The sequence below is a fragment of the Lepisma saccharinum genome, chromosome 14 (assembly GCF_977018435.1).
Source record: "Lepisma saccharinum chromosome 14, izLepSacc3.1, whole genome shotgun sequence".
NCBI lineage: Eukaryota > Metazoa > Arthropoda > Insecta > Zygentoma > Lepismatidae > Lepisma > Lepisma saccharinum.
Window position 1 is genome coordinate 43,791,190 of NC_139242.1, and position 144,179 is coordinate 43,935,368.

At 38.1% G+C, this 144,179-nt stretch overlaps 4 protein-coding genes and 1 long non-coding RNA gene across 5 annotated transcripts; 4 read left to right on the forward strand and 1 right to left on the reverse strand.

Annotated features, from left to right (window-relative positions):
* Positions 1 to 13,245: 13,245 nt before the first annotated feature.
* On the forward strand, positions 13,246 to 71,752 carry LOC145998345 (acetylcholine-gated chloride channel subunit acc-2-like). Its single transcript, XM_083134751.1, has 9 exons — positions 13,246 to 13,303; positions 24,108 to 24,175; positions 25,418 to 25,641; positions 26,515 to 26,597; positions 36,818 to 36,949; positions 64,913 to 65,111; positions 68,506 to 68,686; positions 70,737 to 70,935; positions 71,709 to 71,752. Exons 3-9 carry the CDS (start codon positions 25,433 to 25,435, stop codon positions 71,750 to 71,752), a joined length of 1,047 nt encoding a protein of 348 aa, XP_082990877.1. The 5' UTR covers positions 13,246 to 13,303; positions 24,108 to 24,175; positions 25,418 to 25,432.
* On the forward strand, positions 45,804 to 52,236 carry LOC145998504 (uncharacterized). The gene is made up of 4 exons (XR_014443323.1): positions 45,804 to 45,892; positions 49,248 to 49,295; positions 50,345 to 50,428; positions 52,167 to 52,236. It is a non-coding gene; the product is annotated as an uncharacterized LOC145998504 (long non-coding RNA).
* Positions 71,753 to 74,954: 3,202 nt separating the features above from the next.
* mon2 (Mon2 homolog, regulator of endosome-to-Golgi trafficking) lies at positions 74,955 to 89,398 on the reverse strand. The gene is made up of 2 exons (XM_083135482.1): positions 89,098 to 89,398; positions 74,955 to 80,859 (listed from the first exon to the last, which is right to left on the reverse strand). Exon 2 carries the CDS (start codon positions 80,829 to 80,831, stop codon positions 75,858 to 75,860), a length of 4,974 nt encoding a protein of 1,657 aa, XP_082991608.1. The 5' UTR covers positions 80,832 to 80,859; positions 89,098 to 89,398; the 3' UTR covers positions 74,955 to 75,857.
* Positions 89,399 to 92,691: 3,293 nt separating this feature from the next.
* Positions 92,692 to 111,347, forward strand: Ctu1 (Cytosolic thiouridylase subunit 1). Its single transcript, XM_083134928.1, has 6 exons — positions 92,692 to 92,881; positions 95,325 to 95,556; positions 97,300 to 97,418; positions 100,227 to 100,415; positions 107,365 to 107,569; positions 110,908 to 111,347. The coding sequence occupies exons 1-6, from the start codon at positions 92,834 to 92,836 to the stop codon at positions 111,120 to 111,122; spliced, it is 1,008 nt and encodes a 335-aa protein (XP_082991054.1). The 5' UTR covers positions 92,692 to 92,833; the 3' UTR covers positions 111,123 to 111,347.
* Positions 111,348 to 124,236: 12,889 nt separating this feature from the next.
* On the forward strand, positions 124,237 to 124,980 carry LOC145998346 (uncharacterized). Its single transcript, XM_083134753.1, has one exon. It carries the CDS (start codon positions 124,237 to 124,239, stop codon positions 124,978 to 124,980), a length of 744 nt encoding a protein of 247 aa, XP_082990879.1.
* Positions 124,981 to 144,179: the final 19,199 nt, after the last annotated feature.

Genomic DNA, 144,179 nt, shown 5'->3' on the forward strand with positions numbered 1-144,179 from the left:
AGAATAGAACTATAACAGCAGGTATTCATTATGTAGCTTACGTGTAGTTAAGATTCCCAAGATTTGCACAAAAACAACTGCCCTGGCAAGGAATTTAATGTCAGATAGAAAAATAATTGAATATTTATTGAATAACAAAAAAGGAGTGAGATCCAATTAACGAAAAGTAAAGTTCCTGATTAATATTTTATGTATATTATCATTAGTAGTGTGCATAAATCTTTGGAATCCTTCAAAGCCGTATGAGCCAAATTCCTTGCCTTCCAATAAGTTCAGCGGATAAAACCATCGAGTAAACAGGGTGCAGCAGAAATAACTCCTGGATTTCATTCGTGAATAACAAAGCAACGATAGATGTTATGCAAAATTTTATTTCACAGTTGGAAAGAACAAGGATTACCATTTTGTTTCCCATATGTACCGAGACAACTCCATGAACGCCCCTACTTTTTTGAGGAAGACGACACGCAGTTTATGTAACGTCTGACCGTTATGTATGGATGTTACGCAACTTCCTGCAGCCGCAATCGAACGAACGTGGCAAATTGGCTGTGTGGTTCCAACAGGATGGTGCCACAGCACGCGTATCGATGAACGTGCTACGTGAAATGTTTCCAGGGCGTCTGATCTCACTTTTAAGTCACCTTCCATGGCCAACTCGTTCCCCCGAGCTCGCACCCTGCGACTTCTTTCTGTGGGACTACCTGCAGACTAAAGTTTACCAAGGAAGGCCGAGGACAGCCAATGATCTTAAAGATGGTATCAGACAGGAAAGAGCGGCAATACAGACCAGACATGACTAGGAGGGTAATGCAGAACTTCAGTGCGAGACTTCAGAAATGCGTACACCGTGCAGATCGGCATTTGGACGATATCATTTTAAAACAAAGTCAACTATGTCACCCAAAATGGTGACTTGTGGCAATTTTGTAAAAAATAATTGGAACATTTTGTTCTTTGCAAATGTGCAATAAAATGGTAAACCTTGTTCTTTCCAACTGTACAATAAAGTTTTGCATAACATCTATCGTTGCTTTGTTATTCACAAATGAAATCCGGGAGATATTTCTGCCGCACCCTAACTTTTAATTGTTACGCTGTTCAAGCATGGTATTGGCATTGATGAAAATTGAGTATAACAAATGCTAAACAATTATATTTTGATAAATTACTTTTACTACTTGGTAAGTCTTTTGGGGGAAGGGGTCCGGACCCCCTGGACCCCCACAAAAACGTCCTTGATACCTAGGTATAATGTGAAGCCATGAGAAATATTCTCTTTTAGAACAGCACACACGAATGTCCTGTTATTTAATGCAAAATATGCATAAATATTTTTCATTGTTTCTGTTAGAATTTAAGTTTAAAAAAAAAACAGATTTTAAAATCAGATAACAATTCTGAAACATATAAGGCTAAGCTCTGGACCTCATTCTGGGCTTATTTGGATTTCACGGAACAGAAAATCAGGAGTGAGGGGGTGAGCCACCCCAACCAGGAATAATCATCTCCCACCCACTGGATATAGAAACTACATTACATAGAGTTCCACTTCAGTTCCGTTCTTTCTAATTTTAAAAGTCCCATAGCTACGCATAAAAATATCTTTAAACAATTTATGGCAGGTGTGTACCATATCCAATGCCTTTTAGAAGCCATGTATTTGGTATTTTCTCAGACATCTATAGGGTGTTGTCGTATTAAAAAAGAAAAAAATGAGTTCAGATGGTTCCCAATCAACTCGTAAGAAGTCTAACTTTGAAATATTTGTGAAAAATATGACAAATCGTTTATTTGTAATACAATTCGCTGTACCTAATGACGCTCTTCAAGTACTGAAAGTAATATCATTCGGTTCATTTACAAAACCGAAATCCTTCAGCTCTCAGAAGTAGCAAGGAAAAGCCATACCCTCAAAAGTTTATTCTTTCTTTTCAATTTTTGGTGGACAATGTGAAGAGCCGGCCAAGGTTTATTTTCGTATGTAGTGGTATTAAATGCAAATACATGCGTGTGTTTTAGGATGACATGTCAATTTCTCGTTTATGTGAAAATGTAAACTTTAATGTAAGCAGAAGCATGTGCGCTTCACAGTTAAAGATTTTCGCATCTACAAGGAAAATCCAAAACACATTCCCACCTCGCCGTACTCCGTGGCGGAGGGGTTAGCATAGCGCGCTATGACGCATGAGGTCCCAGGTTCGAATCCTGGCCTGCCCATGGGTGTTATTTTTGAGTGTCCATCAATTTCATCATATTATCATCACTCATCCTCATCTTCGCGATTAGCCAAAAGTGGCAGAAATGCGAAGTAAAATAAACCAAATCAATCAATCAAATATTCCCATCTTACTCCCAGAGACCTTGTAAATCCAATCCAAAATCTACCAATAGAACCTGCAGTGAGTCTCATTTATCTCGTGCATTCATCTGACTAATGTAATTTTCTTACAATTTGACTTTAGAGTTTAACATAAAATGGCGTTGTGTTTGTGTTGCATTCGATATCACAATTAGATTTTAAGCAATTTATGTCCAATTATAAGTATACCTAATACATAGGTAAAAAATATTCCCCCCTCTGATAAAATCGCAAATTGCACCCTGTTTAAATGTCTAGGAAAGATTTCATTTCACCTAGGAATGAGTCGAGAATTGTCACAGCCTCATCTTGTATCCTGTGTGGTGAGGTCCTTCTCGTTCTTGTTTGTGCTTATTTTTCTTTCGGTTTCCACTCTGAAGTTATGAAAACTTATTCCAAATTTACCTCATTCTCAGATAGGCTAATCGGCACTCTTTTTTTTAAAAAAAAAATATATCTTAATATATAGGTTTAAGTATAGTTTTCCCAACACCATCTTACAAATTTATGAAAAATATGGCTGAGGTACAGGAGTGCATTGTAAAGCCCCCCCCCCCCCCCAGTTGGTCTGTCGTGCCTCGTCTCGTTCGTGTAAGTGTTCCGTTTCGGAAAATTCCATTATAAATATTCAAAAGAAAATGGGGTCAGTCATATACTCTTCTGATGAAGATTTGTATCTTATCTTCGAATCGACGCGACCACTGCTTTAGAAATGTGTACCCCCCCTTACGCAAAGCAGCAATCGTCTCCAGCGTAATTGTCTGAGTCAATCTGATTCCATCGTTCCACACACATTTTAAACAATTTTCATCTCGTTAAAGAGGTTTCCAAGAACTTAGGTCAAGCACAATGTAGTATAATAAGTTTACAATTAAATGTTTTGAATTTCTGTGGTAAGGACTATAATGCTTAAAATTTATAAACAATAATACATTTTTTATTGGGCGAATTGATAATAGGTAATTTTAACAGTAGCACCTTCCGTCTGCTGTCAAATTACCAAAGGGGGGTACAACTCGATTTACGGATTTAAGGGGGTACAGTACCCCCCCTTCAAAAATTTGCGGGGGTACAATGTACCCCTGTACCCCCCCGTTCCTGAGCCACTGATAGCAGTCATATTTCTCTATATAATTAATCATTAAAAACATAGGTGGCTATAACGTGCACAAACCTCTAAGTAGAGACGTACCAAAGTTAGGAAGTCAATGCGTCGGTCAGGAAATCGATGTGTAGTCGTGAAAATTCAATTGCTTATTTTCTTGTTCAGTGGCGTCCCTTCATAACTTGAACACCTTCCCCTCTTCTCAAATACGTCCTTATTTCCATTTTTACTCCCGTGTGCAGGAGTTTATCCAGAATTTTCCGTTTGGGTGAGTTTAAGTTCGTATTGACGGGGTGTAAGTGTAAATTTAGAGCCACAATGACCATAAATTGGGCCTTTGTGAAATATTTCAGAGGGTGTTGAAGACATTTTGAACGAGTGTTAGGGCAGGTGATGGGGTGTGAATAAGTCACTGCTTATGTGTCTTCCTCGCAAAAGAAAAATGATTGCTTGATTGTTTGAGTTTTGCATTAAGTCCACTTTTGTGCACAGATAGGCTAATTGGGACTAAACCTACAATTGAAAGTGGAGTCCGAACCGCCATGTGCCTCCACCGGGTATCGCACCCTGGACCCCTCCAAGACGACGACGTTACCACTACGTCACCGGACAGACCCACTCGCAAAAAATATAGCCTATACTCGTATTTCACGAATATTGAATCTTCGCTGAATATTATATTGAAGCTGTGTCGTTTTTGAGGGCTCGTACCTTCGAAACGATTTTTTTGTACATTACAAGGGTAGCGAGAAGTAAAGGTATCCTCTGTGCATTGCACACTGCCATGAAGGTACGAGGGAAGATGAGTGAAGGTAGAGTAGATCAGCACCACGCTCCGACTGCCTTTACCCCAGGTTTGCCTTTAGATCTGGTCCCATTGATTGAAGGCTAGTGGAACCCCAGAGCCGCTTTGTGCAGGAACTTATATGGAAATTTCCACTTGAGGTCAGCAACTACGGGAATCGATCCTGGGTCTCCTGCATGGCAGTCAGGCTCCTTATCAACGGAACCACGCAGCAGATTTAGTAACACGATAAAGATTTTTTATTAATTCCTGACAAAATGCATTTGGAAATAAATATATTTCTCCTTCCTACCTTTCTTGTTCTACGCAATAATGGCAATAATGTGTACAATTTATGATACTGATTTTGTTATTTTACGAAAGTACAGACACTAAGAAAGATGGTTCGGTTTTTCAAAATTGCACTGGCCCTTGCGTGTTCCGCAAGCAGCAATATTGTGTGGTAAAATGGGTTCCAGGACATTAAAGATGGACGTTTCTGTATCGTTACGTGACGTGCATATGGTAGAATAAGAATGTAATAATGATATCCTCTTCGCAAATGAAAAGTCACAGCAATAACTGGAGTTATACCGTATTTTTAGTTTTCTGTACTTCTAAACGTAAATGCTATTTTCTACGACCTACCTTTATGATCATCTATCAAGACACTCCTCGTCTTCGAAAAGCTTGATGTTGAAGAATATGTTAATTATTATTAATTTAACATGGTTATTGACGATTTGGTTTGCCCATTGGCTTGCAGGAAAATTTGGTTGAGCGCAATGGGTAATATCATATCTCATTTTTTATCATTCATTAAAGAAACTGATGGATTTTATCTTCATTTCTAAATCTGTTTTCTATGCGAGTTTTAGTGGCGTCTTCTGAAAATTTGACATGGTTAACTGCAAAATTCTTATTTATTGTATATATTTATTATATGCCCCATTATTTAGATGCAATAGCAAAAAACACCAATGGAGGCATGCAAGTAAAACAAGAACAGAAGTCCGACGACTTCAAATTTTCCGGCAATGTCTAAATGTTTTATAAAATCTCGACCTTTACCTAAAATTGGACCTAGATTCGCCAGTACCAAAGGAAATTACCTTCAAGTAGCAACACTGCCTCTGCCAGACTGGCTAAGATAATTGATTTACATGCACAGTCACCAGCAAAGGTGTTTTGGAGTTTTGCAGTAAAGGAATAATGAGTGAATTTGAGTCCTTGCAGGTAATCCAGCCGAAACATTCAACAAATTCTCACTTTGCGAATGGTGGTGTATATATATAACACCATTCGGTGATATACTATATATTAGGGTTGAGCGGATGACAATGTATCAGTATTGGCTGATACCAGTGGTATCAATATTGAAAAGCATCGGTTGAATTGTATTTACCAATACCAACCAATAATTTTCCTGCATTTTGATTATTTGCGGAGTCTGCAAAAATGGCACCTGACACTTTCACACAGTCTGTTTGAAGTTTCCATTGTATTTGTACCGTATTTGTACCAATCTTACTTTGCGATCACGCAACAAGTATTTTAATATTCTGAAATGTTTTTAATACTTTAAAGCTAAACTCTGGTAAATTGATGTTTATATTTAGAGTGGAATATTCACCCACTAATATTAATCAATACTTAACTTTTAATTGTTACAATTTTCAAGCATCAGTATCGGTGGGAATCGGTAAGAGTATCGGTATATTCAAGAGTACTTACTGGAATCCTCCCCCCCCCACTGGAAAATTTTCAAATACTACAATGTTGATAACGAAATGTAGGTGTTTCATTAAAGTATTTACCATGGATTACAGTACCCCGCAAAAAAGTTTCCAGTAATTAAGTCTTCTGAGCTGAAATGTATTAAAATATCTCAAAGGATTCCACAAAGTTCAGAACCTCTTCTCAAAGCAGTGTTGCCACTCTTCTCTACGCAGTGTAGTTAATTCACCACATAGGCAAGAATGGCTTATTCTGGTATTGGGAATTGGTGAACTCTTAGTCTGTTTTTCGCCATTTGATTTTAATTCCTAGTTTACCTTTCCTTACTTTTTATATGCGAACCCAATCTCCTATTGCTCAGGTCATACAAGTGGGCTTCAATACTTTTTTGTTTTCTTTCACTCTCATTGTTTTACATATGCAAGTCTGTTTTATAGATGGTTATAGGTTACATGATCTTCTTAGTCCCATGGATACACCTAATATTCCTCTTTACTCTCAGATTCATTTTTAAGAATTCTTCTATATGCACTATCATCAGTTGTTGATAAACTAATGAGGGTAATTTCAGTGGCGTGCGGTGACATTTAGACTAGGGTACGCAAGAGAAATACGTAAGTGAAATCCTTAGTGGATAATTTACCAAACTTTGAAATAGTGGCTGTATCAAATGCATTCATATGCACACAAAAAGAAAAAAAAGATTTCTACCGCATTTTTTGGTATGTTGAAGGAAGTAGAATTTAAGCTTCCTTTATGCACACTAAAGATGATTGAAGTTAGTTGAATTGAAATGGGATCTAATTCAGATTTTTTTTTATATAAAAATATAACCTTGAAACGCTACCGGAGAGATTCAGATGTAATACGATAAAACATTTGTATGATATTTTATATACTTGCTTCGCAAATATATTCTCAAAAAACGTGCAGCCCAACAATTCAACCTTGATTAGTTTCTTCATGCAGCGCGATGCACATTGAACGGGAACGAAAGGACAGACAAATGTTTAAATAAGTAATATCTTAATTAAGGGTTGAGGAAGAAATACACACATAAGTAAGTTTTTTCCTGAAAATGCCTAACATACTGCTTACCATCCTTCGTAACTCCTGCCTGAGACAAGTCCTCCAATTCAGGAACAGGCCTCCCATTTCGGATTATTTCCACTTTATTTTCGTAACTATATGACGAAAAACCCCTCTCCAGAACGTCATCAACAACTCCCGATTCCATATTATTTCTATTTCACCTCTTCACCGCACTGACAAAACAATAATAAGAACGAAACACTGCAAATTTCACACGCAAGACGGAAGAAACAAAAAACGTCAACCTCTCGCGGTAACAAGTGTCTCCTTCCTCGAAATAGCCAGTCACATTTGTAGATGAATGGATCAGGGTTGTCAGTCGACGAGATATTTTGTAGAATGAAGAAATTAAGGAGACTCGTAGAAAATGCATCAGAATAGAATGGTATTAATCCCAACACACTTCAAAAGCTCAAATAAACGTTGGGCAGGGTTAGAAGTCCTGAGGGGGAAGGGAGGGATTTCCCCCCACCAATAATCTTGGCCTCAAAAATCCCCACACCAAAATTTCCCGGGCGGGAGAGTTTTTGTTATAACAATGAAAGATGAAGGATAATATTGAAAACATACACTACCTCTTCAAGAGATCTTTAACAGATCTACACCAATAGCAAAATATGTACAATAGAAGTAAAACAGGAATGCAAGACAAATATAAATATGATGTTAATTGAAAAACTATTGCATAATAAAACGATTCCAACTATTTTTGTAATTTATTGACATCTTTAACCCGTTAGTAAATGAATTAGTTTGCTACTTTATAAATATCTCATGTATATAAAAGTAACAAATTGATTTCTTTGTATGTATTTATTAATAATGCATTTTTAAATATTTAGAAATTCATTATTTTTTTTATATTGAATGACATTATAAATATGTATATCATAATTATATTATGTGTATATGTAATATATGCGCGCGTGTGTGTAGATTGAGATATCCCCCCCCCACCACCAATATGATTTTGCACCCTTATGTTGGGCAGAATGTAACGTCCATTTACATAACTTTGTAACGTAAGGGAGCGGGGGTACATTCGAATCCCATAGTAAGCAATGTGTTTATGTTTTTTTCTTTCGTTCATTTATATCGTCAGGTCAACAGTCAACACCCATCCTTATCATAAGCTGAAATGCAAAGTGACACGAATACAATTTTGATCTCTAGAATGAGAAAGACAGATACTGAGAATGGTGTGAAACATGCAAATTGTCCATATAATTTCCCTCTGACACATTGACATGACAACGCCGAAAAAGGTTTCAGGTAAAACGCAATGCTCAGTCGATCACTCCATTTCCCTCACCTCCCGATAAACATTTTCTTGCCTTCCGCTCCGATTTCTATGTCAGTAATCAATTTTTATAACGCATTTTTATTGCAACCAAAGCACAGGGATTAATTTATCTAAGCGTGTCTGTCCAATGTTAGTAAACTAAACATTAGAGAAAAAATATATGTTGACTACTACCAACACTGCAGACGCTGCCAAAATCTTAGGTACCCTGGCTTCTTAGAACCATGTGCTTTGAACAGGAAAATGCACCGTGGGATGAGCGCGGGAAGACCCAAACATATGGTGGGGGTTGATCGGAGCCAATGGGGATTGCCCTCCGAATTTCTAGGGTACCCAACAGAGGCAGCAGCTTTTGCTCGTGGAAATCGGCAGAAGCCACGGTGGATGGGGTGGGTGCGGGCAACACCGAAGGCACAATCGGGATCATTCGGGACTGCCTGGAGGGCCAGGCTACTCGCGCAAGGCAGCAGCGTTCTCGGACGGAAGGTAGAATTTCTGGCAGTGGAAGGGGTTTCGGAGAGACGATAGTTGAATTTTCATGCTCCGAGAAGGTGTGGAAAATTATTATTTTTTCTTACGTTGTTGTGGGTACGCAGTGCGTACCTTGAGTACCCAGAATGCACGCCGCTGGGTAATTTATATAATTACAATCTGATACTCTTTCAGTTCACTAACTGTTTAGTGGAGTGCCAGAATCTATTCTCACCCCAAGTGCAGAAATCTGTGTGTGTGTGCCATCAAGATTGGAAAGTTATTTTCGGCAAATATAAAGTTCAGAGCTGTAACTAAAGGGGAAGCTGGATAGGCATTGTCCACTCAAAGTTAGCAATTTTCCCAACCTAATAAAATAGGACACCCACCCACAGGGACGTCGTTAGGGGGGTCACGCGGGGTCACTGGCCCCGGCAAACGTCCACGTGGCCCCGGGAAACTGTTCTGTATTTGCTGAAAATTTTACTTTGATGACAAATATTGCAAAATAATTCTTCAGTAAATTTTGCTTGCAGTTTGAAACACTTCTTCAATTTTCAGTAGCACAAACCCAAGCAAGGTATTTCTTTCCTATTTCCCTGTTTCTTACTTGTTGAACACAAACAGATGTATTGGGAGGGGATAATAATTCTCGAGAATAATTCTGTTTTCAATGTCTTATTCTCCACAGTTGGTTACAGAGCTGCTTCAATTTGCACCCTTTCAAAAAACACCTTTAGTCCTTTCTAAATTTGTTGTCCCCATATCAGCATAGCTCAATGAATGATTTTAACTATGTATACAAAATTGTCAATAGCAAGATTTGCTTCAAATTTCTCATGTCTATGTACACAATACAGAATTCCAACCTCTTTTACACAGAAAATGAGCCATGGTGGCAGTGGAGGATTAAGCTTCCTCGCCGCCCCTAGGCACAAACTTATTGTGCGCCCTTCTGAAAAGAAAAGTAGTAACTTATTTGCAGTATTTTTACAGGCTAATATAAAAATTAGTGAAGACACTGAAATAAAAAACAAAGGATAAAAAGCAATAACAAACAACGTTTTCAGCATTCTCATTAATTCCACGTCTTAGAAGAATGTCAACTGTAGACTCATTCAGACACCACTCGGCAGGATCGTCACTGACGAAATTTGTACTCTCACTGCCACAATCAGTAACTCCTACGAAATGAGGGGACACTACCTCAGGTGCACTTTCTTCCTCCACTAAACCCACAATATTTTCGACATTTTGCATTTCACACAGTTCACTCAATGTAGCCGCTTCCACTTCAATTTTTGAACATCTTTCGGAAATGACTTGTTCCTTTCGCCTAAAAAACGTGTCCACTGTACAAAGCTTTTTCTGTAAGGTTGCTTCTCTTTCACGCTTTTCGTTTGCAAGTTTACGATAAGCCGCCCCACTTAACTTTGTTCGCTTCATGATGCCTGCTGCATAAAATAATTTTAAAAAACACCAAATCGCAAACGCACTATAATAGCAACAAACTGAATGCACCAGCCAGAGAATACAGTAAGACAGAAACTAGTTGCGGTCCACGCAAAAGCTGCACTCACTCGCACACTTATCAGCAGTGTTTACGTGTTTATTTTTTTTAAGACTGCATTACTGGCATTGTTACAGATGCGAGTTTCAAACAATCAGTCGTCTTTCCTGCCTGGCCATTAACAAAAGCTTAGTGGAAGATCGAGGGGTATGTATTTACAAAAACAAACCAACAAAGGCTGGGCGGCTTGCATTGTCATTGTAAGCGATAAAAGCCACAGCACGAAATTAGAAAAAAAATTGATTAACGCCTGAAGGAGGCAGAGCAGACGAAACATTTCTTGATAACACATAAATCCGATACATCAAGGTTTCTTTCGTATGAAGCGAAAGTTTTGCAAGCCGTTGATTTGAAACATTGGTTTCATACGTCTAAATTGTCACTGTGTACGTAAGACACTTTTTATTATTCTTGATATTCTGCAAAAAGAGATTGGCCGCCCCCAAGAGTTGCCGCCCCTAGGCACGTGCCTAGTGGGCCTATTTGGTAATCCGCCACTGCATGGTGGTCTAGTTGGCATCTGACTGCTACGTGGTAGACCCAGGTTCGATTTCTAGGGTGGATGTTATAAGGTCAGAATTCTTCCAGCCTTCTCCCTGCATAAAGAAGCTCTGGGGTTCACCTCAGCCTGGGGGGGGGGAGGTTAAGGAGGCCAGCATGTGGTGCTGATCACATCACCTCCAAAAACGGCTGAGATCAAGAATGTCCAACAAAATATTATTTAATAATATATATAATCATAGTACCTAACCAAAATATTATTAAAATGTATGGGGCCTTCCCCTACATCCCCTAATTTTATCATCATGGTATGGAGCTATTTCCCAGTCAACACACTAACGTTGCCACAACGTTGTATGTATGTTGCATTTATGATGAATGTTATATGTAGGGGAACAACATTGTGATAACGTTGCATCAATGTTATAAAAAACATTCCACTGAATATGCCTTAGTTTGGATGGTCACCACCATGAGCGCCACAAGTGTCAGATCGGAGTGTTTTATTTAATCTGAATTTGTGTGTGCACTGACCACCAAACCTTATATTTCCTACAGCATACACTAGATGGCAGTGCGACTCAAATGCAAAACAAACATAAGTTTTAGTAACATAAATAAGGATATCTTCGATTGTAATTAGTGAAAAAATGTGTTTTATTATCCTTCGAAATATGTGTGAATATTGAAGTTGTAAGGAAGATCAGAAAATGTAATGTGGTGAATACAAGTGAAACTCCCATGGTAAATATTTTTATCCCAGACTATATAATCAGGTGCTAAGTACTGCAAAAAGAAACTGATTACCAGGTGTAATTAGAGATTGGTTAATTCATCAAACTCTCCAGACAAACAATTGCCTATTTTGGTGGAAGGAAAAGTTTTTATAATATGTAAAGAGAAACTGTGACGTTACAAACATGAGTTTTTCCTGTTATGCATATGTATTATATACAAAAATGCCTTTGCAAGATTGCTAATAGCTTACCATGCAAAATAACCATATTTTAAAAATGCATTGTTATATTCGTAAATTACACAGGCAGCAAGGTAATGTTGCAAAAACATTGTGGCAACGTTAACCCCTTACATACCTAACGTTGCTACGTAATGTTCAGTATATGTTGCCACAACGTTGTCAACCTACGTTGCAGCAATGTTGAAATAAATGACCCTTAAACGTTGACACAACATTGTGTCAACATACATTCAACATTGTAACAACTTTGCCACAACATTGTGGTAACATTACCTTGTTGACTGGCTTGAATGGGAAACTTTACTTTGCCTTACCTTATACAGAAAAGCCAAGTCTTAAATTTCAAAAACAATTTACAAGGGTTGGATAAAAAGTAATGGCAACACTGGTATAATTGATACTTGACTGTATTGGCAGAGGAGCACGTGTTACATTCCTTCAATGTAATCGCCCCCCCCCCCCCAATCTCTACAACCTTCTGCCACACGTATGGAAGGCATCGTACACCGTCAGCGCGTCCATCTCTGTCGATGTCCTACAGTGACCACCCTATAGCACGTATGATGGCTTCGCGCATGTCGTAGTGCTTCCCGCCCAGTGGTTCCTTCATTTTGGCAAAAAGGTCATAATCACACGGTCTCATACCGGTGAATACGGCGGATGTTCCAGTACCTCCCACTATCAGTTATGCAGGAGCGCCGTCACAGTGTTCGCAGTGTGACACTTTGCATTGTCAAGCAGGATGATGGGACACCGTGCTGTCGCTTCCTTCTTAATGCGAGACGAAGGTGGTGTTGCAAGAAGCTGCAGTAGTAGGCTGCGTTGACCGTCTGCCTAAGAGACGTTGTTCTTCTTGCCTAAACATATTGTTAGGGCGCTTGCACTCTCGTCCTCTGCTGTTTTTGACTGAAAACATACAATCGCACCCCACTCACTATACTTCCTCGTCTGACATTCCTTTATCAACCACGAAACGGTTGTGGTGCTGTGACTCGCCCCTGTCATGGGACAGCAGTGTTGCCATTACTTTTTATCCAACCCTTGTACTTCTCCCATCAACTCCCTCCAACTCCAATTATGTCCTTTTGGTCATCCATCAGAATAAATATTGCTTATTATAATATAAATCTTGTCATCTTGGAACTGTTTTTATGTTATTTTTTCTTCATTATTGATTATATAAATGTAAAATGGTCAATATGTACTGTGTCTGAAATTATCTCAAATACATAATAAATATATTGTAATTCAAATTTTAAAACTTAATGTCATAACATTTTTATGTATTACAGAATAACTATTTGTCTGCTTGGCGTTACATGTGGAAACAACCCTAATGAATTGAATGTTACATTACCTAAAAACTACAACAAGAACATACTACCTATACCAGAGAATGGTGAGTGCCATGTAACATAAGTGGTAATTGAGCATACCATTGTTAAGCTATGTGTGTCCTTTTAGTGCCTTAAAAATTGTTTCAGCTGAGGTCACATTATTATAAACTCCAAGTTTGAATGCTGTTCTTTATATCTATGTAGAAACAGTGTATTTAAACATTTATTCTAGATGGGTTCAAAGGGTTGGATTTCAGTATTGTTATTATAAGAATTATTAATACAAATATTAACTTTCAAATTTGTTTCAGTGAAAGTATTGCTATTTATGACTCTCCTCAAAAATACACTGTGATAATTATCAGTATTATGAGTAGATATTGGTACACAAGACTTGTTGGTCATTGTGGGATTTTTTTGTGAATATATTTCATCATGTTGGAAATAATATCTACCCATTAGCGGCAATTAGGTGCCAAAATCTGGAGAGGGGGAAGGGGTGCAGAACCTTGTACTTTCCCTTTGTAGACAAGGCTTAGCATTAGTGGCTGGACAGCCCCCCCCCCTCAGCTGTTAGCATTTGCAGATGATGTAGACTTACTGGGGGATGATGTAAATACAATTAAGAATAATGCTAAAATATTTTTCAAAGCAGCTAAAGAGATAGGTTTGGAAGCTAGCAAAGAGAAAACTAAATATATGCTTACGGGCCGAAACCAAGTGTTAGGTAATAATCAAAATCTAATTATTGAAAACAACTTGTTTGAACCAGTTTCCAGTATTACTTAGGAGTAATACTTACAAATGGAAATGATATTAAAGAAGAAATAAAAAGCAGGCTTAATTCAGGAAATGCATTTACTTTTCTCTTCATAAACTTTTGTCTTCTCCTTTAATATCAAACTAAAAGTTAAAATATACAAAACAGTAATTTTGCCTGTAGTATTATATGGATGCGAAACTTGGTGCCTGTGACTGTACAACATGAAATGCAAAACAAATCCAAAGCCTTACCTATTTGTATGTGAAGTCCATTCGATGCTCTGCTGTAGCGAAGTGGTTAATTACATATTCAAAAAATGTATGTTGTGCCTTTAGTTCACTCAGCAGTCTTGATTCAATTTATATAAGCGCAAGATTAGAAATATGAATTTGTCCGCATCTGTTTCTCACGTAGTTCTTAATTTTTTTCATTGCTGAAAACGATCGTTCCACGGTGGCCGTCGTTACCAGCATTGTAGAGATCAAGGAGGCTAGTATGAGAAGCTGTGGCATTGCCTTCCCAACAGGTGTTGCGCTCATATAAAGTAGCAGCTGGTGAGGAGATTTGTCTGCAAATTCATCAGAAGAATAAGCTACGACCAACTCATTTTTCAACAGAACTTCATCAAAGAAATGACCGTAGCTTGCAATTAGGTTCCTGAAATGTTCCAAAGGAAATTGATGTTTATGTGTCTGAAATTTGGATGTGTCCAAAAGGCTCAAAAATGAAATGCTATTGTAGTCCTGAAATCTGGTGTGAATCTGTTGTTGTATATTATCTAATATTTCAATGAACAAATGCTTGGAATTTGACTTCGGATCTAACGAAGCATTGGAACTACATGGTCTTCTATGTGGGGGCCCCACATCAGTGACAGTTTCATTATAAATTTCATCAAAAGAATTCCTTAGAGACTGAATCGCCATTAAAGTTTCCGACACCTTATGTCTGCAGTATACAATGTCCAAAGCTTGCTTCTGAAGGTAGGAAAAGGAGAACATCTGTGTGCATGAATATTCGATGGAAAACAGCAAGAAGGAAACAAAATTGAAAATTTTCCATGTTTGCTAAGTGACCCTCTACAGATTCCAAAACATCTCTTTCAAGTTCATTGTTGTGGTCGATCATGACACAAAACACTTCACGTATGCTTTCTTTCTTTTCGTGCAGTGTTTACAAGATGCAATGAATAGTTCCACCTGGTTGGGCAGATGCTTGGGAGACGGTGTTTCAGGAACTCTTCTAAATATTTTGAATATTTTGGCGACCGAGAAAAAAATGCTGCCAATCCACCTAAGGTGGCAAAAAAAATACGACATTCTGAAATATTTGACGCACTTTGTTACAGTAAAACGTGTGCATAGTAATGAACAAAAACCGCTTCAGGAAAGGATTCCTTCACGATTGCTTGCACTCCATTCAGGCTCGAAGCCATTACAGCAGCTCCATCGTACGTTTGTGCTATAATTTTGTCACAACAGCCCATATTTACTATATTTGCGACAATGACATCAGCAACAGCTTGGGCTCTATTGTTAGCACTAACATCACAAAGACTAAAAAATCTCTCAACCATGTGGCCATCATTAATGTACTGATATACCATTGACAACTGAGATTTATTTGTGACATCAGTTGTCTCAGCAGCCATGATTGCAACAAATTTCGATGATGTGATTTCATTCTGAATTTAGCTGTAAAGAGCACGTCCAATAGATTCAATCAAGTCGTTTTGGATTCTGTTTGAAATGCCCTTGAAAACTGTTGCACTTTGAAGATGATTTTTTTTTTTTTTTTAGCAAAGTGTCATATTGGGCAATGTAATTAAGAAGTTCTACATAGTTGCCCCGATTCACTGAACTTTCTGTTTCATCCTCACCACGAAATGCAAGTTCTTGTTGTCCTAGAAAGCAAGCTGCGTTTATCAAGCGTTTCAAAAGTTCCCTGTTTGTTTTTATGGTTTCATTATGCAGCAACCTCTCCTTTCTAACCTGCCAACTAAGTTGAGTTTCGATTCTCACATTGCCAAATGTAGATAAGGCAAAAGATGCTTTAATATGTGTTAGGGATGTTTCGTGAACTTTTACAGCCTTGGTAAACCCCCTTAAATTACAGAAACCTGATTTCATTCAAGACGAATTTCTGTCTGTGCTGAAAAGTAGGCAATTCCAGCAATATAGTTTGTTATTTGTTGTACTGTCAACCAGTAAGTCTTATCGTAATTAGATGGTAAGAAATGGCACATGTAATTCTTCTTCTGTTGCGATATTTGAAGAGGTGGAGTTGGTCGACCGTTCTTTATCAGTGTTGTCTTTTCTTCAAATGTCCTGCAAGCAAATGGTCTCTGAAGAATGTTGGCCACAAGATCTTGATTTTCTTCGGACATTTGATTTGTTACACACAAACACATATGCAGGCACACACTACACACGCACAAACACACAACGAACTTTTTCTTTGCTTAAAAACGCACTATGAAAACCTTCTCGAATCGCAATAGCACTCACGTCCTCACTCACAGCTCAGAACGAAAGCAACCGGGGAAGCAACTATTTTAACTAACCCCCGTACCCTCTTTTCACCAAGGGTCACGAGACATGGTTGCCAATATTTGTTTCATTTCAGTTCTTCTATCCCACTGAAAGACTAGAGAAATATGAATATTTTTAAAATCCAATTCAAGTATTCGCGCAACAAAATTTTTGAATAACATACATTTATTTTACTGGATTACTAGATGCACTACGCAGGATTGTATTATGCAAGTTTATACACTATCCGGAGGGTGATTCTATAAATTCTGTAGCTTTGCAAAAAGTCTAATAGTTGGCAACCTTTTTTTATGATACTTGTAAACTGCGGCATCTCTCGTCTCTCTTGTCCAGTGATGTTTCCGAGGGGCACTTGTTTCTTGGCAGGAAACGAGGAGAAGGTGAGTGGGAGTGGTTCCTACCACTTCTGTGTCTGTGCAGCTAGGAAAACAACGGTCCTTTGAGACCTAATGCCAACCAAGGGCTTTTATATATATATATATATATATAAATATATATATATCAGTGGCGTATACTGGGTTAAGAACCTGGGCTATCGCAACATATCATAATGTTCGAATGGACAAAAATTTGCTGGTGGGGGTATTTTTGTTTTTTTAACTCATTTGGGGTGGCGGATTGAAGTGATGTGACTGTGATTAAAAATATATACCTCATAAATAAAACATGGAAATATACACCGTCAGTAAGGAAAGGATTTCAAGAATTTCATTCTTATTTGCATAAATGAGAGGCCCATATTGTGAAATATTATGTAGGCCTATACAGGGTAAGTCAAAATGATGGACCCGAATACAGAAATTTATTCTGTGAAATCTAATAAACATATGTTATTGTGAGAAATGCGCTTCAAAAGGTTAACTTTCAAAGTTTAGTTTCCACGCAGTGTTTCCACTTTCTACCGCTAGGAGCCAGCAGCAAGCAGGAAGATGGCGTTGACTGGAGAACAGAGATCTTTCTGTGTGCTTGATTATCATGTGAACAAGTCTGTGATTAGTGTGCAACGGCATTTCCGTACCAAATATCTGAGAGAACCACCTACGGGGAAGGCCATTCGTAAGTGGTATGAACATTTCAGAGATTGGGGCTGAATCTGTAAACGAAAATCGACTGGCCATCCGTCGACTGGGGAAGAGAGTGGAACAAGTGTGCACATGTTCCGTGCGGAGTCCACAGAAGTCCACCTACCGGGCAGCGAGAGAACTTCAACTTCCACAGAAAACTGTCTGGCGGGTTGTGCGGAAACGTTTCCAAATGAAACCCTACCGCTTGTAACTAGTTCAAGCCTTAAAAGACACTGATTATGCTTTACGCGCATCCTCCTGTGCTGATTTCCTCACATAAATGGAAACGGATGGGTTCTCTGAGTGATGAAGCAACTTTTCACCTTTCAGGGAAAGTGAATAGACACAACGTACGGATTTGGGGAACTGCTAACCCCCATGAATTTGTGGAACAAGAACAATATTCTCCCAAAGTGAATGCCTTTTGTGCCATTTCCCATGAAAAGATTTATGAACCCTTTTTCTTCCATGAACATACTGTGACAGGACTTGTTTTCCTTGATATGCTGCAACTATGGCTTCTTCCACAGCTTGCAGAGGATAGCGCAGATTTCATTCTCCAATTGGATGGTGCCCCCCACGCATTACCATGGCAGCATTCGGGACCATCTCAATGGGGCATTGGAACAACGTTGGATAGGCGGTGCATCTACGGAGGATCGACCTCTCCTTCATTGGCCACCTTGTTCCCCTGACTTGACCCCATGTGATTTCTCCATGTGGGGTTTTGTCAAGGATCATGTTTACATACCACCACTTCTAACAACATTGGATGACCTGCGTGCTCGCATCACAGCAGCCATTGCTGATATTGACTGCAACATGCTACACAAGGTTTGGGAGGAGATAGACTATCGGCTTGATGTGTGCCGTGTTACGCAAGGTGCTCACATAGAACACTTGTGATTTGTTTGAAAAAAACTTTGACAATTTACCTTTCTTAGCACATGTCTCACAATAACATTTGTTTATTATATTTCACAGAATAAATGTCTGAAATCGGGTCCATCATTTTGATTTACCCTGTATACGAGAATAAAAATAAAATTTCAACCTACCTATTTTCACGATTTTAAGTTCGGGTACTTCTTGTTGGTGAAGTAAAAATATCGTTGCCTTGAAACTAAGGGGTCCTGGGTTCGATGCATGGTGGTTTAGATACCACTTTAACTGTAGGTCCAATCCCCATTAGCATATCTGCTCATACAAGAAAAATCCACAACGATTTGGAGCTTATCGTAATTCGTAAGCCGAAAAGACAACTTGTTAATTATGTCCCTCATTTCAGTTCACTACACAACACACAGCACATATCATTCACAAAAATACAATCCACTCACTACTGTATTCACACGCTGCCTCTAAATAAATTTCACGCACCAAGACCACTCGACGCGATCTAGACTAGAACTGGTCCTTGTCATTTTGGTAAACCATTCCCGCTCAGCCAACAATTTTCTACTCCCCACTGTATCTCTAGTTGTTTGAAGGTCAACGACCTCTTTTCAGAGGGGTTTTTTCCCTGCCATATGCAACCCTGTTCTCTCTCCTGTAACAGTTTGACTCCACAATTCCCTGATCCTGGGGAAATTACATGGTGGGAAAAATTGGTTTGCAACATTGATCGGAGCCCTGTCAAGCTTACCCGTCACCCCTGTGGAGTTGCTCGCCATCTGGGCCAGCCGTCTCGCGAATTCAAAGAAAGTGGGCAATGTTTCCAACTTCTAAGAAATAGGTAAATCTTCTTATTGAAATGAAAAATTTTATGCACATTTTTTGATAGATATTTTTTTCTGTGTTTTATTCCCCGAGTCTGGGCTTCGCAGATAGCCTAGATAGCCCCGAATATATGCCTCTGATATATATATATATATATATATATATATATATATATATATATATATATATATATAAGAAAGGGGGAGGGGAGTAACATGTAGACAATGCATCGAATCCCATCAAGCCTCTTTCCGAAACTGGAGCCAATACGTATTCTCAAATAGCTCACATACACTTTGGGGTTTCCATTAGGAATCGAACCTCTTACCGATGACAACAAAAACGATTTGATTTGACTATGAAGGTAGAGATACGGTTCGAATCCCGGCCTGGCCATGGGTGTTCCTTGTATGTATCCCTTCATCAATTTTATTGTATCATCTTTGAAACCGGGTCCCCTGGTGTCATAGTGTGCTATGATAACCACTACCCCCAGGGAGGTAGGCCAAAAAAGAGACAGGAGGAAAGCTCTAACTAATCTGATATGGTTGTATCGGTAAAGCAAACTGCATTTTCTCGCAGTGGTATTTTTCAATTGGATTTTGGAAACACCATATTTGCATATGATTCGTCGTTTTTTGAAAGATTTTTTATTTCTTGATTTCCCTAATTTCACAATCGTTACTGAAGGATCCAGGCTCGAAGCCTGGCCTGTGCATCAGTGTTTCTTTGTAACTACTCTTCACCCGTCTAATTTAATCAATGTTCAATCGCCATGGCAAAGATTAGCTGATGAAAGAGCAACACTAAATAACAAAAAACATAATTATTTCCTTCCAGTGCATCTGCAGGGCACTTAGAAATCAGGAGTCTAGAGTTCTCTATTTATGAGTGTCCCTCATGACTTCGAAAAGCTCATTAGCTACTTATTATGTCAATTTAATCTTTACAGCTAGAAAAAGTGATGGAAGGTGGCAAATATTCAACATAGTAAAAGGGGGATGAACTGGTAATAATAGATACTTTTTGTACTTTCTTCAAAAATATTCATGGCCTCCCCGATGCTGTAGTAGTAGTGTCGTCACCTTCTAATGAAGAGGTCCCAGGTTCGATACCCGGTGGAAGCACATAGTAGTTCAGATTCGTACTTTAAACTGTAGGTCCAGTTCGGATTAGCCTTACTAGGCACAAAGTGAAGTTAAAACAACATATCAATCAATCAATACTATTAATTTGGTTCCTTCAGCTCTGTGATACATAATTCATTCCAAATTATTTTATATTTCACTGCACGACTGCAGAGTACAGCACATCGAACAAGAACATTCGTTCATCACGAGTTCGAATCCTGGCCTGAGCGTTCTTTGTGAGGTTCCTTAATCAATTTCATCATATCATCAATCATCTTCATCTTTGCGATGACCAAATGTGGCAAAAAAGCGATGTAAAATAAACCAAACCAATAATAAGAACGTGCCTTCTTTTGCCCAAATAAGTAAATACATTCGTATTTATAACCATTTAGCTTACCTGCTTTTTTTTTGTTGGAGGCCAAGAAATTAGTATATTTAAATAAAACACTACTTAGATGAGAGCAAAAGAGAGCGCGTAAGCAAATATTTGTTATTTAATCATTATATCTTCCATAATTGAAAAAAAATAAAAATAAAGCATAACATTTCCAAGTATTTTTGTCTGCACATAATACGTTCCCATTTCATTCACAATAAAACTATATTTTTACATCCCACATTATAGATTACATATTATACAACGTGCATAAATACAGAGAACATAAGTACTGCAGACATTATCTCCTGAGTTCTTTAGAGGATTTACAAAGGAATTGAAGGGAAACCAATCCCCTATCTGTCCTATAGGAGATAGACTGAAGGACCTGAGACCGCGGGCCTTCAACCATTGCAGCAGGGGCGAGGGGCAAGGGAGGTAGGGGCAGAAATCTTCCCTTTCCCTTCTGCCAGTCAGTTCTACCTGGAACTGGCGAGGCGAAGGAAAGGCCAGCTAATCTAGTCCTGCCGGCTGATGTCACTGAGGGACGAGAAGCGCGTGAAAAAAAAAGTATTGCATATGAACTGCGGCTTTAACAAGACAATAAATATTGTGATTTGAAAATAATTAGAGATGTGACATTGATTGATCTATCTCTGCTAGACTAGCTACTCCTCAGTGCACATCACTGGTATATACGTTAGGGATGCAGTGTTTCTATCAGAAAATTTGCTCTGGGGGGCATTGCAGAGAAGCGGGAGGGTGTTGTGAATCTCATCTGCGAAATACAACATATGTGCATTTAACATTGAGAATTACCAGTGGTCGTTCGTGGTTCGTCAATGGACTTGACGCTGAGTGTTACAGGTGGGAAATGACGTAGAGTAACAAAAATAAAGTAGGATGCGGTGACCTAAGTATACTTAGTAATTCAATGTGGAAAGACATAGATTTTTTTTTATTTGTCTCCGTTTCTTTTTATTAGTCTGTTGTCGAACATTTAAAAATATTAATTTGTACAATTAGCATTATAATAGTAAATAGTAAATTACAAAACATCACCTACTTTTACATTTTATCATCCAGAACAAATTCCACAATGGTGAACTAGGAAAAATATTACAATTATTAAACTCAATAGAACACATCATGCAAAGCTTAAGATGGCATGAAGAATTTACAGCAATCTTTTCCTGCGAGCTTTCTTCGTGGCATATAAATCTACTGGTGTCTCCAGAAAATCATCAGTTGGAATCTTAGGTCTTAGGTCTTGATGCTTATTATCATGCAATGCATTAAAGTTCCTGGTAGCATTCTACTTCTTGTCCTAGTTAGTATCCTATTCATCGCACTCAAAGAACCTTTCTGCACCGGCTGTCGTTACGGGAATGGTTAGAAGGACTTCACAGAGTTCTTTTTCAACTTGCAATATCCCACGTCAGCTTCTCTAAGATTTTCACCAATGGTTTGTCAGCTTCTGTATATATTCCATTACCAAGCATCAACTTGACAAAAAATTGTGTAGGATTTGAGGTCAGCAAGAACGCCTTCCACCTTCCGCATGGAAAAAATTAGCACAAAATCTTTTGACTTTGGTCTCTTGCAAGTCTACTACTAACTGAAAGGTTTCAAATTGATTTGCGAATCTCATGATATCGGTAGATTGATCGTTGAACCTGTTTTCCATTTCTTCAATTACACTTTCCGTGTATTCCTTCATCCCACAGAAAGTTTTCCTAGCATCTTCATCAGCAACCAGGTGCGCTTCAGATCTGATATTCTTCAGTTCGGTCCGAATACATTTTTGCAGATCATATTCTCGAAGGTACAAAAAAGCAATGCAGTGGCTAGATTCTAACAATCGCATAAAGATTTTTTTTTAAAACTCAACACTTTTCAGTTAGTCCACTTTTGACTCAACAATCGATTTTCTTATCGTTTACAAATATACTGTTGTGTATCAATTACAAAGAAAATACCACGTCGGCTTTGATGACGAGTTGGCGCTTTTGGTGTAGAAAGCACTACTGCACATTCGAGATGGGTGAGAGGAGATAAGGCTAGTGTGGTTGCCAGTTTTATTCTGCTTCTTCTGTAAGATTGGACAAGTGTGGGCGTTGTTATTTACAGAGGGAAATATAAAGGCAAAAATATTTGCAACACAAAGTAATGAGGTCTGATGCGAGGGAAACAACGGTAGCAGAAAAGTTTTATACTTTGGTTTTTCTTGTACAATTTTGTCTGGGGGGCGGTAGATTCCCTCCAGGGGTGCTCCGCACCCCTGGAAAGGTGCCTGAAAGAAACACTGTAGGGATGTAAGAGAGTATATAGATCTTGCTCAGGATAAGGACAGATGGAAGGCCTGTGTTGCTGCAGCCATGAACCTTCGGGCTTAAGAAGGCTAGAGAGTTGGTTAGTTAGTTGTTCTTAATAAACCCTGTACAATTGAAGATTGGACATGACAATTTAATGTAGTGGATTTTGTTGACAGTCTGTCAGTGTACATAAATTATATTCAAAGATTTAATATATATGTAGGTGATGGAATTGGGGAAAACTTGGAGAGAAACCATTTTTTTAAAAAAATCTTCTTCGATCAGTTCACTCACCTTGCATGTCTTTTGGATGCAGAGCTGAAAAGATAAGTAATTTCCACTTCGTTCTTCAAACTTAGTGAGAGGCCTGCATGACCCTTGCTGGTGGTGAGTTCACCTCTGGTGGGAAAACTCCACCTCGCCACCTGGAGTCAAGGACACCAGAGCCATTTGGACAGAATAAATACTACAGTAAAAGATGTATCCAGAGGACCAGGCAACACCAAGTGGTGGCAGTATTAACGAGAAGCATTGAAGCAAGTCTGGCCCACCTGGCAAGAAGAAGAATTCATTAAACTGTCGCTAAAACATGGAAGAATTTAGCCCAGCAGATTATGCCATTGCCTCTGTCACCATGTGCTTCACATCAGTAAAACACAACCAATCCCTCTGGTGGCTCCAGCTAGCTTCAACAGGAACCCACTCGACACCACCCACCACAGAGAGACCAGGGATGGACTACACCCAGCAATGGGTGAGAGACAAACCACCAACATCGCTTCCCAATTTCATTAATTGATCCTACCCAATCAGGGCAGAGACAGTCAACGAGTTCCACACTTGATTCTACCTTTTATTTCCTTAGGTACCCCCGTGTGATTTGATCCTCATTACAAAACTCAACCTCACACTAGAATATGTCTGAACCAAGTTATTTGTTGTAGGTCCACCACTGGAGGTATTTATTTCACTCTATATTGAGCAGTTGCAGAATGTGGATGAAATCCAAAGGGTAAGTGTTCATTTTGTGCTATTCTTCTAATTCCATCCTATACTTTGTTCTGAGAATTTGTGGAGCAAGGCTGTGCATAACAGTAGAAAAGGGAAGACTGTGAGTTGGTGGAGCAAAGCAGGGTGCGCTTCTACAAATGGCTGTTACTTACTTCACCTCTCACGTATTCAGAGACTTGTTTTTGTTTGTTTGCTCCAGAGATACCCGGGATACAGTATAATATAGTATGTAAAAATCAACAATGGGGTGTACAACTAGATTATCTTGTTTGTAATATATTATGTAAATGTTAATATGATTAAATTGGTGCTATCATATTTGAAGTTGTACCTACTGATTTTATATCAAGAGAGGTAAGTCTAAAATAGAAAGACATCAATTTTGTGAAATCCTTCTACCACTTTTGGCTAATCGTGACAATGAGGATGAATGATGATTTGATGAAAATCTGCAGTGAGACTTACATAGAAAAATACAATGATTATGCCAGAACTCTAACCCAGAACCTTCAGTAGCTGGCTCCTCAACATGCTTAGCTCTCAAGGCAACACTTTTTCCCTTTGTACCAAAAAACATATCACTAACCACAATAGCTATAAGGTAAGATTCAAGAGAACCTTATCATTTGCCCCTACCACTAAATCCGCCAATGAATAGGTAATTTTGCAAAACTCATGAATCTCCTGTTAATCTGATACCGTTAAACTCATTATCTTATTTCGAACATTATGCAGTTACAAATAATTTATTGAAATCGAACTTTTTTTTTAACGATCTCCTTTTCCATGTTTCATGTTTGTTAATAAACCATGGTGCAACAGCCTGTGAGGGCCAGGACCTACTTACTAACTGCCAGCCCCACTCCCACCTGCTGAGGTGAGAGATCATCCAATTAGTTACAGGGTGATGGCTGGTTAGCACAATGAAATTCATAGCTCCCCAATTTCCTCACAATGCTGGGTGGCCACCGGTCTCATACACAGGCTGAAATCTCAGGAGAAAAGTTGTTATGCTTTCCCCAGGAGACTTGAGACCTGCACGTGTCCCATAGCCGGAGTCCAAAGCCTGACGCCTTAGACCGCATGGCCACGGTGACACACCTATTAAATTCAGAGAATCACTGACTCCATTGTTCCTAGGCTGATCTTTTCTCAGACAGACAATGTAGGCAGTGCTCCTCCTTTGGACATGTTACAACATGTTTACCACTTCACTCTGTATCTGTTTCATTTTCATTTTCAGTCATTTGTCCTTGACATGTATCTCACTTTGATGTGGGCGGAGCCTCGTTTGCAAATAGGAAACTACAGTTACATGCCTACCCTCCTGGATATTTCTCTCTCTCAAAATTTGTGGTTTCCTGATCTGTATGTCCTTAATATGAAAGAGATGAAAACAAGACGAAGCTTCACAGACATGAACTACTATGTGTTAATGAAGAACAAGATGCTACGAGCATACCTTGGGTACGTAAAAATATTCATACTAATTCTGCAGTTAGAAATAGGGTTACTACAATAATGTGATATATGTTAAATATGGAATGTGGTTGTTGTCTTCAGTATGTCCTCTTGAACAGTTCCCAGCCAGAGATCCAAATGGGTGATCATTTTACCAGTAGTGAAGAGTGAACTGAAGGAGGTAAGCGATGATCAGTACAACAATGCATATAGTACATTGGTATGCCGGAAGTTGGGATGAGGGTAAAAGTTATATAGCCTCATTTTCGCAGTCAGTTTTATAAACAAAAATAAAATTACTAGATTTGTCAAAATAAAATAAATGACTGTAATAAAATTAATTCATAATCTCAGCAATCATCATATTTACTTTCAAATTTTTCGATAACATTATTCACATAGTACTAAACACCTTACAAATGAGCATTCCATATATGACTAAAGGGGTATGGAATTTCCTATTTATTGATTATCCTTATTTATGCATTATATATTTTTTCAATATGGGCAAACGATGACAAAACATTGGGACTTGTTTGTTTATTTTATGCTGTGTGATTGTAATTGAGAATTTGTGGGTACTCTAATAACCTCATTTGGAGTCACTCTAAACTTTCTCTCAAATGTCAATATTTTCAAAACACATTTTAATCTTCTCTTGTTGCTTATGAAAGTTAAGTAGAGGAATTGGCAGTTGAAGCCACTTATAACAGAGTAAGCCCTTAACATACTCATCTCTCTCAAGCAATTTAAAATTACGCATTTGGTGCATAAAAGGATATTTGGTCAGATTACATATGTTAAATACATAAAAAATAATCAGAAGTAAGTAAACTTTACATGCCTGTATACACTTTTGATTTTTAAATTTCTTTCCAGAGTATCTCTGAAACAACAGTGTTCTTTTGATTTTCAAAATTATCCCATGGATAATCATGCATGTGTTCTGACCATTTTCTCGCGTAAGTACTGTAACAAGGTTGTTTTCATGTATATTCCCATGGTAGAATGATTAGATTAGATTTATTTCATCCAGTGGCAGCTTGTGGTTCGGAATGTTGGTGGTTGCAGCGAATATATATATATATATATATATATATATATATATATATATATATATATATATATATATATATATATATATATAATTTATTTATATATAATTTCAATTTTTATATATTTATAATGTAATTATATTCATAATTTTATATGTATTTATATTCGGGTTGAGCCGATGTCGATGTATCGGTATCAGAAAGTATCGGTTGTATTTTGTTCACTGGTACCGGCCCTTTCACAGGATCTGCAAAATGCCACGTGATACTTTCGAAGTGGTATAATTAATAATTAATCATGCAAAATTTGAAGTTTCCTTTTGTTCGGCAACAATATTGTGCAGAATTATGTTTTTTTGTGTTACGTAAGAAGTACTTTAATGTTCAGATTCAACTGTTGAATATTTTGAAGGAAACCTCTGATAAATCGATGCTTCTAATTGGGCTCACCCAATAATATTAATCAGTATTTTGAACAATTTTTAATTGTTAAAACTTTCAAGCATTGGTATCGGTATCAGTTGGAACATGACTTAACAACAGTACACTGAATATCGCAACTATAACAATATACAATTAGTCCCAGCGCCCACGCTACAACATCAGGGAAGATAACTAGCACTCCACTTGTATACGATAAGTTATATTTTAAAGTGAATTTGGATTGGTGATTGGTGGTAAGGTTAGTAAATTAGGTTAAAATTCTCCCCAAAAGAAAATAAATATTTATCTTTGCCTAACGTGGACATTTTGTCTCTTGCTCTACGACACGGGACAGTATGACCTTGCCTACTGCCTCCATGCTGTTGCTCTCTAATGGCGTAAAAAATAACTATGATCCCAGCATTTCCTGCCGGTCCATCGTGAAGTCTTCTTCCCTGTCTACGCTTGGTAGGTGAACTTAGTTTGTTGCACAGTCTCTACAACGAGAAGTTGGCTTAGGCACGAGGTTAGGAACAACGGCGTTGAACCTCGCTCCCAATACTCTTCGCTGTAGAGATCAGGCAATGAGGCCGTTGCTTCAGTGCTCCAACATCGACCTGTACGTCTACTCTTATACTGTGAAATCTTGCAGGTTGTTTCCTTCTTTTTAACGGATCATAATGGAATTAGCTTTTTTGAAGCAATCAAGGGTAAAATTATTTGTTTATGTTCAATATATTTAATACGAAAGCAATGAAAAAAATACTAACCAAAAGCATGAAATTTCATAGTAAAATATCTGGTCATTGTGTAACACTGCAACAATATCAGTAACCGCCCCTGATTTCACCCGTGAATCACATGTTTGCATTTACAACCTCTGACATTGGACATGTCAATTTGTATTCACATTACATTAATACAATGAAATACAATAATATAATATAGTGAGTTGATACAATAAAATTATACCTTAGCCTATTACAGTTCAATACTGGCAGGTGTGTATTTATATTAGTGATACAGTCTATTATATAATAGTAACATTTAGTAAAACATGTTACGAGTACAATATAAAGATAATATATGTATTCTGTAATGGATGAAATGATTACATGAAATATTGTGAGATATTACACTAGTCAAAACAATTAGAGGGACACTATTGTCATTGCGAAAATCAGAAAACATTCGAAGGTTACAGATAGAAACTATGTTGCACATTGATTGTTCATGGTTTGTGTACATAAATCATCAACCAAACAAATTTTTCGTGCAACCATCAATGAGGGGGAAAAAAACATAGCAAGAATGGAGCAAAATCAAAGTGGCCACACAGCAAAGGTCCATACGTCAAGCACAATCTAGGATGCGTATGTTTGTGTACACGTTCCTGTAGTGTGTGTGTACAACTAGTCAGTCATCATGCGGCATCTGAGCAAGGTTGACGTGGCCCGAGCAGTTACAATGCTCGAAGGGGGGAGGTCTATCAGAACAATGGTGGCTGAGTTTAATGTGGCCGAGTTTAATGTGGCCCCTTCTGTGATCGACAGAGCTTACAAGAGGTACAGAGAAACAGGCAGTTACAAAAGAAGTCCAGGGCAAGGTTGAAAACGGAAGGCATCAGCACACGAGGACTGTTATTTGAAACATTGTGCTCTTTGACACCACACTGCCGACTGCTCAGGATCATAAAAATGATCTTCGGGCACAAAAGAAGACCAGGGCAAGGTGGAAAACGAAAATCATCAGCACGAGAGGACCGTTATTTGAAACATTTTACTCTTCGATGCCACACTACAATTGCTCAGGATCATAAAAATGATCTTCGGGCCACTACTGGAGTAAATGTAAGTACTCAAACTGTAAGAAATAGGCTTAGGGAAGGGTGTCTGTGATCAAGAAGGCCCTACAGACAATAAGACTTGAGGCTGAGCATAGGAGAAGTCGAGTAGTGTTTGCTTAAGAGCACAGAAACTAGCAACTTTGTCATTGGCATTGGTATTGTTTACCGATGAGTCTCATTTCCGCCTAACAAACTGTGGTGGACGGGTGCATGTTTATCGTCGCACTGGTGAGCGTCTTACAAATGCTGCAGTCCTAGAACGTGACAGATTTGGAGCTGGCTCAATAATGGTGGCATCAGTTTAGACAACACAACAGACCTTGTCACCATCAGAGGCCAACTTAATGCAGCCAGGTACATTGCGGAGGTTGTGCTGGATCATGTGATGCCTATTGTAGTGGGTGGAGGTCCAGAGTTTCTGCTGCAACACGATAATGCTACGGCACATACTGCAGTGGCCATAAGGAATGTCCTACATGACCTCAAAATTCGGACAATGCGTTGGCCTGCCAACAGCCCAGATTTAAACCCGATTGAACACATCTGGGATATCTTGGATAGAAGGGTCCGCAACTGCCCAAGAGCCCCCAGACCCTACAGGAACTTGAAGTGGCCCTTCACGAGGAATGGGAGAACTTTACTCAAAGGGATATCAGGAGGCTTATCAGAAGCATGCCTCGAAGGTGTGTGGCAGTATTAGTGGCAAATGGTGGTCATACAAAGTACTAAAGTAGTTTTTCATCAAGAACTAGTGTCTCATTGTAAGGACGTTTCAGTTTGGATTAGCACCATGGCACACATTTTCGTTTGTAATTGGAATACTTCAAGTGGCAAGTAAATGACATTTGTGTTCTTTGACCATGAAAGATTGGTGTACTAGAATGTACTTGTGTTTTCCCTTACAACAAAATAGTTTATGAAATAAATCACGTTCAAAAGGTGTCCCTCTAATTGTTTTGACTAGTGTATAAAGGTAAGACTTATAACATAATAAAATGATACTAAGAATTGCACTCAAATGACATAACAGATATGGGATGTGAGATGGCATCCAGCCTATTTTGGGTCTATGTTGGAACTATTGATTACATTTTCAATTGCACTATTGTTGATGAATCCATGAACCTCCAATTCATCAACACACATGTGGCATTTTGATGTTAATATGGTGATATAACGATAAATTTGATTTTGAAATTACATTTATTACACAAAATAAACATTTCGCTTCCAATAGCACATTTACATAGTTATCAGAGTATCATGGTTATTCTTGTGTAAAGGAGTCCATTTTTGCTTCTCAAATATTTACATCAGAATTAATCATTTTCCTTGAATTGTATAACTCACAGGGTAATTAAACTTCAGAAAGTGCTATGTTGGTAAATAAACTCTAAATTTCGTGTTTAAGAGTGATTTCACATTTTGCAGTTCATTTCTCATCATTTCCTGACAAAATATGGTAGAAAAATGCACCCCACAACTTTCAAAAACATGAAAAATTAAGCATTACAGAATGTTACTTCACATTTCCTTTTTCTATCAAAAACTGTGTGTCTCCAGCAATTAACCAAAAGTGATGTAATATAAATCAAATTCAATCAATCAATCGAAGAATAATGGGTGCAGCTGAGTGAGGGGGGAGAGAGAGAGACTGAATGAGTGAGTTTGTGGGGGGGGAGAGTGACAGGGCACCCTACTTCATGCACATACTTTTCCTGCTGGCACTGATGCTGAAGGTAGAAAGAATGATCAGTATACACAGGCATATATTCTGTGCCCTCATTCCATAGGGCTTGCTCCTGGCATCTTTTCTTACAAGCTCAAAAAGAGAAAAAATATGACATGCTTCCCTAATCACCCATTTGTATGCCCTGCAAATAGATTTTCCATCTCACGGATTTTGTCAAGGGTGAGAACAAAAAGTGATGAGCCCTTTGTGTAAATAACAGAACTACAAATAAAAATTATGTATACACAATCATTTATGAACAATCTTATGAAAATTTTGCGTAATTATCATGTGCTTCACCATAACAAATCAATGTTTGAAAAGTACCAGAACCTCACTTTCCCCATACACACACACACACACACTCACTCTCACTCTCTCTCACTCTCCTCCTCTCCCTCTCTCTTACACACACACTCACTCCCTCACTCCAATTGTTTGAAGTAATTTTCAGGCCAGTTCTTTTGGATTAGTCAACAGAGCATCACGTTTTATTTAATTTTTTGGTTACAAAAATATAATTTCTGACTTTCTGGTTAGGGGGAAATATAGAATAGAGCCAGTTCATATGTTCAGCAGTTTGCAGATTGTAAGTGTAGGTACAATCAAGGTACGAAGTCAGTGTTTCCATCTTTAATTTATATTAGTGCTGTACTAACATTACTTATATGTATGCATGCACACACACACACACACACAAATACATATACAACCATGTACAGGAAGAGAAATCCACCCCCCATACATTAATCCTGAGAATAATGTGAAATGAAAATGATTCTATTTCAGATATTCATTTACAAATAATGGCATTCCCTGCTGTACAATTATGGACACTTCTGGGTTATACTTATTCCATTGAAATTCAGTGGCATCATAACTATCCAAGAATGTCCATGACTCAAGGATGTATTTAGGGGGGGGGTCCGTAAGCGCCCCCTGAAAGATTTCTCAAATACTAAAATTAAATAATGAAAAATATATTCGTTTAGCCATTGTTGTATAATTTCCTCTGAACTTATTGTAAGACAAGGATTATATTGGAATCGCAGGGCTTTGAAGGACACAAAGGATGTATTTAGGGGGTCTGGACCCCCACCCTACCCGAAAGACTTATTAAGTACAAAAATTAAATAATGAAAATATACTTGTTTAGCATTTGTTGTATAATTTCCTCTGAATTTATTGGAAGACAAGGGGTGTAAGGGGTAACCTTCCACGTAATACACACCAGGTGGTGCTCATTGCTATGTGCAGTATGTATGCATTACGTCATCTGGGAGGATCGGGTTTTGGGGTGCTCGTTGCTATTTACAGTGCGTATGCACAGTCGTCCGTGGATGCATTACGTCATCTGGGAAGAATTGGGTTTGGTGTGGGGTACATTCAGCTGCTAACACGTCACGAAAATCGGAACAAGCAGGTTGTTGATTTTGTAGCATTCGATTTATTTTTATTGTTTGGTTTGGTTTGAGTTGGTGTTTTAAGTCAACTTTATGCACAGTAAGGCTAATCGGGGCTGGACATACAGTTTAAAGTGAGATCCGAACCACTTGTACCTCCACCGGGTATCGAACCTGGGACCCCTTGATTACAAGGCAATGACGCTACCTTATTTTTATTGTATTTTTGTACTTGTCGACGGCAATCATTTCTAATTGTGCTGTAGTAAGCTAGGAAAACTATAACGAGAAAACTAAAGGAACTGACATAAAATATCATACATTTCCAGCCGATAATTGCGTAAGTGAACAGTGGATTCATGCTTGTAGACGAAATGTAAAAAATGCAAGTGTGCAGTGCCAATTATTGTGAAGAAGACTATGTGCGAGATCTCAAAGCAGAACTTTTGTATTTTCCACCAAAGAACGTGCTGAACCCAACTGCAGTGCCAGCGCTAAAATTATAGTCCCAATTACTTTAGTACCAAATAATGGTGTAGTTCTCCTAAACACATATCTTCACAATATGATTTGTTTGTAGGACGTACTGATAAGGTTTGCAGAGATGTACGCTATGAAAGACATGCAATAAGGAAACGTGCCCAAAACAGGCTAAAGACTATACTGCCGAAAAAGAGAAAAATATATAGACGTAGGTATATACACAAATTGCAAGCAATGTTTTGTTGTTGGAAAACATATTCGATCATTTACAAAGGAGAAACACACATCTGCATAATGAACCAAATAAATTAAAGATTACAAACAATCTCTTTCAACCTGCTTTAACCAAATTAAAAGTTCAAAACCTACAACGTAACCTAACCGACAGTACTACAAGAAAATTCACCAATATCTTGAATATGTGTTCAAGTAAGGTGAAGTACGTATAGTGAACCTAACTGATTTGTTATGTAGATTTCATGTATGTCGGATTTGAAATTACTAACAAATTCATTTATTTAACACAAACCGATATTGATTGTGATTTGTATGTTCAAATTATTGTGAAAAACATTGTCGGAAATGTGCATTTCGAAGTGTAAAGTTCGTGTATTGACTTTCACGCTATTGGAAATGAAATTCACTTACATCTTCAATTTGAGTTACATAGCGTTGAATGCATGATGGTAAATATTGCATGTGTAAATATTACGCCCATCATTGAAATTTTTTGCAACTTTATTCAATTTTGGTATTTCACAAATACATTATGGATAATTTTGTACCCTTGTACTCAATATAAACCAATGTATACTACATTATTTCTTGTAGTATTTTTTTTTTGTCAAAAAGAGCAAGATCTATGATTAGTGTAATGCAAGTTACTTCGTTAATGAACTACATGTACAAATGTGTGTCGCATATCAGCCTTGGTTTTCCAGTTATACAACTCAGCTGCACATGGAAATGTACTAAAAGGAAAATGGGAGAACAAAGTCCTTTAACGAATATTGATTCGTACACTTCTAAGGTCAATCATTGTGAGTTCATGTAACTTTTCTCCTTTATTCTTTTATTAAACTAAGAACTAAGATATTTTCATCCATATTCTCAAAGCATTTTATTTACTGTGTGATCGTAAATCTATTTCTATAGGCTTCAGTTAGTAGGTTAAGAAGTTAGTTAAATTAGTACTTGTACACTTTGGCTCGTCTTCTGCACGCGTGGCTATGTAAAGTTCATAATACGGAAAAAATACTTTTTAGAACTATGACAATGATAACTTGCACCCAAATTTGAGTCAGAGAAATTTAAAATATCTGCAAATTACAAACTAGAATTGCGTTTTCAAAGTCGGAAATTACTCATTCTTCTGCCACATAAAACTTTCCAAAAAATTTTTGCATGTGGAACTTCGATCCGTAAATTATTGTGCAGTAAAGAAATACATGAAGGTTGGGGATTCTTTTCGAATATACAGTAAGTTTCAAATGCAGAGTAAAACTTTATCTAGCTTGAATATTGCTTTTTCCCTTGACAATTTGAAAAATAAAGTTAGATTATGGAGAACGGTAAAGATTGGATTTTAAGTTTATCAGTCTTATTTAAGTACTTTCTGATGTTATGTAAAATTTGAAATGTTCTTGGAAATGATGGTAACATTCTGAATGAACAAGAAGGAATGATTCAGTCAAGAAAACTAAATATTAGGCTTTTGTAGTGCGTTGTGTTAAATATTCTAAACAGATTATACCAGACTACCAGATTAAAAATTACAGATACTCAAGTTTGGACTCCAATTAAAAGTTAACCAGTTGAACCACATAAGAACGAGTTACATCAAAAGTCAGCTTATTCAATCCTGTGTCAATCTATACTTGCCATTTTTTTTATTATGCTTTTTATTTTTATCGTCACGAGAACAAAATAGGATTTTATTTTAGTTTGGCAAAATATTGCTCTCTTTGAAATTCTATAAATAAAGAACAGGTATTTTTTTATTTATATATGATATATTTTATTTATTTATTATCCAAACTCCAATATCCATAATTTATAAACCAATAGTACTCCTGTGACGTTCTGTGAGACCCGTAGTACCTCAGAGGCCTCTGTCGATCTCCGTTGGGGAGTTGTTAGCACAGCGCACTACGATGCCAGGGGTCCCAGGTTCGAATCTAATAGGGTAAGACATTGATTTGTCCTTAATGAGAAAATTGAGAATTTAGGAAATGTGATATATGTGGAAACAAATATTGATTGATTGATTTGCTTCATTTTACTTCACTTCTTGTGCCACTTTTGGCTAATTTACGAAGATAGGAATGAGTGATGAAATGATTGAATTCATGAATGGACACTCAAAAACATCCATGCCCAGGACAGGATTCGAACTCGGACCCCTGGCATTGATGCACTATGTGCTAACCACTACGCCACTGAGACTGGCTTGTGGAAGCAAGGAAAGAGAACGACGGAGGGAGGGGAAACTACTGCTTATGGGTTTTTCTTTCATATTTAAAAAAAAGACAGAAAAGCGAAAATAAACCAAATCTGTCAATCAACTTTCTTTGTACCTCTTTCACTATGCAATTCTTCTTTAGCATGCAACGTTTTTATTAAAATCATAATACGATTTATGAAATGATTAAATCTGAAATGCTAACGGACAACCTTCTTTGCAATATATCGATCAGGTTTCAGAAACATGAATTTTTACAATACGTTTGCATGTGAAATTTTTCCCCTTTTAAAAGTAGCATGTTTTAATTATGTTACTAATCATTAAAGGAATACCTCAATACTATCCCGAAGTACGATAATTAATAATTCCCCCTCCTCAAAGTAATAAAGCACTTTCCCTCTCTGATCCTCGCATAGAAATTATAGCGGCCGTTTGTTTCGGCCAAGACCCGAACATAACCGAAGGGGCCCCGAACTTCCCATATGACGTCACGTGCTCGTGCATGATCGGTAATCTTCGGATGGCCCTACCTTATATATTAAGTTACCTTGATACACCCTGGACTGCATTTTGCAGACGAACGAGGCTCTGGCGACTGGCCCTGGCCAGTATAATTCTGTGTTGTCCTGTGTCTTGTCCTTATGTGTGCTGAGTGTCTCTTTACAGCCTCAGCTTTTAACCGAAGTCAGAATATTTTAATATTTTAGTTACGACACGACATTACAGTTATGTTTATTTTACTTCTGTTAACCTAAGTCAGAATATTTTAGTCTTCCAACGTTACACTTATGTTATTAGTTACATTTTAGTTCAGGCAAGGAGCTGGACCCCGTATAAAGTGTGGTGGAAAATAGCCTAAGTGCTGACGCACCCAAAATTTTAAATTCAAATTCAAATTATTGGAAGACAAGGATTATATTGGGATCATACGGACAGGAAGGACATATTTAGGGGGGATCCAGGGGTCCGGACCCCCCGAAACACTCACCAAGTACTAAAATTAAGTAATGAAAATAGTAGTATTTGTTGCATAATCGATGGTTATTAATTTCCTCTGAACTTTTTAGAGGGCAAGTATTATATTGGAATCATACGGCTTTGAATAACATTACAAAGAAGATTTATGTACACTACTTCTCAAAATAATATGCATAAAATTTTAACCAGAAACTTACTTTTGTCGAACTGCATGTAACATCATTTTTATTATTCGATAAATATTCAATTATTCACCTATTTGACATTAATTTTATTTGCCAGGGCACTTGTTTTTATGTAAATTAATCCGATCTTAACTACAGGTAATCTACGTAATGAATATGTGCTGTTATATCTCTATTCTTATACAGTCTTTTTACCTATTCGTGTAATAATAATATAATATAAATGTATGTATTTTAATTAGTAATAATTTGATTTATAATTACTTTAATATAAACATTATTATTATTCCTGAGACACTTGGTTTGGACCCCCCCGAAACATATTTCTAGATACGTGCTTGCCATGACTGTACATCGTATGAAATTAGTTTTCGTGTTTTAAGTCCACTTTATGCACATAAGGCTAATCGGAACTGGACCTACAGTTTAAAGTGGGATCCAAACCACTATGTGCCTCCACCGGGTATCGAACCCAGGATCCCTTGATTACAAGGTGACGACATTACTACTACGTCATTGGGGAGGCCATATAAAATTAATTAGTTTATATTTAAATTTATCTACATAAACTAGATTAACATAGGATTTGATTGTTGATACTTTTTCTTTTCAGCTCGTTTTTCCATAGAGGAAATGAAATTGAAATGGGATGGTGCTGGAATTTCCTCTCAATCTACAGAAATACCTAAGTTTCACCACAAGTTTTGTTACACAGCTGATACATTCTTACAACCATCTACAAAAGGTATGCTGCCTTACTTAATATGCAATCAGTTAAATTAGGTTTCATGTATAATTGCAAAATCTTACATGAGAACTAGCTCTTTGGTAACATTATTATAATACGTTTTTGTTATTTATTGTAGTAGTAGCTGCAGCATGTAAGAATTTTAATCAGGGTTGTTAAAGATTCAGGAACCCATGAATTCTAATGAGTTCTGTAACAGGACCAGAACCTTTTTTCTTGCACAATTTAAATCTGGTCCAAGTTGTGTAGTTTTTCATTTCAATACGGAAATTGGACCGTATTTAAAATGTTCCTGGACTGAATTGAAATAATTTACAGATGAAAAGGTTCCTTGTGATCCAGAACCCATTTACACTTGATGATTTCCTCCCCTGGACTGAAATTAAATATATTTATAATTCCTGGACCTTTACCAACCCTGATTTTGAAAATATGATTTGATAAAAATTTTGGGATTTAAAAGTCATGCATTTGTGGCTTCTAATCACAAACCATGAGAGTAACTTACATCAGTTGGTGCAGTGTCTGACTGCCATGCAGAAGACCCTAGCTTGATTCTCAGGGGAAGAATTTTTAATTTTTCGAACAATGTTTCTACAGAAGGTTGCTTTTGAGTTCTCTCCGAGTACCTGGAAACAACCCTGGTGGGGTAAAGGTGGCCGGAATCAGTAATGCAGGAATGTTTTTTATTTGGGTCAGTGCAAAGTTCAAGTTCCACATAAACATGGGCCATTCCATTTTAGAATGGGCCACATAGCTCTTAATTTTAAAATGAAATTTGCATAACCTTGTACTGCCAAGAAAGAAAAAGCTGTATTCATAAAATAATTTTAATTTTTTAAAAAAAAACATTTTGGCTAGTTTCAAGATAGTTTTTAACAGGTTTTAGAAACATGCACAATTCTGGAACAGATAAACCCTAAGCTTCATTCCATCATTTTGAAGTCATCGTAACAAACTTTTACCTCATCATAAAGTTTTCCAAGAGCACAGATCAGGTGAGGTAAATAGTACCACTAAATAGGTTCACTGTGCTTATGGTTCTTTTGGAATAGAGTGATAATATAGACAAAATAAACTTTTTGCATTTAATTCAGCACCTGGAGTGAAAACTATTAGCTAGGAAGATGTTTGAACGAACCTTGAGGTTAGCTGGAGGGACACTTTGCTAAAATATTGCTAGCTGGGCACATTCCCCATCACTTTGAATGCAGGTTGAATGCAGAACTTGAGGCAAGTTGGTGATTCAGGGCCTGGATTTTGATGACCTAAAAATCTTTGAAAAATGACCTTTAAAATGACAACAAAAATCCTGTAAAATGACCTAAAATCTTTGAAAAATGACCCAAAAATTTAACAAAACTCAATCTGCTTATTGAAAATAGTATATACAGGGTGTATACAAACATGTGTCAGAAACTTTAGGGATTTCTTCGTGACATCAAAACATAACAAAAAGTTCATATGAACATGGGTCCGCAAATCCTTCGTTAGGGAGGTATGAAAGGAAATAATATTCATATCACAAAAATGAGACATTGACCAAACACATTTACATGTATGAAAGGATTTAATATTCATGGCACAAAAATGATACATTTACCAAACACATTGCCATTTACAAAAATTGCTCGAAGTGACCACCTCCTGCTTCCATGCATCGCCTGAGCCTGCGGTCCATACTTTGCCGTACGTTGCGGAAAACTCCTGGTGTGTTCCTTATTTGGTCAAATCCATGTTGGATATGCTCCCTCAGAACATCGACATTGGGTACGGGAGTTGAATACACCAAGGATTTTAAATGTCCCAAAAGGGAAAAAAATCCATTGGGTTTAAATCTGGCTATCTTGCAGGCCATGCAATGGATCCCCCGCCACCAATCCATCTGTTCGGAAACTAGTTATCGAGAAACTAGCGAACTATCCGTGTAAAATACGGTGGAGCACCATCGTGCATAAACCACATTCGTTGGATGACGTCTAGAGGTATATCATCAAGTAAATGCAGCAACTCAAGTCTGAGAAACTGTTGATATGTTTGTCCAGTCAGACGTTTCGGAAAGAAGTAGGAACCAATGAGATGATCATGAATGATTCCACCGCACACATTGAGGCTGAGCCTCTGTTGATGTTTGTCTTGTCGCACTACATGAGGGTTTTCATAAGCCCAGATGTGATTGTTATGATAATTGAAGATCCCATCACGTGAAAAGCCAGCCTCATCAGTGAATAAGGTACATGCTAAGAACTGCAGAAACACGGCACACTGCCCAAACATGCGTTGACAGAAATTTATTCGTGGCTGAAAGTCTGCCTCATTTAATCCTTGCACCCGTTGAAGGTGATACGGGTACAGAAAATTTTCATGCAGAATGTTACAGATCGTCATGTGATTAACACCTTCCCTTCTCGCAATTGTCCTTGTACTCGTTGATGGAGTTTTATCCACAGTCCGAAGAAACCGTTCTTATATCGCGTGGTCTCCAACCATCTGCAACTCTCTTCTTAAATGTGCCTGTCTCTCGCAAGCGTTGGTGCAGTCGTACAAACGTTCGTGCACAAGGTAACTGCCTTCCAGGGTAACGTTCAGCATAACGTTGACGTGCTCCGCCCGCATTCCCATCTTCTAGGCCGTACATGTAGTGCATATCCGTCATTTCAGACACTGAATAGATAGTTGTGATGTGTTGTGATGGAATTTACTGTAAAACCGAACAAACGCCAATCAGACAAAAAACAAAAACAAATGCCATGCCCAACTGTACACAAGAAAGTGAGTACAAATGAACATTTGAGGTACATTACACAACCAGGAGTCACTACAGGGAATTCCTTTCATACCTCCCTAACGAAGGATTTGCGGACCCATGTTCATATGAACTTTTTGTTATGTTTTGATGTCACGAAGAAATCCCTAAAGTTTCTGACACATGTTTGTATACACCCTGTATATTCCAAGACAAACAATTTAACAATTTCTTCTTCACCTTGGTGTGTTGTACGGACTGTGAATAAGAAACTTGACAATGTTGCAGGGCTTTGTTGTGCTGGTAGTTAAACACAGAGGAAGTACCGCAAGATAACATTCAGACAAAACAGAAATTGTTGAACTTCTTATGTTTCACCATGCAATCACACAATTTTTTTTTTTTAAAAAAATGACCTAAAAATGACGCAAAATTTTAAAAAAATTGTAAAAAAATTACCCCAAAAATTACATTTCTTCAACCTGAGGAGGGTGTTCAGGATATCTGTACTAGTTAGCAATGTCTATGTTGCACCAGTTAAAAGATGAAATGTCAACAAAATACAGGCCCTGGTGATGATAATATATTTTGCTTGATGACTCCAAGAGTATTGCATGGAAATTAACGTAATTGTCCATATATAACTAGAACCTCATGCTAGAATAGAATACACAAGATTGTTGCAACAATTTTATGTAAAGCACATAGAACAATTTACATAACAGTGTAAAAGTCAGCAACTTGTTTGAAGGGGTGGGTAAGTTGACAACTTATGTGGGATAAGATGAAAAACAGCAACTCTGAGATGAATGAAGAATGGTAATATATTATCAAAGAAGGTAATATACAAAATGTGCTACCACTTGAACATGTAGTAGCCCTAAAACAATGAAAAAAGTAAAATTAAAAAAAAATAAACAGAGGAATGTCAGATCATTTGATAACTGACGAAGGACTAATTAATAGTTTTGTATCATAATTTTACATATTTGATTTATCAGTTTGCATTTATGTGCTATTTATGTGCTGTCATTCAATCTTCTTATTTTACATTCGCCAGAGATTTAATGTTTTGAGCTGCATGTTTTTGTTTTCTCTTAAAAGAACCGTGCAAAAATGCTTCATGGGAAACGAGCCGTTTTCAAATGGAGAATTTGAAGCAGGGAGAGAGGGTAGAGATGGAAGTAGGATGGCATTGAATTCCTACAGCCATGTCTTTTCCGGCTTGGTTCGATTCGGCGTGGCAGCAGTACATGCAATGTCAGTTGCAGTCATGGCACCATGGACATTAGAGCATCGTGTGTTCGCATATGACAGTTTCGTGAAAGTGGCAAGTCGATTATTCAAACACAGTGTTCTTTTGGTTCAATTTCAATATTGGGCATCATAGGTCCATTCCAAATCATTGTGTAAGATTTGCCGTACTGTGCTTTCACTCAGTCTCAATTTGACAGCATGTTGCCAAGCAGAACAGATTTGACACCCTGTGATGGCCTCTCTCACTCTTTCCACATTCTCCGAGGTTTGAGCATTGCAACAGGACCAGGTGGGTTTGTCTTGATTACAGTTCTGCATGTTCAAAACACTGTAACATCTCAAGATTGTATTGTGACTTGGAATGGACCCATAATTGAAACAGCACTGAAAGAACTGCTGTGTTTCAATAATCGGCTCACACCTTTTTACGAAACTGTTGTATGCAAAAACACAATGTTCTAATGTCCACAGCGCGACTGGCATTGCATGTACTGCTGCTATGCTAAGCCAAGCCGAAAATGGCATGGTCCAATGAGTTCAGTGCCACCCTACTTCCATATCTACTCTTTCTCCCAGCTTCACATTTTCCATTTGAAAATCATCCTTTTCCCATGATGCACCCTGTATTTGGGTTGATTTTACTCTTGCTGAATAGTTGACATTCTTACTTTTGGGGCCACAGACCCATCTTTGATCCCCAGTATGAATGTTCAAAAATTTTGGTCTTCATCCAATACTATGACACTTTGGTAGCTACTTAAAAGAATATTTAGCCATGGGGTGAAACTTCATTTATATTTATAAAACATGTACACTTCTGTTCACAGAAAGTGGCACACTCGTTTGAGTTGAAGTCCAGCTTCAGGTCTGGCAGTACAGCTGAAGTAAGTGTTTGGAAACCAGCAGTGTTGCTTACTATCAAACATTTTAACCACATACAGGGAATTTTGTCTCTCTCAGACTCAAAGAAAAGGGCTAACAGATAGATTGCAGCGTAAATATTAATTTACTGGACTGTCCACTTCTACATTGAAAGTAATGTAAATGCGAAAAATTCGTGAAAAATATATTTGAAAAAAATGCATATTTGACATTCCTGAACAAGTGGTTATCATAATGCGTTAGAATGCGAGGGCCCTGGGTTCGAATTTGGCCTGAGCATTGTTCTTCTTGAGTCTCTCTTCATCATTGCAAGTAGCCAAAAATAGAAGAAAAGAAATACTAAACAATGAAAAAGAAAAAGCAATTTGAATAAGCGAGGCGAAAATAGTGCTCTTGTAATTCTTGAAAATGAAGCAAAGAAAGAAAAAAAAGAACTTATGTTTCTTTCGGAAAAAGTGTTATCCTAGCCTGCGAGAAGGCTTGAAGAATATATAAACTCCTTCCCCATCCACTTTGGCAAACATAATCACAAAGTCGCACTCAATATGTGATGGGAAAAATAATAGAAATCCGAAGCAAGAAGAGTTTATGTCACAGCCAGGGAGGCACATGAGAGGAGGTATCCCTCCCCCACAAACACACACAAATCAGTCATCCAGGCTATTAACAATAAGTCAATGGTTGTCCTCTCATTTAACTTTAACAGTAAATGGAATTTTCGTAAATGAAAATTGTCGGGCTTTCCTTTTTTACACCTGCACGTTGGTTTCTTAATGGAGCAAGAAAATAGAATTGTGACTTGTAAAATCATTACCGGCTGAATGAATTTCTCCGTAGATTCCAGAATAATGGCTTTGCTTTTTTAAATAAATAGTTTAAAAATAGTATAATGTATGTGCCATTGGTTAATAAGATTCCTCGTCACATAGCAGAATCCGCTATGTTGATGAAAGCTAGAACACGATTATCATTTTGGGTTGGACACACTGACTTTCCACAAAAGCACAACTTTGCAACGTTTTCCTTCATTATCATGCACAAGCTTGACTTGTATTCTGTCAGCAATGTGCACAGCACACAAACACTATCTGATGAAGCGTATTGCTTTCAAATGAATATAATTATCGAGAAGCTACATCAAAAGTTTTGAGCTGGAGAGGAAAAGATGCAATCTTACGGGGAAATTACCTGAATAGCTTGGTTTCTTCACCATGGTTTGTGGCCATGTCGGTTGAAGGCCAGCTTTGTAAGCTGAAATCCTAGGTTTGATTTCCTTTCATGGTTGCTTTTTTTTTTTTACCAACTTGTAACACATTAATTATTTCATTGTCTATGTATTTATATAAAGAAATCCAGAAAAACAAGAATCCCATACTTAAAGACCACTACAAAAAATATGTAATTACTCTCAGGAAGGTAATAAACGATGCTAAGAAATTGGCCATTGCAGATAAAATATGCAAATCTGCTAATAAATCAAAGAAACTTTGGGAAATTGTTAATGATGAAACTGGTAAGAAAACAAAGAACGTGAATGAAAAGATAGAAATTATGGCTGATGGAGAGAAAATAAGCAATCCCCTTGATGTAGCACAAATTTTTAATACATACTTTGTGAACATTCCCAATACCGTAAATAAAAATGCAGTAATCTCTACACCTAGATTAAGAACATATTTCAACAGTCCCAGAAACACAAACACTATGTTTCTCACACCAGTAACTGAGGGAGAAGTCGAGAAGGTAATTATAAATTTAAAAAATAAGTATTCATCAGGGCCAGATGAATTTTCAAGTTCTCTACTAAAAAAATGTGCGAATAGTATTTTACAACCACTAGTAAGTATTTGCAACACATCTTTAGAAACAGGTATTTTTCCTACCCAGATAGCATGTAAGTTAAGTGCAAGTTTGCACTTGATTTGCATTTCTCTTGCGAGACTTGCTTGGCACTTCAAGTTGAATGCAAGTTCACTGTAAGTGTGCAGGAACCATGAGTTTGCATTTTAAGTGAATATAAGTTTGCAGCAGATGTATAAGTGACAATTTGCATGATACTTGCGTATCACACTTGCATCAAGCCTGGAGTTCAAGTCGTCATTAGAACGTATTGCGTACTCCGAAGGGTGCAACATTTTTACATTTTAGCTATTATTGATGCTTCTTGGCTCAACGCAGAGGTATCTCTCAGCAAGGGGACCGACAGAAGGGGACCAGGGGGCCACTTACCCCTTTGAGATATCTGGAAATATTTCATGGAATTCGAATGGTTAAATTGAAGCGATATTTAATCAAAATAATTTTTTTTCTGTGATTTACATGCTGTAAAGTTTCAGCAATTTGCTACCATGTCCTACAAAATCTTGGGAGACTGTTTTCAGCTTTTATTAGAATCATGTTCACTGCTGTAATGGCATTGGGAAGGGATTTTTTAAATATAATTCTGATTTCCGGTATTGAGAAAATCTCCATTTCCCCGACTAGGTCGTAAATTTTTCGAAATTTCCCAACACTGTGAAAATCTAGAATTGAACTTCCCCCCAAAGTGATTGATTTTGCACATCTGCAATAAAAATTGGCCATTTAAAGAAATTCCAGACCTTTTAAGTGCAGAAACTACGCAAGATTTGGTCACTGTTATATATGATAATTTGGAATTTCTCGACTGTTTGGAATCCCGAACACAGATTCTCGATCTCGCCCCCTCGTTTTGAGGGTGCTGTGATCAGCACCACGCTCCGACCGCCTTTACTCTCTCTCCCAGAGTTGCTCGTTTACCCCGTTACCCATTTATTGTTATTTAACATTTACTCGGCCTATGGGTCACATGTAACCCATAGAAAATATAGGCGTAGTTGGCCGATGGTCACTGGTGCAGGAATCAAAACACAAAAGGCAATAAAAGAGGTTGGGTGGGCTGCGGCCCCAACTTGAACTTTCAATGAAAAAAATCATAAAAATAAGGGAGCTTGCCCCCTCTTCCCCGCTATTTTTGGAAGGGGACGCAAACTTTAGCCTTATTTTCAAAGAATCGTCCTTTCTCAACCGAAAGAAAGTCATTTCATGTTCCTGGGTGAATTACATTATAGAATATGTCTAAAGAGTTCCCATTTTTATGATGTTTTCATTGAAAGTTGGGGGCCGCGGCCCACTCAACCCCTCTTATTGGCTTTGGCGTTTTGATTTCTCCACGGTTGAATGCCCTGTTGTTCTAGCTACAAAGCAAAAGTTATCCGAAGTAGATTGGTCAAATAGTCTACGAGTTATAACATTTTTTGTCAAATAAGTGTACGAATAAGTGCACAACTTCCAATGAAAAATTCATACAAATGGGGAGTTTGCCCCTCTTTCCCCGCTATTTTGGGAAGGAGAGGTAAACTTTAGCCTTATTTTCAAAGAATGGTCCTTTTTAAACCGAATGAAAGTCATTTCATGTTCCTGGGTGCATTACATTATCGAATATGTGAAAAAAAAAACATTTTTATGATTTTTTTCATTGAAAGTTGGGGGCCGCGGCCCTCTTAACCCCTCTTATTGGCTTTGGCGTTTTGATTCCTGCACGACGGCACAGATGATTGGAGTACTATTTTTATATATACTATTCAGATTCTCGTTAAAAGAATATAGGTTAACCCATGATGAAATTAATATGTTCAAGAGAGGGCCACCCCGATGGCGCAGTGGTAGCGTCGTCGCCTTGTAATCAAGGGGTCCCGGGTTCGATACCCGGTGGAGGCACAAGTGGCTCGGATCCCACCTTAAACTGTAGGTCCAGTCCCGATTAGCCTTACTGTGCATAAAGTGGACTTAAAACACTAACTCAAAAATATGCTAAAGATTTATTTGTCATGTAAAATTGGTCATTACTGAAACAAGAATGTGTTTGTCATGTAGAATTGCTCATTAATGAAAGATGAATGCAAACGTACGCACACGGTTTCTTTTGTTTTGTGATGGCGACATGATCACAACTCACAAGTACTTCAAACAAAAATCTTTCGTGTGGTTTATCAAGCCGATTAAACGAAAAAGAGAAGAATTTTGTGACCACTAAGGTAAGTAAATAATTATACAGTTCATAAGTAATAATTAAAACTGGTTTTAAACAATTCAGTAAAAACGCACAGCTATGTGAGATACGAAACAATACCGTATATATTTTCACAATATTAGCATTGTCTGGGAAAATGACAGAAATGATAATAAAAAATAATATTGCATTTATTTAGCGGGCGAGGTTCTTTTATGGCTTTTTTTGTTAAGTCAAGTAGTTAGATTAGATTGCTCTTAAAAAGAAAGAAAAAAATCAGCTGGATATGTACGCATGGCTTAGATCATGCAGTTAAAATCTGAGACTTTTTAAATTTCAACGGTGTTCATGATATATAAAGTGATTTCATTCGAGATTAATGATGGTAAGAATTGGGTCTCACTGCAGAACATGTTCCTCTACGTAGACGAACAAAATTTATATTCCCTGAAAGTACGTACATTTTGCTTCCATTTTCCGGTGTTATTTTTCCGATTAGTTTTATATTTTTGTGCGAAAACATGTTTTTCCTGCTACTAAAAGCAATGCATTTCTCGGCTCATTTCTCCATTCGTGTCCATATTGTTTACGCATAGTTTCTTTCATTATTTGAGACGAGGAATGCCTACAAGGTTAGGTTAGGCCTGTTAGTTAGGTTCCAATAGCATAAATACAATGAAAAATGTTTTTCATGCTACTAAAAGCTATGCATTTCTCCATTCGTTCGCGTCCATATTGTTTACGCACAGTTTTTTTTCATTATTTCGACGAGGAATGCCTACAACGTTAGGTTAGGTTTTGTTAGCATAAATACAATGACAAATTATTATTTAGGCTAAGAGAATTAAACCTAGCTACCTAACAACGTACGCATTTTTTTGCTTTCACTACATTTGTGCAGTGCCACGATTTCAAGAGCGCCCATCCTGAACTCTTATTTCTAGTTTTTTTTTTTTTTCCGAAAATTACACATTTCCGCACCTTGAAAGTTACTTTTCCTGATTAATAACTTCAAACCATTACAATAGAATTAGGAATCGCTTTCCTCCTAAGCAGCCCATATTCTGCAGTCTTACCTTTTTTTTTTACACAATTGGATTCCTATTTATGTCTGGTAACACTTGCTTTGGAATATGAGTGATAACTTATTCCATGCTTTCTGAAGAACGATTTTTTGGTAAATGTATGTTATATCGGAGAGACACTTCTTCATTTCTACAGAAGAAACCACTGACGGAAATGAGTTTCTGTAGCATTTTGAAAGTTCTTGGGGCTAGAGTCTAGTTTACCTCCTTCTTGTCCACTCCTTCTTACCCGTTTACGTCTTTCTTTGCACACTCCTTCTTGCCCGTTTACAAAACCGTGCTAGCAGGCAGCCGGCACTCCGGCATCCGTAGAGTAAGTAAGTTTTTCTTTTTACACTTTCTGTCACTAACCATTCACGGGAACGAGGTATGCCTATGAGGTTAGGTTAGGTTCCATTAGCACTCATTTCACCCCTAAATATGTGCTTCATCATCGAAAAATGTCCTCAGTACGTTCAATCATGCATATCCGGACAACATCGGTTTTTCTCGATTTTCTCCTCCAGGAAATTTTTCCTCGCCTTGGGATTTACTTTGTTGAATTCCTTATAAAATAACCTTTCCAACGATATATGACATGTATTTCTTAGGAAAAGGATGTAAACTAGACTCTTACCATTCTTGGAGGTATTTTCTCACCGTAGAATGCTGCACAACAAGAAATAAGCACTTTTGATATAATAAACTTGCATTTTGTGCAAAGCAACAACATTATGCCATTGTTTCCATTATGTACCTGCAGATGGCCGAGTGTCGGAAGTCATGCAGTCTCGCCAGTGTTTCCAAACGTCCCTTTTTTTACGAGAATTTTTTTTAGCTATGCTTACCTAACCCAACCTAACCTAACCTTGCTGGAAATGGTCCGTGGGGCTATCCGTCAATAGTTCGTGGGGCTATCGTGAACGGTTTTTGGGGCTATCCATCAATGGTTCTTGGGGCTAGCCGTCAACAGTTTGTGGGGCTATCATGAATGGTCTTTGGGGCTATCCGTCAATGATTCGTGGGGCTATCGTGAATGAGTTTTGGGGCTATCCGCCAATGGTTTGTGATGACATAATGAACACGAAAGTTAAGAAGGTGGAAACACTGCATAGCCACTCCAAATCGACAAGACACAAGCCCGACGCGCAATGATCCACAGCTGTGTGAGCCATATTGTGTGTTCTGCAACGAAAGAAAGGAACCAAAAGAATTACTCGTATTGTGAAAATCGTAGTTATTTTCGTGTAAAAAGCATAATGGCACCTTCAACTATGGTACGCAATACACAATTGGTAAGTACGAACCATATGAAACGCAAAATATCTGATTTTAATGTGTCTCCGATATAACAGACATTTACCCAATTTTTTTTGCTTCCGTATACTCCTATGTGATTGTTTGTGAACAGATATTCACTTAATGTAAGCTTGGATACGGGCTACCACTACCATTTACTTCACATGCGTTGGGGACAGAGCTATGATGCTTTCGTTGCTAAGTTAGGCATGTTAAGTTTAGGGCTCTAACATTCACAAACCATCTCTAAATGCTTTCTTTGTTAGGCTAGGTGAGTCAGGTTTATGGGTTTTAGAATTAAAATGACATCACTAAATGCTTCCAATGCATGCTCATGTGACATCTGGTCTCAAGCACGAACCCCCTTTGAGCCTCACATGGAAATCAGCCACAAATGTGTCAGGTATTTTAAGGCACTTCTTAATACTTCTATAAAATTTGGGAACATCGTTAAACATTTGGTACCGTTACCAAATTACTTTACAAGTTCGCTGTGAGAAAAACTTAACTATTTCAGAATTCATTTTAACCCCCAAACTCCATTATTTCCATGCACCAGAAACTTCATATTTTTTTTTAAACCAATCAAATTTTATGCGAGAAATAAATTCAAATGTTATAGAAGGAGCTGGTGACCAAATGTCCACTCTCGAAAATTACGTCTCTTATTATTTTAATAGGTCCATTTTTATGCTTTACACAACATAAATTTAGTGACATGTCTGTTTTGTGTATATTTTGTGTTAACATTAAAGTTGTGTACAGAGGCCTAATTTTCATCTTGATAGATTTAATGCCACTATTGAAATGAGGAACGGACAAATATTGAGCTTCAAAAATAATTGTTTGATGTGACTCTCACTGCATCACCTCCATCGGGATTCTAAGTCTAGACTCTTTGATTACAAGATAATAGTCACAACCAAGTTTTTTCTAACTGTCACTGTTTGGTAATATAAGAGTAACTGTACCTCATTATGTTTAATCTGTACTAACTAATTCTTGATTCTTTTGCAGGTGACAGATAGCTTTCCATTGGAAATGAAATTAGTCAACCTTTTTCCTGTGAGTATAATAGTTTTTGTCCTTTGCTTTAACCTTATATTTCTGGTGATACATGAAATATTTTGGCTTTCTAATATCTGTGCAACCATTTGCAATGACAGTGGCCTTCATGATCACAAGAATTATCCAGATTTACTGTCAAAACCATATTTTCAAAATTAACTCACTGATTCCATGTCATGCACTTTATTGTAACCATGCAAATGGAAAATGGTTAATATTGACAGTAAAAAAAAAGTTTTTGATCTTTGTCAGTTTTTTGCAAAGCTGGTCTGTAAAGTCAGATTTTTTTGTGTTTTTCACTGCAATTTGTAATATGCGATATCGCCCGAACGGATTTCTTCAAATATACAGGAGAAACTACGTACTGAAATCAGTTTCTGTAGCATTGTCGAAGTTCTTCAAGGTATTTTCTTTCGCGGAAACTGAAAAGTTCACCATAGAATGCTGTAGAACAAGGAATAATAACTTTTTATGTAAAGAACTTGCATTTTCTGTAAAGCGACATTATACTGTTGTTTCCATTATGTATGAATTTTTTTTTCTTTTTTTAACTACGCTTACCTAACCTAACCTAGCCAGAAATGAATGGTCCGTGGGGCTATTGTGAATGGTTTTTGGGGCTATCCATCAATGGTTCGTGGGGCTCTCTGTCAATGGCCAGGAAAATGACATATTTTTAAGTATCATTGAAATAAAATTTTATTCATCCTAACCTATGTATATACAGTCACGGACACTTCTGGGTTATAACAATTCCATTAACTTTCAATGGAATCGTTACAACCCACAAGTGTCCATGACTGTGCAAAGTAACCTTGTTATAGAGACATTTTAGGGCATTGACCTGTTGTAACTGCTAAAAAAATTGAATATGATAATTTATGTACAATGTTTTCTTTCTTCTTCTTTTTCATACGAAGTAACTTTTAAGTACTGTTGTGTCAGGGCTGAAGTGTACTGAAGTGTCCCTAAATAATTTAAGTTTCATTTTGTTCGTAAAGTATTGAGTATTTTTTTTCAAGAAACACAAAATGTTATTGTTCCAGGTGCATGCAGGACACTAGCAGTAGTATTGCAAGGGATGAGAAGAACGTGTGGAGAAACCAGGCCAAAACGCACCAAAATAGTGAGTAAGTAGATTTACATTTCTTTTCTGGTTTTATATTCAATAAATACAGAATGTTGAATACATTGTTTTTGACAAACGTGAAATGTTAAATTTAAAAATCGGCTTGGCAAGCACTGGACACTAATTAGTGTAATTCAAATTGTTAAGTATTGTCTGAGTTCTTATCTTGGCAGGAACTGATAGAAGTTATGCAGAGAAACTGTTATCTTTTCATACATATACAGGAGTCCCGGGTTCGAATCCTGGCCTGGGCATGGATATTTGTGAATGTCCATTCATCAATTTCATCATTCATCTCCATGTAAATGTTCTGCACAAAATTCTACAAGACACCAATGAAGGTAGAGAACCTTAGGGTTTTAAAAGCAATTTTAGATTTTAACACCAAAATAGCATTTTATATTTGATTTTGATAAAAACTATGTTTAGTTTTTTTTTTTAAAAAAAAATATTTATTATTAACCCACAAGTACTATGGATGTCAATAATCACACAACAAGTATGGAGGGGTCTGTTCAGACTGCTGTTTTGATTTTGATCTGTAAATTACCTGTTTTACTATTCTCAATTTCTGACGAGTTTTACATTACTTTACATGGTTACAGAAGACTATTTTAAAGCAGCTTTCATTTATTATTTTATAGTTAAAGAAATATAAGTTAATTTATGCAATGAGGAAGAAAATGGGCCAAAAATTGTAACAGTTGTCTTGGGGAAGGGGAGGGGGGAAATTCCAAATTCTTAAAATGTCTATATTTAAGCAGGAGTTCAAAGTTATATGTAATATTTTGCTGAAATTAAAAATTAGTAACGAGCCATTAGAAGGAGAACGTTAAAAAAAAACAACTACTATGGTATGTCTGTTAGACAGTTCACCCAAAATATAATTCAATAAGATTTCGACAGACAAAGGCAAGTGTTCATTTATAGTTGGAGGGGTGTGAGAAATAAGCTAAAAGAAAAATTCAGAGCACTGTGCGAGATGGTAGGTAAGGGTCTTCATTAACATGCTTTATTCCAACTGTGGTGCTCAGAAATGTTACTTTTATTTTAATTCGTGGATTCTAGCTACCAAAGAAATTATTCTGATAGAAAACAATTTTTGACAAAAATATGTTGTAGTTAAAAACAGGAAGTAACAATTATACGCTCATGCTTGTATGTGTATGTATTGGGGTCTCTAGTATCCAAGTATATTGTTTCAATGATAATATTATCACTCTATGAAGCCAGAGAACCTGGGTTCTAATCTCAGCCGGGACATGGATGTTCGTTGTGAGTGTCTTTTAACCAATTTTATCATATCATCAACATTCTCATCTTTATGATTAGCCAAAACTGGCAGAAATGTGAAGTAAAAAAAAAGATTAACACCGCCTAGTAAAAAAAGGTTCAAGGTTGGATGCCTTGAGAGGATGCATGGTAGTTGAGATATAACTTTAAATTGAAGGTTTAGTATCATTTGCTCTATGTGTGTGTGTGTGTAAAATCAGCTTAAAAGAATATGTCGCATTTTATAATACATTGAAAACTGTCACATGTAATCAAAAAAATTAGGAATTCTTGCAATGTTGAAGTAATGAAGTATTGATAATGTCACACCTCTGGAGTACACTGTAAATTCAGCCGTACCCAGAAATGTATTTTTGTGTGTGTTTTTGTTAAAGAAAATATTTTTGGAGTAATGGAACTTGAATTGATGCCACGAATCTTATTTTTTCCACCATTTTTTATTTCAGAAAAATGAAGCTGGAAGCCCACTTAGACTCAACAGGAAGTGATGGAAGAGCCTGACTAAGGACCCCTTACAAGACTGAATGAATACATGATCTGTAAAAACATGAGAAATATAAATAATGAGTTGAAACTACACGTGTGTTATTTTTCTTTTATGCCTACTTACAAGCTACAGGTGAAATTTATTAACTGCAATTTTATTATAAAATGAACAAATGCCACATCTATAACACTACATCCACTTTCACTTTGATCAAATTACAATGATCTGTTTACAACCGCAGGCTGCAAATGTAGTAAAGTCTTGTCCAATATAATTTTGGGGGAAGCGCATTGCTGGATTTGGGTGTAAACTCAAAATGAATATATTTAACTAGAAATTCACTTTCCCTTTGATGAGAGATTTATTCATACTTCTCCGATTAATTAGTCCATATCTTTTGTTTCTTTTTTTTAAAAAAATAGTTCAAGTATTTTCCATGTGTTTAGCTATTTTATTTTCTGCAGCAAATTTATGTATTTTTATTGGAGACTATTAATTAGTTTGATGTGTGCATAAGAATTACAAAATAGTTCGTATATGCTTCATGTACATTTAATGGCATTAAATTTAGTTTTAGACAATTTTTTTTTTTTTTTTTTGTCTTTTTTGCATTTTTCTTCATGTTACTCATTTTATCAATTAGTAGTTAGTGTCAATTTTACATATCATTCGTCCTTAGATTTGGAAATATTGGTTAAAAATGTGACTACTTGGTTCTGTGGTGGGAATATTTACCCTACTGCATGTAGTGGGTCTGAATTAGATGAAGGGCTAGTAGGAAAAAATGGTGTAGTACAGAAAATTATATCAATAGTTACACACACTCATTAGAAACCACATTTTCTAATAAGTATGTGTAACTATTGGTTTAATTTTCTCTGATACACCATTTTTTCCTACTACTACTTTATCTTATTCGGACCCACCACCTGCTGGTGTTAGTTGCCCAGCAAGATTGTGGTCAACTTGCTGCAAGTTTCAACACCTGCCTTGCAAGTTTCAGGTTAACTTCCAGCAAGCCTCAGATCTTTAACACCTACTTTGCAAGTTTCAGGTTAACTTGTAGCAAGCCTTTGAGACTTTAACACCTGCCTTACAAGTTTCATGTTAACTTGCAGCAAGCCTTGAGACTTACCGTGCAAGTTAGCTGCAGGTTACAGTTAGAACTTACTGCAATTTCAAATGTTGGTAATTAGTACCTTTGCTTTCAATTTGCTGCAAATTTACAGACTTGCTCTGAAATTTTCCTGCAAGTTCCCGATACTTGCATTGCAAACTTAATGTGGATTTGAGGTAAGTCTACCTTGCTATCTGGGTAGTGAGTACAAAATAGCAAAAGTGAGACCATTATTCAAGAAAGGCAACAAAGAAGAATGCTCAAACTATAGGCCAATTTCTCTTTTATCGGTCTTCTCTAAAGTAATAGAAATTATGCTAAATAAATTAGTAACTTTCTTAGAAAAATACGACATTTTATCCAAACATCAGTTTGGATACCAAAAAAAGTAAGTCAATATCAGAAGCTATTTTTGAATTTACAAATAACATACTAAAATCGAGAGACAAAAAAATGCATGTGCATGGATTATTTTTAGATTTCAACAAAGCATTTGATTTGGTTCAGCATGACATTGTACTAGATAAAATGGACCATTATGGTATCAGAGGTTTAGCAAAAAAATGGTTCACCTCTTATTTAAAAGACAGATGTCAGTATGTAGATATTAACAAAATCAAATCAGACCAACTGTTCCTCAATGCAGGTGTACCGCAAGGCTCAATTCTAGGACCAGTTTTATTTTTACTCTACATAAATGATCTTCCAGAAACCTTATCAGAGTCTCAAACAATACTTTTTGCGGATGATACAAATATCATAGTAAAAAGCCTGGAATATGAGCAACTTCAAAAGAATTCCATTTCAACAACAACACAACTAAACACCTGGCTAAACAACAACAAGCTTTCCCTGAATGTTAATAAAACATTTCTAATAAATTTCAATCCAGCAAAACAAATAAAAAACTTAAATGTGATTATTAACAATAAAATTCTTAGGAGTATGGATAGACACAAACCTGTCTTGGGACATGCATATTACTAATTTAACTCAAAACTTAAGCAGGCTCTGCTACATGATGAGAATTTTGAGAAATGTTTTAACTTTGAATGATTTAAGGACAGTATATTTTGGACAGATTCAACCTGTACTCACATATGGTATCTCTTTCTGGGGCAGTTCACCCAAAATGCAGAAAATTTTTATTTGGCAAAACCCCTTATTAAAAATTATGAAGAATGTATCCCTCTCAAACCCAACAAAACAAATTTTCAATGAATTTCAAATATTACCTCTTCCATGTTTGTACATATTAGAAACGTTGTACTTTATTCATACAAATTCTAAAATCTTCTCAAAAAATCTGGACATACACAAGTACAACACTCATATGCATAACTCCCTCCACCTTTCTACTGTCTGCACATCCAAAACACATAGTGGTCTAGGATTTCAAGGTGTAAAACTCTATAACAAACTGCCAGAGGAATTCAAGAATCATATTCCAACCAAATTTAAAATAACAGTAAAAAACTTGCTTATGAAGTATTTGTTTTATAGCACAGAGGAGTACTTAGATCATATTTTTCATTAATAGACATAACCTTTGACTTTCCTTGTATTTTTATGTTCACTAATAGTCATATCCTTTGATTTTTCTTCTATTTTCTATGTTATTCCATACTCTCTTATACTTTGTAATATGCATAAGTATGTGTTAATTCCTTTGTACTCAAAATCATACACGTAATTTTATTTTATACTTTTTAATATGCTTAAGTATGTGTTAATTCCTTTGTACTCAAAATTATACATGTAATTGACCTATCTCATATCATAGTGCTATTTGTACTCATATGATCAAGTGGATGGAAATAAATCTTATCTTATCTTATCTTATCAGTGTTTTAAATTGTGATGCGAACCACTATGTGCCTTGGCCAAGTATCGAACAAGGGACTTCCTGATTACAAGTCGTCACACCGATTATAGCATTATATTTTGTTATTGTTAGTGTGGCAAGATGAAAATTAAAATATTACACCCACAGGTCTTCTGACAGTTGAGATAATTTTGAGTGTAAAGCGTGTTGTATTTTCTTCATCTTGTTGCGGCCAAAGCTTGCTACTTACAATAATCGATACTAAAAATGTGTTGTGAAATACAACTGAAGATGAAACGTTCAATATTCTTTGGAAGAAGAATCACTGGAATTAACTGCAAAAACTGTGAGTTATATAGAAATTTTGTTTCGTCGTACATATGCTTGTTTGTTTAAGTTTGGCAATGAAGTCCACTCTATGCACAGCAAGGATAATCGGAACTGGACCTACAGTTTAAAATGGGATCCGAACCACATTTTCCTCTATCAGCAATAGAACTTGGGACATTATCTATGTTCCCTTCTCCTCGTGTAAACGTACACCCAAACATAATAATAATATTCCTTGTCGCAACTGCCAGTCTCCCTCCCACAATCCTACCAGGCTGTCCCAGAAGTCCTGCACCATCAGCACACTGAGCTCTAAGAGGTGAAGTTTGTGAGGATAGGTTGTGCTTCCAGTGAAAGGCTGTTGGCAGGCATAGAGGACATATTCGTGGGATCAAGTGAAGGCACGCACAGCATGTGTAGCGAGTGTTCCCGTTGAAGTTAAAGTGGGCACGATGAGTGAGGACCAAATTGCACTTCGTGCAGTGCTACGTTTTTTATGGAAAAAACGACTAACAGCAAAAGCGGCAGCGGAGAAAATTTGTCGTGTGGAGAACGAAAAAGTGGTGAATCGATCGACAGCTTCCCGTTGGTTTTAAAAATTCACTTCAGGCGATCTACACCTCGAGAATAAGGCTCGCACGGGGTGACCTCCGATGGACATTCACGAGTCTCTGCAGGATGCTGTGAATGCTACACCACAATCCAGCACACGTGGGTTAATAAGAGTGGTTGGGGCATCCAAATCGACAGTAAACCGTCGCTTGCATGACATGGATTACACCAATAAACAACCCCGACAAAGTCCGCAAGAGCTGACAGAGGTGCAGGCCAAGCGCAGAATTGCAAGTTGCCAGACATTGCTACAAAACCTGCGTGATCTTCGTTTTTGGAGGAGAATTGTAACAGGAGACGAGAAGTGGGTGTTTCTGAAAACCCTGATACACGTAAACAGTGGGTGAAAAGAAGATAGGAGGCCGTCGCCCTTGTGAAACAGGACAGATTTGGGAAAAAGCTCATGCTGAGTGTGTGGTGGAATATTGACGGGATTGTCCATTATGAGTTTGTTCCAGAAGGTCATGCTGTAACATGTGAACTGTATTCTGAACAATGACGCCGAATGTATGCCATTCTGAACGGGAAATACCCAGCATTAATGAGGAGGAAGAGGTTACTGCTGTAAAATGACAATGCTCCCAGTCACCGGTCTCGAAGAGTGACCAACACACTAGCTGAGCTTGATGGATTTGAGTTGTTACCTCATCCCGCCTATAGTCTGGAAGTTGCACCATCGGATTATGGTTTGTTTCACTCTCTCTCACATGTCCTGTGTGGTCGGCACTTCAGTTGATATGATGAGGTAAATTCTGCCTGTCGTGAGTTTTTCAATTCTAAACCTGCCACCTGGTATCGCCATCAGATTGAACTGTTGTCGCAGAGATGAGTGAAGGTAATCGAACATGGAGGCCTGTACTTTGCTGAATAAAATCTGTCTTTGTTTCTGATATTCTGTGTTTCATTTTCCCCCTTGTATGGTGCAGGACTTCTGGGACAGCCTGGTACCTAGAGGTTTTTGCTGCAACGTCTGATTCTTTTACATGAAACATTTCTATGAATGTGATAATTGCTATGATATTTGGTACAGTGGTCGCGAAGATATTAACGAACATTCTAGACAGTCGACCACGTCCTGTTATCGTCATACTTTCGTTAATAATACGGGAGAAAAAATACACGTGGAATGCTCTTGGCAACTAAATTTTTGTGTATGAATTAGGTTCATTATTATTATCATCATCATCATCATTTCTTTTAAAGATATACACACTGAAGCATTTGTATTTTGGATATTTACTGTCTCTTTTCTTCAGCTTTAAACTAATCGCGGCGATGATGATAATGATGATTCCATGAAACGACAAGGGGAACCCCACAAAACTTTCTTAGTGTCATCGACATGAGTGTAAGGAAACTTTCAAACCAATGGGACAAGCGACAAGGGATGTTCACACTGTCACGCTAGTGACACACACTTCCAGACTGTAAAATAGCATTCATTACACATGAGGGTCCAAACAGCAAACGACACGTTCATATGGCGTATTTGCGTGCTACTTGTTACTTCGGTCGGAAAGCTCCTTAAAGGAAGGGTGCTCAGACCGAAGCAACGTGCTACAGGGGGAGTTCCCAACTATGTCTATTGGCAAGCATTCGCTGCTATTTGTGCAAACAACAGATAGGCGACACGAAAAACTGCACATTACAACAACAGATCTAGGCGACACGATAAGTCACACATGTCGCTTTGTCACTTGTGCGTCGCTCAAACTGGGCCATTTCCTCAATAGCTTGCAACATGTTGCCGTGGTTTGTTGTTCGTGCATGCGCAATGCAATGAGTTCTTGCTTTAGGGAGATTGCGCACCAAAGCGACAAGGGGCACGCAACACTTATTGCTTGAGGATTTCACCAACTGAACGCTGGCCTGTGCTTCCCGTAATGCCGCTACGATGTGAAATGTTGCTCTTGATTGGCTCGTTTCCAAGCAACATGTGTCGCTTCGGTGTGAAAGTTGCCTTGGACCGAAGGACCATGTCGGTTTGGTGTGAAATCCTCGTATCGTTTGTCGCGTGTCACTTTGGTGTAAAATCTGCTTGAGGAAACGGTGCAGCCAGAGTTGTGTTCCTACAGTTCGAAAGGCTGCATTGATTACAGACTGCTTGCTTCCAAGCAACACATGTGGTTTGTCGCCTCGGTATGAAATATCTCTCAGGATAATATTTATATTCTAATAACATAGAAAAATAAAACTCTAGTACACAATCCAACACCTGATGTCCAGAATCACTTTGCGATGTTTCTGCTTGAGTTACGCATGCTATTTATTTATTAATTTTATTTTACTTTTCTTTCCAAATTAATGTCATTTCGTGACAAATATAACTGTTTCCATCAATTCATGTACCGCCTTTCAAGACAAACAAATCTACATAATATATTCCAAAAACTAACAAATCCGCATTACTTTCATAAGAAAATTAGCACCGACATTGATCACACTGCCATCTATGCTTCTCATCCATCTGGGAAACCAGTTTCTTGGGTCGTTTTCCACACTACGTTATTCAAGGCGCTGTACTAGAGGTGTGGAGTTCTTCAACTGGTAATGGGGTGACGTGGGGTCAGCATGTCGAACCCCCAGACACAGCTACTATATGTAGGTAGATATATATACACACAAGTGGGTGTATGGGTGCACGTTCGCTTCTTTATCACAATTTTTTGTATGGCAATTGTCACATCAAAATATGCTTTCCCTCTGAGATTTTCGTTATTACTGTATAATTAAAAAAAAAAAAACGGGAGGGAGAATAATGTATGTTAATTTCATGAACTAAGATTGTTAATGCAAACTTTCTATATAATGACTTCAGTATCCGAAATTTACCCTGTGTTCAAAACTATTCATGTAATGTGACACCGTGGGATCCCATTTCGAATTAACACATTTTTGGTTTTAAACAACTAGAGAGAGGCTGTTGTGTGGCACAGTGATATGCATATTGTGTCAACTGCATTACTTTAACTCTATTTTAAATAGTGAAAGCGGAAAGCCATTTCCTATCTGCTGCAAACGTGTGGCCACGCAATCAGACAAACGTAATTTGCACACACATATGGAAACTTCTACTCAGGTTATGGCATTTCATTCTTCTGCATAAGAAAAAAAAAAAACCCTGAACCTACCAGGGTTCGAACTTACGAATGGAGATTATCTGTTCCTTTTACAAAAGTGAAGCACCACGACGCATGCGCTCTATATAGAGACCACGTTGCTCGCAGTTGGGTGCCTGCTTTATGAGGCTGGCTGATGGACATGCATCATGAGGTTTGTGTTTATCGGCGGTTCTACGGCCTTGGCTAAGCAAAACCACTTGAAATGATCTGAGAATAGTGGGTTTTTGACAGAGAAAAATAACATTTATGCATTATATTTGACAGGGCTTTCTTCTGTTTTTGTCTCCAACTATTTAAATCTTTGAAAATACGCTAATACACATTGGTTTTCACCAGCATATTTCTTTTTCCATGCTTTTCATTCATGTCACGATTCTACAGGCGCGTCGCTCGTATATTCAGCGTGGGAACTGTCTTAATGGCAGCGGCCTTCTCTTACCGCGTTTTCCTGCAAGGAAACTCATTTTGAAATAGCCAATTAGTAGAGGTCTGCAAATGTGATCCATTGCCCGCCCGTTGTAATGGGAAAAAATACCCACCCACTCCCGCCCCACGCAGCTGCAGCTGTTGTCCTTAACCAACCCGACTTGCCCATCTGAAGGGCAAATTTTCAGGCATCCACCAGTACCCATCGTGGTTCAACAGCAGGCGGGCAGCTGATGACCGTTACTGTCTACTGCACTGCGAGCACGGGCATTGGAAGCAGGGGTGGACAGGGAATACAGAAACACTTATTATACACATTGCGAATCTGTTACAGGCAAATATTGTTAAAACGGATAATACAATGTTTGAATTATGAATGTCACTGCATGAAAAGGCTGCTCAGGAGAAATTTCGAAAACGTTAAATGTGAACGAGTGTCTTCCAGTTTGATAGGTATATTAATTTCAAACAACAGGGAACATAGTGCAGTACTGGTAACCATGTTTTAATAGTTAACAACAAATCTAGGTCTGATATAATTGGATACGTCAGTTGTGTTACAATTACACGAAGGGCATAAGAAGCATTCTTAGCCTCTAGTAAATACTTTGGGATATCCATTTTAAAGTGCTTATCCATATCAGAAAATGAATTTCTAAAAGTTGGATCATAGTATTGCTTGACTCCCTTTCTCATTTAAGACTCATGTGGTTATATTTGGATTCAAATTTAAGAGGACAAGTCTCTACTGCGGTTATAGCGTGGTCCTAAACGAAGTGAAATTTTAACTCTAACTTCAGTATCTTTTATCTTGTGATTTTAAACAAGAGAGCCCAACATCCAGGCTACTTCATATTCGTCGAATTACTGACAACTTTCAAACCTACGAAACAAAATATTCTCCTTTTAATTTTTTGTAAAAAATACTTACAATTTATACTAAAAAACAGTATTCTTTCTTCTTTCATAAATACGCAATTTACTTTGATTTTCTATTTAGCCACTTTTGGCAAATCGAGACAATGAGGATGAGTTATGATATAGTAACTGATGAAGCGATACTCACAAGGAACACCTATGCCTGGGACAGGATTTGAACCTGGAATCTCTAGCATTGTAGCATCCTGTGCTAACCACTCTGCCACACATGTCAGCAAATTCGTAATTAAACATCCATGTAATAAATGTTCTCAATTTGTTGGTCTTACAACCAGACAAATGTTTAAGCCATTGCTAAAAGGATAGTTTTAAAGAAATATAATCGAATTTATAAGAATGGTAAATCAGTTACATTTTCTTTTATTCAATTTACCAATATGTTCTAATTAATTATAGAAATGCAACTAGACATTAAAAAAAGTTTTGAAAATAAAGTAGCCTCAAGTGGGATCGAACATAAGACCCTCAATACTACAAGCACCTGCCTTAACCACTACACCATTTCACCAAACTTGAAAATTGTGAGTTTTCTCGGTCCTTTGTGTATCCTGCTGCTTACGCTTATAATTTATTTTGTACTGGAACGGAGTTTGAAATAATCATGCCGAACACATGATTTTTAACGATGAATCTACTTATGTAGGTTTCATTGGGAATTCTGAACAGTCTCCTTAGCTATCATCAAATGATTGCCTTAGCTCTGTGCCAAGAATAGCCATCCGCTTAAAGTCCCGGATGAACTGCGAATAATCGCTCCAGAGTGGGCGTGAGTGTTATTTCACGACTACAGTTGGAAGCATGTGAATCCCACCTAGCAAAGAACCAAGCAAAGATGATGTCAGCCCGTGTCCGTCCACCATGCGCATATCGACGGGTTGGATCCTGACAATTGGCAGGTTGGATAAGTGGACATTCCTTCGTGCAGTCAGTCATGCCCACCCAAAAAGATATCTACCAATTAGGCTTATGTTTGAGCAAGAAGCGACAACATTAAAAATCCACCTCCCCAAAGCAGCCAGTAGTGAAACAGGAATTTGTCAACAATCGTTCTACGCGGTGATTGCCACCCGTTGCTACGCTGTTCCGGGAATAGTTGCGATATAAACTTTGGCTTCACAATCTGGAGCAAAGTAACACTAAAAGTAAGGCAGAAACTGAAGAAAACGTATATTAGCTACAAAGGGCAGACAAATGCAATTTTGACAAAAAACGTTTTTATAAAGTCACTAGTGTTCATATAGGGTAATTGTAACTGGATGTAATGTTTAAAATGGGATCCGTACCTAGGTGCATTGAAACTGGAATCCCTTGATTAGCAGACAACGGTGTTGCTAGTAGGCCATTGGGTAGGCATGCATATACACAGTCACAAGGCATATCAAAATTAGTAATTAGAAGCAAAGCCAATATCTCTCCCCCGTCTGCTACATCATGAAATATTACCTAGCTAGTTGCGAAATATGGCATTAACAACAGAAATGGCAAGAGAATGAGGCCAGCCACAACTAGCAAAAAGTCAATATTTCTGTTTATTAAAAATAAAACAATAGAAAAGATGTTCACATTTTATCAATGAAAACTCCCCAATCAAAATAACAGTCTTTTCCCCAAGTCTTTTCCCTCATGCTGTATGAACAACAAAGAAATCAATGTTGGTCATCTGAATAATCCAGAAGCAAATAGTCGTTCTTGGTATGACCGTCCTTCTCTTTCTCGAAACGTCTTCTTCTTTGCTCAAAGAGAAAAGGCGAGTCGCAGCGTAGCTGCAGCCTAGTAAGTTGAGCCCAGGAAAGCGACGAAATCTTCTAAATACGTTATTCGTTCCTTCCTTCTGCGTAGGTTATATACGTCAGCTTTCTACCTCTTGTGGTAAACACGACAAACTCAATAATGCTCCATCAGTTACCCAGTGTTCAACCCTTGGATTTCTTGCTTTGTAACAAGTCACACTGACTATTTCGCCACAGAAACCGAATGTTCAGATAAGTTACTTGTCATAGCATGCCCACTGAAAATTCCCGGGAATTCATTTTATTATAGTGAGAAATGTGTAGTAAAACCAGTGATCAGAAAATGGCTTTCTTGGAGCAGTATATTCAAAGGCCGCAATTTAAAAAATTTAGTTTGATACACAGTGGAGGCACATAACATAGTGGTTTGGTCTGTAGGTCCAGTTCCGATTACCCTTGCTGTGCATAGAGTGGACTTCAACGCCAAACTTAAACAAAGAAGCATATATATGACGAAACAAAATTTCTATATAACTCACAGTTTTTGAAGTTAATTCCGGTGATTTTTCTTCCAAAGAATATTGAACGTTTCATCTTCAGTTGTATTTCACAACACATTTTTAGTATCGATTATTGTAAGTAGCGAGCTTTAGCTGCAACACGACGAAGAAAATACAACACGCTTTATACTCAAAATTATCTCGACTGTCAGAAGATCTGTGGGTGTAATATTTTAATTTTCATCTTGCCACAGTAACAATAACAAAATATAATGCTACAATCGGTGTGACGACTTGTAATCAGGAAGTCCCTTGTTCGATACTTGGCCAAGGCACATAGTGGTTCGTATCACACTTTAAAACACTGAAATACATAGACAATGAAATAATTAATGTGTTACAAGTTGGTAAACAAAACAACCATGAGGGGAATTGAACCTAGGATTTCAGCTTACAAAGCTGACCTTCAACCGACACGGCCACAAACCATGGTGAAGAAACCAAGCTATTCAGGTAATTTCCCCGTAATATTACATTTTTCCTGTCCAGCTCGAAACTTTTGATGTAGCTTCTCGATAATTACATTCTTTTGATCGCAATACACTTCATCAGATAGTGTTTGTGTGCTGTGCACATTGCTGACAGAATACAAGTCAAGCTTGTGCATGAAAATGAAGGAAAACATTGAAAAGTCATGCTTTTGTGGAAGGTGAGTGTTTCCAACCCTAAATGATAATCGTGTTCTAGCTTCCATCAACATAGCAGATTCTGCTATGTGACGAGGAATCTTATTAACCAACGGCACATACATTATATTATTTTTAAACTATTTATTTAAAAAAATAAAAGTCATTATTGTGGAATCTACGGAGAAATTCATTCAGCTGGTAATGTTTTTTACGAGTCACAATTCTATTTTCTTGCTCCATTACGAAACTAAAATGCACGTGCTGGACCCTGTGGCCGAGTGGTTAGCACATCACGCTGCGATGCCAAGTGTCATGGGTTCGAATCCCGCTCGGCTTGGTTGTTTATGAATGTCCATACATCAATTTCATCATTTCATCACTCATCCCCATCTTCGCAAATTAGCCCAGAGACACAAAACGCGAAGTAAAATAAACTAAATCAATCAGTCAAAACCAACTTGCACGTGTAAAAAAGGAAAGCCCGAGAATTTTCATTTTACAAAAATTCCATTTACTGTTAAAGTTAAATGAGAGGACAACCATTGACTTATTGTTAATAGCCTGGATGACTGATGTGTGCGTGTTTGAGAGGGAAGGGCACCTCCTCTCATGTGCTTCCCTGGCTGTAACATAAACTCTCTTGATTCAGATTTCTATTATTGTTTCCCATCGCATATTGAGTGCTGACTTTGCAATTATGTTTGCCAAAGTGGATGGGGAATGAGTTTATATATTCTTCAAGCCTTCTCGCAGGCTAGGATAACACTTTTTCCGAAAGAAAACATAAGTTGTTGTTTTTTTGCATCATTTTCAAGAATTAAAACAGCAATATTTCCACCTCGATTATTCAAATTGCCCCCCCCCCCCCGTTATTTAGTGTTGCTTTTCTTCCATTTTCGGCTACTCGCAAGGATGAAGAGACACTCAAAAAGAACCCCATGCTCAGGCCAAATTTGAACCCGGGGTACTAGCATTCTAACGCATTGTGATAACCACTTCTTCACGAACGTCAAATATGAGGTTTTTTTAATATATTTTTCACGAATTTTCATTACATTACTTTCAATGTAGACTTGGACAGTCCAGTTAATTAATATTTATGCTGCAATCTTTCCGTTAGGCCTTTTCTTTGAGTCTGAGAGACACAAGATTCCCTGCATATGGTTAAGATGTTTCATAGTAAGCAACACTGCTGGTTTCCAAACACTTACTTCAGCTGTACTGCCAGACCCGAAGCTGGACTTCAACTCGAACGAATGTGCCATTTTCTGTGAACAGATGTGTACAAGGTCACCTAGAAAAATAAAGTCTGTGATTTTCTACAAAACCAAAATATGAAAATTTCTAGAGAAATGTCTGTCAAACATTCCAGGTTTAGTTTTAGACAACAATAAATCTCATATGTACTATTTCAGGTCAAAGTTCAGCATTGAATGTTACACTTATCTTGTACCGTAACACATTAAGTCACGTGATTGAGTGTTACATTCCCAGTTCCATGTTTGTGGTGATCTCATGGGGAAGCTTTCTTGTGACTCCTGAACTGGTGCCTGGTCGAATGGTGCTTCTTGTAACCAACCTTTTGGCTCTTATTACATGGTTTCAATCCATCAGGTAATTTTTTGCTGTTTATCTAATCAAATGAAAGTACTAAGATAATATAGACATATATAAATAAACATTACAAAATTTGTTTTAAGAACAGTGTCCGGTAGGAGTAACGTTTCTTTTTCATGAGCTGGTAATCTGCACCAAATCTTTTATTTCTTACATAACCATGTAATAATGCAAAAGAAAACCATACCACCATACTGAAGCACATCATTTGACATTTTACGTGAAAAGTTCAAAATTTTGTCTATCTTGTGCAAGACATTCACATACTCTACTAACAACGCCCAGTCAAGTCTCATGACATAATTCGACGATACGTAATGTCAGCCAATTTTTCTCTAATGCTGTATTTCATTTCATCAGCATTGTGGGCTTTGCTCTTGTGCCCAAGAGATATGCGGAAGAGCTGATTTTAAGCAGCCGGCTTACTAGCGATTACCATTGATCAGCAAGCTGAATTCAGCTGGTTCAGTCAATTAGTTAATTTGAGGTTTCTGCAGCAATTTACAATGTCACTCCTCCCCCGGCCAAAGACAACTTGAATTCAGTTGTTTTTCTCTTTGGGAGGAGGGGAGGTATATTTGGTGCCAACTCGGGAAGAATTTTCCACGGATCGCCCCCATCTGCATTCATTTTCGAGAGAATTATTCAACACTTTTCCTGCCTACCCGGTGGCAGAATGAGGGGGGGGGGAGCTGGGGGAACCCCAAGAAGCTCCTGAGAGAGCAAACAATAAAACAAAGCATGTGACGACTTGGCGATTTGTACTCTCAATGAAATGCCCCCAATGCTTGAAAAAAGTACATAAAAATAATACACCAAATGGTTTTCTTTTGGTCTGTCTTGTTTTCTGTCAATTTAATGATACTGAATGGCAAAACAAATCTTCATTAAAAAAAAAAAACTATTACCAGTAGCCTTCATATGTCAGTTGCTCTTGTGGCACCATTAAACTGGGTGGCACTGATGATAACATTGGGGCATGCACATGGGGGTTTAAGGAGCAATTGACCCATAATATTTCCACTTAGGAATTCAGTACAGAGGAATTATATCACTGTTAATAAACAATATTATACTCTTATAAGAGAAGATATATAATTTTAAAGCCAATGGAAGTTCTAAGGAAGGAAGGAGGGAATTATGTCTTATAAAATTGGATGTATCAGTGATGAGTGGAGGTGTGGTACCTCTTGTAGCAATTGAATGAAGGCTAACATTGTAGGATGGGATATTATCATGGGTTTCTCTGCATTCTGAAGGTGCATGCATGTTCCTCAAATGTTATGCATTTCATCAGTGATTAGAACGCTACTTTTATAAGTAGCTTTGCTACAACTATAGCTACTTTTCCAAAATGTAGCTTTGCTACAGCTACAACTACATTTCCCAGAAAGTAGCTCGCTACACTATTCCTGTTCGCTACTTTTGCACTACTTCTGTATTAAAAACTTAAAATAGCAATATGGATATTCAAAAGAAGCCCTAGTATGATAGTTGTACGTACTCAAAAATAGATTCTGTTATTTATTACCATGATTCCCCTTCATTCTATAATTTTTACAGCAGTGTTACTTCAGTTACATATTTTTACTAAAGTGTTTGAGAATAAAGTACCTTTGTAAGTGGCATATCAATTCAAAAAACTAAGTCTTACACGTATCCGTGTTGTTCTTATTGTCATATCAAAAATATTTATGTGACAGACTTCTTTTTAAAATTAATTGGAAGAATATCACATGTATCGAAATAAACTATAACGTGTTGTGCAAAATGGGAATAAGATAAAAATGTGATATTTATGTATTTAATCTTTTTAACTTAAACAGAATGTTATTTGGGGGATGGCAGATATTTGCTCGATCCTTGAGGATAGCTGGGGGATGCTTCTAATGGTATAAATGAGAAAAAGGTGGAGCAATGTTTTACATAAGTTTTTATGTTGGAAATGCTTCCCCGAAGACACAGTGGAAATTGTAATTGTCACATTGTATTCAAAGGGCCCAGGTTCGATACCCGGTGGAGGGCACATGGTGGTTTGTATCAGTCTCGATCAGCTGATCTGTGCATAAAGTGGACTCAAAACAAATACTAGGAAAGATGCCTAGTTGGGAGGTTGGGATCCTCCTGCTCCTACATTCCCCACTCTGCTCATCATTCATCATTCTTCCTCATTCTCACAATTATCCAAAAGTGGCAGAAAACGGCCGTAGATAAGAGCATAACTAAATAAACAATGCATCCTCATTGCCATGATTAGAAAAAGTTACAGGAAAGGGACACCAACGTAGGAAAAATACATAAATTTGAAAACTGTGTATTTTAACAAAAGAAAATCGTCATTTCTTCAGGAAAGTCAATAACTTGTACGTTGTTTTAAAATATGATAAAATATATTGAGGAAACTGATGTGCAAACCCGAGTGTTCTAACCATATTGTAATTTTAAAATTTGTGAACAAACAGTGTGACAAAAATAATTGTAATTTCAGAAATATTATCGTTCTTGTAACAATAATTTCTTGCCGGTGTGATCCTATATACTTGCAATGATCAATGCTGTTAACGTACTGAACCATTGATTGCTGGGACTATTGCTTTGTCAGATTAGTAGAAAATGGATTGCTCGTTTTTGCACTGTAAGCTGTGTTTTACACAGAAATTATCGATATTTGGCTGTCTGTTACGCCATCGATATCCACAGGATATGTTCCAGGGGTGGCGCAAACGTGGCATTTTTTCCTGGCGGTGTAACAAATGAGGCATGATTCTCCACAAAATAGTGATGCAGATAAAAGAAATAGCTATTAGCCAGAATATATTCATATATGCCAGTTAGTTAGTTATCTGGATATTAGAATTATTCAGATGCTAATGAAATAAATTGCACAGATATTATTTATAACCTGCAATATAAAGATATTTATAATATAGATTATCTATATTTTCATCTAATGAACTTTGTCTTTTTGAGTCAAAAGCAAGCAATAGTGTCGTTTAGTTTTATCGTCGTTGCCACTTTCAAAAATTACCTTAATATGCTGAGAAAAATGTAGCTGTAGCGAAAGCTTCGCTACAACTACAGGAATTTTGTAGCTTCGCTACAGCTACAACTACAATTTAAAAAATGTAGTGCCGCTACAGCTATTGCTACAAATTTTGTAGCTAGCTATAGTAGCGATGCTACTTCCGACCACTGCATTTCATCATTTCTATTGTTCTTCCAAAAATTGACTCTTCGTGCAGCAATGGGAACTGTAACATATTTGGTTCAAAAAATAACTTAGTTTATTAATGATTTAAAAACATATGCAATATGAGTTACCTATGTTCAAGCTAAAAACTAGTTTCTTTGTGTGTTGCAATGTACTTAATTTATTACACTTTATTTTTAGATCTTTTGCGCCACCTTCACTTAATGTGAAAGCAGTTGACATCTGGCTCTTATCATGTATTTTATTCGTCTTTCTGGCAATGGTGGAGTATGCAACAATATTGTTTACCATCAGAAGCTCAAATAAGAAAACTTGCTCAAAAGTTGAAAACATTAGATTACTAAATGATCCCTACTTACAAGTAAGTATTATGTACAATAATGTATTGTTTTGATATGTAATAAAACCTATAACGTTTTGAACAATAATACCAACCATATAGAATGTAATACGTACAGGGTGAGCCAGAAGTCCCATTACCCCATAGGTATGCGAGTCTGTGCTGTGGTAGTGGTTCGTAGTGATACTTGGTTCGGAGCTGCAAGCCAAAGGACTTATCGATCGCGTCTGGTTTCAGCAAGATGGAGCACCAGCCCATTATTTGATTGCCGTGTGAGAATATCTTAACGAAGTGTTTCGTAACAGATGGATTGGATGTGGTTCTCCACAGTTACCAGCACCTCTGGACTGGCCTCCCCAAAGTCCCGATCTTTCATTGTGTGATAATGCATTGTGGAGTTATATCAAACAGCAAGTTGCCGGCATGTGTTACCACACAACTAACGAACTGAAAGAAGCTGTTCGGCATGCATTTGCAACAATCACTCGCACAATGCTGCATAGAATTTCATACCGTACCTGGGGGCGCATAATTCTCTGTTATGAAAATAATGATGCCCACACAGACATTCTGGACTAAATTGTTGTCTGTAACCTCCTCAGCTAACATATCTTGTCTCTTATCATACTCTATTTATTTCAGATCCATAACCTTCCCTCGTCGCAAAATACATAGGGGGTAATGGGACTTTTGGCTCACCCTGTACATCTTACAGTAGCCACAAGTTTTAAATAATTGTAATTCAAATTTTATAATAATCATAATTATAGAATGAGTTAAATATAGAACATAAGACTGCTTTTACTTGAACAATTACTGTCATTTTATCTATTTACACTGGGTGCATGGTCAATCCATTTTTTGTTCTTCCTTGTATTTGATCATTTATAAAGAAATGAGATAAACCTCCTTTTAAAGAGTATTCCTATTCATTCCATTTCACCTTTTCTCTTTATGTAATGACACTATGTGCAGTGCTTCAGGATTACATTTTGCTTTAGTTTGTGTTTCCAAAGCATTAGTTTTTATAATACAAATAGCGTGGGCAGATTGTGTGATGACAATGTGAGGCAGATTGCTTGGATCTAGTGTACACCCAACGGCAAAAGAAACAGTATGCAAATTGTCCACCACCATTTTCATTCGGTCTGTATTACACAATGTGATGACAATGAATTGAAATAATTACGTCAATAAGCAGAGAACAATGCCTGCTTCGAACCAACATAGTTTCATTCCTTAAAACAACACAGGATGTAGAATAGAAAAGTAATGAAAGTAGTGGTGGACAATTTGCCTACCATTATCTTTGTCGTTGACTGTACCTTTTTTTTCAGCATGGCAAGTTCATTATTTGAAGGATAGAAAAACAATATTAATGTCACTTAAAATTTTGTGAAAGAGTAAACAAAAACAAAACAGCAAAAATGCTTAATCACTGAATAATTCACTGATTCACACAATCACAAATCTATGGACCCTGGTGAAATATTAAGAACACCCTAAATGTGGCCAATAATAAGCTTTTACACCATGTTTTTAACCAGAATATGACCTAAAGCTAAAATATGGAATTTCTATGACAAAAAAAATCATAACTATTGTGTTCAGTGAACCCTAGCAGCAATAATCTTGAAATTCTATTTTTGTATTTTCTATCAAAAGGAATGAAGGGTCACATGAACCCTTGTACCAATCGGCTTGGTCCAGTTGTAATGGTAAGGGGAAATTCTTGCGGTATTCTGTTGCCACATTCACTCCCGACAAGGCCAAGGCACGGCTAAGCCTAGCAGTCACGGCCAGTTAGGAAATGAAAAGGTGTCTCTGAACTGCGAGTAAAGATCCATGTTGACAGCATGTGTCATTTACAACTGGACAAAAATCAGACATGTGGCAACACAGTTTTTTGCACTTGGAACCAACAAAAGTCTGGTTTTGTTCTTTGATTCTATGGGCTTTACAGAAAAAAGATAATCTATATAAAAAAAGTGATTGCTATATTTTGGGGGGAGGGCAGGGGGAGAGCACTTGTCAACATTTTAACCCAATCTTGCATTTCTTCATGTTTCAGAAACACAAGGAACCTAGAAAGAAGAAGAGTTGCTTTCACCTGAACTCATCTTGCAGCATTCTTAATAGAGAAGGGTGGACAATTCAAGACAGGATATCGCTGATCATTTTCCCTTTGTGTTTCCTCTTCTATAATATCATTTATTGGGTGTACTTTCTGCAAAGATCAACCATTTCTATGGAGAATTTGACGTGTCTTGGTTAGTTAACTACATCCATTCTGAATGTTCATGTAATTTAAACTTTGCCAAGCTTACACTGGAAATTTCCAAAAGATGACAACTTCTGCATAGATGGAATTCACGTCAGAAAGTCCATTTAGATAATATAATGCTGACATGGTCGTGCCAGATTCAACCATAGGATCATTTGCTATCAGGCGAGATGGTGTACTTCAACAGTCTGTTCATACGTCTGGGAAGGACATGTCAATGCATTGCCATTGTGCCGACACCAAAGGTTACTGGACTTCAATCACATAATGTTAAATAAACCAAAGTTATTAGAATTATAGAGGTTAGGCCAAACAGTTGTTTTTCTCTTGATGACAAAACAGTTAGAGGTGAATTTATCAATAAAACAAATTCCAATATATGCACTAGTGTTGCAATATGCACATTTCCTGATGTAAGATGCTTTCTCCATTAAAATCAGTAAACCCATTTACAGCTTCTGGCTTCAGATAAATTGAACATACTGATGGGTAGCTACTTATTATACAGGGTTTGTCCGGAAAGTAATGAGAATGGCCACCGCACGGCACCCCAGTCGTCAACAGCGCATCCGCCACGAGCAGGATTGGTGGTAGGGGGGTCTTAGCTAACCAACGCTACCCGGATCAGTCGCTTCCAAGCTCTGGTACAGTAAGAGTCGTGTATCGTGCGAACAGTGTTTAAAAACAGCATTGAGATTTTTGGAAGCTCAAAATGCAGCATTCGCTTGAGCAATGATACACCATTAAATTTTGCTTCAGGCTTGGAAAAACCGCTGCAGAGACGTTCACCAGGAGGTGATTAAGGAGGCCTACCAGGACCAAGTCCTGTCAAGAGCCCAGGTTTTCCGTTGACATGGAGATTTCAAGAACGGACAGGGAAAACGTGGAGGATCACAAACGCTCTGGATGCCCTTCGACGAGTTGTGTGGATGAAAATGTCGTCAAAGTGAAGGAACTCTTGGACCAAGACCGTCCTTTGAGTGTGAAAATGATAGCTGAAGACTGTCAATGCCACTTACTATGTGGAAGTTCTCAAACGCCTGCGAGACAGAGTCAATCGGGTCCGACCGGAGATTGCCAAATGCTAGAAGATCCATCACAATAATGTGTTGAGTCACACCGCGTTCGTTGTGACGTCATTACTGGCTAGATTCGGCATTGCCAAGTTGCGGCATCCAACATACAGTTCCGACATGAGCCCAGCGGACTTTTTTGTATTCCCAAAGCTCAAAAGAAGCTTGATAGGTTGCCGTTTTGACGATGTTTTTGCCATCCAAGCAGCAACGACGGGTGTTCTGAGGGGGTTGTCGGAAGCTTACTTCCAGGAGGCATACGTTGTATGGAAATCGTGTGTAGATAGCCAAGGAAAGTACTTTGAAGAATTTTAGCAAGTTGTACCAATTGGATCAATAAATTTTATTTCCTGGACCCAGTCTCATTACTTTCCAGACAAACCCTGTACATAATATGAATTAAAAATTATTGCGTGATGATTTTAAGTAGTATATATAAATGCAGAGATAACCCCAGATTATATATACTACCCCTCCACTTAGTGAAGTGATCCATGAAATCTAACAAGAAATGAATAAAAATGACTAGTACTGTATTAAAAGCCAATGAGCTATAAAAATATCTAGCAGTAGCATAAAAAAAAAGATATGAGGATATTGAGTTTGGACAAAATACTGTGATAACCAGGACAGTTTGATGTGATATCATTAATACTTCTATAAAATGTAGCACATGTGATCATTTTGTGAATGGCCCCCGATCTTTTGTACCTTCGTTAAATTATTTTTATTTTTGATAAATGACCTGAGATTTATATTTACCTTTGTTAAATTACAGAGATTTCTTTGCTTATTGCTGTTTGACATAGGTTTCTAATTGCATTATTATATAAAAAAAGTGGTGCCAACTACATTTTATAGTAGTATTAATGATATCACAGCATATTTTGCTGGTTTTTCAAACTGTCCTGTTTATCACAGTATGTCCGAACTCAAAATATCTACATTTTTTGGTGATTTTTATGTGATTTCCAGATATTTTTATAGCTTGTTGGCTTTTAATACAGTACTAGTCACTTTTATCCATTTCTTGTTAGATTTCATGGATCACTTGACTAAGTGTAAGGGTAGTATATATAATCTGAGGTCATCCTCGCATTTATATTGTACTACTATTTTGCAATAGAAACACAAAATAATGCATCCTACAATGCAATTTCATCAAGTTCAGTAAATCACTTTATGTCACATGTTTATTCCTGTTAACATATATCTCCAAGCTGCTATAGGTGTCTAGCTGCTAGTGGCTTTGTAACTTCAAGTTCCCATCCAACCATTTGACGGAGCTAGCGGCTACCGAATTTCCTTTTCCGCAAGCTATGGTAAACATTTTTACCTAGAGATTGCTTTTGTTCTGGTGTTTAATATCTGCATATTGCAATGCTGCCATTCCGTCACTTCACATTCAAGTGATACATTCTTTCGACCGCTAATACATCATTGCACACAACAAACTTAAGTGTCATCTTGGAGACTCTCCATGTTCAACTTCAACTGTTACTAGGTTATTACTTAGTCCCTTAGTAACATTCATTTTTTGTTTCGTTTTTACACAAATACTACAAAAAAACATATCCTTAAGGGCTTCCTGCTCAATACGTTGGAATTTCCTGATATTCATAGTCTTTCGCTTGAGTATTTTTCATGCCATGTCTGTGCACGAGTAATGATGCATTTTTTCACTTCCTGTTCTTGGAGAGCAAGTAAACTGCCATTCATTAATTTTTTTACAGTCCATTTCAAGAACAGTGTGTATTCTGTAACAAAATGCTAAATGGAAAATAAGACTACTCTATTAAGTTGTTATTTAAATAAATTCATGTGCTATTAAAATAGAATTAAAATGTCAAACATTGCACAAATGCAAACTATTCTCAAATAACTAGATACCTGCATGTATCAAATTATGTTTGTGATAACCATTGTGCGAATTAAGCTTTTTGCTTTGGAAAGGGGGGGGATGCCCTCTCATTGGTGTATTTTGTATTGGGAGGTAGGTTTTTGGGGGAATTTTTAAATTTCTGCATGTTACCAGTCAGTAAACGAAACTATTGCCTCCCTAAGTACCTCAGAACGTTGCTTCTAACCTAGGTCATTGAATCTTATGGTAACATTTACACATAATTTAGAAACAGTATATTTACATTCTAAGAAAACCCAAACTCGTGCACAAAACGAGCTATCGAACTAGTAACACTGAAAACTTGACCAAATTTGTTCCACTACCTACAAGTCTATTGTGAAAACTTTAACACACGTAAATTATCAACAATATGCCATGAAAAATTAAGTGGAAAACAGCCTGCTATGTCTTGGCTCTGTGAATTGCTCAGTTGCAGAATGGCATCCTCCTTTCATTCACAATGGAAATATCTGATGGCTAGACCATTAATGGATATGAATGATTTTTCAATTGTGTTCATTACATAGTTAAGAAATGATATACTGTATGCTTTCAATTAAATTTTATTTAAGGGGGTAAAAACATCCCTGGCAGGGATAAGTATAATTTTCTTTCGTCAGGGATAACATGTTTTTTTTTTTGGGGGGGGCATCCTTGTCATCCCCTGTTAATTCGCACACTGGTGATAACTCATGCTATTCTCACTAGAGAACTAACTGCTGTTCTGAATACTTACGCATAATGTTTATTCTGATGCACTTTGCTTGAAATTTTGATTAAGAAATATTAGTAAAATGTAACAGCAATAAATGAAAAGTTAATGATAAATAGTGAGCCAACATAATATAAGAAACTATGTAGCAAGAAAACATTGTCAAAAACTACCTACTGTAACTTATATATGCCACATCTTGAAACAAATGAGATTACCAGAATTCGAGTGGAAAGTTGCAAACACTAAGTTGAACACTTATTGTTAATACTTTAGTAAGCATATGATTGGCATATGAAATAAGTATATGGAAGACATTCTTCAGAATAATTTTATTTTTCAAGATTTGTATACTTTTGCATAATTTACAAATAAAAGCACAATGATGCACAATTTTTATAGTCTGTTCTAAAGCATTCACCCATAATACTGGATGATATGAACTATCAAACTAAATCTTTTCATATTGATTCAACATTTGACTCACTTTACAGTGCATAAACAGTATACTGTAGTCTGCTGCCAATGTAAATATTCATAGTTGTAACATTACAAAAAATATACATTGGTGTATTATGTTTGGAATCTAAGATAATAATACTTTTCATTGTACATTACACAGTATGTACAGATCTTTAATGTTTTCTTGTTCTCAGCAGTATGCAAAGAATAACAGTAATTTGGTAGATTCCACACATAACAAATATTAAATGCAGGTATTTTGAACAGTGTGTGTGTATGTGTGTGTACTTATATACAAAATGTACTTTTTATGAACACTAACATAAAGCAATCCCCTTTTCGATGGGATTTAATATTTTTTTGCAGGCCAGCTGGTAATGTTTAATACCTACACAGCATACTCTACTTACTGAATAATGTAATGCAAATGTACACATTTTCACATGAAGTTTCTATCTCAATGTAACAAAAACTATTCACAATCATCATTTACAGGTATATTATGTATATATCACTATCCATTTCTTGGATACAAGTATGTGAAACTGTACCTCAAAAATGGCTTTCTTTCATTTAGTATTGGAATCAAAAGCAAATATTATTGCACTATATTCAGTACCAGACTCACCAATTGAATTAAAACCACTATTATTAGCTTCATTTTTCTTTGATCTCTTGCACCTAATCATCCAGATTAAGAAGAATCATTACGTAACCCATTATTTCCTTAGCAACAAATTAGCTTTCCAAACACGATATCACACTCCGTTGAGAAGACCCGAGGGAGGCTGAAGAAGATCACGGTATTGAAGAAGTGCTTCTCGCAACGAACGTGACACTTGAGCGGATGCAGTAGTTGTACAATCCACGAGGTACGGATACAGCCCTATTAATTGTTCCCATGCTGAACGATCCACTTTCCCAGTTGGAGCCTTTTTCAGGGAAACAACCAACGTGGCAATAGCTTTAAGTACAAAAGATATTTCTGATAATCTGTAACGTGGCAAAGGGCATTTACCACTTTTGCGTTCATCCTCCACATACTGGTGTAAGACTTCTTGGAAACGGTGCAGGAGAGCCGTAACCGCAAGATGGCCAGCAAGCCCTTCATCTACTTTATTCAGTTCATTAACATCAACACCATCTAGCAGAGAAAACTGTAATAAGGTCTCAAAACAAGTCTTTGCGAACTCCTCGCGAAGGTTCTGACCTGCTTCGGAATTCACAGGACTTGTAGCAGAGTGGATCGATCCTTTATTCAACAGTACTACCACTTTTAGCACAAACTCTTTTGGTATGGCATGACAGTGAGGCAGTACTTCATCACGTAATAATTCAATAACTTGACAATCAACAGCTTCATCCGACTGCATTTCCTCTGGACTTCGTTCGGCAACAGGAACGGTCTTTGGGAACAAAAAATGATCCAGCGTAACAGCAAGTTCTGTCCACATTCCGTCGAAGTGTTTCGGATGCTTCCTAGCCAATGGCAACCCTGTATGCAACACAGCCAACAAACTCGTAACAGCTAACTTCCATGTCGTGGGAGAGGGGCAGCCGTATTTCATTCCTAGCGGAACACGAAGCGCTTCTACTATATTCTGCAGCACATTTGCTTCGATCACTGGGGTCTCATTGGCTGTCTTTTGATACAAGCTGACAACCATACTCAGGGCTTTTTCACCAAAAGGAACATAATTCATCGTAACCCAATCGGCAGGGGCACTTTTCAACTGTGACACACTCTTTGTTTCTAATTTACCATACGGAGGTGCTTGGCAAGCAAATTTACTAAATACTATTAACTGATTAAATATAGATGAAATCATGTCTTTTAAGTTATCAGCTCCTGACAGAGCTTCTTTCTGCAAAAGCTCCATGCAATGCAATACTCCTTCCTGCAAAGGTGTTAGAATTACTTCGGTAAGAGACGGTAAAATAAATGGTGACGCATCACCATGAACTGGCACAGCCACGGCATTCTGCAAAACAGTGCAGAGTTTTTGCAGGTCGGAGGCTGAAAAATAATTCCTTATATGTTGAAAAACAGCAGGGAAGATCTGAACCAACGCTGTGAGGAACGGCTGAGAAGGAATATACAACTCATCTCTACTCTCAGCTGCTGTCGGAGGTGCAGTGCTCTCACTGCCGATATTCAGCCACACTTTCCATGCAACAATCCACATATCTTTTTCTTCTTCTTGTGAATCAGCTATGCCAGTAACAAATACCGGAGTATTTCCGGATTCACTTACTTTGTTGTTGTACAAAATTTCTTGGAAAGCTTTCAACGCAGCTAAAGACACCTCATTATTTTTGTTCAGGGCTGAATTTTCAATGAATTCCAACAACAGAGACCATGCTCGTGGGAAATCCCCCAAAGTCTGAAGCAATTGTCTTTTAGTGTTAAAAACTCTCGCTACTCCTGACAATGTCAAAACTTGAGTCTCTGCCCATTGCTTTTGTGCGGTGTTTCTTGAATGGTGAATTAAAATATTACCACCAGTATCTACTTTTTCACTGCTGGCGGAACTTGAAAGTGTCCTCACTTTATCCAACAAGGGAAAAAGAACCTGCCACAAAACTGCCTGCCATGTTGGTTGATGCAACAGGCCACCATGCGCAGCCACAGTTGAAAACAAAGTCTGTCCTGCAGACTTCCTGACAGCTGGCCTTGAATCTACACACAAGTCACCTAACCTTGCATAAAGGCACATCCAAAGTTTGTCGAAAGGAGGCATGTTTGGTGTCCCTGGGAAATCGGGAAAAACTGTATTGTCACCACATAAAGACTGGCACAGCTTTTCTTGGTTCTGATAGAAGTAATCTGATATGTTCCACATTAAACCCACAGCAGTCAAAGAAATGTTCAATTCTTGGGTCTGAGATCCGAACTTTGCTGCAGTGTCTACACAGAGTGGCAGACATCGCCAAGGCATAACGGGAAGGAAATCTGTCACCACCAGCTGTAGGCACTGAAAGGCAATTCGTATAAGGTTATCACCGTGATGGTCCGAGACTGCACCAATTATACCAAGAACAAGTGGCCAGCCATGCGAAAGTGTTTCACCAGCACCATGAAGCACCTGTAGAACACATTCCAACTGCCGCTGCCTAACATCACCGTGTGGAACCGAAGACAGTTCTGATAATGGACCCAGTAGAAGTGTCTGCAGCTTTTGATTTTCTCTCAAGGGAGGCTGATACTTGTGCTGGAGTGCTGCCTTCACTAAATAGGTCACTGCTTCTACGCCCCACTCTCTCATTCGAATGTGAGGGTGCTGGCAGACTTCAAGTAAATGATTGGTCAGAGGTCGCCACAACACTTCCACCCGAGGTAAATTTACCAATCCAGTTTCCAACAACTTTGCTACAGCAAACAAAGATGGCTCTCTGTTCGAATATGCCAATTCCATGGCTTCGTGAGAAAGTTTACACAAGGCATCTATAAGGTGATGCAATGCTACGTCATCTAGGTACTGACTTGACTCAAACAAGCGACTCAACATTGTAGACAGCACAGGCAAATCAGCCATCACAGCTGTGGTAATGACAGCATTTGGATCCGCTGTACTGCGACCTGCTTTGAGACTACCTCCGGTAGATGGTTTCAAGCCTAGTATCCAAACTAAATGCTGCAAAGTGGTTAACACCAGATGCCAAGCAGTGCCCAATATGCCACCGTGGCAATGGGCAAGGCTCAATAAAGCTCTCATGCATTGCAGGTTCTTTGCTGTCAACATAACAGGTCCTTGTTGTGCGCCAATAGGAAGAGATGCTGTAGGAAGGGGAGTACCCACAGCTACTACTTGCTGACGATACTCGGTCTCACCGTAAGAACTTAGGTTATACTGAGAGTTCATATCCTGACTACCTGTCCTTGAATGACTTCTAACTGATCCAGCACCCTGAGGTGCAGCGTTAAGAACCGTTAGAGCATAGTGCGGTGGCAGTGAAGCTTTGCATATGGCAGTTATGAAAGCATCTCTAGGTGTGTGAAGTTCCAGCTTTCCACACAGACTTGCATATATCTGAATTGCTTTCAACACATTTTCAGACGTTGATTCATCTGTGCTGGCATCAATAAGAGGGCTGAGGGCTGCTAAAAGACCACACCAACTCGACATAATCAACTGGCTGTGAAGTTTTCTTTCATCTGGGGTAGCATTGTAATCTTTACTTGTTGTTTGTTCGTTTCCGTTAGGGGTAATGCCTTCGATCGTTAACGAAATGGATCGAATAATATCCAGCAGGCATGCATATGCTACTGAAATACCGTAACCATCGGGTATGGATGGGGGTTCTATTTTATCTAGCATTTCTAAATATGTTGCTTTTGCTTGGCCACTGGTAAAGGTTACAATAACTGGCAGCCACACACCTCTCGAGTAAAATCCTGGTTGCGGGGAGACTCCGGGACCAACTGGCATTCCTGCAAGTAGAGCTGGGGGCTGACCCTGAGTGAGCGTTACTGCAGCTCCAAGACTACTTTGACCCATAAGCTGTGGATTTACAAATAACGACTGCACGTAAGCCCCAAGAGAATTGACTATATCTTGAAATATGTTTGTTGCATGCATTTTCAAGTCGTAGCATTCACAGAATGATTTTAAAAGATCAGGCTGCACTGTCATCTTGTGAAGAACTTCTAACGCGAGTGACCGCTGCCATACAGGTTTATCTGGATCTAAAAACTTGACAATAAGAGACAAAAATATTTCACATTCTGTAATAAGAAGGCTGTGGTATTTTTGTATAAGTATAGAAACAACTCGCAAAAGCCGCATGCTTATTGGAAAGTATGGTTTGTCCAATGGGGTAGCCTGCTGCACACTCGCAGGCAGCGAGTTGCGATACTTAATGTTTGGAGAGAACAGCTTTATAACTAATGCACAAACTCTCTCCTTCAGTAAAAAACTGAATTCCGGGTGTTCAAAAAATACAGAAGAAAAACTAGTAAGCACAGACTCTAGAAGCTCTAAACCAAAAGTTCTTGTCATTTCTGTCATACCTATCAACCAATATGGCTGATCGGCATTTACTAATTGCACCAAATCTTGAAACATCAAATATGCATCTGCAGCACAAGGCCTCAGTCCCTTTGGAGGAATGTTACTTGGAACTTTCAATTCTTCCAAGTTCACTTCTCTAGGGCCAGACTCCTTTGTTTTGAAATAAGCATCTTCACCAACAACACGTTCAAACACTAGAGACACTAGCTGCCTCACTGTAGCACCTGCTGTATTAATTGTGGTTGAATCCTTCGTGAAATGAAGTCGAAAACACAACACCAAGTTTCTTGCAAGTATATCACCATGAACAATTGTATTGGTTGTCAGAAGCAATGTCACTGTCTGCAACACTTTCACCTCCTCCACACCAGCCTCCATCAAAATCCACAATGTGTCGGTTACAAAGCGTGCTCCTTTCTGATCTATAGCTTTCTGGGTCGTTAGCCTTTGCATTATGCTTAAACAAGTCCTAACTATCTTTGGATCTTTCGTTTCACATCCTTGCACTAATGGATACAATACTTGGTTGACAATGTAAAATATTGGTGTCTGTGGATTTGATGCTGCATTTCGTAATTTCACTATTCCTTCCTCACATGACTCTCTGATTTGTGGATATTTCTTCTTCGTTTCAATTGACAAATTTTTCAAGTCATTTTGCAAAACCTCCAGAAACTTCTGGGCTGCTTCGTTCCCTGTTGTTCCACTTACACCTGCCATAGTGTACGATATTGTGCATAGGATATATCTAGTGAAGATAGTTAAGGAAAATACAATATATTTCAAAATAAAGATTTATCACTATGTGTTTATTAAAAATAATACACAGATTTCAAAATTCTTACATTACAAGTTTTCTGACTTGCACACATTGGATGATTTTAAGAAAGCATACAGGAGAATGAAAGCACTTGAAAGTTTGGAAATTAATGTGAATTTGTGTTTGAAGTTCGTGAAGCATGATTATTCCATTATTTCTCTTAGAACAACCATAGACAAGAGAAATAATGCATACATACAACAAAAAGTGATTATTCCAGTTTTAAATCATGGGAAACAGTAATTATGAGACAATTTCATATTGTAGAATGCAAAAGTTGTTGCTGCTCCTAAATTTAGCTGGATTTTTTTTTCCATTTTACGAAGTGTTACACACATGTAAAGAAAAAGGAGGAACTGTGGAAATGCTATGGCAATCTCATATGACCAACCTAACCTACTCAAGTCACTATTTTAGAAGGTGAACTGTATTTGTTTGACTTAAGAAATGTTGTCTCATATAGAGTTTGCCAGGGTACATTGTGTTCTGTGGTAAACTTGACACTGACACATCTTACTCTTCTCGTTGGTTGCTTTCGCTAAAATTGCTAGTTTCCAGGGAGGAAATTGAGGATTTTAGATAATGTTGCCTTATAAGTTTCCTGAAACACAGGATTAGGGTAGCTACTGGTTTCTCCAATTTTCTTCTTACTGTCTAATGCTTAAGATCCACGTTTCCACATTTTTTCTCAGGCAATCCCAGGAATTAAAACACTAACGAGGGGGTTGAAAAAGGTTAAAGGATGGAAAATAAAATATGAAAGCAAGATCGTGCTGAATTATGGGATGACATCTTGTTGGTGGTATTCTGCTTCAGTGAACAAGTCAAGAAAATGGTGCTTCCTGTGATAGGATAGGCGAGAGTGGAGTTTGAATTTGTTTTTAAGCTCACTTTATGAACAGAAAGGCTAAATGGGGCTTGACTTACAGTTAAAATTGAATCTGAACTATTATGCCAGGTACAGAAAAAAAATTTAAAAATCAAAATGTAAAATTAAGTAATCAGTTTGTTTTCTTTGGAAGAAACAAATTGTGGTGGCAACTATCTTTTGTTTTTTTGGCTCAAGTTCGTTTTCTTCTATTGTGATTTCATCATGCTACAAATGCAATTTTACTGCAGAGTTTTAGCGATTACTTAAGATTTTGTTCAATATATGCTTTTGTAGTTAGGTTAGGCAGGCCAGGTTTAGTTGTTTTAGCATTAACATAAAATACCTAAATGCATTCTACTAAGGTTCTAATTTTACTTCTACATTAATTCCCACTAGGCTACGATAATTACATTGTCCATGGGAAGCATGCATGCTTGCGTAAGTTAATATGACATCAAACTCGCACACAAACCAGTGAACAAAATAGCCAGTGCCCTAAGCAAACACAAGAGATCATTCCTTTCCCCACTAGACAACCTAGGTGTATATGATGCCCAGTGTGAGTGCAACTAACATTACATTGGCAGATTCATCACATCTGTCAACAAGCGCATACAACAGCACTTAATGGACGCAAAAAAAAATCCCAACCCACTACCAGACTACTAAGGCACCTCAAGTTCAACAAACACAGGATCCAAAAAGTTTCAGTTAGGCATACATCGCACACCCTAATTGACACCAAAATCAAAGAGACGCATGCAATTATGCACTTTCCGCATGAGCTGAACATCAACAGCGGTCAGGCTGATCATGTTTGGCTCCTGCTATTACAACAACACAAACCCATAATGCGCAGCAGATGAAATGGCTACACCAGCACCCCTAGCGGTAATCGAGGAAACAACAGGAACCGGAAGTCAACCTAACAGTAAAGTATTCAGTTCCCAAGGATGGTGGCAGAGGGCACTGAAATTAATAGAACATTTACAAGTAAGTTTTGCGGATATATCTTGTGTAACTCGTTTACGTCTTATATTATCAACAGCGTTGTTTATTCCCCTTAACATGAAGTAATTTTTAAGTTGTTTTTTTCAACATAAATAACTTTTTCGAAATCCAAACACTGCTTATTACTTTAAAGGTGGTTCAAATTTCATTTGACAATGATTGCCAAAATTCTACGATAATTAGTCTCCCTGCTAGGAGAATTTGAATAATAATAATAATAATAATAATGGGAACTATTACTCCCCCCCCCAAATAGCAGTTCAGATTGTTTTATGCTGTTTTTCAAAATCTCTTAGCAGAAACACTAACTATTGTAGGACTTTGGCAATCATTGTCACACGATATTTGAACCTTCCTTAAAGTATTTAGCAGTGTTTGGATTTCGGAAAAGTACTTCTTAGTGTTGATAAAAATATTTTAAAAATACCTTACACAACAATGTCTCCTCCCGATACGCAAGGATTCTCCGTTCATGGAAGCGAAAGGAAGTATCGTAAAGTACTGCTGAGGTAATTTAGAACGTTACGGAAACTAATTAGAACAGTTATCTCCTGAAAGAACCACAAATTATGTGAAAAATAAGATGTTAGACGTACCTTGCTAAAAACTCACCATATCGCAAACTTCATGCATGACACAGACTACAACCTCTAGCTGTTCCTCTCTCCCCGGATGTTCACAGGAGATTCAAAGGGGTTTCATGTTTGAGAGAAACAGTAGTGAGATCTAGTAGTAAGTAGGGGTGTGTGACACAGAATTTTTTGGGTCAGGATGAGAAATTTTTAAAATCCCGACATTCGGAACGGGAAAAATTTGCAATTTCCCGACAGTCAGGAAATTTTCAAGACAGGAAACGTTCAAAATTCCCCGAAACTCTGGAAATCTCGAATTCTACACAACATTTTCACCTTATATGATCGTTTTTGCATTTCTGATACACAAGCTAACAATTTCCGATAAGTTCCAGACATTTACAATGCAAAAAAAAGTCGACAATTAACTTTTAAAAATGACAAGTTGCTTTTTCAGAGCTAAAAAAAAAAAAAAAATTGACCCCCATTCCGGGCTCCGCACCTGGGGTAATTGGCCTACCGCTACCCCGACTTTTTCTATAGAGTCCCTTTAAAGGCATGTTAGAACCTGCCCAACACTAATATCCATGATGTAAGCCCTGAAAAACCGTAATAACATTACTTAGGTAAGGAATTTTAATATTACAGAAATGTAACTTTCGTAGCATGTAGATCTCTGAAAATTTCCTTCCACCCTAGTTAAAAAAAACTTTCTTAGAAGAACCTGGAAAAATATCTGTAGCCCCATTTGGATGTTTCCCTTCGCATAAAAATTTTCCGAATCCTCGATTTGATATGGGACTGAATCAGTTAACCGATGCCGAAAACCCCTTCGTACCTCACGGATGTGACCCACACAGGAGCGGAAGTTCATCCGAAAGACGATAGTAAACAAATGGCTGTTGTCAACAATAGGATTACATAGGAGTATATGGAAGTGGAAAACCTGTGTCAACAAAACACCCAGTAAGATATTTTCCTGTAGTTTACGGTTATTACAAGCACAAGAAAACAGTTTTTCGTTGTAACGTTTCAGGAGAACACACACTCCCTTCATCAGACATTTATTTTCATTTTGGTATAATTTAACAATACAGGGAATTTATCCAATTTGTTTAAAATTTGGGATACTTACTAATTTGGGCCTCGTAATCACGAATCTGCACTTAAAATTTGGCGCTTACTTGGGGGCAAGTGAATCCGGCCAATTTCTAACATACCTTTAACAGGGACTCTATAGATATAGGCGGGGCCACGATAGCGGTTGGGGGCAGTAGGTCAATTACCCCAGGGGCGGAGCCCGGAATCGACGGGCAATTTGGAAATCGAGGGTGTGGATATAAGAACTTAATTTAGATTATTTTGCTATTTCCACGTGTGAGCGCCAAATTTTGACTGCAGATTCATGATTAGGGGGCCAAAATTAGTGAGTATGCCGAATTTCAAACAAAATGGAGAAATTTCCTGTATTGTAAATTCGCTCCTTCATTTTGACTAAAGATACAGTTATAACAAAATATAAATAAATGTGTGATGAAGGGAGCGTGTGTTCTCCTGAAACGTCACAACGAAAAACTGTCTTCTTATGCTTGTAATAACCGTAAACTACAAGAAAATAATTCGGTACTAATTTACTATTCATCGGACAGATTTCTTCATTTTTTCACAAGAAACTACTTACTATAATAATTTCCTGTAGCATTGTCCAACATCTGGAAGGTGTTTTGTGCGATGTGGGAATGTTTCATAGAGGAAATTCATGTTCTTTGTTGAAAATTAATTCTCTGACGGACAATAGCCTTTGGCGCGTACACCTTCGTACATCATCACAGGTCGTGATTGTGTTTTGTTCATGTTCATTGGGTATCCAGTGTGTCGAACTGTCTGTGTTTGCAACGAAAGTTAGACACATGACGTGTCGTGGATGCGTGGTGAAATTCATACCGGGTGTGGAAGATCCAGTGGATTTTTTTTTATAACAGTATGGTATAGTGAAAACACATTTCACTAGTTTACTTCCTAATTATTTACATTTGTACTTACCTATTATGCATAGCGGAACATTTTTGAACGTGGGATTTTGCTTCTTACACTGAAAAAAGCGTAATTTTTTCACATTACAAGTATTTATTGTTCATTGCTAATTCGCTTTCGTTACACACAATATGGCGGGCAAATCTTGACTCACGTTGTCTATCGTCAGCTGTGTGCAGTGTTTCCAAACTTATTAACTGAAAAATGCCACACAAACTATTCGCAGAAGGTTTTTAAGCGAAAATTGATCCACAAACCATTCACGGAAGGTTAGGTTCAGTAAGGTTAGGCACAGAAAATTAAATTTGAAAAAAAAAAATTCACAATGCAACCTTCACACGTCAGCTTGTAAAACTACCGCATGGTTGCTACACCAACAGGGAGTTACATAATCGAACGGACGGAACATTTGATTCACGTAGTCAGCGGTTATGGTTGCAAGAGCTATCGTGCATCGGAGATACATTTATGTCGAAAAATACACGATTTACCGGCCGAATAAGTGTTTTCACTATACCATACTGTTACCGATTTTTTAATTTAATTGAACATGGGATCGTGAAGAAAGGAAAGGAATGTCGAGAATGAGACAGTGAATGTAAGCTACTCGTTAGAAGGAATGGGCTGTGGGTATATGCCTAATATGACGTGTCGTGGATGCGTGGTGAAATTCAGGTAAGTTTTCCATATCCTGGAAATGGATTTCTTCAAATGTAAAAGTTTGGGGCTCATTTGGGGGCAGGTGACTCCGGACAATTTCTAACATGCCTTTAACAGGGACTCTATAGAGAAAGCCGGAGCGAGGCCACGGTAGTGGTAGGGGGCGGTAGGTCAATTACCCCAGGGGCGGAGCCCGGAATCTGTGGGAAATTTGGACTCAAAAATTTCAAACTAAAATAATTTTTTAGTTTAAATTTCCCACCGATTCCGGGACGCATAGCCCCAAAAACCAGTCACCCATAGCACCACGAAACATTACAATTTTCTTCGTAAAAAATGCAAAAAAAGTTATATATAAAAAAAATGGATCAGATGAGCTTTGTTCACAGGGATTTCTTGGGTTCCGAAGGTTGAAACACTGCATAATGAATGAAAATCGACAAAACACAAGCACAACGTGCGATAATGTAGGAAGGTGTACGCGCCATATTGTCTGTCAGGCAAGTGAAAAGACTACGAGAAAGAATTACTCGTAATGTGAAAAATTGCAATTACTTTGATAAAAAAAAAACGTCAATACACGTTAAGGAATGTTCCGCGAAGCAGATAGGTAAGTACGAATGTCAACAATTGACGAAACGAAGAAGTTATAGGTGTCCGATGGATAGTAAATATTTACCAATAATTCTACAATGCAAGCAAAGCGTACATACAAGAAAAACTATCACAAGAATTATGATTAGTAAATTGCATTTTTTTAAAAATCAAACAATTTTGTTTAAAGAAATTATAAGTTATTTGAAAACGTTATCAATAATGTGGAACAGTGATATCATTGGATAAATGTTTCATAAAAAAAAAACATTCACCCTCTAACGTGTTATGTTCGGATCAATGGCATGCAGGATATAGATGCAGTGCTTGAAGTGAGCTGTCCCATTATCACTATGTTAAACAATAGGAACATCGGTACTATTATCGTATGGGCAAAACACCTCCGAATCATATATTTCGGACTTCTTTACATTGCTAACGTGTTGCGGAACATTTCTTAAGGCGAAATAATGCATTTCTAACTAAGATAATGTTTATTTTCTCTATTTACGAGTACTTACTGTTACTTGTTGTTTCGAATCTGTAACACATTATGGCCGTGATAGCATACTGGTTTAGGGGGCGTTCTGAGTGTGTTTTGTCGATTTATGCAGTGGTGCAACCTCGTTCACCGGAAAATATCTACTTTCGTGCCCCTATTTGAAATTATGCTAATACGTCGCATTTACGTGTAGAACTTGTGAAATAACCTTGCGATTTACCACGTTCATTGTCCATCTTCCTTTCGCAATTCGGAACCATCTTTCTTTCGCAATTCGTTAATGCTCTTCCTTTACGCACAACACACTTGCAACCTTGAACATTGACGTCAGACGAGGAATGCCTACGTGGTTAGGTTAGGCCTGTTAGGTTAGGTTCCATTAGCATAAATACAAAGAAAAAATAATATTTTCGCTAAGAGACTCGTTACCTTTGTATTGCCTAACATGAAAAAGGTCTCTCCTGTGACGTCAGAACACAATGTTGCTAGGGTGTTGTGCGATAAGTGACACCCATTCGGGTCGGAATCATCTTTCTTTCGAAATTTGTTAATGCTCTTCCTTTACGCACAACCATCTTGCAACCTTGAATATTGACGTCAGACGAGGAATGCCTACGTGGTTAGGTTAGGCCTGTTAGGTTAGGTTCCATTAGCATAAATACAAAGAAAAAATAATATTTTCGCTAAGAGACGCGTTACCTTTGTATTGCCTAACATGAAAAAGGTCTCTCCTGTGACGTCAGAACACAATGTTGCTAGGGTGTTGTGCGATAAGTGACACCCATTCGGGTCGGAACCATCTTTCTTTCGAAATTTGTTAATGCTCTTCCTTTACGCACAACCATCTTGCAACATTGAATATTGACGTTAGACGAGGAATGCCTACGTGGTTAGGTTAGGTTCCATTAGCATAAATACAAAGAAAAAATAATATTTTCGCTAACAGACGCGTTATCTTTGTATTGCCTAACATGAAAAAAAACTTTCCTGTGACGTCAGAACACAATGTTGCTACAGTGTTGTGCGATAAGTGACACCCATTCGGGTCGGAACCATCTTTCTTTCGTAATTCTCTTCCTTCCAACCTTGAATATTGACGTCAGACGTGAGACGATGAATGCCTACGTGGTTAGGTTAGGCCTGTTAGGTTAGGTTCCATTAGCATAATTACAAAGAAAAAATATAAAAAAACTCTCTCCTGTGACGTCGGAACACAATGTTGCTACAATGTTTTGCGATAAGTGACAACATTCGAAAAAAATGGCTTGTTCCGAACTCGACAGGTGGTTCTAGTGAAAACACGGCGAGGCTGAAACACTGGCTACGGGGTTGCATCGTCTTAACACACGGAACATTGCACTCTCATGCAAAAAGCAAATGGCGTAAGGAGAAACAGCGTGTCGGACAGAGATTTTCGCAGAAAACAACACGCATTCACATTAAAATGGATCAAATCTACATTCAGGAACTTCCAAAACGCTCAAGAAAATGATTTCCGTAAGTACTTTCTCCTGTAAATTTGAAGGAAATTTCAAGGAATCCGTTTTGCCCATACGATAATATTACCGGAACATCTCCCAAGCTAACATTTTCCACTTCAAGTGCTTTATAGATGAGTGTGTGCCACCTTACGTGCATGGGAGTGTCCAAAACTAGGATACTAGAAAATCAAACTTTACAACTAACGCTCAGTGCCACAGGCTTATATATAAAATGTATGGTTTCTCAGATCGACAGATTAACAATTCTATTTGCATTTCATTCGTTAAGGTTAAACTGAACTTTTTGCTATTAAAAAAAAAAAACACTTCCGTCCAGTCAATCGGCAGGTAAACGCCTTCCCAACTATAACTCCCATCATACGAGTCACCACACACATTTTTTTCATTTTATCGTTTATTCTAAATACATGAAAAGGATACAATCTCTTAAGTAGACATCAGCATTACCGGTGCCCGACCCAGCACCAGATCAGACGTCTTCAGCGACCTTAATTTGCTGAATAATACACAGGTGACGTAGCCAATGTTTCGAATTCGATGAACTGTCATCAATCCTGATAGAATTATCTCTGTACTAATGTAAACTTCAATGCTAGCTGAAGTAATGATTTGATAGGCGGCACAATATGTTCGCAACACTTTTGCTATACATTATTTGATTAATGAATACATTAGTTTCTTCGCCACTAGATAATCTGATCGTGAAATATACACCGTACTCACAGACTATCAACATCGAAAAATGTGCATCTAACATGGCGAATTGCGATAGTTGCAATCTATTTCTAATCTGTGGTTGCAATCGTAGAGTGATATTGGGGGCAAATTTTCTGGTCAGTGTTCATGTTCGCTTGGAGCGGGGCGGACTATTTAACAGCAGGGTTGGCAAAATTTGTGTTTTTTTTAAAAAGAACAAAACAAACTGTTTTTTTTTGTTTAAAACATGTTTTTTTTTGTTTTAAACATTGTTTTAAACATGAGTTAAAAAAACATGTTTTAAACATGTTTTAAACAAAACAAATACAACCTTTTCCCAGTAAATTATAGTTAAAGTCGTTAAAGGGAAAAAATACTCATTTTTATGAGTACATTGGCGACAAGGACAGTTTATTTTACCTTTGAAGATAAGGTTTACCATACTGCAGGGTAGGGGTGTGCGGTACAGAATTTTTTGGGTCGGGACGAGAAATTCTTTAAATCCCGACATTCGGGACGGGGAAAATTCTCAATTTCCCGAAAGAGTCGGAAAATTTTCGGGACGGGATGTGTTCGAAATTTCCCAAAGCTCTTGAAATCTCGAATTCTACCCGTAATTTCCATCTTAAGTGCTTGTTTTTGCACTTCTGGTACAAAACCACAATGCAGAGAACGTCTAGAATTGACGTCGTTTTAAAATGACCATTCGGAATTTCCAGACTGCTTGGGATCCCAAAAAGTCGGGAAGTCATTTCCGGAAGTCGGGATCTCGCACAACTCTACTGCAGGCATAGACGCCGACTCCATGGGGTTTGGGGGGGGGGGGTGTTGCATGAACTAGGGTAGTGGATGGAACGTTCGGGCTACAAAAGGCTCTCGCATGACATTCAGAACGAGATCATTGATATATTAGGGAGATCTGTTTTGCGCTCCGTGGTAGCAGATAATAAAAGTCGGGAATATTTTGCTATTATGGTTGACGAAACTTGTGACATATCCATCCGTGGACAATTAATATTCTGCATTCGAACTGTGAATAAAAAAATGATATTTTTGAGGAATTCATGGGCTTTTATTAGGGGTGTGCGGACGGGAAAAATTTTCAATTTCCCTACTGAGTCGGGAAATGTTCAAAATTTCCCCAAGTTCTGAAAATCTCGAATTATACACGTCATTTTCACTTTAAGTGATTTCTGGATTAAAAACTAACAATTTATGTCAAGTTCCAGAAATTAACAATGTAGAAAACGTCGAGAAATACGACATTTTCAAATGAGCATTCGGTATTTCCCGACTGTACGGGATCCCGAAAATTCGGGAAATCATTTCCCGAAGTCCGGATCGGAACGGTAAATTTTTTCCCGATCCCGATCCTGACTTTTCGGCGTCCCGCACACCCCTAGCTTTTATGAGATTCCGAATACTGAGGCCAAAACTTAAAAAAGGGAGATAGTGAGTCATTCATTAATTTATTTCAGTGATCAGAGCCCCCCCCAATAATTTTGACAAGTCGGTGCCCGTGACTGCAGGGACAAAAGTTGTGGGTAATAGCCCCCCTTTTTCCGCCACTACTGAAGTAGGTTAGGATTTATATTCATCTAAATTTCAAGAAGCTAAATATTATAGAATTACTATCCTCGTCCTGAAAAAATCACGGTGAAATATTTCCTGCTGCCTGAACAGTTTATATAGCAGAAAACAACCTGCAGTGTCATAATAGATTCTCCAGATGAATTTTTTCAAAGTACAAAATTATGTTACCAAAAGTAAGCATCTGCGCTTCATTCAGTTATACAGACCAATGAATCGTATCGCAAAAGAAAAAAAATCACGTCATGATCAAAATCACGTATTGTGCATTTAGATATTAGTTTCCATTTCAAGCTTCCACCAGTCTCAAACTTACAAGACAATACGAAACAAGGAACTGAGAGGTTTCGATTAGCCTAAAATTAAAAAGCTTTGTCCCGTGACGTCAGAACATAAGGTTGCTCAAGTGTTGTGCGATAAGTGAGACCTGTAAAGCACGGATTAATTGACACAGATTCAATGAAAAACAGGGTTGCCAAAAAAAATTATCACAGACTATAAAATATCTACCACCAATATGTGTTTTAAACACTTGTAAAAAAAACATGTTTAAAACACATTGTTTTAAACGTTTAAAACATTTGTAAAAAAAACAAAGCCGTGTGTTTTAAACGTTTAAAACAAGGTGTTTTAAACACTTTTGTTTTAAACATGCCAACCCTGTTTAACAGATTGATCTGTCCTCCTCATAACGAACAAAAGTAATATTTCTTACAAAATAAATTAATGAGTGGGACTCCCTTGGGGAATTTTTATGATGTTAGGTTTGGTTATATTAGCATAAATACACTTAAAATTTACGATTTATGCTAAGAGAACTAAACCTAGCTAGCCTAACTTAACAACAACTTATTAGACATTTAGCCATACAATAGCCTAACAGTATACAAGGACAACCATTTCCCATGACGTCAGAACGCAAGGTTGCTCTAGTGGTTTGCGATGACAGAGGCCGCGTCCGAATCGGCAGCAGATGTCACCTAGAGCACCGTTCCATCCGGGGACTCAGCCAACCTCCGTTGTCCGAATTCGCGGCAGACGTGGAGTCGGAGGGGAGAGCAGAGAGGAGCGACAGATGCACGCTTGAACTCGCTGTGACGCTGCGCTTGGCAGCCATATTCTAACTTTCACTTTGTACAGACAACATTTACTGATTGGATGATGTAAAACTCAGTTATACTTTAACATTTTATCGATAATACTGAATGCAGAAAAATTGTAAATGATGAAATAGCGTGTTACATTTTTAATATGAGTAGTAAATAGGTGGAAATGATTGTCATGTTTGTTTGGCGTCTGCCTTCTGCTTCAGTGCAATGCGCCTGCGCCCCAGAGCGCGGTGGGTGAAGTTCGAGCTGACACCTGGCGGGAAAAGTGACAACCGTACTACAAGGGGACATGCAGATTCGGACGACTTGGACGTGACTTCGACGGCACACGAGAGCAACGGGAGAGAACTGGACGGAGCGCTTGCCAATCCGGACACGGCCAGAGACCCAGAATTAGTCACAGCATATGGTCACAGGTATTGCTCGCCGAATTGTCCATGTCACTTTTCATTAAATTTTCTTTTGCGTCCGGCGTGTTTTTAAGAACTGGATTTTATATATGCTGGTACTTACAGAGTATGTTCACAGTTTTATATCAATTCTTGTAGCTCTCATTGCACAAGACAGATAATGCATGGTGGTGGGCAATTTGCTTGACAACATTAGAACTTCGAGCACTGCATGTTTTACGACTTTCAGAATTGTTTGTGTTGTGTCATACACGTTAGTTATTTGTATATGGTCATATATCACGCTGTCAAAAACGTTTCACATGTATTTGAGGAATATTTTTCATTGAAGATATACGAATAACCTGAAATATGCCTGTTATCTGTTCAACTAAATGTGGCCAAAATGCCATTTTAAAGGTATTTGTATACATAATAATTATTATTCCTTCTAGAGCATTGACGTGAATTTTCGTGGTTTCCTTTCACTGTTGTCTAGATATGACCAACGAGTGCAATTTACGTACGTAAAAGTTCATAGCAATCTTAATATATATCAGGATTTAGTGGATCAATATGCAAAAAAGGCGAAGAACACTCTTTTTCCTACTCCCCTTCGTTTATCCTATACTGATCTTCTACCCCGAGTTAAAATGAAACTTAATTCCCAATGGGAAGCTCGGGCACTTAATCAAATTGCAAATACTACCACTTATAGATGGTACGCAGAAAAAGTCAGTCGACCCTTGTTTCATAAACTGAAACTTCCTCGTGAGGTGATAACTTTCACACTTCGCCTACGAACGGGACACGTTTGCAAAAACGAACGCTTAGCAAGACTGCATCAAAATCCCTCCCCTGCTTGTGATTGCGGAGATAACAAACAAACACCAAATCATCTCTTATTCCATTGCCTGTTAAGGAGCAAACACAGACACGCTCTTTTTAACAGATTCCACAGAGCCAAGGTACCATTTCTGATATCCATACCCTCCCTATTATGGTATGATCGATGTGTTGCAAAGAAAATTGCCCATGTTCTCATTAACAGTTTCATCATTTTATAAATCCTAGTATAATTTTAACAAAAACGCCGCATACTAAAGAAGAATTACTCGAATGAAAGAGGTAAAAGAAATAATCTAATAATGGATTTAGTTTATTTTACTTCACTTTTCTGCAGTTTTTGGTCTAATTGTGAAGGCAGTCTATGAGATCGATGCAATATGGTATATTTTAGGTAACACTTTACTATACCTGAGACAGATTTCTTCAAATTTACAGGAGAAAGTACTTACGCAAATCATTTTCTGTAGCGTTGTTGATGTTCGGGAATGTAATTTTGATTCATTTTAATGCGATTGCATGTGGTTTTGTACGAAGATCTATTTCCGACGCGCTATTGCTGCTGCCACCATTTGCTTCCTGCATGAGAGCAGAATACGCTCTCGTATTGTCCGTATATGCTTAATTGAACGAAAGGAGTGCTAATGGAACCAAACCTAACAGGCCTAACCTAACCTAGTAGGCATACCTCGTCCCCGTGATGGTTTGTGGGGCTATCATGAATTTTTTGGCTAACGTCAATGGTTTTTCGGTAAGCTATCGCCATGTTGTGTGTGGAAATAAACAAGAACAGTAAGTACTCGTAAATGTAAGAAATATACATTACTTTCCTAACAAATTAAATTATTTCACCTAAAGAAGTGTTCCGGAATGCAGAATAGTACGTTAGCAATGTAAAAAAGTGCGAAAGAAATTATTCCCAGGTGTCTCAGGTATAGTAAAGTAGTACCATATTTTATTTTGTAGGTGCTATATTTATCATATTTTAACATACCAAACATGTATGCTTCTAAAAATGGCATAGAAACGATTCTTTCACCTTTTACTGATATTTTGAAATCTCGGCCAGCTATTCAAAGATTGAGATTAAGAAATGGAAATCTCAGTAATTTTAGAGCATTTACTAGGCTAAAGTTTTGCAACGTAGACTTTCAAATACAGTGCATGGTTGGAGAAGAGAGGTGTCAAATATGGAGCAAGTCACCATGTCGTGCCAATTGCTTTAAATTTTATATTTTGATCTGTAATTATCATAGCAGCTGGTATTGCATTTGAATGAAATCAGTCTCAACTTTACATGTCTTTTCAGATCAATGGCCCTTCTCAGATATTTCAGATTCGAAAAGACAGTATATTTCCCTTTGTACATAAGATTTAGCATCGTGCGGGGGCAAAAGTGGCGAAAAGTGGGGGGCAATGCCCCCCTCACTCCCCACTGGTCACATCTAAAATGATTCCTAAGGGAACATTGTTTTTACACAGTGCATTGACACCGTAAGTGGCAGGAATGACAGCAATAATGTAACAAAATAGAACTGCCATATCATTAGGTTTTTATTTTTCCTTTGTAACTGTTTTCTGTTTGATTCCATTTATTTAGATGTAAGTATAGGTGACTATTTAATGCTCAATATGTGTTTGTGTGTATATATATGTGTAGGTACATAATGTCATAGCAGATGAAGCAAACATTGAATATAGAAACCAAATTTTTAGCCAATTTGTCTCAAGAATATAACATTGAGCATGCATTTATTTTATTATATGATATCTTGTATCTCATACTATCTCTTGTATTTTATATTATATTATGCCTGTAGTTTTATAGATGTATTCTAATTGTGCATGTACAATGTGACAATTCCAAACTTTTGTAAAAGTTGAACGGATGCTAATAAATCAAATCAAATCAGATCACTGCACTATCTTGCCTAGGCAGCATTTACTATTAAATTTATTCGTGTACTTGTCTTCTTAAGTGAGCCTAATTTCTAATGTAACTTTTCCTCTGTTTCAGCGACCCAAGACAGGGGATGCTTTATGCAAAGAATGCTTCTTCTGGGCTTTTGAAACAGAGATACACAATACCATTGTGAATGGAAAGCTGTTTCAGTCAGGAAACTATGTTGCTGTGGCTGCATCTGGAGGCAAAGATTCTACAGTTCTTGCATATGTTCTTAAGCTTCTAAATGAGAAGTACAATTACGGACTGAAATTAGTACTCCTTTCAGTAGATGAAGGAATAACAGGTAATTAAGTTACTCCATTATCTTCTCATTTTCGATTCCATATGGTTTGCAATCTATGGTTTGGTACAATATCTTATTGTTCAGAGTAAGTAGATTCAAATTGTTAGATTTGTGAGTAAAGGATGTTTACCATTATAAATGCACGCAGATTGATTGCTATATACACATACATGGCACAGTCATGTACACTTCTGGATTGTAATGATTCTATTGAAAGTCAATATGTTAGTTGCAACCCAGCAGTGTCTCTGACTGTACATGAGCTGAATGGAAGGACAGCAGATGTCTGGATGATGAACATTGAAAGTTGGGAGTACTAAGTTTGATGGTGATATCTTTTGCACATGTTCTATTATTATTTGAGTGTGTATAAAACTGGTTTTTACTAATAAAAGCAGTGAAAGTATTCCAAGTTGGCACATTTATACTCACGCTGACTATATTTTGGGATCCAATTTCTCCGTTATTTGTGTTTTCCGTGCCCTCATGCCAATGTTATAGTATGTGAAACAACAAAACCTGTCAATTGATAAACGTTCAATGTAATTCTTGAGGTGGTACAGTGGGTCAACGGCCCCAAATTATTGTCATAACCAGATGTAACCTATGGTGTTAAATTGCGTGTAGGTACTTACAGGTGAAGCTAGATAGAAAACCATATTGCCATCTGCAAGTGAAATGAACATTACAGTGTGAAGAAAGTATTGTGTAAGTACAGTTAATACATAGTCCGCACACATTTCTCTACATTGAGTTTTGCGAGTTTCACTTGTGTTTCACCATACTTAGAAGCAGTGCTTTTACCTTGAAAAATGCCCTGGTAATTTTTACAAGTGGTTTTTTGCTATGGTGACATAAATTATCATAAGAGGTGCTGAAAAATCATTTTAATATTTTGTCTGTCTGGAATGGTACCCACAACAGTATTTTTTCATAGGCATAATCATCTTTGCTAGAAAATGGCATTGCTAATACTTGTGAGTTTGCATTTAATTGTACTCTTTTTTCTGGTTATAAATCAAGTTTAATCAACAACGTTCACAATATTTCAGTTTACATTTTTAGGTTTATGGGCACCTGTTCGTGATCAAGTAAGCACTCTAAATAAATACAGACCACATAGTTGGATGGGTCTTTGAAGAACACCAGATTCACCATCTTGAGATTGTTGGTCAAAGTGTAATGCTGGTTCAGAGCAGGTGCTCTTACTTTGGAGAGTGGACCTACGATTCGATCCCATGGCACCTACAGCAGATTTGGTTCCTCAAATGGAGGTCTCTACACTTCGAGTTCTTATGCCAACCTCCGTGGCAGAATGGTTAGCACAACAATGAAGCTATGGGTCCCGGGTTCGCATCTGACCTGGGTATGAGTGTTCTTTGTGAATGTTCCTTCATGACATCATCACTCATCCTCATCACAGAAAGCAACACTGAATATCAAAAAAATCAAACCAAATAAATTTCCAGCTCTTACATATCCTATCCTTGAATACTCTTGTGGAGCATGTTATTCTCTTGTTATATAGGGGAGCTGAAATACCTATAGGTACCCTAGCCAGCTCTTATGGCTGGAAATATAATTAGTGGATTTATTTGGTTTATTTTACTTTGGTTTTTCTGCCACTTTTTGGCTAAGAACACCCACGCCCAGGCTGGGATTCAAACCCACTCCACCATCAATGTCAGAAAAATATTATTAGTGAACTGTGGTTATTAGATCACTTACATATTCTATTTTTAGGTTACCGTGATGATAGTTTGGAAACAGTGAAGCAGAACAGAGATGAATATGAGATTCCATTGAAAATTCTATCATACGAGGAATTATATGGATGGACAATGGATGCAATAGTAAAAGAGGTAAAGAAAGATATTTTTCAGCAAATATAATTGGTGGATATATACATACGTAATTGCATTCCATTGAAATTTGCTTTTTATAATGGATGGGACTGATTAATCGGTACTCTATCGCTATTGGCCAATATAGGCATATCGGTGTATTGATAAAATTAACGATTATTTTACTGATCCGATATATCGATAAATATCTGATAAATTAGTGCAAAATTCTGCCATTTTGTTGGAATTTTTATGGATAATTTCCATGCTGTACTTTCTAAAAAAAAGTAAATGTCTAAATATGCGACTTCTCTTGCACTGCAGTCACATAGAAACAATTTATTAAGTAGGTCAATGAACCTTTCAGGTTCTTCAAGGACCATTTCTAATTTTATATCAGATCGGTAGAATGAATCATTGACCTCCTTAATAAATGTGTGTTCCGAGGTGACCAATGCCAAAGAAGTTGCATATTTAGACATTTACTTTTTTTAAAATAGGGCACAGAGTTGAACCAAAAATAAAAATTACACCAAAATGGCAGAATTTTGCACTAAATTATAATATATTTATAGATATATCGATTTGGTAAAATAATTGGTAATTTTACTGATACACTAAATTATAATATACCAGGCTGTCCCACAAGTGCTGCACCATACAAGGGCGAAAATGAAACACAGAATATTAGAAACAAAGACAGACTTTATTCAGCAAAGTACAGGCCTCCATGTTCGATTACCTTCACCCATCTCTGCAACAACAGTTCAATCTGATGGCGATACCAGGTGGCAGGTTTAGAATTGAAAAACTTGCGACAGGCAGAATTTACCTCATCATATGAATTGAACTGCCGACCACACAGAAAATGTGAGAGAGAGCGAAACAAACCATAATCCGATGGTGCAACATCCAGACTATAAGCAGGATGAGGTAATAACTCAAACCCGTCAAGCTCAGCTACTGTGTTGGTCACTCTTCGAGACTGATGACTGGGAGCATTGTCATTTTGCAGCAGTAACCTCTTTCTCCTGGTTAATGCCAGGTATTTCCTATTCAGAATGGCATACACTCGGTGTAATTGTTCAGAATACAGTTCACCTGTTACAGCATGACCGTCTGGAACAAACTCATAATGGACAATCCCGTCAATATTCCACCACACAATCAGCATGAGCTTTTTCCCAAATCTGTCCTGTTTCACATGGGAAATGGCCTCCTGTTTTCTTTCACCCACTGTTTATGTGTATCAGGGTTTTCAGAAACACCCACTTCTTGTCTCCTGTCACAATTCTCCTCCAAAAAGGAAGATCATGCGGGTTTTGTAGCAATGTCTGGCAAATTGCAACTCTGCACTGGGCCTGCACCTCTGTCAGCTCGTGCGGACTTTGTCGGGGCAGTTTATTGGTGTAATCCATGTCATGCAAGTGACGGTTTACTGTCAATTTGGATGCCCCAACCACTCTTGCTAGCACACATGTGCTGGATTGTGGTGTAGCATTCACAGCAACCTGCAGAGGCTTGTCAATGTCCATCGGAGGTCACCCGTGCAGGGCTTGTCCACGAGGCATAGATCACCTAAAGCGATTTTTTTAAAACCAAGAGAAAGCTGTCAACCGATTCACAACTTCTTCATTCTCCACGACAAATTTCCTCCGCTGCCTCTTTTGCTGTTTGTCGTTTTTTTCCATAAAAAAAAAGTAGCACTGTACGAAGTGCAATTTGGTCCTTACTCATCGTGCCCACTTTAACTTCACAGGAACACTCGCTACATATGTTGTGCATGCCTTCACTTGATCCCACGAATCTGTCCTCTATGCCTGCCAATAGGCTTTCACTGGTGGCGCCACCTACCCTCGCAAACTTCACCTCTTGGAGTTCAGTGTGCTGATGGTGCAGGACTTGTGGGACAGCCTGGTATTTATAGATATATCGGATTGGTAAAATAATTGGTAATTTTACTGATACACTAATATGCCTGTAACGGCCAATACCAATAGATAGGGCCACACATTTATGGAGAATAAAAGATCAGGTTATCAATACAAAACTAGGCACATTTCGGGTTCAAAAGTGGTCTATAAAATTGCATTTTTGTGTTGGGATGGTGAAACAAAACTCTACATTTGATTTAGAAACTACACTTATTACATAAAGTAAATAGTAATATTCTTCTCTTCTAATAGCACATTCTTCTCAAATATTTACAACAGAATTCACCTTTTTTTAAATTTGCGTAACTCTCAGGATAATTCAGACTTCAGAAAGTGTTGCGTCTGTAAATAAACTCTAAATTTCATGTTTAAGAGTTTATTTTGCATTTCATTTCGCATCATTTTGTGAGAAAACATGACAGTAAGATGCACCTCACTCCTTTCAAAAGCATGAAAAATGAATGTTACAGCATTTTATCTCACATTTCGTGTTTTCATCAAAAACGAATTATGCATGCCCCTACCAATAGAGTACCGATTAATCTGTCGCATCCCTATTATTCAGAAATTATGCATTTCCTGCCTCATATTGATGTAACTCTTTCTTTTTTTTTTTTTGTTTCCTCCTCTCCACAGGTGGAATCCATTCCTAAATATTTGCCCTGTTTTTTTATTAGATTCTGGGAGAAGTGGCAATAACTTTAATATGTAGGTTTTTCTAATAACTTGGAAAGCTGAAGTTTTAAGTTTAGCACATTAAATGCAAAATTGCAGAACATCTTCAAATAAAATTCAGCTTTAGCAAAGGACAACAAACTCAAATTACAATTATAGTGTGTTTCTTCTTGACTCGGGATGTAAATTGAATTACTATATTACATTACTTTTCTAGATTGGAAGGAAAAATAATTGCACTTTCTGTGGAGTCTTCCGTCGCCAAGCCTTGGATAGAGGAGCCATTCTCTTAGGGGTGGATTGCATTGCAACAGGTCACAATGCAGATGACCTGGCTGAAACAGTACTGATGAATATCTTAAGAGGGGACATAGCAAGGCTACAAAGATGTACCAATATTGTTACAGTAAGTTCTATTATACAGTGGATCCCCAATTTTACATACCTGGATTTTTACATTTTTCTGCATTTTGTAAATTTTCTTGTCTTGGTCCCCACAAAAACATAAAATCTAAGTTTCACTGATTTTGATTTTATGTTCAGCTCATTCCATGTCAAATCAAGCAATAAAAATTATTTTTGATCCTTAAGGATTCATATTTTTGAGGTATTTTGTTTATACATTGTACCTATCCACAAAACAATGACTGCCAAATTTCAATTTTTTTCGAGTCTTTGTTTTTGAGTTATTGATTTTTTAAAAAAAAAATTTGACATACTAAAATCTTTAAACAGCTGTAGATCAAAAACTATTTGACGTAGAGAGTTCAAATTGGTGTCATTCTCTTCTGCTTTTAACAAACTTTAATTTGAAATATAAGATGACTGTGGTATTTGAATTTTGTAATTTTTAAAAAACTTAAAAAAATGTTGTTTTTTTTTAAATTTCAAAAACACTATTTTTTAATTTTTTTGAAAAAATATATGTTTTCAAGAGATCAGTTGACTATGTGTGTGCAAAATTTCATAATGGGACGGCATATGCAAATTCTTTTTTTTTTTTTTTTTTTGTATCGTAGTGTGTGCGAAATTTGCTAAATTTGTTGACTTCCATGTTAAGACCCAAACTACATGCTGAGTGGTTGATGTTGAAGTCTTCGTATTAGTCTATTTTATAATTTTTTGAGTCAAAAATAAAATGAAAATACCTAAAATTTATCACTTTTAATATCAGGTAGGCAAATTTATAAATGTACGAGGGGAAGTCGTTAAATAACAGAAATTTTATTCTGAACTTCATGGAGATTTATGCACAACGAAAATTTCTGTTTCGGCACTTAAAATCTTTCCTTAGCAATATGCCATAAAGGTGTTACGATCGTGCAGTGTGTTCTTGAACAGTAGCTCGTACAACTTGGCCGCTATACTGTTCACTTGCACCGTAGAAGAGCAACGAAGGGCTATTCGATTTTTGTGGTCAGAGGGAGTGAAACCTTCTGAAATCCATAGGCGTGTGCATAGGGGGGGGGGGGTGCAAGAAGGGGCAGTTATCCCCTCTAATAGTCCTGCTTAGGAATTTTGTGTAGAGGAATCTTTTCACCGTTATTAAACAATATTATGCTCTTGACATAATTAAGTACTTTCAAGCTGACGAAAGTTCCAAGCAACTGCGGAAGGTGCATTATTTTCTATGTAATTGAACTATCCAACTTTTTTCTCTAGCAAATTTCTTGTTATTCACACTCGCATACAGTTTGTTTGTTAGTTTTGTTACCTATGTGTTTGCAAGATAAGTTGCCCATACATTAGAAATCAGTAGCAGCGATTGGGTGACAAAAGTAGGAGGGGCAAGGACAGTTTACTTTTTCTTTATAGACAAGGCTTGGCATTAAGAGGCTTTATTTTAGGGGCAAAAAGTGAGGGAGAAACCGCTCACGTAATGGCCATCACTGTTGGAAATGAATAAATTATGTGCAGTTGTTTTGAGTCTGCTGTATGAAACCATGTTCATATGCAATTTAGGGGGAATAAAAGAAAGGAGCAAAGAACATTGGTGCCGCGGAAGTTTGTATTCTTCTAATGCAGTGATTTTCATTGCATTGCATCTGGATACACACTATATATGGCCCTGTTCCGTACCCATCAATACAATAAAACAGTGAGTTGAAATGAGATTTCTCTTTCTCCAAATGAACATTCATCAGGCTCCCCCTTCCTAATCAGAGGGTCTGCGCATGCTATGCTGAAATTACAGTAGAATGAATGTTCAGTACGGAGACAATTGTTTACGTCCGGGGAGTGTACTAAATTAATGGATTCGCTGATCGATCTGCTGTTTCACTGCCTCAGTTGCCACGCAAACCAACGTCCAACTCCGGTGTTTATCACTGACATTTCATCTTCAGTCTTGAAAGCTTTCCACCTATTCATACACTCTCCCCTGACTATCTATCTATTGTCTCTGTACTGTAGGTTTAAGAAAGTTTCACTCCCTCCGACCACAAGAAAAATAATAACACTTTGTTGCTCTTATACAGTGCAAGTTAATAGTGTAGTGACCATGTTGTACGCGCTACTGCGCATTCACATACTGCTCGATCGTCACGGCACCTTCATGGTGTGTTGCTAAGGAACGTTTTTGAGTGCCAAAAGATAAATTTTTGTTGTGCATAAATCTCCATGAAGTTTAGAATAACATGCCTGTTATTTAATGGCTTCCCCTCGTACATTTTCAATGTGCTTACCTGACATTAATAGTGATAAATTTGAGGTATTTTCATGTTATTTGTACTCCAAAAATTATAAAATAGACTAATATGAAGACTTCAACATCAACATGGAAGTCAACAAATTTAGCAAATTTCGCACAGATTACAATACAAAAAAAAATTTTTCCATATGAACCCATTGCCATCCCATTATGAAATTTTGCACACAAATAGTCAACTGATGTCTTGAAAACATATTTTTTCTAAAAAATTAAAAATGGTGTTTTTGAAATTTTCAAAAAAACATCTTTTCAAGTTTTTAAAAATTATAAAATTCAAATACCATGCTGATGTTGCATTTGAAATTAAAGCTCATTAAAAGCAGAAGAGAATGACACCAATTTGAGCTCTCTAGGTCAAATAGTTTTTGATCTACAGCTGTTTAAAAATGTCAATATGTCGTCAAATTTTCGGATTTTTGTTTTTTTAAAAGTCAATAACTCAAAAACTAAGACCCGAAAAAATCGGAAATTTGGCAGTTTTCGTCAACTTTACTGGTACTACCACTGCACCAAAAATTATCAATTTCTGAGATGCCAAGGTTCAGACCCCAGTTGATTTGACATGGAATGAGCCGTTCTGTATCTCTAGGTTAACTCCGGTTCTTATGATGAATGATTAACTGATAAAATAGATAATAAGAGAAGTACACTCACTCATGCCCTAACCCAGAATTCAAACCTAGAATCCCTGCCATCGAAGCTTATTAGACTAATCACTCTGCTACTGCAAGGAAAGTGATTCACATGTTACATTCTGAAGAAGTACTTACTTTTCTGCAAATCTGATTTTAATTGTTTGACTAATTTCAGTGGGCACTGACACCATCCACTTGAGAATTCACAGTTCTGCTAGAACTACGAAATTCCAAGTGGCCACTGAAATTAATAAAACCATAAAAAATCAGTCTCATGAAATGGAAGTACTGTTCCGGAAAATATATATGTAAAGTTAGTATGTTAAGAGCATGCGGAACAGTTTCCGCCAGGCTCTTCCTTCAAGTCAGTGTTGTCAACAGGCACGTATCCAGAGGGGGACTCAGATGGCTCAAGCCCCCTCCAAAATTTTTCGGTTTACGCTAGATAAAATGAGGTGTTTTACTTGTGTGTGTGAAATACAATATTGTGACTATAATTTGATTAGGGATATAATTATCGAGGAAAGGCGGAGAATGTTCTAGAACCCTGAGGGATAACCCTGTTATTGATGATATTGTATGTAAACTTTTCTTGCTCTTTCGGTGTTGTCACAACGAACGTGAGCATTATTTAAAGATTTGTCAGCATTTGGAAGTTGCACAACAAAACAATGTTGAAGGTAGTGCCATGAGTCGGGCGATTTGTTGCATTACTAATTCTCTGAAAAGCTCCAGAGGGAACGTTCTTGAATACGTGGATTCAATTTCACGGTTGGTCTGTACAACAGAATCATTCAATAAGACTTCAGGAGTAAGTGTGACAGTCGATTAGTGATCAGTCAGTGCCCATTGACAGTTTATAAGATGTACAGATTCGAGGGGGGGGGGGAGGACTAGTTACACATTTTCGTGGAATGTGCTGAAGTCTACTACTAGTACCAGTTCGGGTCCAAAGCTGAAGACATTGCTGACAGTGGAGCCTCAGTGTAGTGCTAGTTTCGGGTCATGAGTCGAAGAGATCGAAGGTCTGTAAAGTGAATATTTCAGCAGTAATGGGCATTTGAGCATCATTTTTTTTAAAAAAAGGAATAAGCTGCACAGATCAACTGAAAATGTAAGTTTTGAGTGACAATTTATTAGTGACCGGATCAAGTTTCGTGTATGCAGTCCTAGAGTTTCGTGGGTTAAAAAGGACTTTTAAGTCAACTATTTTGGAAACACACTCAAACACTAACTACCACAAAGGGGCATCCATGAAGGCCGATAATTTTATGAATGTCGAGAAGAGAAAGCAAGAAGAAATTGCATATGTGGAAATTTTAGCGGGAAAAAGCAAGCTCGACCATGACCCCAAAACCAGGGTTTCTGTCATATACCGTGCCATTCTTTGTTCTACCAAGTGAGCTACCGAGTCACCCTTGGCTTCGCTTGATCTTTTGCTGTTGCTGTAGAGAAATGGCACAGTATGCCTGGTGGAGCCTGCATTTTCAGCTAAAATTTCTGCATAGCACATCTCTTGTGTATGCCCAACTGTAAGATGTTGCCTGTTTAATTAACAAGCACAGAAAAAGGAGATAGAACAAAACTAAAGGACATTCCCACCTGTTGAAGATATATTTTTCTTCCGTGGTCAACACGAGCTGCCGTTTCAAGGTGACAATGAGATTGACCCACCGAGGGAGGTTTCACACGGAAGCTACAAGCCGCTACGGTGTGAAAAGTTTCTGTTGATTGGGTCATTGCAAGCAACATGTGTGCCTTTGGTCTGAATTCTTCCTAAATCTTGAAGATCCAAGTCACAAGGATGGAAAATTAGGATTTCGTTAAGGTTACGTTTCGAAGGCAGGCGACAACACCATAAAGGATCATATGTAAACCTGGGAGAACACATTCAAATGGATTGTCCATTGCATAACAGCTTCATGAAACGGACACACATACACATACTGAGATCGTTTCAGCACAAACACAACGTTCGTACAATGCAACAGAGGAGTCAAGTGATAAAAAATGTTCCGATATCACGTTCAGAAAAAATAAAGAAAACAGCAGTTTAAACAGTGGCAGATTTAGGAGACCGGTTGCTTCCTATTTTTGGCCCCTCAGTATGGTTTTTAATGGTAACCTTTGTCTACCAAGAGAAAATAAACTTTTCTTGCCAATAGTGGCAAAAATCATTGAATAGGATATAACTCAAGTAATGAATTTTATTTACTGTTCAAAATCGTAAACACTATTGGTTGTGATGATGTAAATGAGAAGTTTGGGAAATGCCACTACTGGGGGGAAAAAGTAGTGCTCTTTATGATTTTTAATATATATTTTCCAGCACAAGGCACATTGTGTCACATTATAAACTAATTAGTTCTGTTGCCATTTCACTACGTGCAGCATGTGAAGTGAAAATGATTTCCCCATCCAAAGAAAGTGAAACTATACACTGGGAAAATCTTTAAGATGCCTTGATTTTACGTTTTTCTCGGAAACCAAGACAAGAAAACTTAAAATAGAAGAAAATATAAAATCCAGGAAAATTATTTTATAACATGGTGCTGTATCAGGATTGATAGAATAATTCAGGAAGATGTCTAATCCAGGAATGTAAAGTCAGATTTCCACTGCATATGTTTAGATGGTTGGCTGAAATGATTCAGATGTCTTTGTTTGAGAACTACTGTATTACCATGTATCATAATTAGAAGGATGCATATTTCTTTTTTGACGAAAACACAAAATGTGAAATAGCACATTGTAATGTTAATTTTTCATATTTCTGAATGGTGTGAGGTACATTTTCTTACCCTGTTTTGTCACAAAAAATGATGCAAAATGAACTTCAAAATGTGAAATAGACTCTTAAACATGAAATTTAAAGTTTATTTACCGACAAGGCAGTTTCTGAAGTTTGAATTATCCTGTGAGTTATGTAATTCACGGAAAATTGATTAATTCTGCTGTAAGTATTTGAGAAGCAAGAATGGATCCTTTTATACATGAATAAACTTAATACTCTGGTATCTGGGGTGTAAGGGGTGACCTTCCACGTAGTACACCCAAATGTCAACCTCACTTCCACATTGGTGCACCCTGGACTGATGACTAGCGAGGCTCTGGCGACTGGCCCCGTGGCCAGTGTAATTTTGTTTGTATTGTCCTGTTGTCCTTATGTGTGCTGAGTGCCCGTTTGCAGCCTCGGCTTTTGACAGAGGTCGGAACATTTTGAGATTTTTTATTATGCAACGTTAGAGTTGTTCTTTTTAATGATAAGGGGCTGGCCCCCGTATGATGTGACGGGAGCAAAATAGCCTAAGTGCTGACGCTCCCACAATTTTAAAATCAAATTCAAATTCAAATACTCTGGTATCTACATAAATGTGCTATTAGAAGGGATATGTTTATTTTGTGTAATAAGTGCACTTTTTAAATCAAATTTGAGATTCAGAATTTTGAAACCAAAATGTAATTTTATGTACTGTTCTTGATCTGATTTTTCACCGCTATAACAACGCTATTTTATTTTATTTACCGCTTTTGAACCCGAAATTGACTATTTGTGTACTGAAATTTTGCTTTTAGGTTTACCAAAAATATCTTCATCTAGTCATAATTTATTGTCTGTGTTACTTCAAGAATTCTGCATTTTCCCCATCTTTTAGCAAAAACAGAAAGTTCCAAATGTATGACAATATTTGTGAATGTTTTGCAGTGAGTAATGCATCAAACATATACTGAACTAAATTGACTCCTGCAGAACAGTGGGGAGTAATTTTAATTTTCTGGTAGTGTGGAACTTGATTTGCCAGAATTTCGAATATAATAAATTCCTCGTGACAAGTGTTACAATGTACTTGTTAATTATCTACATGTTGAATGCATGCTAGTGACTAGTGATTTAAGATTGATCAGTATGAAATATTTCAAGTACTTTGTGAAAGGAAAAGCAATGTTCCTTTATAATTTCCTGCTTATAAATGTTTGCAATTGTCATTAACATGATTATCATTTTGCAGAGCTCAGAGGGAACAATTCCTAGGTGTAAACCTCTCAAGTACACATATGAAAAGGAAATTGTTATGTATGCATATTTCAAAAAGTTAAATTACTTTTCCACGGAGTGTGTTTTTTCTCCCAATGCATACCGTGGACATGCTAGAGCATATTTGAAAGATTTGGAAAAAATCAGGCCATCTACTATTATGGATATCATTCACTCAGGTAAGTAATGCAGAAAATATATTGTGTTTTCTAAGATTAATGGCATTATCCCAAGCAATATGTAGCTTTTTTGTTTAATTACTCTGTTACTTCCCAGTCACCTTACATAAATTGATACCTAAAAATGAGGAACTACCAAAAGTAACAGTACTCTGAAGAGAAATTGATCCAAGTAAGTAATATTGCAGGTATTTGCTGTAATTAATTATGCATTGAGCATAGCCCCTCGTACAATCACTGTCCAAAACTGGCATAGCCTGCTTTTTGTTATACACTCGTATTGTGAATGTTTTGTAACCACTTCTTTCAAATCCCAACCACTAGACGATGGGTGTATATTGTTTTCTTTGCTGCTGAATTTTACTTAGGGTGTCTACCAGTCAAGAATGTCAAGAAAAGTCAAGAAATCAACAGGTAGGTCAAGAAAGTCAAGAAATTCTGCTTATGGTCAAGATTTTTTCTCTTTTTCCCCAGTATAGTGAATTTACATTGTTATATACCTGTACTGGGATTTGATAAAATTGAATATTTGCAAATGTAAAATTGTATTGAGTTGTGGTTAAGATTTGTAAGAATTACATTCGTGTATGCATGAAGTTTTGTAAAAATATTAAATAAAGTAATGTGGCCATTCCCCATCCAGGATGAAGCATTAATTTTTACATGCATTAAAAACTAAGGCAAGTCGAAATCTCTTGTTAAAGTACAGCTTCTTCAGTTTTCATCTTAACTGTCCTTGTTGTAGGGGTTTTTCATTGAATAGAAATATATATTTTCTTAATTTCCAACTATACCTAAGCAGGGACGATTAAGTAAATGTTTAAAAAAAAGTAAAGGAAGGTCATGAAAAAGTCAAGAATTTTGGATTTGTTATTTTGGTAGACACCCTGGATACTCATGTCGAATTATGTTGCACTTTTGTTTATGTTCTTGAGAAATGCACTGAACAATTTGTGTGCACATTGTGGAAATTCTTCACAAGGATTTCAAATCTGAAGAGGAAGTGTGTAGTATTTACATATTGAAAATATGTGTTCAGTAACTGTTATTTCAATATTGTATTTTTCTTTCAAGAAATTGTTACAGAGAAACATTCATAAATATGAGAAATTGTATATAAAATGTAACATATCACATATCTGTGGAAAGAGGACATCTTGTAGATTCAGAAATGTTAGATAAATAATAACAAACTTAAAAACATACTTTCTATGAATTTGTGAAAAATGGGGAAAAAAGGTATGTGGAAAAATGCAATATCTTCAGGCCCATCTGCTAAGTGTTAAAAGTTGACCCCCCCCCCCTTTCCATTTTTGATAGTTCAGTTCCTCAAAAGCAATGAAATGGACTTAGTTCTTTGTGTGTACAATTTAATGTATCTGATTGATATTGAAAAATTATAAAAGTTTATTTTATCAAATGAAATCAATTCCTTGCAAGATGAATCATTCGATGTGTTTCTGTCATGCATCAATAGTCAGACATGGACAGATGAACATAATTGTTACAATAAATTCCATTTAAATATAATAAAAACTTGCAGCTGGCTGCTACAAGTCCCAGCTGCAACATGTAGAACAAATGCATGTAATAATCACATTACATACTTGCTACATTAATTAACATTACAACAGGTCATCTGAGTTGTACCATGCTGGAAAGCTTAATTAGCTTCAATTATGACAATATATATGGGGCATTCCATTGGCATGGATGGAACACATGGACTACATTTTTTTATATATTAAAGTAACTATATTACTAATAGTTAAGCAACATTTTTCTTACAGTTTCTGTGCAATGACATATGAAACTTAACACTTTTGATTATACATGATTACCCTTAAAATACTTTATAGCTATAAGTGTCATGGGTGGAACAGTCGAAACACTGTCTCTTTACGTGATAAGAAATTTATTTTAATTTCTGTAAATTGTCAAATGATAAAAAATAAATAATTTAAGACAAGGGGAGATTGTAATTGACCTTTGAATATTCTAGTGGAGTTGAGGGGGAAATTTAACAGTTTAAGGGGAAATTCATTTATTTTCGGTGTCACGGGTGGGACACAAAATAGCAAAAGTAAATCAAAGGGTTTAAATAAATTAACAATATGTAAAATACCTTCTAATGTACAAGGTCTGACAATTAAGTTTGCGAACTCGCCAGCATTTAGCGCTTAAGGCAGCACTATACAAGCAGCTCTGTAAGATTTTGTAACCTTGGTATTTCAATGTCTCACAGCAGTGTTTGCTTTGACGTGTGGCAGATTTGTGCTGAGTGGCATGCATTGTTATTTGTGCTTGTGTGTGTGTGTGCTCTTGTGAAAATGGCTGAGCTGGAATTGGAGCAACGAACAAACATCAAATTTCTGGTGAAACTGGGCAAGAGTGGGTGTGAAATACAGGAAATGTTAGTGCAGATGTACAACGAGAATGCCATGAAGAAAACAGCAGTGTACAAATGGATTAAATTGTTTTCTGAGGGGAGGGAACAAGTGACTGATGAGGAAAGGGTAGGGCAGCCAGTAACAAGCCCAATGGACAAAAACATTGCCAAAATTCGTCAAATTGTTCTTGCAAATCGGGAACTGACCATGAGGTCCATAGCAGACCAAGTGAACATTGATAAGGAAACTGTGCGGAAAATTTGAACTGAAGACCTTGGCATGCAAATGACTGGAACTTTTCACAAATAACTCATGGCTCGTGCATCACGACAATGTGCCTGCGGCACTTTCTGTACTGGAGTTTTTGGCCAGGAAACTTTGGTAGACCACCTGCCATACTCACCTGACCTTGTCCCCAATAACTTCTTTCTTTACCTGAAGATCAAACCAGTTTTGAAAGGAAGACATTTTGATGACATTGAGGACATTAAGGCTAATCCGATGGCAGCTCTGAAGGCCATTCCAGGAACAGAGTTCCAAAATTCCTACGAAGGGTGGAGTAAGCACTTGCATCGGTGTATCGCTTCCCAAGGGGAGTACTTTGAAGGTGACCACAGGGCTATTCAGCAATGAGGTATGTAGCATATTTTCTAGGATACATTTGCAAACTTAATTGTGAAACCTCGTAACTCATAATTGTGTATGATACTTGAATTTTTATCCAAACATCAAGTCTAGATTGTTCACTCACAAGATAGAGAATAAAGTTACAGCATTGCATTTAATTTTAAAAATTGAGATTACAGAGCACTTTTACCTGGAATGCCTCATTAGTAGTGTATAATTAGGACCTGAAACAAATGTGGGTATAGTATAGTTATACTTCAAAATATATTTGAGGGTTAAATACTCACTCAATTTTGAAAACATTCCCTTGTTCTGTTTTAGGTGAAAGTTTGAGTGTGAAGGAAGGTGTGAAGCTTCCGGAATGTGGCACATGCAGTCGATGTGGATTTGTGTCCAGCCAGACTTTGTGTAAAGCGTGTGTACTTCTTGAAGGTTTAAACAAAGGGTTACCACGTTTAGGCATTAGCAAGACAAGCAAAGCTGAAAGAACGTTGGCTAAATTTAGTGGAAAGAAAAATATTCAAGTGAAATTTTAAGAATTTGTTTCAAAGACCTGTACACCTAAATTTAGTGATGAAGAACTCTGTACATTATTATTTGGATGGATTTAATCTAATACAATGGAATGTGCCTTTTTTTCTGATGCTTGTTGAAAAGTGGACTTTGTTGTTGCTTGTGCAATTTTATATGGAATATCATGTTATATTTTGTATATATGTGTATTCATTGGCATAATACTCTATTACAATAATTGTTCAGTTTCTCGTCTATCCTTGTCTTACTATAATTGAAGTCTTATTATTTTAATGAGTCTTTTTCTGCTTGATGTGCGTATAGTTTACTAAAAATTATTTGGATATAAACTATATAAGCATGAAATAAAGGAATTGCCTGATTACATGTTTTTCAGGGTGGGTGTGTGTATAAAAAGTGAAAGAGGAGAGAGGGAACACTCACCACACATAGGAATACGTCAAACTTTCCGCGGTAGCTACTGCATCTTCAGGAGTAGAAAAGAAGATGTGGAAAGTAAGTGACTTTGACAGTGCGAAAGCAGGCCTGCAGTGTTGCCATGTCCAGAAAAAAGTGTTGACAGTGCCATACATAAAAAAATGTTATTACTTCGCTAGGCTGTCGAAAACTATGAATGGTGAAGGGGAAGGGTGGGTGTGGAGGGACATTACTGGGTGGCCTTGTTCAGGCCAGTGAATGTGGTTGCACTCATGGCTGATATGTAGGCCCTCTCCCATCTCTTACGTCCTGAGGCGTTGGTGGATTGGGGCAAGAAGTGGACGATCGCTACTGAAGCAGTCATTGATGGGAATATTATGGTGGTTGGAATGAACGGCAACAGCGAAGTCCAGGTTTTGGGTGGAGGAGCAGTGGTTGTTGATGCAGAGGTTGAGGGCTGTGGATGTTTCCCCAGGTAGAAGCTCCCACAGATATTGCAGATGAGGATATAAATTAGGTTAGAGCTGTAGCAGATACCTTTGAGATAGAGGATGAATTTGCCAGTGCCAGTGTGGATCTGGAGGGTGCGGGAAGTGACAAATATGAGGTGGTTTTGCACCTAGGGTGGTTGTATTTGTGGACAGGGGCAGTTAATTGTGGGTTGTGGTGGACGAGGATGTTTTGGAGGTGTCAGGATCACTGTGCAGGATCGGAAGGAGGGAACGTAGAGTGTGTCTGATTTTGTTGAGGTGGGGGTGATATTGGGTGACAAGTACAGGGGGATTGGTGGTAGGTTTCTTGGTGTAGGTGTATGAAGCAGCTCAGGACATTTGTTTGATGACCAGGGTGGAAGGATATCCACGGTTGACCAAGGCTTGATGTAAGCAGAGATTGTTGTTCTATCGGGTGGTAGGTGAGGTGTTGAGGCATTGACATCTGAGTTCCAGGGAGAATGGGATGGCTTTCTTGCAACACCTACACTTCTCCAGCTCCCATCCATTCCACACTAAGAGAGAGCATGGCCTACATATCAGCCATGAGTGCAACCACATTCTCTGGCCTGAACAAGGCCACCCAGTAACGTCCCCCCACACCCACCCCTCAACTTCAGCAACACCATTTTCCTGCCCCTACATCCTTCACTATTCACAGTTATCGACAGCCTGCCAAAGGAACAACATTTTTCTATGTGTTGCACTGTCAACACTTTTTTCTGGACCTGGCAACACTGCAGGCCATGCTATTGCACTGTCCAAGTTGCCCACTTTCCACATCTTTTTTTGTATTCCTGAAGATGTGGTAGCTACCGTGGAAATTTGAAGTATTCCTGTGTCTGGTGAGTTTCTCCTCTCACTTTTTGTTTAGCCCTTGTGGCCCTCCTGCCTTTTATCATATGGCGCCGAACTACAACCTATACCTGCACTAAGCCCTAATCAACTGGGGCTACCCCTCCACCCTCATCAACAAACAAATAACCAGGGCCTCCTCCCACACCCGTACCACACAACCCAAAACCAACCCTCCCGCTCTGATCACCCAATACCAACCTCACCTCCTTAAAATCAAACATACCATCTACTCCCTCCTTCCCATCCTCCACAGTGATCCCGACACCAGAGACATCTTTCGGGACAAACCTAGAGTCATCTTCTGATGCCTTCCCCCAACCTCAAGAACATCTTGGTCTATAATACACCCACTGCTCCCATCCCACCACCCCCCGCCCACAAGTGCAACAAACCCAGATGCAAGACCTGTCCCATACTCATCACCCCCCCACCCTCCTGATCCCTACCTCCTTCACTCCTCCAACTTCATATACACCCTCATCTGTCAAATGTGTGGTTACTTCTACCTGGGTCAAACCTCTACCCCCCCCCCCCCCGAACCTTTGCATGAATAACCACAGAGCCTCTACCCAAAATGCAGACTTCATCGTCGCCACCCACACCAACAGCTACAACACCACCTTCAAAAACTGTTTCCATGTAGCCATAATACATCTTTTATAGAGCAACCACAAGGAAGAATACCTTGGACGAAAAGTCCCCACACAGCTTTCCCTTCTTCTGTTCAGCTCAGGCCATAAGAAAGCATGGTCTACTCTCCCCCTCCCCTCCTCGCAGGAGTATGGTCCACAGAAGTTGCGGGTGTGCACAGGTTTCCTTGCTTGTGGTTCCACTATACCCAAGCACACTGACACCTCCACCTGCAGGCGACAGGAAAGGGCATGCACACCACCAAACCCCCTGGACTCAACCTAGCCACCCAATAAGTATTTCTCCATTCCCTCCCGAACCGCAACCCACCCACCCACCCTCCACCCTGCAGTAAACACTGGTGAAAGGATCTGCTCGTTTACCCGTATTCTATCACTTTTCTCTGGCAACATTGTACGGACGCTAGCATCAGTATTTTATGCCTCTCCGGTTTTGTTTACTTCGTCCTTTCTACCTAATGTGGCAATGAGGCTCAACCTCGAAATATAAGACTTTTCTTCAATTGTGGTAAGTGTTTACTGTCTCCTATGCCATTTTTGTTTATCTGCCCTTCTGGCACTCTTTCTCATTCTGTCCCTTATATAGGATGTCCAAAATGAACTCTGGTGTTTTGAATTCAAGTTACTTTATTACATTCTAAATCATACATATATGCGTGTAACTTTTTTTTTTATGGAAGTACAATGGGTGGCTTTAGTGAATTCAATGTGTGTATCATTTACAGCCCTACAGACATCAAGCTGATACCCCACTAAAGTCCACACTTGAGTAAGCATATGTATAGTATATGTGCTGCCTTGTAATCAAGGGGTCCTGGGTTCGATACCTGGTGGAGGCACATGGCACAGTGGTTCGGATCCCACTTTAAACTGTAGGTCCAGTCCCAATTAACCTTACTGTGCATAAAGTGGACTTAAAACAACAATTCAATCAATCAATCTAGCCCCAAAAGAAAGAAATCCATTGGCACCAAATTGGGACTTGGCGGTGGTCAAGGAATGGGACCTCTTGAAGCTATCCATTTTCCTGGGAATCCATTGCACGATTTCTATGAACAGCTTAGCCCATACAGCTATGTGAAGTTGCTATCTGGTGAGGAGTGTGTGAACAAAAGCTTGCTTGCTTGTCTCTTCACAACTACGCTCAGAACATACACCTTGTATGCTGTAACAAAAATAATATACTTGCATTTGAAGCCCCAGTTATTTTTTGGACATGCTGTACAAGAATAGTGCAGATGTACCACAGGATATGGGAGCATCCAAATAACTGTTGTGATCACCAGCAATGACAAATGTGTTACGAACATTTAAAAGGAATTATGCAAAATCAATATAGGTGGCTTGGTGACCTTGCTTTTATCCACATGGTAATTGGTTATGCTGCAAGTTAATTGAGGAGAGACATCTTGAACAGTTATACAAACTACTTTCCAATTTGGTAAGGTAAAGGTAAAGTTCCCCATGCATATAGCACAGTGCAATGAAGCACATGTAGGGGTATGGTCCCACATATTCTCGATTTCAACCATTTTGGAGTTGATGTGATTGGCAGCCTTTTACCCCCCCCTTCCCAGGTTGGGTGAACCCCAGAGCTGCTTCATGAGAAGGACAAGGCCTGAAAATTTCCACATTTAGATCACTCACCCCGGGAATCTGATCAGATGCCCTACCAACTATATTTGCACCAAAGTAGTAACAACCAGAAGAAAAATATTATTTTGCATACATTTTTCATATCAGGTTCATTGGCAATGGTAACACGGTAGGATGTCTGTTGATAAAAATCTTTGCTAGACTTAAAATATGTAACAGACATTAGTTTATGCCTTTTCTTTTTAGTCAATTTTCCTCTCTAGAATCTACTGAAACTCTATTTCAAAGTTTACCTTCAATTCAAATTCATGCTAAATGATGAGACTGAAGGAAATCACATTGATCAAAATACTCTCTAGTTATATGTTGAAATATGTACAATTCTTTTCCACGTTTACTTATTCCATTAAACTACAGAATGTTGCACAATATGAAAAATGTTAGTCCTGAAGAAACTTGCAAGTTTGCTTCATAATATCAAGCATCATATTTCACCGCAGGCTATTGGTATGATACTATTAAATGTGATAAAAATACACATATAAATACAAAATATTATTTATTTATATATATATATATAAACATGTACATAAATACAAAATACTTTTATTTATACACAAATCAAAAAAGAAAAAGAAAATTCTCACCAGACACTACAAAAACTCAAATTTCGAGGCTGTGACCCACATCATCAATGGTAGAAGATAAGGCGAAAACTGAAGTTCTTTCACTAGGCCCATCGAAAACTGTGAGTGGTAAAGGAGGGGTTGGAGATGGATTTGGTTGGGGGAGGTTACTGGGTGGTCTTGTTCAGGCCAGGGGATGTGGTTGCACTCAAAGCTGATATTTAGGCCCCCTCCTATCTTTTGAATACTGAGGTCTTGGCAGATTGGGGTAAGAGGTGGATGATCTCTACCAGGAAGCAGGGATTTTATGATGGTTGGTATGGACAGCAACAGTGGAGTCCAGATTATGGGTGGAGATTGAAGGCAATGGAGGTTTCCCCCAGGTACATGAGCCAGCACTCCTCCTCCCACAACCTGGACTTTACTGTCAGAAATACATATCTTCAAGAAGCAGAAAGTAAAGAATTTAGTAGTAGAAGATTTTTGGATGCATCATGCTGAATATATCATCTCAAAAGGGAAACATTATTTCCTTTAATTAAGACGATATTCTGAACGTTTACAATGTAATATACACAAGTGTACAATATGTAGAAACACAAAAGAAAATATGCTAATGTTTAAAAAGCAGTTCTTAAAAAAAAAGTTAAATATAATTAAAAAATATACATTGAATTAACACTTCAATTGCTAATACTGCCATGTAGTATAATACTCATACCTTCAACAATCCTTGATTGTTTAGTAAATTTTCTTGTTTGTAACAAATGATACACTTAAAAATTCTAGTACCCTTGTATAGAGGGTACAAGTTATTATTGCACCCACCTTAAAGTGAGCTTTTCAAAAAAAAATCTAAAAAAACTCACTTTTTTATTAACTGGCATTTAACATTTGTTTCCTTAACACTGCCTATAACAGATGGAGAGTGGGCACTGGAAAAGTTATTGAACATTCATGGTGGTGAACATCTGTGCCATAAAAGGTTCAACATAAGTGAACCGTGGAAGATAAGAAATACAACCTTCAGAGATTCTTTTTGTATTTCGAGGCACTGTTATATCGCACAAACTTCCACTAACTGTATGCTGCTTTGGCCTTGCCAAACATTTAAAAACCAACAACTTTTCTTGGGTCGTCAAGAAGTCTGAGCCAGCGACAACTGAATCAAAGGCCTGAGAGGTGAAGGACAGGAATCTGATCTTGACTACAATCTCTTCGCCTATAATACTTCGAAGATTTTTTCCATTTACTGGTAATCTGCTCTCTTTGCATTGGTAAGTCGCCCACCTGATAATCCCTTCATATACTTCGACTTCACTCTGTACATTTAAGTCATCTTGATCAAGGAGTGCAGAGAGTGTTGAATGTTTCATGCAAAGGAAACTTGGATCTTCCATCAGCGAGTGCATTTGATATTTCATGTACTGCAATGAAAGATAGGTATGTATAACTATTTTAGCATCAAGAATATATTTTCATCTGAAAAGTCAGTACTAATCTCAAGTTAATGCACTGAATTTCTATTTAACTGAGCAGAGATTAGAAAGCTATATTTTAAAATTAGCTTCACTAGAGCTACAGTTACCTCTGCATAGAAAATTAAAGCAACCATGTACATACTCAGAAGAAGCCCTTAGCAGTTGTACTTACTAGATAAGATGATTCCCTTATTATCATGATACCATCATTCGATATATTTTGATAGCAGTGACATCATTCGATATATTTTGATAGCAGTGACACCATCTGTGACTAGTTTTTATTAGTTTAGAGAATGAAAAGGTGTCAACTATAAGTGGCCTATCAAGTCAAATTTGATATCTTAGGACTGTAATTAGGATGCTACCCAAATTAATATTTACAACTATTCATAAATACGGTGATTTAGTCAGTAGGACGTCTGACTGTCACATGGAAGACCCAGGGTAGGAATTTAGGTTGGAATTTTTCAGCCTTGTCCTTGCATAAAGTGGCTCTGGGGCTCACCCAGCCTCAAATCAATGCGTACCTTAAGGTAATGGCAGCCAGAACATGGTGCTAATGACATCACCTTCAAAATGGCTGAGATCGAGAATGTGTGGGGCCCTAAATGTGTCTTCATGGCATGGTGCTATATGCACGGGGAGCTTGACCTTACTATTCATAAATATAATTTTCTTGATTATTTGTGTTTCATCAACATTTTTTATTATCAATTATTACTTAATTTTTTGAATAGACGAATGTGAATGCAGCATTTGCACGAAAAACATCCATGGCAATCTTTTCCTCATTAATTCCTTTTAGGACGATAACTATCTTGATTTCTTTGTATCAGAGTATCTGACATTTGGTTTAGCCATATGTCAGTATGGATGTATCAGTGGCATATTCGGAGAACAAGACTAGGCTATCTCACAATACTCTAGTGTTGGAAAAGAAATGTGCTTTGGGGAGTACTTGTTGCTCATGTTTGGAAATTTTTGAAGTGGTTATGTTCATAGAGAGGAGATGTCATTATATCAAAATGCCATCAAAAATCTAGACAAAAGGTGACATTATGCCAAAGGAGCCACGATGGCTATTTCAGATACCTTATTTCATATATAATTGTAATCCATCATACTGCAGGGTTGATTCATTCATCTGTAACTTTTTTTCACTGGCAGAAGTTTTTATTTGATACTCATTTGAGATGAACAGAAAACAGAAATTAATCCAATAAAGCCCCAATCCCACCACTCACTCACTGACTGACATAAATGTTCTCCATGAAGAAAGCCCCAAGGCAAAAAATGCCTGATTACAACCCCCCATGAAATTGTCCCAAAAGACCAAGAAAATTTAAAAAATCGCTCACTTGGTGCTTTCCTAAGGGTGAAAATTTCCTTTTTTCACATCCTTAGCAATCGTTTCCACGGGCATTTTTTGCAGCACACATTGCTTCCTTCAATTTCTTAATTGCCTAGCTACATTATATTTCTCGCAGATCACACACAGATGAATGAACTGGTTTTGAAAAGGTGCCTCAAACAAGGGTGACATCTAAATAAGTTAATGATTCAGTCCATATACAATTAGACGTATATATATGTATAGGCAATGCAAAAATATCTAACTAAATGTTTAGAGGCATAATAACAAACAATTCTTTAGAGCTTGCCTTGCCGTGCTTGTTGTTGTCCATGGAAACGGAAGTTGCTAGGGTACTTAAAGAAAGTTTATTTTCACCCAAAAAATGACTGTTAGTGAAGTATGCTAGACATTTCGAATTTCAAAATATGAACGTCAGAATTTATTACAGAGGAGAGGTAGGAATTCGAGGGAAATGACTGAAAACAATTGTTGCTCTTCCAATTTAGTGTCACCATTGAATTTGTATGTATAAACAGGGTGGTGACAGACCTGGAAAACCTGGAAAAGTCTGGGAATTTAAGGTAAAAAAAAGTCAGGGAATTTTGTCTTGATTGACTTCTTTTTTCTTTTTCATTGGAATGGATGTACCAGGCATTTTCTTTGAAAGATGTCATTATGAAGTCCTGCGTGACAACAGGAAAACTTGAAATCGTGTTGCTAAGTCCTGGCACCAAGTTTTAGGCCTCTTTTATGCGCAACACAACCATGATGCCAGAAACCAGTGATGAGAGGTGGGGAGAGAAATTTCTGGAGAGGCCAAAAAATGTGATAGGCCTCTAAATATTACCTGGAAATGCATTGAATTATCATTTTTTCTTGTCTGTATGGGAGTAGTAAGGAGGTCAACAGATGGGAGGGGGGGTTGCACCACCACTGTGGTGCCATCCGATAGTTGTCTGACATTGCAATATGGCATGCTATGCAACTCTTCAATTTGTCAAATGTCGTGTTCAGCATTTGTTGGACGAATATTTAGGCTTCATTGAAGCATGTGATTGTTGTCCTATATCACCTTTCTACTAACGTTGAACTTCTACAAAATGGAATTATTTTTTTGTTGGCTGTCGACATCTGACAAAAAATGCATACATAAACAGGGCCTTGTACAGTCACAGCCAGTTCTGGGAAGTACGCTAACAATTTCATTGACTCTCAAGGGGATAGTTACAACCCAGAAGTGCCCATGACTGTACATCTCAGGTGTGGTACAACAGTTCATTGAAGAAACTTTTTGTGCATGCGATTTTGGTCAAACAGACCACTTTGGCATTTATTTTCTGTTCCACACACTGCCAAGCCAATTCAATAGTTTAACAAATCAAGGAGATATTTTTTAAAATCGGGCACGTTTTAGAAGGCTGTTGAGTAAAATATGTAAGTCACTTCATCACATGCAATATTAGTTTTGTTATTATTTTTCTTGTTATTTTTGGCCTCCCGATGGCGTAGTGGTAGCGTCGTCACCTTGTAATCAAGGGGCCCCAGGTTCGAAACCCGGTGGAGGCACATACTGGTTTGGATCCCACTTTAAACTGTAGGTCCAGTCCCAATTAGCCTTACTGTGCATAAAGTAGACTTAAAACACCAACTCAACTTTAAAATAAATAAATCAATAAATTTGTCTTCTGCGACATTCAACAAAAATTGCATGCTATGGGCTCTTATTAATCTGATGTTGAAGTATGACTTCTTTTTGTCGTTTATGTTTATCAGATGCAACATCCAACAAAAGTCGCATTCATAAATTGAACTTTAGACTGATGCACCACTGCAAAAATGCCACTAGAAGATTTTATTACTCTTCTGGTTCACTTAACCTTATTTAATGTAGCAGTGCGTACAAAGATTCTTTCAACCCTTCAGCATAATACAGCATGTTTGAAAAAGAATATACATATTACAAAGTATTATTTTGTCCAAACTATCGATCGCTGCACCCCGGCTCGGCTATTAGAAAAACTAATACATAGCCGCTAGATGTCAGTTGTGTTCTGTTTTGCTTGGTAACCGTCAGTTGTTTGAAATGGCTACTCCGCAGCAGAAATCATTTTGTGTTCTCGAGTTTGCGAAGTGCAATTCCGTGATAACAGTGCAAAGACGTTTCAGGTTGAGGTACCAAATTGATCCTCCGAATGGGTGGAACATTCGCAGATGGTATTGACAGTTTGTAGATACAGGATGTGTATGTAAAGGAAAGAGTCCTGGCCGCCCTTGTGTTCCTGAAGAAAATGTTACACGAATTCAAACTGCTTTCCAACGTAGCCCTTCAAAATCAACTCGTCGTGCCAGTCAGGAGTTACAACTTCCTACAACAACAATTTGGCATGTTTTGAGACGTCGGCTGGTTATGAAGCCGTACAAGGTACAGCTGTTACAAGCTCTGCGTCCTGATGACAAACGCAAATGTGTGGCATTTTGTAACGAGATTCTTGATGCTATTGACAATGACAACACTTTTGCACAAAGCATCGTGTTTAGTGATGAAGCTGCGTTTCATGTCAGTGGTCAGGTAAACAAACATAATGTTCGCATTTGGGGCCTACAGAACCCACATGTATTCATTGAACATGTACGAGATTCGCCCAATGTGAATGTGTTTTGCACGATATCCCGATCATCTGTTTACGGCCCATTCTTCTTTGATGGAAACACGGTTAACGGTCAGCAGTATGTTACAAAACTGGTTGTTTCCGAGGCTGCACGAAGACAACTTCATTTTTCAACAAGATGGGGCACCCCCTCACTGGAGTCGCCAAGTGCGTGATTATCTGAATGAAACTCTATCGAACCGTTGGATTGGTCGTCAAGCAGCTGGTGACTTAGCATGTATCAGCTGGGCTTCACGGTCACCGGATTTGACACCCTGTGACTTCTTCCTGTGGGGTTTCATAAAAGACAATGTTTATGTACCACCACTCCCACAGAACCTGGAAGAGTTGAAGAACCGGATCCGTACTGCCGTAACATCAGTGACGAAGGACATGCTTGCCCGAGTATGGGAGGAATTTGAGTATCGATGTGATATTGTTCGTGTCACTGCTGGAGGACATATTGAACATCTGTAATCTGAACTTGAGAGGTTCGTAAGTATGTGTGTCAAGTTTCATCTTCGTATGTCTTAAAGTTTAATAAATATATGCATGCGAAATACGTATATTCTTTTTGAAACACGCTGTATTGGTCTTGCACAGGTTAAAATACATTTACAATGACATTGAACTGTTATTCGATGTCAAGAACAATCCAACAGATCGGGAGAACTATTGAATAATATCATGACAAAGTGAAACACATATCTGCATTCATAAACATTATAAAAATTTGACAAGTGCATGCTCCCAACCTCAGTTTTCTGCTACATTCGTATTGCAATTCACCCTGCCCCTCTGCTCTGTCCATTTAAACCCATGAGAGATGATTGTTAATTTGCCACTGAATAATGTCCAGTGTTATGAAATAAAATAATAATAAATAGGTAAATATTTTAATAAAATAATTTATTGCATCATTCAATCCTGAAAGCATTCAGTAATCGACCTTTCTCGACCCTGCTAAATTTTCACATACATTTCTTCTTCTGATTTATACGAGGGGAGTCAAGAAGGTGTTCTGTTTAGTAGGGACCTTGATATTTCGCAAGCGAGATAACACTAAAAAATGCTAATTGCTGCAAACTAGTGTTTGTGAATCTGCTGTAATATATGGACACATTTTCATCCATACAAAATAGCGAAATAAAGCAAATTTGGCATAACATTCAAATTGTTGCGTTTTTCACGAATTAAAAAAAAAGTTCTTAAACACTAAAATTACTGCTAATTCCAGCATTCTTGTGCTCTTTAGGCTTAAAAAACAAAATATACCATTGTTGTGGTAGAACATGCACGTTTTCCAACATTTTAACTAAGAAAAAAACTATAATACATGTTATACTCATACATAATATAATTCCAAAAGCTAAACGAAACCCTGTGTTTCCCACGATTTTTCAACTTCTATCGGAACGATTGGCATCCAGAAAAAAGTAATGAGGTTCTGACAGGATATCGAGTGTTCATCTACCACCACACGGACCTGTAACATCAGTATTTGTCCACTGGGAAATAATGTAAAATAATTTCCTCAAATATCAGTTCCAACATGTCAAACCAAACCCTCATGAACAGGTGTAAGCCACGTGACATACAATTTAAAACTAGTTTCAAAACGCTATGGTATAATATAAGTATATTTGCCATAAAATGCTAATTTTGATAAAAATAACACCGAATTGTAAGAAAAGAATAACACTGATTTGGAAAATCAAGGTTCCAAATGATTAGCCATAAATAAAACAAGAATCAGTAGTAATTAACAGTGACTCCTAACTCAAATTTCGACATATTCACCACCATTGTTCTGGCATTTGTCGTAGCATTGCACTAAATTTTGTATGCCCATGGCATGTGTGTCTGACATGAAAGACTGTGCCACAGTACCGCAGCATAACTGTCAAAATGTTGTCCTTCCAGCAACCTCTTCAGCTGGATAGAGACATGAAAGTCTGTACGTGTAAGTTCGGGAGTGTACACGGAGTGGTCCAAGATCTCTGACTTGAAGTGATGCAAAAGTGCCTGGACTCAGCTGTGTGGATCGGCCTTTCATGAATTGTGTGCACCATCTTATGATGATATTGTCACTCAAGACTTCTGGTCTCTACACCTCACTCGATTGCTGGTGGCTCTATGCCGGCTTTTGAATGTGCCCAAATCTGATTACCCTACGTATCTTGCAGTCTGTGGGAGACTGTATGAGAGCTGCCATCTTTCTCCTAGCACTGACCTAAAAGAACTGTACCAGATTACAGCCACCGCTTCCTGCCTGCATATGCGTGTCACACTCTGACCACTAGCTCCGCATACAGATGCCATCCAAACCTTTTTGCTCGAATTGCTTACGACTTGTAATAATTTTCCAAATTCACTATTTTGCAGTTTGAATTCAAATCATAAAGAAATGAAGTGGTGCGGTTCTCTGAAGGTAATATTAGTACTTTACACAATCCATGTTTGGATCTGTATGACTTTATTATTTTATAATTGTCAGGAAAAAATATAAAATTTGTCCTGGAAAAGTCAGGGAATTTCATTTCTGCTTGTCTGTAGCCTCCCTGATAAAACATCTCATTAACTATTTTGAAACAGATATTACTTACCCAATTTTTTATTAAGAAAATAGACAACAATACAAACTGTACAATATTCGAGCCCGTACACACATAACGTTATGTTCTAAACTTTTCAAATAAGCAAAGGCACTTACTCTTTTCCCTACCTCCAATGCTGCACTCAGATACAGGGTGACAAGAAATAACCCGTACAAAGTTTGGCATATCCTGCCAAGAATGTAGTGTACCGTAGCCAAATAATTTTTGTGTTATTGGATTCTCCATAGTCTTTTGTAACTGTACCTGTTGTTTCGGCTTCATAACGATTACAGTTTTTGTGTTTCAGACTGTCAACCAAACGCAGTGCAATTTTGGAACTGCGGCGTCAAGGAAAGCGTCAATGTGAAAATGTTCATTTGCAGGGTGTTCCAAAAATGACAGTCTCAGACGCAGTTCGGCAATTCATGGAGCTCGGCCATGAAGGCGACCGTCCCGGAAGAGGAAGAAAGCCTACCGTCGACACGTCCCAGAACCGCAAGATCAACAAAAAGAGAGTTCAGCGAAATCCGAGGGTCTCCATGAGAAAAGTCGCCCATGAGATCGGCATCAACCGCGAATCGGTGCAGCAAATAGTGAAAAAGAGCCTCAACCTCAAGGAGTACAAGCTCCAAAAAGTTCAGCTTCTCACAGACGAAAGCAAGCGCCTGCGACTCAAAAGATGCCACCCTCTGAAGCGCCGGGCCGCAAGTCAGCAATGGGAGGGCATTCTCAATACAGACGAGAAGCTGTTCACCGTGAAGCAGGCGCACAACCACCGAAACAACAGAACCTGGTCTGCAGAGGCTCCCGGTACCTCAGCCATCGTCGAACACTGCCAAAATCCGCAGTCGGTCATGTTGTGGGGCGGAATTTGCGCAAGCGGCAAGATGCCCCTGGTTTTCGTGGATCAAGGGGTCAAAATCAACCAAGAAGTGTACCGCTGCAACATTCTCGAGAATGTCGTCCTTCCGTGGGCCCAGCAAGACTGCTCCGGCCCACAGGGCAAAAATGACGCAAGCGTGGTGCAGAACCCATTTTCCGGACTTCATCGCATCGACAGAATGGCCGCCCTACTCGCTGGATCTCAACCCAATGGACTACAGTGTCTGGTCGATTTTGGAGGCCAGGGTATGTGCTAAACGCCACCACACTTTGGAGTCGCTGAAGCAATCGCTGCATCATGAGTGGAACCGATTGTCGCCCGAGGACCTGCGGCCCATCGTCCAAAATTTCAAAGCCCGTTTGGACCTCTGTATCGCTGCCCAGGGAGGCCACTTCGAAACCGGCTGAACATCTTGTTCCTAAGGTCCCATGTCATTGTTCTGCAGTGTTGTTTTGCTCAATTGTTTCGGTTTAATAACTTTATGATCACAAACATTAGTACGGGTTATTTCTTGTCACCCTGTATTTTCAAAGGCATTTAGAGCATTGTAGAACACAAACAGAAAGTGACCAGTGCTCGAAGTGAGGGGGGGAGGGTATACCGACCAACTAGCAACATTTTTGCAAAGCATCTCCCAGCTGTCTCATTGCCATGTTAAACCATAGAACACCATTATGCACTTCAAGCACTGTCTGCCAAAACAGGCATTTTTTTTTTTTTACCCCAAATCATTTGATTTAGTTTCAAGCAGTTTGAAGAGCATTTTTGTTATCAAAGGAGTTTCCTTGAATCCTTGAAGGTTGTTGGATATAGTGTGGAAATGGTGGAAATCCGATGCCACAAGATTGGGAGATGAGCTTTGTCATGTTAGCGGAGTATGGGTGTTAATTATCGTGCTGCAGCAGCACTTGATGCAGTCTTCCTGGTCGTTTTTCTTGAATTGTAGCTGCAAGGCATCTGCCTTGTTGGCAATGAATGTCAGCATTGACTGTAACATTCCTGGGAAGCAATTCATAGTTCATAACATGTTCTTCCACCAAATGCAACAATATCTTCTATGGATGGACACTAGCTTTGAGCAAGAAGCTGCTTTTTTGTTAGGGCGTAGCCATTCCTTTTTTTTTTTAACGTTGACATAAAGGCACCATTTCTTTTTGGACAAGAATTATTGGTGTTCACATGCTACGCAATGATGAGCAAGCAAAAAAGAACATATAGCCACCCACTGATTTCTGTTGTTTTCACTCAAAGCATGTGTTAGCCACACACCCAATTTTTCAACCTTGCCTATGGAATACAAATTTCACCATCACATTTGCCAATTCTCAGGTTGACTGACGTGGATTAAAGCATTTAAGCAGTCTTCATCTAAGTCCAATGGTCTTCCTGAACATAGAGAATCACTGAAGTCATAATTGCCCTCTTTGAAATGACATAACCATTTTCTCACGGTTCTTTCCCCAACAGCATTCTTCCCATACACAGCACAAACGTTTCAAACTGCTTTTACTGTTCTGTTAAACTCAAACAGAAGAATATCAGAAGTGTTTGTTTCTTTCCACTTGACACTTTCTTAGCCCACAACTAACTTCCTGTAAAGTTCAAGGTGCATGTACAAGGTCAACGCCACTTCAATATGACGAACATTAAACGTTAAGCAAACTCACAATACTGCAGTGTTGCCATACCAAAAACAAAGACTACAAACGTATGGATCAACCCAATACATGTTCAAATAAGTACTGCAAGTGTGTTTTATCCCCCAAACATCTATCATCGGATAACCCAATACAATCTTATAACACCATGATCTGAAGAAGAAAATAAAATAAAATAAAGTAGCTTTTATAGATGTGTTACAAACTTTTAATTTTCATCCTCAGGGCTGCAAATGTGAAGATATGAATCTTGGTGAAGACATTTGAAATAGTGCTCTGTCTCAGGGAAGAAATTAATACAAGTATCGAGATTGGAATAGATAAATTCATTTACCCACATGCTTGCAAATAACGGTAGTAATTTAATTAGGAATCGACGTACCTCAAAACACAGATGTTCTAAAGGGCTTCCATCAATGAATTTTGCAAATTCATAAATCTCGATTACCGTCTGAGGTGTCAGGTTGTTGTTTATGTATCTGAAGCATTCCTGTATCAGTGAAGATATACAATATTTTTTGGCTATGTAAACCATATCCAGTGCATTTTTAACATCTGAGAAGATGATTTTCGATGTATATATCCACCTTAAAAAGGAAATGACAAAATACAACATACAAACAAATCAATTCTAAGTTTCCACAAGAGGCTATATAAAGTAGGAAAGAATGATTATAACTGATAGAAAATTTTGTTCGCATATCAAATTCAGGTTAAACATTAGTTTATGATTCTGCTTCTGCATTTAGACTGTTAATATGAAAAGCTGGGAATTTTGGATGACTATTTCTTATTACCTTTTCCCATGGAATGTTCAACAGTTGAGAATAAAAATATTAAACAGGCATGCACTTTCAGTGGGTGCAATTTATTTGCTCTAAAGAGTTGAGAAAGATTTAGCGAGTCAAATTGTTGAACAAAAAATAAGTTTAGACACTTGTATTTAGTTTTCATGAAATTTCACAAGTCACTGTGGTCCAAACAATGTGAAAATACTGATTCCTATTTGCACCAACATTGCACAAACTTGCAAGTTTGAAAATCTATTGGTCAGGGTAATCCTTGAGTTAGGATATATTTCCACTGCAGTGCAGTATTTCCACAGCTAGTGCTTAAATATTATAAGAATTGAAGTATGTGATGGTTTAGCTGTTTTGAGAAGGTGGTGTTCTACTCTATTGTGTGGTTGAATGATAGAAAAGAAAGTGGTAGGCAACAACGGTAAATATTTTTCTCCTTTGCATACTATAATTTTTATTTACTGGAAAGTATAGAAAAAGAAGGGAAACTTGTATCCATGAATAGTGAGAAGCAACTAGCATTAAGAAAAATCGTGTGTGTAATAAAGATGAACAAAAATCATATTTACATCAACAAATTTGGCTTAACTTTGTGTACTTTTACTTGTGAAATAAACCAACATTGGTGCAAATAGTCATAAGAGTTTAAAACTATTATATGAAAAAGGAACCTAAACTTAATCTTCATTAAGGTTATTATTAATGTTGGCAGAAGGAGATTTTTCTAAAATTACAAAGGAATACAACTGCATACGTATTTTACTTAATGTACCAGTGAATATTGCAGAAACATTTACTCATGAGAACAGAATATAATAAGCAAAGAGGGGCCACAACCAAAGAAACCATTATGAGTGACTTCCCCACCTGTGCCAATTTTTTTTTTCTGTATATGGCCATGAGTAATACAACTCTTCAATTCTTTATACAGCATATTTGCAACATATGCACTTCAACCAATATTATTTTACTGCTTCTAATTCATATACTCCATTATTTCTTGCAATAGATTTGCCTTTTTCTTTTTGAATTTAGTAATTTGTTATCAAATTTACATTTATATTACACTGTGTAAATAAGAAAATACTATTAAATTAATTGATCCTGTACATACTTTAGCATGGACCCAAAAACTGTTGGCTCTATGTCAGTAACTCGTATTTCCTTTTCTTCACGAAGTAAGCCATAAAACATTCTCTCAAATACTGGACTCTGCATTGTAAGAATAAGTTTATGTGCTGGGAAAAGCTGAAAGAATACAATAAAATAAGCCTACATTTTTGTAAATAAAACTCCAAAATACATAAATTTCTGTAGAAACCACGAACATTATAAAATGTACTTAAACTGGTATTAAATTATCATTACATTATTCAATAAGCAATTATGCAAAAGCAGCTGCAATTTTGACAAACTATATTAGTGTTGAGGATGGTGTTGCAAGTGAAATTTCAAATTTGAAAAATTTTAAGACCAAATCGTATGAATTCCACATGTCATTGCCACTTCCAAGTTCTTGGAGAGTCATATATTGTCTTCCTGGAAGTGATGTCTAAATAATGTATGTCTGAAAGATTTCTGTATATATGGCATCTTAAATTTTTTTTTTAATTTCCATAAGTAGGCCTATGAAGATTCCCATATATCTAATACATGGGTTATAAATGTGATTTTTTAAAAATAAAATATGATAGAAAACTACTACTTGTACAGTGCTTTTCATGGTCAGGTTGCCCGTGGAGCAGCGGCTAGCACTCCAGGCAGCCAGAGCACATCTGCCGGCATTTAGACCAACAGTTGTATGCTGACCTTGGCACTGGACGTGTCAGTGCTTCATTATCCAGATAGCTGGTGTCCAGATTGCACATGTTTGTGAAGTGTTAAGGTGTTAACAAGTGTTTTAGATTGTTTTGTTTTAGTTTACTGGTCATAAATAATGCAATCTAATAATGTCACACTATACATACAATTTAAAATAACACACATTTTTATGTACGACACTTAAGTCATTACGAATTTTTGTAGGGAAGTTTTGTAGCAGAATTCCCAGATGTTCCTGTTCCACACAAACACAGTGTTCGAAAACTTGTGAATAAATTTAGGGAAACAGGATCTGTTCATACTAAGAAGCAAAATATCAGGCAAAGGGTGAAACGGCATGTGCTTCCTTAGGACGACGACGTAGAACATAGTCCACAAAAATCCCTCCAGTGCCTTGCACACAAGAAACGGACATTTCTATGGCATCTGCATGATGAACTACGAAGCTTTTAAACACCAGGAGTGCCATAAATGTGTGGATGCAGGAGGGCCATATTTCCGACACTTATTGTAACAAGGTACGTGCTCATTTTAACCCCTTTCTTGTGGCGACCTTGAAGGAAAGTACGGCAAAAAAAATTATATATTTATGCAACCACAAATTCATGTCGTCGTAAATAATGCACAAACTACTGTAACTATAAAAAGTCTTGTCGCATAATGAAGCTAAGGAAAACAATCTATATATAGACTGCCGCAAATAAACATTCCACATTGGGTAAGGTTTCCCCAGCATGCAGTACCATGCCTTGAAGACACATTTAGGGGATTACATATTCTCGATCTCAGCCTGGTAGCGTCGTCATCTTGAAATCAAGGGGTCCCAGGTTCGATACCCAGTGGAGGCACATAGTGGTTCGGATCCCACTTTAAACTGTAGGTACAGTCGCGTTTAGCCTTATGGTGCATAAAGTAGACTTAAAACACCAAATCAATCAATCAATCGAATGTGGCCATTTTGGAGGTGATGTGATCAGCATCATGCTCCAGCTGCCTTTACCCTCCAGGGTTGCCCCCAAGTATAAATTGATTTGAGACTGGATGGACCCCTGAGCCGCTTTATGCAGGAATTAGGCTGGTAAAATTCTGATCTCAGAACACCCACAAATCGAACCCGGGTCTCCTGCATGGCAGGTAGACACCCTACCAACTGGTAATTGTACAAGTTTATTTCATTACATAGCTAGTGGTTCCAGTTATGCAGATGTTGCATCCAATTTGCCAGCAGGCAATGCCCTGCATGCAAGCCGTCACTACAGTTCCTTGAATAGGTAGTGTGGAAAAGTGCACGCTTCTGTGCTCTCTGGCAGTTCCTCTGCATTATAATACCTGCTAGAGGTGCTGGTACTGGCGCCGTTATCTGGTATTCATCTGCTTGTAATGGAAGTAAATGGAGTTTTCGTTCCAACGTCTGATTCTTTTACATGAAGCATTCCTATGAATGTGATAATTGCTATGACATTTGGTACAGTGGCCATGAAGATATTAACAGACATTCCAGACAGTTGATCGCGTCTGTTATCGTGACTTTCATTAATAGTATGAGAGAAAATATAGGCATGGAATGCTCTTGGTAACTGAATTTTTGTGTATGAATTACACAAAAGATTCATTATTATTATTATAAACATTTTTCAAAGAAATACACACTGAAGCATTTGTATTTTGACACTTATTGTCACTTCCGCTTGAAGCTAATCATGGCAATGACAATAACTGATGATTGCATGCAACGACAAAGGAAAACCCACAAAACTCCCTCAGTGCCATCGACATGAGTGTAAAGAAACTTTAGACCAATGGGACAAGTGACATGGGATATTCACACTGATGTGACTAAGTGACACAGACATTTCCAGACTAAAATATCATTCATTGCACATGAGGGTCCAGCAAACCATTCAGCAAGTGATACCTTCAGCACACGATCTTGTGTCGTATTCAAATGCTGCTTGTTACTTCAGTCAGAAAGCTCCATAAAGGAAGGGTACTCAGACCGACGGAACATGCCAAGGGGAAGTTCACAACGAAGTGACAAGCAACATGGTGCGTTCAGTCTATTAGCAAGCGGTTGCTGCTACAGTCTGGCCGCGATAAGAAGCGGTGTGCAATCAGAACACAGAACGTGACCAAATTCTGTCTCCTCGTTGGCTGCCATGTGGCTGGGGGTTTTCTGCATTGCCACATTCGCACAAACAGGCGGACAGACTAATCAGCTGTAGGCAAGCTCGGGGAAAAATAAAACGTCACGCGAAATTAAGCACGTACGTATCAGTATGCTAATATATGTTATTTCCATCGTAAAGTGATAAATTAACGAATCTAGAAGTTTGAATCTGAAGTTTCTTATAGGTTAACGTTAACTTCCCGTGTGAATTTTACTTTCTGGCAAGCATGAAACATTTTCTCTTCCTGCTCTACACAGCAACCGAAAACCTTCACTGAAAGAACCTTTGTTGTGTTTTTATTATGGTACATTGCAAGCATCAGCTACCGGCATCTTTTTACTTGTGTTGTATCGTATCACAATTACCAACAAAAGAAAATGTGTCTTGTGTTATGAACAACACTGTGGCAAATCGTTCTCCTTTGATTTCATGCCACCTCTCTTTGCCTTCTTCGTCACGCCGTGGCGTTCGTCTTTTTCGCGACTTGATACTGACCGCAGCTATGCCCGCCTAGTGTTTTTGTATACGAAACTCAACCTTTGTTTTGTAACGACATGGAATCTATACTTCTGTGACATAGTTGAAGTTTCAGAACGTACAAATGAAATGTATTTCTTGAAAATTAGGGCAAATTACGTATAAACAAATTACGTATAACTTCATTTCGTAAACACGTTTTTTAAATTATATTTTGTGGAACCTACAAAAATTATACCTTTTATACAGAATTTCACAGAATTGAGTTACTGCATTACAGAGAAGAATTTATCAAGAACAAATCAATTGTGTGTGAATTGATTGATTGAGTTGGTGTTTTAAAGTCCACTTTATGCACACTACGGCTAATCTGGAATGGACCTACAGTTGGAAGTGGGATCCGAACCACTATGTGCCTCGAAGGGCATCGAACCCAGGACTCCTTGATTACAAGGCAACGACGCTTACTCTATCACTGTACCATCGGGGAGGCACATGTGGGTGTGTGAAGTGAGTTAATTTTGGATGTTACCTGACAATACAGAGTTCAATAAATTACAATGAAACGCTTGGCAATTGCTCGATTTTCATAACATTAATGATACATTTGGTACATGTGTTATTAATGCTTCGAGCTACCTGTATGTAAAAACATAAAAAATGAATGAAAGAGCAGTAGTTAACATTGTTCCTTTAAAATAGGAAAAAAGTCGGAATGAGAACAATGGAAGGGTCCTGTTGTTGACTGTTTAACCAGATGTTTAATCCTACATGTGTCTCTGTGGGCTTGCGAAAATCCTGAAGTAGGTGAATCTGGCACTACCAGAGTGGGTGGTTCCACGCCGGTTGCTAGTGCATCCCGACTGCAATTGTGCGAACAACAGATCTATGCAACACAAACCAAAGTGAAACGATCAGCTGCATGTGTTGCTTTGTTCCTAGCATGTTGCTCAAACTGGGCCATTCCTCAATAGCTTGCAACGTATTGCCGCAGTTAGTTCATGCATGTGCGATGAGTGTCTTGCTTTAGGGAGATTTCCCACTGAAGCAGCACATGACACTTTTCGCTTGAGGATTTCAGCAACCGAACGCTTTTACGCATGCTATTTATTTATTTATTTATTTTATTTAACTATTCTTTCCAAATTAATGCCATTTCGGGACTGCAAATCACTCCACAAATATAACTGTTTCCATCAATTCACTTACAGCCTTTGAAGACAAAAAATGTACACAATGTATTCTAAAACCTAACTAGACTTGAGAGCATCTGGGAAGGCGGGTGGAAAGTGGGTGCGCAGTAGCAAGGAAAGGCAGCGTTGCCAACCCTAGCTATAAGTACTGAAACCATCCGTAAAATGTAACCACCACAACTAGGGACAGCATTCCAAGCATTATGTACCTATTCCCTTGCAACTCATTCCAAACAAATAAATAGTGCAAATTCAAAGTCTACATTGTCGGCGAGGCAAGGGACAGCTGTTTGCATCGAAATAGGAAAAGGTGTGGGTAATTGGGACAGAAAGTAAAACGCGTGAAAACCTGCAGAGATAATTGCAGAGAACGTTTTGCCTTTTATCTGGTCCGTGAGGCAAACATGATATCTAAAGGGCCTCCCCCATGGCAGAGTGGTAGCGTCGTTGCCTTGCAATCAAGTGGTCCCGGGCTCGATACCCAGTTGAGGTTCATGACACAGTGGTTCAGAACCCACTTTAAACTGTAGGTCCAGTCCCGATTAACCTTACTGTGCATAAAGTGGACTGAAAACATAAAGTCAAAAAACAAAATATTTAAAGTTGATACTGAATAGATTGGGTTCAAGCCACCACGATCTTATGCAATGTTTTATAACGGCAACCATCATGTCATACAGTTATGTTTGAGTTATTGTTGTACGTATTATTATATATGTAAAATTACTATATCAATACGGGTAACAATAACAATGTATCTGTATTAAATTAGTGTTATTGCCATACCTATTGCCATAGTCATCCATACGCGTAATAAGAACGCTAACCAAAGAAATCGTTCCCAGTAATTCTGTAATGTATTGAATTAAAAATGGAAAGTACAACCGTACAACGAAGAACTGAAAAGTTACAGCACTTATTAGAAAATAATATACGTGTAACAGTCCAAGAATTAATTTCGATCTAAATATTTTCTGGTAAACAGAACCATAACAGCGAAATAAGTGTTTGGTGTTATTATTCCTTATTTTGTTATTATTATTACAAACGCAAATAATAAAATGTCTGATAAGCGTGAAATTCTACTACCCTTTCCTGTAGCCTACAGAATAAATTCAGTGAGCAGCGTTTGTTTCCCGTGCGAGGCTGGCAATGCTGACTTGGAGCCAGTACGGTCGAATCTGCAACTGCCTTTCCGCGCACGGACTTTTGAACGCTGTGATTTACTGTTTTGGTTGTGGCTATTGGAGTAGCAATATTTGGCATATCTGTGTGCACAATGGAAGCTGAGAATAGGAAGCGTTGTGTTTTACACAAGCAAGCACGTGAGATCGTGTACAACGTGTACAATTACTTTAAAATCGAGGCCGAGCAGAAAACGATTGTGGAGGGCGAAGCTGAGTGCCATGTTGCCAGACCTCAAGAAAGGACTGCCGCGGCGTGCGGGGTAAGTTTGCGTTCAGTGCAGAGAATTGTGAGCGAGGGGAAAAAATCTGTTTGTGCAAGTGGGAGTGCTGTATGTCGATCACCAGGCAAAAATCCTCGCCGCGAAAAGCCTGTTACCGATATTGATGATTTCGATAACAGCATATTACGCAGGGAAGTTTTGAACATGTACAGAAATGGTGAATTTCCTACATCATTGAAACTCGCAAAGAAAATGAAGGTGCAGTGTAAATTTGTTGGAAGCCGATAGTCTACTATGCTGCGTATTCTAAAGAGCATGGGGTTTAAATATAGAAAATGCAATGATGGACGGAAGATGTTAATGGAAAGGACGGACATTGTAGCTGCGAGAGCTGCATTCTTGCGAAAGATGCATTGCATCAAACAAGAAGGAAAATCACCTGGTTTCTACCTCGATGAAACGTGGGTTAACCAGAACCACACACGAAAAACATGTTGGCAAATGAACGATGGTACGGGTGGCCTAAAAGTTCCTGTAGGAAAGGGGGGGCGTCTGATTGTTTGCCACGTTGGCTCTGCAAACACCGGCTTCCTTCCTGATTGCAAATTGATTTTCAGAGCAAAATCGAAAAGCACATCTACCGATTACCACAATGAAATGACTGGTGCTGTTTTTAAGCAGTGGTTTGAAGAAAAATTAATTCCGAACCTTCCTCCAGATTCCACTATAGTTATGGATAATGCCAGCGTACACTCTGTAGAGTTAAATAAGGCCCCAACAACAAATACCAGGAAAGCAGAAATAATATCGGGGCTGGAAAAACACAATATTCCCCACGCATCTTCGCAAACCAGAGCAGAGCTTTTACTTTTGGTCAGGAATCACAAGCCGACGTCGAAATCATACGAAGTGGATACACTTGCAAGAGGATTCGGCCACCAAGTTGTGCGTCTGCCCCGTACCATTGCCAATACAACCCCATCGAATTAATCTGGGCGCAAGTGAAATCTTACGTTGCAGAAAAGAACAGCACTTTTAAAATGGCTGATGTCGAAAAGTTGACGCACGAGGCTGTAGCGAACGTGTCGGTTTCTGCCTGGGATAAATGTGTGCAACATGCAGAACGTCTGCAAGAAGAGGATTATCACCGTGAAATCTCTCGAGACAGCATCATGGAGTCCTTCGTTATCAACCTCCAGGACTCCGACTCCGAAGACACTGAGGGTGAAAATGAATCTTCTGAATCTGAGTAAAATTGCAGGTATGTATGTTCAGTTGCCGCATTCTTATCCTATTCATTTCTGTTTTGCGATTTCATTTGTATGTTTATAATTGTAGTATCTATGGAGACAATAATGCTTCGATTTGTTCGCTTAATGTCAAACGAAATTTCTTTTTTTTATTATTTTGGCTCAAAGATCTTGTTCATCGTTTCATTGCGGTGCGTGCGAAATACATCGCATATCCACGCGGCAGCGGATGTGGCAACGCTCTGCGCGAAGGTAGCAGACGACCGCCTTCCCAGTTGCTCTCTAGTCTAAGCTGCATTACTTTCACAAGAAAATCTGTAGTTTCAGATCACACTGCCATCTATGTTATCACCCACCCCGAGAACCAGTTTTTTGGGGTTGTTTTCCACACTACTTATTCAAGGCTCTGTACTGCCGCTTCACATGCAAATTGACAGTGAAAAGCACCCAACTTGTTGAATATCTACCAAATGGAGATCGAAGGCTTGAGATTGTTTTGAGTTGTATGCATAAAAAATCTGGTATGTTCAATTTTTATCATTGTAAATAAATATTACTGATACAGTCAGAATGTTACATCTGAAGTGTTTTTTTACATAAATAAAGACTACCTTGGTCAGCATCTTTAGTGTTTTTCTTGGCACGTGATCTCCTGCTGTCTCAAGGTGCTGTCCTCTATTGCTGTGCTGCAGTCTTGAGTTCATTGTTTGAGAGCTGTGGTAGAGGAAAGTCGAAGCAAGTGATTACCCAATTAAGGAACATTTGGTGGCTGCTCTGGTGGTCTATGAACATCAATTTAACACAAATCAATAAAAAAATTCATTGACGACTTTGTTGTGCAGTTTTGGGAAAATAAAATGTACATTTCTTCTAAGAAAGTGAGCACCATCCACCTCACGCCATGATGTGGGCCAGAATGACAGCAAGGCATCTGTTTGGTCCGAAGCACAGTGGTGTAGCAAAAACCGTGATTCATCGGACCAACATGCTCTTCTCCAATCGTCCATGGTCCAATCAGCATGCTTGGAAGTTGGCGGTGATGCTTCATGAGGAGTAGTTGACGAGTGAGCCATCTGCTGTGGAAATTCATGCGTGCCAGTGTGGGATACGGGTGTTGTGCATCCACTGTTGTATTGCTCCCATAATTCCTGGATGCTAATGGTGCATTCACCTGTCACAAGCCATTTGACTCTACGTTCTCCCTGCGGTGTCACCTTCCGTACGCCCTTGCGATTCTGCCTCTTGGTGGTTGTTGACCCGTTTTCTTGCCACTCGGTACACCTTCACTACACTGGAATGGGTGGATCCGACCAGTGTCGCTGTCTGGGTTATTGACGCACCTGATGCTCAGGCACCCACAATCATACCCTTTTGGAACAACGTTAAATCCTGACCACCTCCCATATTAACGTGTGCTGTTCGACTAACATGTAGCGTTGGGTCTATACATTCACCACAATACTTCCGGATCAGAGAAGCTGCTGGGCTGTTCCTTGTTGTTTGGAGGGGTGAGCACTGTGTATATATATGTCAATTTCACAACTTTCCTATCAAATAAAGGGAATTATATTTTCTTGATAATAAATGATGGAGCATTGCACATGTTTAGCTACTTTTACTGTGAAAATTCATTAAGGTTCCATTTTTCCTTACCTTTATATTTGGTGGTTTCCCAACTTTAAATGTACAATCCGAATATAAGGAATTTTCCAAGATGTACCCCATTTTGTCATTTAAACTTCCCTTTGCATACTGCCAATCTTCTGAAGGGTTTGCCATGCTGACCTGAGAATAGAAAATATGTTTTTTGACATACCGGGTGTCCGAATTGAAACACCCTAATTTCAAATACTTATATTAAACATAATATACAGGCAAGAACAGTTTGGTAGGTGGTATATGGTAGCTTAGCTGTGGGAATTTTAAAAATGTAATGAATAGTAAGGATTTGTTTATTTTGTATCGTTCCAGGGGGTGGAAAGTGAAAATGACAACCAATGCTGAAAAAGCGCAAACTGTGTTGTGGTACGCAGAATTGGGATCCATTATTGCAGTTCAATGATGGTTTCGTGCAGAGTATCACAAGAGACCCTCCCGATGCCAAGATTTTGATTTGCTTTATTTTACCTCGTTTTTTGTGCCACTTTTGGCTAATTTGCGATGATGGAGATGAGTGATGACATGATGAAATTGATGAATGGACACTCACAAACATCCATGCCCAAGCCGGAATTCGAACCTGGGACCTCTAGTGTTGTAGCACGATGTGCTTACCACTCCGCCACGGGCCAATGCCAAGAGAATCAAGGCGTGGAAAGCAGCATTTCTAGAGACAGGATCTGTCGCTAAGAGGTATGGTGGTGGCCGATCACGAACATCAGAGGAAAACGTTCAGTGCATTGCAGATGCATTTACACGAAGTCCCAAGAAATCCGTTCGTACTGGGTCACATGAGATTGTTCTCCCAAATTTTGTGTACGAACGGATTTCTTGCAATAATGGATCCCAATTCTGCATACCACCACACAGTTAGCACTTTTTCAGCATTGGTTGTCATTTTCACTTTTCACTCCCTGAAACAATACAAAATAAACAAATCCTTACTATTCATTACCTATTTAAAATTTCCACAGCTAAGCTACCATATACCAAACTGTTTTTGTCTGTATATTATGTTTAATATAAGTATTTGGAATTATGGCGTTTCAATTCGGACACCCTGTATAAACTTGTCAACTAGAGGCCTATGAGGCAGTTTGTATATTTTTTCTCTAAATGTCAATTCAGTTGATACTGAAAAACATTGGCAATGACTGCACACTACTAATAATTACCTGGAAATTGTCCTTGCACCAATTGAAAATGAGATAAGAAGCAAGTGGAAAGCTGGGCTTTCTCTCTCTCATACACACACACATTCACTCACTCGCTCGTACATGGCGCTATGATGCCAGGGGTCCCAGGTTCGAATCCTGGCCTGGGCATGGATGTTTGTGAGTATCCATTCATCAATTTCATCATATCATCACTCATCCCCATCTTCACAAATTAGCCAAAAGTGGCACAATAAGCGAAGTAAAATAAAGCAAATCAATCAATCAATCACTCGCTCACAGGGGGAGCTTATAGGCACACACAATAATTACAAAAATTGCCATCTTTAATAGAAAATAATAGCCAATTATTGCATGAGTGTCTCGTACATACCGGGTATGTCAAAAAAACGTAAACACACTTTGAACTGTCAGAAAATTATTTTCCAACCTACAATGTTAAATTTCTGGGAAAAGAAAGGCTGTGGTCCAAATTGAAAAATAAGTGTACTTTCTGGTTAAAATAAATGTTCAAAATGTTGGCCTTCAGCTTCAATACATTTCTGAGTACGAGTCACGACTGATTCCGTAATTCGCACCAAAGTGTCCAATAGGATTTCTGCACACACCGCTTGAATTTCATCCCAAACTGTCCAGGTTAAGTGGTTTACGACGGTACACCTCATCTTTTACTGTGCCCCATAAGAAAAAATCGAGCGGCGTAATATCTGGAGAGTGTGCAGGAAACTCGATTGGTCCCCTCCATCCTATCCACTGGCCTGGTACATTTTGATCCAGGTAAGCTCGCACATCCCTATGATAGTGCAGTGGGGCGCCATCTTGTTGGTAATAAAACCCACACAATTATGCCTATTGACAGTTCCATTAAGTTTGAATTGTGCTTCATCCGACCAAACAATGCTACCCATAAATCCCAGTTCACATGTAACCATCTCCTGAACCCATTCACAAAATTGTACCCTGCAATCTGGGTCGTCGTCACTTAGCTGTTGCACCAGCCTTGGAATGTACACACGCAACTTGCCTTTCTTTAGAAAGCATAGCACACTACTAGCACTTACACCACTCTCACGTGACACTTGCTCAGAAAAGTATTGAAGCTGAAGGCCAACATTTTGAACATTTACTTTAACCACCATTTAGAACATTCAGTTTGACCAGAAAGTACACTTATTTTTCAAATTGGACTGTAGCCTTTCTTTTCGCAGAAATTTAACCTTGTAGGTTGGAAAAATAATTATTTTTATGACAGTTCAAAGTGTGTGTACATTTATTTGATGCACTCAGTATTTTACAATTCACTAAAACTCACAAAAACCATAATAATTTTTCAGTAATGCTTATTTCTTTATAGAGGTGCAGTTGTCTATTACTAATTATAATAATTACAAAATTTACCATTATTACCAACCGATTGTACACTGTCACTTGTATGAATGTCTTGAATGACACCCATTCAAAGATGGTGGCCCATAAGCCCAACAAATGCATTTTGCCTCCTATTTACATTACATTTAGGTTTTTATAAACTTAAGTAATACCGAAACATTGGGAACAATGTAATTTACTTTCACTGTTAATAAACATTTTCACAGTAGAAAAAATAGAGGTGATGGGCCTGACAGCACCCAACCCCTCTTGTGTAAGATAGGGTTAGGCCTAATGCATAAAATAGACAAAATATTTGGTCAATTTAGTCAATTACTATCCTATTCTGGACTCCAAACCACACCCATCACTACTGCCTTTTACCGCAATGCTACCGAGGTGTGCAAGCTTTGTTGGGTTAGTGGATTGCATATTTTTCAGTTCATGCATAAACAGATAAAATATGCATTAAATTAATAAATTACTATCCTATTCGGGACTTGACAACATACCAGTCACTACTACTGGTGTTGTTTTGTCAACCATACGGTAAGGCAATTCATGCAGAACAACATACTCAAGTCACCAAGCATTTGTCAGGAAACAAACAATGTGATGCAGCTTTACATGTGCTTTCACAACAAGTGCTAATAGGAGTCCCAATATGTTCAAATGATGGGCAAGTGTTTGCAATATTATTTAGATTTCAGTAGAACATGTTGCATCCCAGTGAAGAATAATCTAGTTCTGAAAAAACTTCCTGTTAACAATTGCATACAATCAGGCAGTGGCATCTCGTGGCCTCAAATTTGGCCGGGGCTTATTTTTTAAAGAATTTAAAATATAATGACAATTCACATGAATTACAAAAAATAGGTATTTTTTTTTCTTCTAGACTACAAAACTGGACTTACTTTTTTGAAAGAATTTAAAATGTAATGACAAATTACATGAATTAAAAAAAAACAACTGGTATTTATCTTCTTCTAAACTACAAAACTGGACTTATTTTTTTTAAAGAATTTAAAATATAATGACAATTCACATGATTACAAAAGAAACAGGTATTGTTGTGAAACATACCTTTCTACGAACGTTGACTCCTGTTCTTCTGCTCAGCAAATTTTGTTATTACTTTTTCATTGAAGCCCTCTATGTTTGAAATGTATTTTTCTCTATTGTAAGCAAGTGCCAAGGTATTTGGTCTGTCTTGTCCCATTGCATTTCTTAGGCAGGTTTTAATACGCTTCAATGTGCTGAAACATCGTTCAGATTCAGCTGTTGCCACTGGAGTTATTAAAACTACCTATATGTTTGTCATTTTTACTGTTTCTGAAAAGGTATCCTCTAAATAATTTTAAATAAAAAATGAATGCAATCTACTGATAGAGTTTATGTTTTTCAACTCTTCACTACAATAAAGATCATGAAGTTCCCTCTTTAGTTTTCCCTATTCTATGAAGGGATAATAAATCTGGGAAGGTGCCTCTGTTTAAAGATTGTTCTCTTTCATTATGTCCTCGTTGAGCAAGTTCATGTCGACCACAGAATTTTAAGCAATCGATAATTCTATTTAATATATGCCTATTTTTCCGGACAAATTCATTGTGTCTTGTAATTGACACCCTATGTCCTTCATCAATTTGTGTTCAAACATCAACCCTGCCAAACTCACTCAAACATAGCGTATGAAAGCCACCAAAACACTACAGAACAACACGCGAGATCGAACGCGACGCGAAGGAACTAGCCCCGAATCAGCACTCAAATTCATTGGACTCTCCCCTTCTCTCTCTCTGCTAGCACGTGACCTTCAGTGTAGCGTAGGTGGGTGTAGGCCACACCTTCCTTTGCGACGTGCCCCGGAAAGTGATAATTGACATCAATGCCGCTAGGAGCACTGTCGTATCCATTTCAATGGACGATGAATTTACGTGGGTAAAAATCGCCTTTTAAAAGACTGTGTGATAGTTATGCGTTATGGTGATTGATAATTACATGAATACATCCGTTTTTCTTTTGGGGCTAAGCCCCGGAAGCCCCAAGGGATGAGACACCACTGCAATCAGGCACGTCACCTGATAATGTTAGCATGAGCACTCATCACAAATTTTAAATTATGTATGTAAATGCACACACACACATATATTTATTCAAAAAATTATTTGATATACGAGTATATACACACAATTTACTCTGACACGACTTCTTTCCCATCTGATAACTGTTGTATACACACTCATGGACAAAAGTAAGAGAATGAACACAGAATGGTGACGTGTGCAAAAAGTAGCAGAGGGAATGCAATGACATTCGGCATGAATACACATAAGTATACAACAGCCTACACCACCATATGACAATGCAGGTACGCCGGCATGTTCGTCGACATAAGTGGCCAAATGTAGAGGTCGTAGAACTCACCCGATATGGCATTAGTAGAGCGTGTGGTCACCCCTCACAACCACACAGGTCACACAACAATGTCCCATGCTGGTCACAAGACCGTTGAGGATACCCTATGGCAATAGCATCCACTCCTGCACCAAGGCGTTCCTTAGCTCCTGGATGGTTCGGGGAGGTGGTTGACGGCATGCAATGGCCCTGTCAAGAGCATCTCTATCAGGTTCAGGTCAGGGGACCTGGCTGGCCAAACCATACACCGGATACCCTCGGTTTCCAGATATTCATCCACCAGATGGGCCCTGTGTGGACGGGCATTGTCATCCATGAAGATGAATTGTGGACCAACAGCACCCCAGAAAAAGCACACATAGGGCTTCAGGATCTCCACCCTATACCTGTGACCACTCAGGGTGCCTCCATCAAACACATGGAGCAGTGTGCGGCCATACAACATGATACCGGCCCACACCATAACACCACCGCAGCCATAGCGGTCCCTTTCAACAATGTTTGAGGGCTGGTATCGGGTACCACGTTCTCTCCATATGAAGATGCATCGGGAATCACTTTCCAAACTGAACCTGGACTCGTCACTGAACAGAACATAGCCCCACTGGTGTTGGGCTGATGTTCCCGACATCACTCAAGGCAGGCTCTCTTGTGGGCTGGGGTGAGCAGGACACACATGGCAGGCCGTCTGGCATACAGTCCCCTCTCATGAAGCCTTCGGGACACTGTTCATCGGGAAACAATGGTTCCGGTGGCAGCAGAGGTCACGGGAGAGCTGTGTAGCTGTGGCTCTTCTGTTGCACCTCACTGTCAGTGCCACATAATGGTCCTGTTGGCTGTTGTGGCCCGTTTATGCCCTTGCCAAGGCCTTCTGGTTATGGATCCCTTCTCCTGGAACTGCCTCCATAAATTACAGATGACGCTGGGGGTCACATTGAGCTCCTGCGCTTGAGCCTGGCCTGCCTCCAATCTGTCCACTATTCTCCATCGCAATCCGTCGTCTAGGCATACATGGGTACCCATTGAACCACACTGCGTATCAACTCACCAAATCTGTCTCAACACACGATACATACACGCTGAACTGTTCGGATGCAATAGGCGGTGGGTGGGCCTGCAGCACTATTTATGCCTACGGCGACCGCAGCGTCGCTGCCACCGTCCCATTCGCCTACGTATGCACATCCAGCAATCGGTGTTCTCATTGGGGCACAATCTTTGCATGTTTGGGTTGGTGATTCACCTGGAAAACAACATTATGTGTTCATTCTCTTAATTTTGTTTGTAACATTGACTCCCCCATTGTTCAACGGAGGTCTTTGAACACAAGTGCTGTGCATGTTGCATAAATCTTACAGCTAAGAGGCTGTTGGCCACTATACCCCGAAGATGTTCACTTCGCTGTGCAAACAGATGCTAGCAGCAATACTTCTTTCATTCGGAACCAGAGTGCAGCATATGCAAGGCATGTCTAGGGGGACTCGAAAATGTCTGTGCTACATAGTTGCAAACTTTAGCAAGAAGTTCTAAACCTGGCGAATTTTGAACAAATGAAAGCACATGTTTAGTGTGTGTTCTTTAGCCACTTATTCGGGCAAATCAGCAAGTAGTCTTGTTCGCAATAGATACATTTAAAAAATATACAAATATATCTAAAAGAGAATTGTTACACAATCTTCTTTCATCGCAGTACTTGTAATTGATCAATTCACCCAAATGCATCGATGGGCCAAAGACACATCCTGGGCATTTGTTACCATTTGCACATATACAAGCGACTTGCTTTGGAACGATTCATTTCGTGCAATGTAGAAGATCAAGGATGGTAAATAAGTTAATGACGAGGATGAATAGATGTTACTGTATGGTTTAAATCAATGGTTTTCGGATTGTTCACAGCAGCAAGATGGAATATGAGGAATGTCACATTGACTGATACTTCAATCATAAGCATTGAAACCGAGTTATTGTGCGGGGGCATACTGAGTAATATGCAAATATCGTACACACACACAATAATTTTTTTTCTGGACAATTGGCAGGATGCATCCTCCCCTCTGTTC

What these genes read in the sequence shown, in the direction of transcription:
- LOC145998345 (XM_083134751.1), top strand. Translation starts at nt 25,433, where the DNA reads ATGTATCTCACTTTGATGTGGGCGGAGCCTCGTTTGCAAATAGGAAAC. An exon ending in TAAATGATCCCTACTTACAA is followed by an intron (nt 68,687 to 70,736) that starts GTAAGTATTATG and finishes TTCATGTTTCAG; the next exon opens with AAACACAAGGAACCTAGAAA. An exon ending in GGAGAATTTGACGTGTCTTG is followed by an intron (nt 70,936 to 71,708) that starts GTTAGTTAACTA and finishes ATTTTGCTTCAG; the next exon opens with GCTTGGAAAAACCGCTGCAG.
- LOC145998346 (XM_083134753.1), top strand. Translation starts at nt 124,237, where the DNA reads ATGACAGTCTCAGACGCAGTTCGGCAATTCATGGAGCTCGGCCATGAA.
- Ctu1 (XM_083134928.1), top strand. Translation starts at nt 92,834, where the DNA reads ATGCCTGTTATCTGTTCAACTAAATGTGGCCAAAATGCCATTTTAAAG. An exon ending in GCCAAAATGCCATTTTAAAG is followed by an intron (nt 92,882 to 95,324) that starts GTATTTGTATAC and finishes CCTCTGTTTCAG; the next exon opens with CGACCCAAGACAGGGGATGC. An exon ending in TATGGATATCATTCACTCAG is followed by an intron (nt 107,570 to 110,907) that starts GTAAGTAATGCA and finishes GTTCTGTTTTAG; the next exon opens with GTGAAAGTTTGAGTGTGAAG.
- mon2 (XM_083135482.1), bottom strand. Translation starts at nt 80,831, where the DNA reads ATGGCAGGTGTAAGTGGAACAACAGGGAACGAAGCAGCCCAGAAGTTT.